Here is a 121752-nt window from a genome sequence, read left to right on the forward strand (position 1 = left end):
ATTACCATTAAAATACCTGTGGCATAGAATTTTGAATATGATTAAGTTATGGTAGCCCAGGGAAGACCACTGTAACTTGAAAATATTGTAGCCTGAGGTAATTGAGCCTGAGACCAATAGATCATGTGTTATAGATATGTATGGTTTAATTAATCCAGCAATAACTATTTTACACATATATTATACATACATAGTGGTTCTTGACTTATCCTGTAAACCATAAATCTCATAATATTACTACATGCTATAATAGACTTATTATCTCACGAGGGACAATAAGGAAACTATAGATTTCTTCCTTCAACCAATGTTGGTGACTCAACACAAATTACAAGGTTGTAAAGAGAATCAACTTGAAACAAAGTTCACATACAATGATTGATAAGATATACAGTGAGAGTATATAAATGCTACATATGCGGAAATACTGTTCACAGCATGTTTGCACAGTGGGCAAAATTGTTGATAATGACACCAAGAATTTTTTTTGTATTGATTGTTTTTCACCTCTTTGCTAAAAGTGAGACTTCCATGGTAAAGCTCAATAATGGGGGATACGAAGATATAGTTATTGCTATCAATCCTAATGTCAAGGAAGATCTGCAGATCATTGAGAATATTAAGGTAAGAATCTGAATTATTTTAAGCTTTAGTGGATGGTAAGCATGATATTTATTAACCTAAAAAATCTGCTCATTAATCTTTCTTTGAAGTAGAAAGCCAATGCCAGCCAGTGTCTAAGAACACAGAATTAACTACAGAATGTTATAATGTTTTGCTAGTTGCAAACTATGAGGGAAATTTATCATTCACCTACGCCTTTTTTGGCATTTATTTGTACACACTGGTCTTGATAAATCAGGGACTTTTCTCAATAGTGTGATAAATGATGGTCCAAATGCTGGGTAATCAGCTAGATACTAGATCAAGAGACCATCTTCTTAATTACTTGAAGGAGAATGATGCATTCATAAATGGTTGAGCATACACATTCCCCACTCCATGCAAGTTTATGGAAGATAAAGAAACACAGAGAACAAATATGGTTTGTTGTATGCACTTGTACTGAGTGGACCATACGTATGCTCAGCCACCCCTACGTACATCTTCTCATATTAAGGGAGTTTTCTCTAGTGATCAAATATTTCAATGCAGTCCTACCAATCCTATCATTTTTGTTTTAAAGATTTCAGATTGCGGCCGGTTAATTCAGTATTTTCATACAGAAGCTGAAAATCATTTGCGGCCAGATCCTTCCTGTTACAATGTGTAAGTCTGGTTAGGAGTAGAGAGGCCTTGCAGTTCGTCCGGCGGTCGTTTCGCGGCAAACTTTGCGTGTTTGCGATTCGCTGAACATGCGAACATATGGAGATATTCGCGCCCGCCATATTCTTTTACATTGTGAAGAACTTTGACCCATGACACATCCATTAGGTGGTACAGGACAGCCAATTGAGACGTTTCAGCACATGGACACCCCCCCTACCGTATAAATAAACCCAATCTGGCTGCCATTTTACATTCAGTTTTTTGCCAGTGTAGGAAGAGGTTGCTGTGTGGAGCAGAGATAGGCTGTTAGGGACACTAAACACTAGCTAATAGGGCCACAAAAGTCACTTTAGAGACTGGTATAGGTGTGCTATCGATAGGTGTGATACACAGAGGGGTGTGATATACTTATACTTTTATAATGAGTCAAAAACACATAGATCTATATAGTGATCACCTGGAAGTCAGGGGCCTAGGGGCTTACTAGGGCCATTTTTATATAGGGTAAGGTTCCGGACGGGGTCGCTCTTATCAGGGTGGGTGGTCTGTGGTTAGGCTATCAGGGCCAGAATAGCACCCCCCTGTAGGGCTATATCAGGGACAATTCTTTGCCCACCCTGTCCTTCAATACCACATCATCATCTAGCCCAGGGATAGATGGGTTTTGCTTTCCCTCTGGGATTCATGGACGTGCACTGGAACCCCCCGGATTGTGGTAGGACATATGGTTTCTGATTTGGTGCCGCCGAGCACCTGATTTAGTGCCGCTGAGCACTTTTTATTGCCTACCACATCTATGCTTTTTGCTTAACTTTAATAATTACATTGATTTTCATTTTGAGGGATATTATTTCCATTCACACGTTCCCAAAATAAGTCCGCATCCGTTCTGCAATTTTGCGGAACGTGTGCAGAACCACTCATTTTCAGTGGGGCCGGAATGTGCTGTTAGGAGGTCAACCTGGAGAACAGGACAGGGGACAAATGTGAACTTTGTGCTTAGGGCACAGTGGATTACCAAAACTGATCAATAACTTTAAACAAAAAGCCAAAGTGAAACCAGGCTGCAAGGAGATTGATTTGTCCTGCCACGTCTTCATGTTTCCCTTGGAAATACAAACCGGATTCCAAAAAAGTTGGGACACTATACAAATGTCACGGCCATAGTCATGGTCGTGACTCCTGAACCACATGCTGTTGCCTGCGGTTTGTTATTGGGTGTTCAACCACAGGTGAGGGCCGCTAGTGTGCTGCCTCACTTGTGGTTGCCGCGGGCAACAAGTTATTTGGTATTGTCGCAGTAGAGCAGCCTGAGCTAGGGCTAGGCAGCTTGCGGCAAAGTTCATGCAGTTGCACCTAGCAACCTCTCAGTTAGGTGTGTGTGTATGTTATGCACTTTGTATGTCTGGTGTGCACGAAGTTTATGTTTGGTGTGCACTGTGACTCTTCCCTTCACTGTGGCTGCCCGTGGCAACGTTTGGTTTGGATGTTTACATGTGGTGGCAGTGTCTCGGCCTTCTGGCTGACTCCCAGGACATGGTTGCCACCCATGTCGTTGCCTGCGGTAACAGCTGCAGTGTGATCTTCTTTTGGACACTTCCCCTTTAAGTTGATGTCTTCCCTTCCCTGGTGTTGGAAGGGTTAACTTCCCTCCTAGTGTGTGTATGCACTGGGTGTGTCTAACTGTGGGCGTGGCTACTTGGCCCTATAAAGCCTCAGTGGAAGGCAGTAGTCAGAGAGGGTGCTTCAGCCATGCTTGCTGGAGACATCCCCCTGTTTACTTACCATCTGCCAGTGAGGGCCACCCTGGTGGTCATACTGTCACGGCTGGGGATGGGGAAAACCCTCAGCCTTTCGGCGCTAGAAGGTGACCTGCTCCTTAATTCTGTGGTTCTGGCCAAGTAGCAACCTTACCATCACCTGGCACCGCACAGCTGAGGGTTTTCCCCATCCCCAGCCGTGACAACAAATCGTGAATAAAAACTGAATGCATTGATGTGGAGGTGCCAACTTCTAATATTTTATTCAGAATAGAACATAAATCACGGAACAAAAGTTTAAACTGAGAAAATGTACCATTTTAAGGGAAAAATCTGTTGAATCAGAATTTCATGGTGTCAACAAATCCCCCAAAAGTTGGGACAAGGCCATTTTCACCACTGTGTGGCATCTCCCCTTCTTCTTACAACACTCAACAGACGTCTGGGGACCGAGGAGACCAGTTTCTCAAGTTTAGAAATAGGAATGCTCTCCCATTCTTGTCTAATACAGGCCTCTAACTGTTCAATCGTCTTGGGCCTTCTTTGTTGCACCTTCCTCTTTATGATGCGCCAAATGTTCTCTATAGGTGAAAGATCTGGACTGCAGACTGGCCATTTCAGTACCCGGATCCTTCTTCTACGCAGCCATGATGTTGTGATTGATGCAGAATGTGGTCTGGCATTATCTTGTTGAAAAATGCAGGGTCTTCCCTGAAAGAGATGACGTCTGGATGGGAGCATATGTTGTTCTAGAACCTGAATATATTTTTCTGCATTGATGGTGCCTTTCCAGACATGCAAGCTGCCCATGCCACATGCACTCATGCAACCCCATACCATCAGAGATGCAGGCTTCTGAACTGAGCGTTGATAACAACTTGGGTTGTCCTTGTCCTCTTTGGTCCGGATGACATGGCGTCCCAGATTTCCAAAAAGAACTTCGAATCGTGACTCGTCTGACCACAGAACAGTCTTCCATTTTGCCACCCTCCATTTTAAATGATCCCTGGCCCATTGAAAACGCCTGAGCTGGTGGATCTTGCTTAGAAATGGCTTCTTCTTTGCACTGTAGAGTTTCAGCTGGCAACGGCGGATGGCACGGTGGATTGTGTTCACTGACAATGGTTTCTGGAAGTATTCCTGAGCCCATTCTGTGATTTCCTTTACAGTAGCATTCCTGTTTGTGGTGCAGTGTCGTTTAAGGGCCCGGAGATCACGGGCATCCAGTATGGTTTTGCGGCCTTGACCCTTACGCACAGAGATTGTTCCAGATTCTCTGAATCTTCGGATGATGTTATGCACAGTTGATGATAGGTGCAAAGTCTTTGCAATTTTTCGCTGGGTAACACCTTTCTGATATTGCTCCACTATCTTTCTGCGCAACATTGTGGGAATTGGTGATCCTCTACCCATCTTGGCTTCTGAGAGACACTGCCACTCTGAGAAGCTCTTTTTATACCCAATCATGTTGCCAATTGACCTAATTAGTGTTGATTGGTCTTCCAGCTCTTCGTTATGCTCAAATTTACTTTTTCCAGCCTCCTATTGCTACTTGTCCCAACTTTTTGGGGATTTGTTGACACCGTGAAAATTTGAATCAACGTATTTTTCCTTTAAAATGATACATTTACTCGGATTAAACGTTTGATCTGTCATCTACGTTCTATTACAAATAAAATATTGACATTTGCCATCTCCACATCATTGCATTCAGTTTTAATTCACAATTTGTTTAGTGTCCCAACTTTTTTGGAATCCGGTTTGTACATTGGGCTCATCATCCCAAATCTATACCTGCAGTATCAAGCAGTATCAATTCCCTCTTCACCTTTCCACATTTTATTGTTGGTGCTCAGTATGATCCCTAGGATTGGTAGAGTGGTTGCATATAAAATATACATAGTTACATGGACTTGTGGGGCAGGGTTGTAATATTACCACTTTTCAAAGCGTTGGTGCGGCCTCATCTGGAATATGCAGTTCAGTTCAGAGCGACTGCACTGATAATGGGCATGGAGGGGCTTAGTTATGAGGAAAGAGTCAAATAATTAAATATATTTAGTCTTGAGAAGAGACGTCTAAGGGGGGACATGATTAACCTAAACAAATATATAAATGGGCCATACAAAAAAATACAGTGAAAAGCTGTTCCATGTAAAATGCCCTCAAAAGACAAGGGGGCATTGCCTCCGACTGGAGAAGAAAAAGTTCAGTCTCCAGAAGCGTCAAAGCTTCTTTACTGTAAGAACTGTGAATCTGTGGAATAGACTTCCTCAGGACGTGGTCACAGCAGGAACAGTGGACAGTTGTAAAAAGGGTCTAGATAAATTCTTAAATGTAAACAACATTAATGCTTATGAACGTGTAGAAATCTGAGTCTCACTTTCTTCTGGGATTCGCGTCCCCACCTATCCCTTGGTTGAACTTGATGGACTTACGTCTTTTGTCAACCGTATTAACTATGTAACACAATTTCGGCTTTTACAAATGAAAAGTGTTAAATCAATTATCACACCACAAAACTACAGCAATTGTGGTTAATACAGTTTTATGATGCTTTCTTACAACACAAACCCCATTTCTTAAGAGATGTAGAAGGACAAAAAATCATTTGACACATTCATTCCTTTTCTGGGAGTGTTTGAGGCTATTCCCAGACCCTCCTGTCTCTCTGGGATTTTAAATTACCATTTAATACTATATTTTTCATGTTTGTGATGTTGTGGTCAGGGATGCTAAAATGTTTAGACACAGCAACAAGAAATAACATACACAGTATTGCAATTCATTATCAATGTATCCTTTATTAGTATAGCAAATAATGTATTAACATAACAGTAGCAGCAGCAGCAGTAGTGGTAGTGGAGTTGCTTCTTTTGCAGATGAAATCCCAGAGGCAGAGGTTCTCTGAACATTTGCCCAGATAGCAGGAGCTTTCAGAGAAATGTGTTCTCCCTTGCTCTGTTCAGACCAGACTCCCCACTAAGCAGGGGGTGACCCAGTCCACCACACTGGTGACTTAAAAAGGCTGCCAATATATTAATAATTTGGTTGTCTATACATTGCTATTAAAAGGGATCTGTCACCCGACACCCCAGTCAATCAGCTGTTTGGAGAGGAGGCAGTGCTCCATGTGTGCGCCACTTCCTTGTCATTAAACCGCACTTCATGTCTGAAGTGCGGTGTAATACAGGCACCCACTCCATTGGAGATGAGACGTAGTGTAATGATGAGCAAGTGGTGCTCCCATGGAGCGCTGCCTCCTCATCTCAAAGCTTATCGGCAGGGGTCCCAGGTGTCAGATCCCTGCCAATCAGAAATTGATGACCTATGCTGAGGAATGGTCATCAATATTATGGGCACGATAACTCCTTTGGGAACATATAAAACAATACAAATCACAACTTTTTACCCAATAACATTGCATTAAGATACCGGAGGTTTTTTCGTTTTTGCATTTTCATTCCCCCCCCCCCCCCTATCTTCCTTAAGCCATAACTTTTTTATTTTTCCATTCACATAGCTGTATGAGGGTTTTTTTTTTTTTGCAGGACAAGTTTTATTTTCTAATGTCACCATTTAATATGGCATACAATGTAGCAGGAAGCAGGAGAAACATTCCAAATTGGGTGTAATCGGGGGGAAAAAAAATCTTCCGTTTTATGGGTTTTGTTCCCACAGTGTTCACTTTGTGGCAAAAATGACCTGTGCCATTGATTCTCTGGGTCAATAAGATTACAACAATACCATATATGTACATTGCAATAAAAAGTATGTGAACCCTTTGGAATGATATGGATTTCTGCACAAATTGGTCATAAAATGTGATCTGATCATTATGTAGCTCACATCAATAGGCAATCACAGTCTGCTTAAACTAATAACACACAAATAATTAAATGTTACCATGTTTTTTTGAACACACCATGTAAACATTCACAATGCAGGTGGAAAAAGTATGTGAACCCCTAGACTAATGACATATCCAAGAGCTAATTGGAGTGAGGTGTCAGCCATCTGGAGTCCAATCAATGAGATGAGATTGGAGGTGTTGGTTACAGCTGCCCTGCCCTATAAAAAACACACACCAGTTCTGGGTTTGCTTTTTACAAGAAGCATTGCCTGATGTGAATGATGCCTCACACAAAAGAGCACTCAGAAGACCTATGATTAAGAATTGTTGACTTGCATAAAGCTGGAAAGGGTTATAAATGCATCTCAAAAAGTCTTGCTGTGCATCAGTCCACGGTAAGACAAATTGTCTATAAATGGAGAAAGTTCAGCACTGCTGCTACTCTCCCTAGGAGTGACCGTCCTGTAAAGATGACTGCAAGAGCACAGCGCAGACTGCTCAATGAGGTGCAGAAGAATCTTAGAGTGTCAGCCAAAGACTTACAAAGGTCTCTGGCATATGCTAACATCCCTGTTAGCGAATCTACGATACGTAAAACACTAAACAAGAATAAATTTCATGGGAGGGTACCACAGAGGAAGCCACTTCTGTCCAAAAAAAAAAACATTGCTGCACGTTTACAGTTTGCACAAGAGCACCTGGATGTTCCACAGCAGTACTGGCAAAATATTCTGTGGACAGATGAAACCAAATTTGAGTTGTTTGGAAGAAACACACAACACTATGTGTGGAGAAAAAGAGGCACAGCACACCAACATCAAAATCTCATCCCAACTGTGAAGTATGGTGGTGGGGACATCATGGTTTCGGGCTGCTTTGCTGCGTCAGGGCCTGGACAGATTGCTATCATCAAAGGAAAAATGAATTCCCAAGTTTATCAAGACATTTTGCAGGAGAACTTAAGACCATTTGTCCACCAGCTGAAGCTCAACAGAAGATGGGTGTTGCAACAGGACAACGACCCAAAGCATAGTGGTAAATCAACAACAGAATGGCTTAAATAGAAGAAAATACGCCTTCTGAAGTGGCCCAGTCAGAGTCCTGACCTGAACCCGATTGAGATGCTGTGGCATGACCTCAAGATAGCGATTCACACCAGACATCCCAAGAATATTGCTGAACTGAAACAATTCTATAAAGAGGAATGGTCAAGAATTAATCCTGACCATTGTGCACGTCTGATCAGCAACTACAGGAAACGTTTGGTTGAAGTTATTGCTGCCAAAGGATGTTCAACCAGTTATTAAATCCAAGGGTTTACATACTTTTTCCACCTGCACTGTGAATGTTTACATGGTGTGCTCAATAAAAACATCGTAACATCTAATTCTTTGTGTGCTATTAGGTTAAGCAGACTGTGATTGTCTATTGTTGTGACTTAGATAAAGATCAGATCACATTTTATGAGCAATTTGAGCAGAAATCCATATCATTCCAAAGGGTTCACATACTTTTTCTTGCAACTGTATAGGTTTCTTATGTCTAAATAGTGTAAATATAAATTTAAACTTAAATCACTATATCCTAACCCCCATAACTTTTTTTTTATAATTATATCTACTGAGTTATATAGGAACTCATTTTTTGCCAGACAATCTGTAGTTTTTTATTGTTACCATTTCTGAGTGAGTGTGACTTTTTAAATCACATTTTATTACATATTTTGTGGTAAGAGAGGTGAAAAAAAATTAGCAAATTGGCCATTTTTGACCCTTTTTTACATTATGCCATTCACCATATTGGAAAAAAATTATATTTTAATAGTACGATCATTTTCAGATGTGGTGATGCCCATGATGTTTATATGTTCTGTTATTTATGTATTTATTTTTGTATTCTACAGAAAGGGGGGTGATTTAAACTTTCATATTTAAAAAATTTGTTTTACATTTTTAATAGTTTTTTTCCTTACGTTTTTTATGATTTTGAAGCTCATATTTGAGCCTACAAAATCTTTTTTTTTATTATTCTTAACAATCATGGGTCTTTTAGACCCATTATTTGTACAGAATTGCTAATTTCCTATGCTGACCAAAATAAGAATTACAGCTTTAATACTCTGGGTCTCTTCAGAGAGACCTGGTGTATTGAATTCAATTACCAGCATCCTCATTGGCTGCAGAGGATGCCAGTAAAAATCCCAGAAGCGCATCTAAAGGCTTTAATGACACTGATCGACATTATTGTCGGTTGCGGTCATTAGTCGTGGGTCTCTATTGTTTGAAAGAGCAGCGTTGTTGGTTGTTTTGATTTAATTTTTTTTTCCAGTGATGTCATCATGTGGCTGGTTAAAATATTGTGAAGGCACATGTTTACATTTCTGTAATGAAGCTGGCAATGGCTTTATTAAAGGTGTATTCCAGTTGGTTAAAGTTAACTCACAGGATAGGGGATAACTATTAGATTGATGGAATTTCTACTGCTGGGACCCCCCCAATTACTAGAACGGGGGACTTGTACCCCGGCAGCCCCCCTTAAAAGAATGGAGCGGTTGGTTGCACATGCGCGTGGCTGCTCCACTCAATTCTATTGGGATCGGGGGGTGTTCTGATGATCGGTGGGGGTCCCAGCGGTAGGACCCCCACCAATCTAAGGGTCCATTCACACGTCCGTATGTGTTTTGCGGATCCGCAAAACATGGACACCGGCAATGTGCCTTCCGCATTTTGTGTACCGCACATCGTCGTCACTCTCATAGAAAATGCCTTTTCTTGTCCGCAATTGCGGAATTTTTTGCGGATCCGGAAGTGCGGATGTGGACAGCACATTCCAGCCCCATTGAAAATGAATGTGTCCTCACCTGTGTCCTCACGAAAATTGCGTAATGGATGCAGACCCATTTTGTGGACGTGTGAATTGACCCTAATAGTTATCCCTCATGCAGTGGACATGGAATTACTTTAACAAACCGAAATACCCCATTAACTAAACAGTTACAACAAATAACAAGATTGGAAACCAAATTAATAATTGTATGACATTTTATTTATTTTCCCCTAAGGCTATGGTGGAAGAAGCTTCAGAGTTTCTATTTGATGCCACAGACAAAAGGTTCTACATACGAAGTGTGAAGATTTTGATTCCCAAGTCCTGGTCTGCAAATAAGAACTATACGAGACCCAAAACGGAAACCTATGATGCGGTACAGCAAAATGCAGGATGATTTTTAAGAAACGGTTGATGTATTTTAGAAGTTGTATTTGTTTTTATCTGTAAGTCTGAAAAAGATAATGTATTTGTGTGTTTGTATTGTTAGGCAGATATTATCATCGCTGAGCCTACCGTGCAGCATGTGAATGACCCTTACACACAACAGTATGGAAAGTGTGGAGAACCAGGCAAATACATTCACCTTACACCTGAATTCATGACTGATGACTGGCTTATCTCAGCGTATGGACCCCGAGGTAAACATAGATTTCTTTGCTTTTCTTTGATAAAAAATTATTATATATTGTCTTTTTCACTTTAATGTTGTTACAGAGAACCTGTCACTAGAGATGAGCGAAGTTCTGAAAACTTCGATTCGGCTGCTTGACCGAATTAAACAAAGAAATTTGCTTTGTCACGAAGTGCATTTCTTTCTATGTAGCGTGCGCAATGTCAGGGAACAGCAAAAGCGCCACTCCACCCCTGTCATTGAGCCCCTCAGATGCTGCATTCATCTCTGATGGCGGCATCAGAAATTAACATTCAGCACTTTCAGGGATTCATCCAGTAAAAAAGAAAAATAATCTCACCTTATCCACTTGATAGTGTAAAGGCTGCCACGGACATCTTGATTGAAGACATCAAGCGAAATCTCACGCAGTCATGTAATGACGTCATTAGACCGGCCAGCGGTATCTCCAATCAGAATGGCTGCGGCAGCCTCTTTGTACGCAAATGGATGAGGTGAAATTTTTTTTTTCCCGCCATTTCAGGGAAAATTGATTCTTTACCAGTACCACGAATCGCAAGGAAATTCAGCTTTGCAGCCGATCAAAGTTTTACTAAAATTCCACTTCGCATACTTCAATTTACTCAACACTACCTGTCACCATGAAATACAGTGTAATCTGCAGGCAGAATGTAATAGAGCAGGAGGAGCCGAGCAGTTTAATATATAGTTTGGTGGGAAAAAATATCAGCAAAACGTAAAATTTATACATTTATGTCTCTCACTTTCCTAAGTTCAGTAATACACAGGGGTTGTCCTATCAGTGGCAGATTGGGAACTTAAAGTGGCCCTGAAAAAAAAGTGGCCTCATGTAGTTGGGTCCAAATTGACAGAAGGTGGTCCAATTTAAGTAGGCGGAGTCATCAATATCATAGCTCAAAATACCGCCCCAGCAGAACCAAATACCACAGTGCAGCTCAATATACTGTCCCAAAAGCTGTCCCTCTGTAGTGGTCATCAAAAGCTGCCAATTTATGTCCTTTGTCCATATGGTGATGGGGGAAAGGAGGTGAGATGCAGGCCACAGCTGTTGAATTCAGGAAGCCATATGCGGTCGCTGGTTGGGTATATGAGCACCTGATTCTCACAGCGTTAATTAACTCTGAGAGCTTGTTATGTACCCGGCCAGTGGCAGAAAGGAGGGCTTGGGGGCCCCCTGGGCATCAGCCCATCCGGAAATTTCCCAGTAGGGACTATGGCCAGTCTGCCCCTGACTGATGGCTATATACATATGCAGAGAATGATGTCAATCACTGATAATAGCTGAATAGGACATCTTTAGCTCAGAAAGAACAATGGTTTAAATGTATAAATTATAAGTTTTACTAAATCTTTTCCCACAAAACTATATATCAATCTGCTCAGCTCCCCCCGCTCTATAACCTGCTGCCTGAAGATTGCCCTGCATTTCATGGTGACTGTTTCTCTTTAAGTGCAATGTTTTAAAACTTGAAATGTTTAATACATTACATTTCTCTTGAAAACTTGAACCAATAGGGATTTTAAAAATCATTAACTAGGCAACCCAGAGAAAACAAATCAGGTAAAGGAAGAGCTAACCTCATGTTAGAGGGGTTGTCGCAATATGACTTTGCACATCCTATAATGAAGCCATCCTATCAGCTGATCATCATTTGTGTGAAGTAAGAAGACTCCTATAAATTGGGTATTATGAGTGTAGCTCCGGCTTATCATACACGGCCATTCAAATAAATGGCTGTCTATATACAGTCATGTGAAAAAATTAGGACACCCTTTGAAAGCATGTGTTTTTTTGTAACATTTTTAATAAAAGGTTATTTCATCTCCGTTTCAACAATACAGAGAGATTAAAGTAATCCAACTAAACAAAGAAAACTGAAGAAAAGTCTTTTCAAGATCTTCTGTAAATGTCATTCTACAAAAATGCCTATTCTAACTGAGGAAAAAGATAGGACACCCTTGCCCCTAATAGCGAGTGTTACCTCCTTTGGCTGAAATAACTGCAGTGAGACGGTTCTTGTAGCCATCTACCAGTCTTCGACATCGGTCTGAGGAAATTTTACCCCACTCCTCAATGCAGAACTTTTTCAGCTGTGAGATGTTTGAGGGGTTTCTTGCACGTACAGCCCTTTTCAAGTCACCCCACAGCATCTCAATGGGATTCAAATCTGGACTTTGACTTGGCCATTCCAGGACTCTCCATTTCTTCTTTTTCAGCCAATCTTTGGTTGATTTACTAGTATGTTTTGGGTCATTGTCATGTTGCATGGTCCAGTTCCGCTTCAGCTTTAATTTTCTAACTGATGGTCTCACATGTTCTTCAAGCACCTTCTGATACACAGTAGAATTCATCGTGGATTCTATGATGGTGAGCTGACCAGGTCCTGCTGCAGCAAAGCAGCCCCAAACCATGACACTTCCACCTCCATGCTTCACAGTTGGTATGAGGTTCTTTTCTTGGAATGCTGTGTTTGGTTTACGCCAAACATGTCCTCTGCTGTTGTGTCCAAATAATTCAATTTTGGACTCATCTGTCCAAAGAACATTATTCCAGAAGTCCTGGTCTTTGTCAACTTTATCTCTGGCAAATGTCAGTCTGGCCTCGATGTTTCTCTTGGAAAGCAAAGGTTTCCTCCTTGCACACCTCCCATGCAAGTTAAACTTGTACAGTCTCTTTCTGATTGTAGAGGCATGTACTTCTACATCAACAGTAGCCAGAGCCTGCTGTAGTTCTCGAGATGACACTTTAGGGTTTTTGGAGACCTCTTTTAGCATCTTGCGGTCTGCTCTTGGGGTGAACTTGCTGGGGCGACCAGTCCTGGGCATGTTGGCAGTTGTTTTGAAAGCCCTCCACTTGTAGACTATCTTCCGGACAGTGGAATGGCTGATTTCAAAATCTTTTGAGATCTTTTTAAATCCCTTCCCAGACTCATAGGCTGCTACAATCTTTTTTCTGAAGTCCTCTGACAGCTCTTTTGCTCTCACCATGGTGCTCACTCTCACTTCAACAGTCAGGAGCACACCAAACTAAATGTCTGAGGTTTAAATAGGGCAAGCCTCATTCAACATGCAGAGTAACGATCTACTAATTATGTGCACCTGGTGTGATATACCTGTGTGAGATCTGAGCCAATTTAAGAGGGAATACATGTGAGGGTGTCCTATCTTTTTCCTCAGTTAGAATAGGCATTTTTGTAGAATGACATTTACAGAAGATCTTGAAAAGACTTTTCTTCAGTTTTCTTTGTTTAGTTGGATTACTTTAATCTCTCTGTATTGTTGAAACGGAGATGAAATAACCTTTTATTAAAAATGTTACAAAAAACCACATGCTTTCAAAGGGTGTCCTAATTTTTTCACATGACTGTATATATATATATATATATATATATATATATACACACACACACATACACTGAGCAAAAATATAAACGTTAACACTTTTGGTTTGGCTCCCATTTTGCATGAGCTGAACTCAAAGATCTGAAACATTTTCTACATACACAAAAGACCCATTACTCTCAAATATTGTTCACAAATCTGTCTAAATCTGTGTTAGTGAGCACTTCTCACAGGTGTGGCATATCAAGGCGCTGATAAGACAGCATGAAAATTGCACAATATTACACAGCAGGTGGGTGGAGCCTGACTAACGTAAGTTAGGCTCCACCCACCTGCTTAATGTGTGACTAGTTTTAGTGTGGCAGCGCCTGGGCCTGATGCTGGAGGCCTAGAGACTGGAGAAGTGCATATCATGCAGATAAGATGAGCGCTCTAGGGGCTGTGAGGGGAACTACTGAGGACATTACTGAGGGCAGTGGGGGACACTACTGGGGGGCAGTGAGAGACATTACTGGGGGCATTACTGGGTGATCAGGGACCAGGGGTGTGACAATTGCGGACACAGAGGGTGCAACCGAGCACAGCATGGGGGAGGGGCCCCGATCCAAAGTTTGCCATGGGGCCCATAGCACTCTAGTTACGCCACTGATCAATAATGTAATTACATTTGCAGTACGCAGCCCTGTAGGGTGAGGCGAATGGTGAGGTCACAGGGGTAGTTAATAACCGAGGGTAGTTACAGTACTCACAGTCTTTTATATACCCATGGCAGACGTACAGCAGTGATGCAGAGGCTGGCACAGGGGTCCTCTAGGGCACTCTCTGTGCATAGGGACCAGGCCTGATGGTTGGTGAGGTGCCCTGGATGTTGCAGGTTTTTTTAATGTGCCGGTGGCAAGATCCCTTTAAATTCATGACGCCAGTGCCGGTAATGGTGGCACACCGATTTATGGTAGGAATAATTGAGGAATTTCCTTTTACTGAAACAGTTCAACTATTTACAGTCTTTGGTAAGTTCCACATGTAAACAGGTTGTAACAGGTAGGCTTGATATAATAACGGCAGGCAATGTCTTTGCAAGATACTAGGGAAATAACACTTACAGATCAGGCTGCACTTTTCCTCAGAATCTTGTCTGTCTTTCTCCAAGGCCCGTATGCCCTATATCTGGCTTTATCCTTGGGTAGGGAAAACTTCCTCTGGTATATATATCCTTGCTGTAGAAATATCCTTCTGCCCTTCAGCTCTCTGTTTAGCTGGGAATACACTTGGCTCTGCACTGCACATTTAAGGGAACTTAGTTTTCTCCTGGTGGCAGCTTCTGAGCTTACTTTGCTCAGGACCCTCAGGCAGGCTAGACTGCACTGACTAGCCTCCTGGACTATACTGGCCTGCACTGACTCTTTCCTGTCTGGGCCTAACTATATATACTAGGGGTTCCCTAGATCCCTCTACTGTCTAGGATAAGGAACTACACCTAACAGGCCTGATACAGGAGATATACAGGAAAAATCACATAAGACATCATATAAAATACAATGACCATGTTCCACAGGAGGTGGACAATAACGTGGTCATATTGACCCTTGTGTAGTGCCCACATTTACCTAGTGGGACACTACACATTCACTTTACACACACATATACTTACTTTTTATGCAGCAGAGCTGGGTGAACAGGAGGGGGAGTTAGCTGGCAGGATCTAGAGTGGTTGAAAACATCATCCCCCACCCTCTCTGTCCCGACACTGCTCTTCATGACTAATAAGGGGCTGAGGTATCAGTATGTATGCCGGGGGAGCGGGGAGTGTATTACGGGAGCACAGGCTGTAAATCAGCTGCTAGCAGATGGAACCTTTGCTAGAAGGAGTTAGCTGCTGTCCGGCTAGTGCAGACTGATTCCAGTTGACCTCTGCTCCCGTCTCCAGAGCCTCATAGCATTGTTTTCTTTAAAGATAGGAGAAAGACCACCTGAAGGGGCCTCTTTGGTGATAGGTGCCCAGGGCAATTGCCCAGTTTGCCCCCACCCCCCTCTAACGCCGGCCCTGTGTCTATCTTAGTTCCAGCACCCTGGCAGCAGGCAAGGCATCAATATTCTTTGTGTATTAGGACTTCTATTCTTGGAACCTCAGTCTTTAATACAGCAGGGGTTAATCTTCTCCTGTTCTGTGAGCTCCTGCATGGCGGTATCAAATTCCTTATCAGCTGCTCCTATATATACCTTGCTGTTTTCTTCAGTGTTTGCCTGAGCTATATGTCTCTACAGATCCTGTCAGGTCCTGCTTGACCCTGTAAAAGATCAGAATCCATTTGTTTGCCTGTTTAACGACCTCTGCCTGTCTCCTGGAATTTGATTCTCTACAGTCTGACCTGACCCATGCCCGTTCACTGTGCTGACCCTCAGCCGCCTGACCTTTGGACTGTATCCGTATTCACACATATTCTGCCTGCCCTGACCTCAGTCTGCTTCCTGACTATAAGTATAGCCTGATCCCTTGGTATTTTGCACCAGTGTCTCTACGGGTGGTTGCAGGAAAATTGCCAAATACACCTGGACTATTCTAAGAGGTCCCGGCTTAGTGGCTCCCCCACAGCGATTTCCAGATCCTTGTATAGGGGTTAATGGGGACTGCTAGGACAATGTCCTCAGGAAAAGCCCAAAGTTGAACCAGTTATTTGGAGCAGTGGATCCACATCAGCTGGACGTAACAGAGTCTACAAGAGAGAGAGTTATTGTTGGCAGCTCCTTCCAACTCTAGCTAATTGAAGGGGTCTTGGGTGGAAGAACCCCTCTATGAGATCTGTATGCCTTACTAGGGCATATGGACAGGGATTGCCTTGATGAAACAATCATTTTAACAAGACCAAAGGCCTTAGCATATGCCAAAAAGGGCTACAATGTTTTGGCATATGTTCAATCGTGGATTCATTTTATCAGGCATTGGCTTTCATTAATATTTATCACCTGTCACCTATCCATACACATATATATGTATATGACCTATAGAGATGTGTCCAAATAATTTGAGTTGCAATATACGTTTAGAACAAACTTAATAGAAACAATAATGAAGAGAAAATATAATTATAGGTGTTGGCTCATCTTATACATTGATTGCATATGGCTAGGACATGTCATCAATGTCAGATAGGTGCATGTCCCAGCTTCTATTTCCAGAATGGGGCCTTGTAGTGAAAGGAGCGCAAACACACATGCACCACCCTCCAATCACCGCTAAGGAATGGCCGTAAATAGCTGAGCGCACTAACTTGGCTATTATGGAGAATATGCCACTCATGTGAGGTGTGATGTCCTTCACTTTAAGGGCCCCATTTTGGAGATATCAGTTGGTTCCAGAGGTAGGAATGGCACTTATCTGACATTGATGGCATAAACTAGAAACATGCAATCACTGTCTGAGATGAGATATTACCAGTGGCGTAACTAGAGTTCTATGGGCCCCAGGGCAAACTTTGAATTGGGCCCCCCCGCCCGCCCACTATAGGTTTAAATGCGTTGTAGTTTTTTACCCCCTCTATAAATATTTAATTTTTTGCCCAGTATATTTCATGATTTTGCCCCCGAGGGGGACGCACAGGGGCTGGGGGTGCATGGGACGCACAGGGGCTGAGGGTGCATGGGACGCACAGGGGCTGAGGGTGCATGGGACGCACAGGGGCTGAGGGTGCATGGGACGCACAGGGGCTGAGGGTGCATGGGACGCACAGGGGCTGAGGGTGCATGGGACGCACAGGGGCTGAGGGTGCATGGGACGCACAGGGGCTGAGGGTGCATGGGACGCACAGGGGCTGGGGGTGCATGGGACGCACAGGGGCTGGTGGTACATCGGACGCACAGGGGCTGGGGGTGCACAGCACAGGGGCTGCTGCAGGTGGTGCACAGCACAGTGTGCTGGGGGTGCAGGCAGTGCACAGCACAGGGGCTCGGGGTGCGGCGGGTGCAGGCTGAGCTCAGCCCAGGGGCAGGTCTTATTGCAAACAGGACAATGTGCTGCTGCTGCAGATTACTGGGGAGGGACTGGCTGAATGAACCAGATCGAGTGTGGTGGCTGCTGGGGCTGTCGGGATGGGGCTGGCATCGGCTGCTTGTCTGCCTCTCCCGGCTCTACTGCACCGGGCCCTCTCTCACCCACAATGTCTGGACTCCAAACCCCCGGTCCGCCAGCCGCATGAGCTAACCTTCTGCATCCAGTACAAGGATTTTGGCTGCTGCGACTCGCGTGATCCCGTGAGACCCGGAGCTAAGGTCATGGGTCTCGCAGGATCATCTCAGCAAAAGGTGCAGCGCCGGAGAGGGTATGGGTGGGACGCCGCCAGCCAGGCACAGGGGTTCGGACTGGTCGTAAAATCCACTTGCGGCAATTTGCGTTGCTGTGGAGCACCCCCCCCCATCCCAGCCGGCCCGGTAGCGGTCACAACCTTTGCGACTGCGATCATTACGCCCCTGGCTATTCCCTTTATGTTTATAGTCACAAAAAATAATATCAATGAATCTTGATTAGGTCATATAAAACAGACACAAAACCAATTATTTAAAAACTATTAAATTGTATACAAAGATATCTAGGGAGAGGTTATATGAATAACAGCAATAACAACAAATATACACAAACAGCACAGTACATAACAAAGTCTGATAATCTGTATCCCACCCATAAAAATCGTTATTAGTTCACATGATAAAAACTGTTAAAAATAAGTTTGCAAAAAATGCAACATCATTGGAGGAAGAGGAACACAGACAGGACTGGCAATATTAGCTGTATGCAGGTATGTAAACAAGAAATTGAACTATGCAGATAAAAGGCTAATAAGTAAGTTCAAATACAATCACAAGCCTAACACAAGGATCTGTTCCCATTTATGTTACAATTTATCTGGCAGCAAGCAGCTACAATCTTGACTGATGGTAACGCATTAATAGTGCTGCTATACATTATATATACAGTATGTCAAATGGCACGCTAAATGGCACCAATGAAGTCTTTACATAAATACTACCAATAGTTTAGCAAAACTTTGATTTGCAACAAATCCGAATTGCCTCGCACTTCGTGGTAACTAATCAGTTTTTCCTAAAATGGCGGCTGTACCTGTTAAAGTGAAAGTAAGAAGCTTGGGAACGCAAGATCACCTATAATGCCATGCAGCCAGTCAATCCGCAGATAGCCATCCCCTGTGATGTCACAGCCCCATAAAACCCTAATCCAGCGATCTCTCTGCCATTGTCTTGTGAGCTGAGCATAGGGAGAGACATGGCAAGCGCTCATGTGCTATGGACAGTGTTATTGAAAATGACTAATAGAAGAATATTGGAGAAGGTCAGTGCAGGGAGAGTTTAGGGAGACTTATGCTGCATCCATTTTATTTATTTCTACATCAGCCGTAAACTAAGATATGTAATTCAATACCAATAAGATGGAAGCCTTTATTATTCCGGTGTAAGCGTGCCAACCAACACCATTCAGTCTGCACCCCTTAGGGGGACCAGGTCTTAATGAAGACCATCCTCAACGTTTGCTGGCTTTACTTCTTCCATATCATCCTTCAAAGTCTCCAAATCCTAGAAAAGTCAGCAAGATGCAGAGAGAGGAAGAGATGGATGTTCCTGATGACATATTCCTATCGATATTAGATGATGTGGAAAAGGAGGAAAAGCAGATGGCAGAAGAAGGGCTCCCACCTGTAGGGCAGGAGAGCTCTGGGGTTGGAGAAGTGGGTATGCCAAAGCTGATTAATATTCTGTTTTTACTGCCAAATAACCTGACAGAGATTGCACGAAAGAACAGCAATAATATGCATATTGTGCCCCCACCTAACCAGCCAAACCTCATACCAGCAACAGCCCCAGTTGAAAGGTGCCGTGCCATTAACAATGAAGAAGAACTATAACATGTGGTTTTCATTATTATAGGGTATGTACACCTTCTGAGGCAATTTTTTTTTATGATTGCATTTTACTCTACTTAGGCTAAACTTGGTCTTTATTAAAAATATTGAGTTGTCCTGTCACAAAGCGTTAACTGTTTTTCTAGCTGTGTGAATGGTACTTTCACTTTGTTCCATCATCTAATAACCCTTATGTCTAATTTACTAAGAGGTCATAAACACTTATTTAAGCCACATTCTTGAGTAAGATAAGAACGGATCTATAATGAGTGTTTATAATGTCAGAGAGCAGAAATAAGGAGCTCTTCAGATTAGCTAGCTGACGGAGCAGAAAGAAAATTCAGATCCCTCTGTTAGAGCATGTCAGCTCTGTACAGAAAAAAGGGCTCCATATTTTATTAAAGACCAATTTAAAAAAGATTTTTAGCTCAAAATGATTACAATGCAATAATAATATTAATAATAATAATAATAAAAAATCCCCCAAAGGTATACATAGCCTTAAAATAAAAGGCAGCTGTGGGCTAATTAGCCACGCGGTTCTTCACCGCAGCATGGCCAGAACCAGCCCACAGCACAGCTGCTCCATCTTGCCATACCCTAAGGCAGAGTGGCCTCGGTATACCTGATTAATAGCGGATCGTGATTAATTAATTCGTAACTAATCAAATTTCTTGGCTAATTTTGGCAAAGTTGCTGAATCTAATTTTTCTAATCTTTGCTCATCTCTAACTACCACCATACTGTACACATAAATAATACAACTGTAATTTGAACATAATACCATAATACTATACATGTAATTAATTCCCCTGTGGCTTAGATAAATGCAGTTTAAACAACTATACTGTACACAAAAATAGTACCATAGTAACAGTATTTGGTGGAGAGCGCATTAATTGCTGTGAGGCAGCTTAATATAGGCCATACATACTCCTCTGCAATTCTGGGGAAAAGGGGATGCAAATGAGTTCTTAAAGGGGTTGTCCAGGCTTTTTAATATTGATGACCTATCCCCAGGATAGGTAATCAATTACAGATTGGCGGGGGTCTGACACCCGGCACCCCCACCGAACAGCTGTATGGGGAGATGACACGCGCAGTGACCACGTGCCATCTCCCTTCTGTCTTCCTGCCCGCTGCTGTCCCTTAGACATACAGCAGCAGACCGGAAGAGATGAACAGTTCTTCCTGTTGATAAACAGATTATAACAATACAATTAGACATTTTCATTGATAACTACAAAGTTTCTTATGGTAATACTTGTAATATTGATTTATGTAAAGTTGTTTGAAAAGTTAGTGACCATCTGCATGGTTAACACTAAAAGACATGGAGAAATATTATTATTGTCACTAACCCCTTAAAGAGGTTGTCCGGTCCCAAAATCAAATTTATTTTTTATGTGCTCCTAACACCCCTCACCAATGCATACATATGCCCCCAATACCTGTTTTTCATGTCCGAGCTTTCCTTCCCCCCCCTGGAAGACATCACATTATCCTGGCAGATCTGTTTACTTTCATCCCTTCTTGTTTTGTTGAATACATAACTTTATTGATACACAAGCCTGGCTGCACTGCACAGAGATGAGTCACAGGCTGGCCACGCCCCCCACACTGCTCTGCCTGCAGCAGCTACTCCATCTATAACTCCTGTATCCATCTTTCTGCACCCAGACATGAATCTACTTCTCACTCAGTGTCTAAATCCCATCACTGACCATCCACAGGTTCTGCCCTCACATGTGTATCTAATCCTATCCTGTGTGATACAGCCTGCTGAGCTGTGTATCTAATCCCATCACTGACCGTCCACAGGCTCTGCCCTCACACGTGTATCTAATCCTATCCTGTGTGATACAGCCTACTGAGCTGTGTATCTAATCCCATCACTGATCGTCTGCAGGCTCCTCCCTCACTATCTCCAGAGTGTGAAAAACAGCTTGAATCAGCAAGCCTATCCAAACACATCTGTATCTAATCCTATCCTGTGTGATACAGCCTGCTGAGCGGTGTACCTATTCCCATCACTGACCGTCCACAGGTTCTTCCCTCACTTTCTCCAGAGTGTGCACACGACTGTATCCATTTTGCGATCCACATTTTTTGCAGTCCCATTGAGTTCCATGGATTTGAGGTCCTCATTTTGAGGACCAGAATAGGACATGTTCTGTCTTTACTGGAACTTACTGGTGCATATGAATTTTTGATCGCTTGCTATTACACTTTTTGTGATGTAAGGTGACCAAAAATTGTTTATTTAGCACAGTTTTTATGTTTAATTTTTTACGGTGTTCATCTGAGGGGTTAGGTCATGTGATATGTTTATAGAGCTGGTCGATACGGACGCGACGATACCTAATATGTCTATATGTCTTTTCCCAATTTTTTTTACAATTTTTTTTACTTTCTTTTTGGAAAAGGACGCTTTTATTATTATTTTTTTTTGTTGAAACTTTAAAAAAAAATTGTAAAACTTTAATTTTATAAACTTTTTTTTTTCACTTTATTTTTTGTCCCACCATGGGACAGGGTCTGATCCTTGTTTCAGTACAGCACAATATATGTGTATTGTGCTGTTTTGAACTGTTAGTGTCTTACACTCTAGGACGCTAACAGTTGCCTAGGAGACCCAGCCTCGGGGCTGGGCCTCTTAGGCTTCCGTACATGACAGGCCCCAAGCCTTGGAATGGCTTGGGGCTTCCATGGCAACCATCGAGTCCCCACCACAGCAGCGCGGGGACTCAATGCATGAGGTGAGGGAGCGCAAACCTCCCATATGCCGCGGTCAGCGCTGACCGTGGCATATGAGGGGTTAATCCACCCGCATCTGCGTTATTGCCGATGCTGGTGGATGCAGCAGGGATCCAGCTGTCAGTAACCGCCGGATCTCTGCTGCTGACCGAGGTACCGCACGCGGTGGGAGGAACGACTGCAGGACGAGAGCGCTCGTCCTCCAGCGCTAAGTGCCGGCGTTTGAGGACAAGCATTCTCGTCCTGGGTCGTCACAAAAACACAACGAAAAGGGTCTTCTGCACTGATAGGAATTAAAATATCTTAAAAATGTTTTTGAAAGGTATATGCTATATGGTCACAGATGGAGGATTATCCTTTCTTTGGGTATAGCGTAAATTTATGCAATATATATCTTAATGATGATATAGGTTATCCTTTATCAGGATGCAGCCTGACTCGCAGTGATAATTTATACGGTGCTGGGGTAAGCTAAATATATAAAGTGCTATGTGCTGGCTGAGTATATACACTCACCTAAAGAATTATTAGGAACACCTGTTCTATTTCTCATTAATGCAATTATCTAGTCAACCAATCACATGGCAGTTGCTTCAATGCATGTAGGGTTGTGGTCCTGGTCAAGACAATCTCCTGAACTTCAAACTGAATGTCAGAATGAGAAAGAAAGGTGGGCTACAACAGCAGAAGACGCCACCGGGTACCACTCATCTCCACTACAAATAGGAAAAAGAGGCTACAATTTGCACGAGCTCACCAAAATTGGACTGTTGAAGACTGGAAAAATGTTGCCTGGTCTGATGAGTCTCGATTTCTGTTGAGGCATTCAAATGGTAGAGTCTGAATTTGGCGTAAACAGAATGAGAACATGTGTCCATCATGTCTTGTTACCACTGTGCAGGCTGGTGGTGGTGGTGTAATGGTGTGGGCGATGTTTTCTGGGCACACTTTAGGCCCCTTAGTGCCAATTGGCCATCGTTTAAATGCCACGGGCTACCTGAGCATTGTTTCTGACCATGTCCATCCCTTCATGACCACCGTGTACCCATCTTCTGATGGCTACTTCCAGCAGGATAATGCACCATGTCACAAAGCTCGAATCATTTCAAATTGGTTTCTTGAACATGAGTTCAATGTACTTAAATGGCCCCCACAGTCACCAGATCTCAACCCAATAGAGCATCTTTGGGATGTGGTGGAACGGGAGCTTCGTGCCCTGGATGTGCATCCCTCAAATCTCCATCAACTGCAAGATGCTATCCTATCAATATGGGCCAACATTTCTAAAGAATGCTATCAGCACCTTGTTGAATCAATGCCACATAGAATTAAGGCAGTTCTGAAGGCAAAAGGGGGTCCAACACCGTATTAGTATGGTGTTCCTAATAATTCTTTAGGTGAGTGTATAGATGATGCGTATGGGCTGAGTATACAAAGTGCTATGTGCAAGATGGGTACATAAAAGTGCTACGTGCAAGCTTGGTACATGAAAGTGCTACATGCAAGCTAGGTACACAGATAGGTAAACTGGATACACAGGAATTGTTGATTCAAGTGTACATAAATTGTTGATTTTTTAAAAGCAGAGAGTATTTAAAAGCAAGCTAAATACATATTCCAACTTGGAGAACTCCATTCCCGGGCAGACAGACACAGATGAGAGAGTATCAGAGCTGTTATCTGTAGATAGTATAGTGCTTTAGAGGGCTGATACAGGCAGAGAACAGAGCTTACATAGGACTACTATTCTGTCCTCTGCATTCTGACACAGGCCGTTCTACTGTGTCGTTAGGACAGATCCCATGTGAAGGATTCTTACAGCAGCCATTTTAATTTCTCCACTGATTGCCCCCTAGACATAATGAGCCATTATGCATAATTAAAGGCACTTAGGAGTTTATTAATAACACATTTTGTTTTCAATATTTTTAAGTGTTTTTTCTTTGTTTCCTGGAGAACCCCTTTAACCATAAGAGCTAAGGCAAGAATGGACACAGCTTATGTAAAAAAAAGTCATTACCAGATCCATGATATTTAAATGTTTCTGGCAGCTGCTAATATACATGAGAATTTATGTAACTATGTCATTTCACTATAGTTGGGGACTAGTGTTAAAAATTATGCAGCCTGATTCAAGAAGCTTTACCGGGAGTCTGTCACCAAAATGTCACCTTCTACACTACTAACATAACGCTGTAGCACAAATAAACATGATTTAAATGGTACCTTTGTTCTTTTCTTCTTGTGTTCATAAACAGTAAAAACTGGTTTTAATGATATACAATTGAGTGCTTGAAAGTGCCCAGGGGCGGAAATTAGGCAGTAAGTGCCTAGGTCTGTTTGCCTTCTGCATGCATAACTCTTTCCTAGACCCTCGTCTGGCCCGCCCTGCAATCATTGCGTCATCCTGTTGAGTGGCCGAAATTCTGCGCATGCTCGGTTGAATGCCAAGCTCGACGCCAGCTATCCCTAAAAGAATGCCGTTAGCCGGTGCATGCGCACTGCTGGGAATGGTGCCAATGCCCACAGTGGTCATTACAGTGCTAGTGCCCAGGACAGGCAGTAAAATACACAAGCTTCTCACCAATTTTGGTGACAGACTCTCTTTAAAAGAACAATTATCAAAAAAATAAAAAAATAAAAGGTATATTATGCTGTAATTTAAATAAAAGTTTTGTAAATTGATTTATTTTTATTATTTCATTTTTAGGCAGAGTGTTTGTCCATGAATGGGCACACCTCCGTTGGGGTGTTTTCGATGAGTACAGCTCAGATACACCTTACTATATTGCAGGAAATCTTAAAGTGGAGGCTACAAGGTGAGCTATTTAAATGCATATATTGCATGAAGTTGATAAACCTGGCACACGTAACTCAACGTTAGTTTTTATTTAGTACTTTTGTTTAATACATAAGTTTCACTGAAAACCATTTTTTTTTCCATCAAATTTTTTTTCTGGGATGTGCACTATTTTTAGGGTGAATATAATTTATTGTTTGACTTTTAGAATTTTATCACAGAGGCAAAGGGGAAAGCTATTATGCAATTGTTTTTGCTCTTAAATTCACGGTTGTGGTTGTGTTATGCATTATGTTTTGGTATTCAAAAATGTGAATATTTAAATTAATATAGTCTTCCACCCATGACAGACCTACCGTAGAGGTCATTGTATACCATATATGCCATGATAGCCCATTGTTAACCTTGGATTGGTGCCAATCTGCCCCTTATCACTGTCATACTCCTTAGAAGTGGTGATTGCTATTACGAAAACAGACAGAATAAGAAGTAACTCCTTGACATATCAGTAGGGTGTCAGCTGTACTGGATATTACAGCTGGTACCTGATGCAAAAGGCATCATCACCATTTCATACATTTGCAAAAAGAAAATCACAGTTTACAGATAATGATATATCAATTGGTGGAAAGGGGGTTTAAAATACCCAACTATTTTTGGTGCACTTGTCCTTTGCAGACCTATTTGTATCCATGGTAACAGACTACAAAAAAATAACTTCCTCCTGTCTGCCGACCTGCCAAATATAAGTTAGCAACAAGTCAAAAAATGGATAGAACTTGAGAAATCACTCATACAAAAAGGAAATCTTACATGCTCCTTGGGAAATAGGATTGTAAGCTTCTCCACTTTCAGTTTTCTAATAGTTGATTTTCTTATTGGCTATGTCCTCTATGGTAAGACATACAAGACATACAATGTTTAAATATACACTAAGCCTTCAACAAACATTGCATAGTAAAGATGGATGTAAGATACTTTGTAATACAGTATATCTTACATTAAAATGCATTTTGTTCCACTTATCATGCTCCTATCTCCCCCCTCCTAAAATGTTCATTCACTCTGAATTTTCTGTAAAATCATCTTGGTTTCCCAAGATGAACTTTCAGCTCACTGAAGGATCAAATTAAATGCTGCCAATTGAATTTTGGGGAGGGGAAGGAGAAAGGAGGAGCTGCAGACAGACCAACATGCACACACATGCTGCTCATAGACGTCTATGTGGAGGGGAGGGCAGAGGATGAAATGGAGCTGAGTGAAAAAAGTTGAGAGACACACAGAAGCTGCTGCAGTTCATGGTGTGTTTTCTATCTCCCCCTAAGTGCTTTATACACATTGATACTGCCTAGTATGTCTCCATCATGTCTTATATGGTCTTAATGCAGCTTCTGTGTGAGAGACATAGGGAGAAAAATCTCCCGTTTCCTCCATATATATTCTATGGGAAATAGCAGCTAGCCACCCACCAACTTGCTCCAGCAAAATTTAGGTTTAGAGATGGAGCCTACAGAGGTAAATTCAAACTGCTAAAAAAATGCATAGTGTTAACCTTATCTATTATCTAAATTATAGGTACTCTTTGAGTAAAAATATACTTATAGTATATTGCTTCAATAGTTGTTATGATGCAGATGTGCATCTGCTTTGTTACTTGACAAGATTAAGCTTGGGGCTTGTCTGAAGGGCCTTATATTGAAGGCCAAAGAATTGCTCCTCCAGCAATGCTTCGGCCTTCAACTTTTAACTCTTGTACAGGAATCTGCACTGCATTGCAGGGGAACCACCAGGCTGCTACTTCTTGGAGTATTCTCTATTCAAGTGACTGCTGAACCATGGATTCCAAGAAATATCAGTTCAAAGCACCGTGCAATCAGACAAAACTGTAGTCAGGGACAGGTCGATGTAAGGGCCAGCAGAGTTTATGCAATCCAGGAAATAGTCAAAGGTTGTGGTGGAAAGCTCAGAGTCAGATGGAGGCAAGCTTCAGGTCATGCTGCAAAGGGTCAAATCCAGGAAATAGGTATAAGTCAGTACATGGGCAGACAAATATAAACAGCACACCTTTGCACAAACCTAGCACATGCGCCTTCTTATAGAGAAAGGTGTCTTAAAGGGGTTGTCCGAGTTATGAAAAAAAATAATGTAGCACAGACAATCTGATATATAACTGAGCTAAGCAATTTTTATGCAAAAAAATATATATATTTCCTCATTTCCCTGGTTCTTTTCTGGCCCTTTGTTTACATGCAATAAAAACAATATCTGCCCCTCCCCCTGCTCTGCTAAGGGAGTGAATACAAGAGCTGCCCTGAGTGACATGTCTGCCTGCTGGGAGACTCTGCAGTATGTTGTATGTGTAGGACTACAAGTCCCAGCTGTATAATGACACTGCTAAGGGAGTGGATACAAGAGCTGCCCTGAGTGCTGGGAGACTCTGCAGCATGTTGTTTGTGTAGGACTACAAGTCCCACTTGTATAATGACACTGATAATACACACAGGATCTTCCCCCTTCCTTCTTGTGCAATGCTCTCTCTAGTATATCAACTCCAGTGCCCAGCATTATCTCCTCACTGCCTGCAGAGCTGTGCAGCTGAAGGGGTTAAGAATACTAGCAGAAAGTAGACGGCAGTGAAGGGGGGCGTGGCCAGCACAGTGACGTCTCATTTACAGGCTTCTAAACGACCTTTATCAGAGCAGGGAGAGAAGCTGACATCACAGGTCATGTGACCCTCAGTAAAATCTGAGAAACCAGCCCCTGGAGATAAAGTGAGTGAATTGGAAAGCTGTTACATTTGCTTAGTTAGGAACATAGAAAGAACAAAAAAATAACTTGGATAACCCCTTTAAGTATCCCAGGGTAGTGAGCCATTGGGTGGAAAAGATTAAGGTGCACACATACTGGCCTTTTAAGAAAGAGAGGGAGTGCGTGCCCTACGAGCAGTGAGAGGCATAGCTGGAAGCAAGCAGGCTGCAGCCTGTGTGGAGAGAGGCAGCAGAACTACTCTGGTAGCCTGGCCCGCTGGGTAGGAGGAGGGAGATGCAGGCAGATCAGAGCCACCAGAACCTGGGAGCAGGTGAGCAGATGAGCAGAGCGGTGGCAGTGCAGACCGGAGGAAGTCAAGCAGCTGGGTGTTCTGTAACTGATTGTGTCATCAAATAATACTCTCATCTGATAAAATATCAAGCAGCAAGTGCCCTGGGCAGTGTATCAGCTTCTCCTATTGCAAAAGGCACTACAGATTGCCTGGCCCTCAAGGCTTGCAAAAGCTATAATTCTGAAAGCTAATAATTGTATGGCAAGATTATTTAAATGTAGCACTGTTTTCAGATTACTTTATGTATTCAGCTGTCATTTGGTCAGTGTATGTCGGTAGTATTTGAGGGCTCTTTAGTACGTTTTGTAGTGTTTGGGGGTGGCAGCATGATACAGCACTGACCCTTGGGCACACTACTATATAGCAGTTATCATGAGACACTGTGGGTACCGCACAGGGTATCATTCAATGTAAGGGCCAGTTCACATAGAGTTTTTTTTAAGCTGTTTTTCACATGGAATCAAAACCAAAAATGTGGATTTTAAGATATACCCTAAGACTAGTCTTGTATCGTAATAGTTACGACATAACACATGAGAGTTAATACTAAATTTTGCATTGTAACTGTAATTTTTAGGTGCTCTGTTGATATTTTTGGTGAGAACAAAATTCAGAGATGTCAAGGAACATTTTGTAGGGTTGATTCGTGTAATTTTGACCCCAACACCGGACTCTTTGAAGCAGGTTGTCTTTTTGTGCCTGACCAGTTTCAGTTTGTCACAGAATCATTAATGTACATGCAGGCTCTTCCTGATGTAAGTATAAGTAAAGCCCGACGTTCTGTCATACAATGTGTAAGGCATATTCTATTGGAAGATCTGAGCGCTGTGATTTCTCTTTTAGATGACAAAGTTCTGTGATGGAAGTAACCACAACACCGAAGCTCCAAACATGCAAAATAAAATGTGCAATTCCCGTAGCACATGGGATGTGATCATGAGCTCCAATGATACGAAGTCCACAAATACAAATCCTGGCCTCAGTATTCCTGACCCCACAATCACACTTTTGCATTATTCAGAGAGAGTGGCGACATTAGTGCTGGACGTCTCTGGAAGCATGGCTACCGTAAGTGATCTCTATAGCATGTAAGGTCTCCTAATTATAGAATGTTTTCGATGTAGACTAACAGCAAAACCAAGCGTTTGTCAACATATACCTCAAATTTCATAGACATGTGTCGGAATAAAGCAATTCTGGGTGCTGAGAATGCCAATCTATAGAACAAAGGGGCTGCAATGCTCAATAGAGCGCCTTGGTCCTTTTGTTCTGTTGACTTCTTTTGGGAAATAAATGCTATGCCCCCAGAGTGTATGGCAGCACCTCTCCAAATCTAGAGTCTTCTGAGTCTATATTTTACTGTATCTTAGTGGAGTACCGTCAATGGAGGCAAACCATGCAACTGCTATGGGGACCTGGGGGAGTGGGGCCCGACGTTGAACTTCTTTTCATGACAAGAAAACACTGCATTTTCATGCAACTACCACTAGGAAGAGCACAATGCATCAGGATTATTTCCATTTCAGTAAATGGTAACTGTATGAATTACTAAGCACTGAACGCCCTCTAGTGGTAGCTGCAGGCAGCCAGTTTTGTAATAGAAGGGACGCAGATTTATCAATGTATTTTTGTCTGTTATCTGGTACAAGTACATTGATAAATATGCTGCTCAGAATTAGCACTATATTTATGAAGTACTTATTCTAGTGGGAGAGGGTGACTTTCTTATTACATTTTTTCAATTAAAATTTCTTCTGCTTAATAAAAAAAACTATAAATTAATCAGAAATCCAGGGTGTCGCATGTTGAATCCTGGATTGCCTGGTACTCATTGTTGCATGGGTAACTGGGTTAGTTAGGGGGTACACAATAAGTTTTGCTATGAGAGCTCTGTATGACCTTGATGTATCTATGTTGTGTTAGAAGAATTTACTGTCCTGTGGCTGGCCCACAGATTATTAATTTAATAATAAAAATGTAGCAACTTTCTACTATGTCAAGGTCTTTGTTGTCAGTTATGGGAGTATTCATGTTTACATCCAAATTCTGAAAACCTGTCTTGATCGTGTGACTTACTTTTTATGCACATGTGATTCGATAAACTCTGCAATATTTTCAATAAAAATGTACAGTAATTTTTTTTTTTTTTTTAGGCAAATCGGATTGGACGTTTGTACCAGGCTGCAGAAGTTGTCCTTATGCAAGTTTTTGAGACTGATTCTTATGTTGGAATTGTGACATTTTCAGCTTCTTCCACTATAAAATCACGGTTAACCCAAATAAAAAGTGCTGCAGATCGTGAGCGGCTAAAGAAACTTCTGCCTACAGTAGCAACTGGAGGAACAAATATATGTTCTGGACTTTTGACTGGCATTGAGGTAATGTGAAGGCACCTGCTCTCTGTATTACCATAGTATGGAAATGTTATGTCTAAAGAGGTCACCCCAAGTCAACATGGTTAAAATGAATGGCTGCCAGGAGCTTCCACAAGTGAAACAGAAGATTTAAAACATAATTGACTATGAGGCTTGTCTTTTAGAAAAATAAATGCCTGTTTAATAGAATAATATACTAAATAGGATAATACATATACTAAATTAAAGTCGAGGGTTCAAATGTAGACCATAGGATATCAGCTGTCAGAGGCGGCGTCGGAGTCAGTAAAAATGTACAGACTCCAACTTAAAAATGTATCCGTTATTAATATTGTGTAATTATTCATTAACTTTCATATCTATATTTAGAAATGTTTAGATATGTTCCCTATAAATATATGTTGTTCTCTCAATCTAAAGCCTTATTTATCAAAACCAGTGATAAGCAGGTTGTTCTAGTGGTGATAGATAAAAAGTTCTTCCTTTTACTGTGTTCTCTCCTGTCCCATATACTATAAACAGTGGTAAGCAGGGTGTTCTAGTGGTGATAGATAAAGAGTTCTGTCCCTTATACTATAAACAGTGGTAAGCAGGGTGTTCTAGTGGTGATAGATAAAGAGTCCTCTCCTCTCCTGAGTTACACCTGTCCTTATACTATAAACAGTGATAAGCAGGGTTTGCTGGTGGTGATTAAGAATCAGTTCTCACCTCTCCTGTGTTCTCTACTGTCTCTTACACTATAAACAATGATGAGGAGGGTGTTCCAGTAGTGATAGATTATCAGTACTCACTTATCCTGTGTTCTCCCCTGTCCTTATACTATAAATAGTGATAAGCAGGGTATGCTAGTGGTGATAGAGAATCAGTTCTCACCTCTCCTGTGTTCTCTCATTTCCCTTACACTATAAAATTGATGAGGAGGGTGTTCTAGTGGTGATAGATTATCAGTTCTCACCTCTCCTGTGTTCTCCCCTGTCCTTATACTATAAACAGTGATAAGCATGGTGTTCTAGAGATGATAATCAGTTCTCTCCTCTCCTGAGTTATCCCCTGTCCTTATACTATAAACCGTGATAAGCAGGGTGTGCTAGTGGTGATAAAAAATCAGTTCTCACCTCTCCTGTGTTCTTGTCTGTCCCATATACTATAAACAGTGAAAATCAGGTGTTCTAGAGGTGATAGATAATCAGTTCTCATCTCTTCTGTGTTCTTCCCTGACCTTTTACTGTAAACAGTGATAAGCAGGGTATTCCGGTGGTGATAAAAAAATCTGTTGTCATCTTTCCAGTGTTCTCTCCTATCCTCTGGTCTGCAGCTTGTTTAATTAATCCTTGGCATGGGCATGATCATCTAATCCACTGCACCCAAAAACTGGTTTTGTCAGTGATGTATCTCTTGTGGAGCCTGTCACTGGCAGCAGCGGAGCAGATGTTCATCCCCATGCCTGAGAGTAAGTAAACAAACTATGGACCAGAAGATGGACAGGTGGAAACCATTGTGCAGGACCAGAGAAGTGAGGAGTAGGTATGAATGATTCTTTCTATAGCAGAGGCAGGCTGCGGGTACAGCGGCAGTGGAGGATAAGAGTGGTAGTTATTACTCTAGCAAGGATGGTTGTACACATAGATCACAATGGCAATCCTTACACTGATGCTACCTAGGGCCGTGCAGTGATCAGAGGATGCACCCTTCCTTTCCTCAGGGCACACCATGGTGTTAAGGTTCCTGCCTGGTGGTAGTTTAATTTCACTTGGTGTTAGGTATTTTTTCAGGGTGTTATCCATGGGTGTGGATGCAGGTAGAATTGCTGGCAAATTAGGAGATCTATTTTCATTAAAGTGCAGAATAGGTATAGTAATTCATCTAACAGTATAAAGGCACAATTCCAACAGTAGTCCACAGTTCTTTTACAATAGAAATGTAGGGATGGATAGACAAAATATGACGAATTTCAGAAATTGTATTTTAATGAATATGGTTTAAGGGGGTTGTGTCCCTTCAGCAAATAGCACTTATTATGATGAGAAAGTTAACACAAGGCACTTACTAATGTATTGTGATTGTCTATATTGCTGGCTGGATTCATTTTTCCATCACATTATACACTGCTTGTTTCCATGGTTACGACCACCCGGCGGTTCATCAGCGGTGGTCATGCATGCACACTATAGAAAAAAGCACAAGCCTATGTGAGCTCCCATGATCGCAGCCACCAAGAAGTCCAACACTTTTTTATAGTGTGCAAGCACGACCACCGCTGATGGATTGTAGGGTGGTCGTAACCATGGCAACAAGAAGTGTAATGTGATGGAAAAATGAATCCAGCAAGGAAAGGAGGCAATATGGACAATCACAATACATTAGTAAATACTACATGATAAATGCTATTTGCTGAAGTGACACGACCCCTTTAAGTAACCTGATTACTTTCATAATAGACTTTATAAAGGAGCTGAAGGTGAAGTCTGAGTTGGAGTGTGATAAAAAGCAGGAGTCGGAGTCTGAGTGAGAACTTTGACTTACCGACTACACAGTAGTTCTGCAGCACAACGTCATTGTGCAAATATGCCCTAAGCATGCTTCTGTGCCAAAACACATTAACGTATAGGTACTGCTGCAACAGGGGGAAATGTTTCTCCTCCATCGTGTGACCAATCAGTGCCATCTACTGAATAAAAGTTGAGGGAGACAGCAGGAGGGAAGTAAAAAGGGATGAGAAAGGGGGATATTTAAAAACAGCAGAAATGTGTTACTGTATCAGACAAAGACATCAGCGGCATGCTTCCATCCTGTCTGTGCCCTCTCTGTCTCCCCTGTACCCTGTGCAGGTTGTGGGGATTTTACAGGCATTATTATTTAGAAAGAGACATGGGTTTACTAACACATGGGGTTACTAACTTAGTACCTGCGTGTGTCTCACATTAGTAACCCTACTGTGCTTCATTTTTGTAATACTCTGAGGCATATGGGGGTTATTATAATAGTAACCCCATGTGTCTCAATAAATAAACCCATGTGACAGCCCATGAGGTGTCCAACACACAAAAGACATGGACCATGGACACCTATGCAGTGACATGGTGGTTAACTATGGTTCACTGAAAAAAAAATAAATTCTAAATGTATCCTTCATATCCCATGTTACCACACAGGTAAATAAAGGACTGTCTGGCTCATCTGATGGAACTGAAGTCATATTACTATCAGATGGAGAAGACAATTATAATACCAACCTTTGCGTCCCACAAATTTTAGCGAGCGGTGCCATAATTCATGTCATATTCGTCGGAGCTGCTGAAGAACCAAAACTAAAAGAGATTGCAAAAGCTACAGGTGAGCACTCAATTTATTGTTTTATAAAAAATCTACAGTTTGTACTAGATCTCGTGCACTACTAGTGTAATATAGCTACATGACCTCTGAGTTGCACTGTATGGAGGCATAATATGTCAGCCATAGAAATCTAAGAGTCCTTACCCTATATTAAAGGGGTTGTCCCCACTGGACCGCCTTTGATGATGGTCTACAACTAGTCATGTAACTGCTGCAGGCAATCACTAAAGTCTATGGAGAAGGTTTTCTAAGACTGGCAGAGTCATATTACACTTTCTGTAAACTTATGTATGCCTTTGATCTCACAGATTACATATGAATCTGATAAACGTGTGCACTCCGTGGTCGTGCTGCGGCCCGCAAAATGTGGGCCACAATGCACGAACACAGTCCGTGGGGCAGCGGCAGTGGATCGCGGACCCATTCACGATCCGGCCGTTTGGCAAAAAGATAGGACATGTTCTATCTTTTTGCGGAATGGAAGTACGGGGCGAAACCCCACGGAAGCACTCCTTAGTGCTTCCATAGGGTTCCCTTCCGTGCTTCCATTCCGCAACATTCCGCATCTCCGGATTTGCGGAACCATTTGCGGGCCCTTCTTAGGGCTTGTGCATATGACCTTATCCGTTTCGCGGTCCGCAAATTTCAGATCCGCAAAACATGGATTCCAGTCATGTGCATGCCATCATTTTCTTCAAAGTCTTTTAGAAACGTCCTATCTAGTCCAAGGAATACTATTGTCTATAAAATGTGGCAACTCATTAATAACAAGTACCATACATATAGTTTTCTACAGACAGATAATCTGTGCACAGAGGAATAATGCAATTCTGGATTTCTTTCAGGTGGAAAAACGTTCTTATGCTCAGATAAAGTGGATGCAAATGGTTTAATTGATGCCTTCAGTTCAATGACAGCAAGTGATGGAAATATTATTAAACGGTCTATACAGGTGAATGTATTATTTTGCTCTATAATATAAGATTTTTGAGCCTATATCAGACCTAGCACAAGTTTTCTAATGCAACCATTTTGGTCAACATACACAGTCGAGTCATACTATTATAACTAGAGATGAGCGAATTGAATCCCACGAAGTGGAATTCGATCCTAATTTCAGGATAAATTCGATTCGCCTAGAAGCCGAATTTCCTCATGCTTCGTGTCAGCGAATCAATTTAACCTGAAATAGTATAAAAAACAAAAAAATTCAGACTTACCGCCTCCGTTTGCTCACGACGGGCCGCCAGCCTCCATCTTGCTTGAAGATATCGTCCGAAATCCTGTGAGGTGCGAGATTATATCATGACGCTGGCCGGCGTGATGACATCATACGTCACCAGGCCAGCCGGCGTGATGACATAATCTTGCGCCGCCCAGGATTTCGGCCAAGATCTTCAAGCAAGATGGCGGCAGCAGGCCCATCGCGAGCAAATGGAGACGGTAAGTTTGATTTTTTTTTTTTTTATTGTTAATTTTACAATCGGATGCCGCGATCATGTATGAACGCGGCATCTGGGGGGTATATTGACAGGGGCGGCGCCATCACAGCTCCCTGTCACTGCACCTGCTAGTTACAAAAAAAATTTGCTTCGTGACAAAGTAATTTGTCACAAAGCAAATTTTTTTGTGAAATTCGGCAAATCAGCCGAATCGAACTTTGAAGAAATTCACTCATCTCTAATTATAACCATTTACCATTTTCGACATCAGCAGCGCATACAGTAGATCATAAAAGAGATGCCGTGGTAGGTATTCATGGTGTGTGATAGGCTGCACACATATCCCTCGCTGTTATGGGTAAAAGGGGCGTATTTCTGAAAATTTAGCAGTTTGTGAATTGTTCACGTCCCGCTGTGGAGCATGCTTGTTTAAAAAAGGCCGTTTATCTGATCCATTCTACATAACCATGTTAGTGCAGGCACTACTGCATCACTGCGTCTGGTTCAAAAGAAGTTTATCATCGCAGCAAAAATATTGGATTGTCACACTAGAATTATAGTGAACACGTTATTCCTTGTAAAACGTTCAATTATTTAACCACAATAATAATATGGCAATCATAATGTCTTTATGATAGCTGTATTACTGAACACTTTGTACATTGCAGCAAAGATAATAGGTAGATAGAATACAGCAACTAAGTCACATTTGACATCAGTAACGCAAATTATAACTGTGTTAGTGAAGGTATTACTGCATCACGGTGTATAGTTTAAAAAGAGTTTTCACATCACTACAAAAAAATTGCATTGTCACATCTGAGTTTTAGTGAAAGCCAGTATTACTGCAACAGATTGTGTCGTTCAACCACATGTCACTGCAATCATTGCATTATTACTATTATTAATGGCAATAGCGGTGTGCATTGTGTTTGTGACCTTCCTGACCGCCTCGCGTAGATTTACATTGGCTGTCGGGTATTTAAAAATGGCACCCACATAAAAATAAAAAAGTTATGGGGCTCACAATATGGTAATGCAAAGAAGAAAAAAAAATTAAAATGCAAAAAAAGTATACATATGTGTAATTGTTGTAATCGCACTGACCCAGAGAATGAAAGTAACAGGTCAGTTTTACCAGATAGAAAATGCTGTAAAAACTAAACCCATAAAACTGTGTAGGAATTAAGGGTGTTTCTTATAACTCCACCCCAATTGGATAAAGAGGTTCGAGATTGTGAACTGGATGGCTTACTTCTCCTCTCAGTTACAGCAGGATGTGGAGGTTACCTCTGTTTGACACCATGCCTTGGGGCCAAGGCTCAGCATTTCCCCTGATTCTCCTCCTTGCAACCACAGAGAAGCCTTTCAGTTGCATGTGCTCTGTCATCACTGTCCCCTTCTAGTGGGGCACCCTCTTTTTTTCCTAAGAAGAGACAACAAAACCCCGCCATGCACTATGGAAGATAGTCAGAGAGTCTCCCTGTTAATGAGTTGTGTGAGAAAAGTCAGTGCTTAGACTGTCCTAAGGAGGAGATTTAGGGGGAGTCGGGAAAACTTGCATAGCTATGTTGTGATGGTGGGGGTAGTAGTGGCACCTGTACCCACACTGGTGGCAGTAGGGGCAACTGTAGTGACAGTGGCAAATACATAATTTATGAGGGGGCAAAGAGCTCATTATGACATATCACAGTTCAGCTTCTAAAGAAGGGTCCAAGCCCTGAAATGCATTATAGAAACTTAAGACTGTTTTTAGTTGTTTACATTTTGTTATAGTCTTTTATTTTGTATCTTTGTCATTTTATTGGGATAATAAAACCTATGGGGGTCATTTACTAAGTGATATATGCTAGTTTTCTGGCGTATATCTGTCGTAGATTGTGGCACAAAGGTTAGTTGAGCCGCAATCTGCGTCTTTTCCCTGATTAGCCAGCAAGGAAGCTGGCTTACATTTAGACAGGCGGTGGATGCTCTGAAGTTATGTACAGGCCGGCCAGGTAAAGGGGTTATTAAGACAGGCATCTAAAACCTTGGTCTTAATAAATGACCCCCTATTAGTGATGGATGAACATCAGCCAGAACATCAGCAAGTTCACGGCGGGCCCCATTCACTTAAATGGCAGACAAACCTGAAAAACATTCAGGTCATATTTTCAGCCACCAAATACTTACTAGAAGTGCACAAACATGACAATGACATACTAGAGGGGGATCAATGGCAAAAATTCCCACAAAAAATATGTATTTTAATCAGGGGCCATTTTTATGCGTCTTAAAAGGAAACTGTCAAAAATGTGCCGTGCTGGAGCCTATAAAAAAATAATTTTAGACCAGTGGAGTACAGGCCCCAAACTTTAGGCATTCACCGGACAGAAAACATCAAGTGATTATTTGGATGGAGGTATATTAGATGGTCAATGGATATCAATTTTACTGCAGGCCAGTGGACTACAGACCCCAAAAATGTTTCATTCACCGTACAGAAAAGAACAATTGATAATGTGGCTGGAGGTAGATTAGGCGCTCACCGTATAACATTTTTACTGTTTACCAGTTAGATTACAGGCCCCAAAAATTATGCATTCACCGTACATGAAAGATCAAGTGTGGATGGATGGTATATTAGACGGTCAATGGATATCAATTTTACTGCAGGCCAGTGGACTACAAGCCCCAAAAATTATTCATTCACCGGGCAGAAAACATTAAGTGATTATGTGGCTGAAGGTATATTAGACGGTCATTGGATATCAATTTTAATGTAGGCCAGTGGACTACAGGCCCCAAACATTAGCCATTCACTGGAAGGAAAATATCAAGTGATTATGTGGCTAGAGGTATATTAGACGGTCATTGGATAACAATTTTACTTCAGGCCAGTTTAGTACAGGCCCTAAAAATTATTCATTCAACCTACAGAAAAGAACAAGTGATCATGTGGCTGGAGGTATATGAGACGGTCATTGAATATCCATTTTACTGCAGGCCATTGGAGTACAGGCCCCAAACATTAGGCATTTACCGGACAGAAAACATCAAGTGATTATGTGGCTGGAGGTATATTAGATGGTCATTGGATATCAATATTACTGCAGGCTAATGGACTACAGGCCCCAAAAATGATTCATTCACCAGATAGAAAACATCAAGTGATTTTGTGGCTGGAGGTATATTAGACGGTCATTGGATATCAATTTTAAATCAGGCCAGTGGAGTACAGGCCCCAAACATTAGGCATTTACCAGACAGAAAACATCAAGTGATTATATGGCTGGAGGTATATTAGACTGTCAATGGTTCTCAATTTCAATTTTACTGCGGGCCAGTGGACTACAGGCCCCAAAAATCATTTATTCACCGTACATACATAAAAGATCAAGTGATTATGTGGCTGGAGGTATATTAGACGGTCATTGGATATTAATTTTACTGCAGGCCATTGGAGAACAAGCCTGCTCTTTTTGCTCCTCCTCCTCCACCCAGGCACCATCCTCCTCTGACTCCTCTTCAGGGCTGGTGCAAGGATTTTTGCCACCCTAGGCGAAAGCAAATTTTGCCGCCCCCTTGACCCCGCCCCTTGACTCCGCCCAGTCAGACCCCCACACTGCCCTCCATTATGTATTTGCCCCCCAGTGCCCCCACTAAGTAATACTGCCCCCACAGTGCACAATGCCCATTATGTAATTTGCCCCCACTAAGTAATACTGCCCCCACAGTGCACAATGCCCATTATGTAATTTACCCCCCAGTGCCCACACTTAGTAATACTGCCCCCACAGTGCACAATGCCCATTATGTAATTTTCCCCCCAGTGCCTACACTAAGTAATACTGCCCCCACAGTGCACAATGCCCATTATGTAATTTGAAATTGCCGCCAAACAACCCCCCGTACGTACTTGTGTCGCTCGCTGACGCTGATGATCCTGTAGTCTGTACTTGCCGCGGGTGTCTAGTGATATTTCCCTACCCCGTAATATTTCAATACCCTGAGTCGTCACGTCACTTCCTGTTGTCCCCCGGATATGACGTTGGATAAGATACGATCATGAGTATCGGCACGAGACCCGTGACCTCCGGTCTCGCGTGATTTTGCGCCGAAGTGACTGAAAAAAAAACTCATGCCCGCGCAGGCGCACATCCCAGGACATCCTTGATCCGGCCGGCAAGTACAGGAGGAGTCAAGAAGCCGCAGATGAATGATGTCAGATTTGGATCACAAGTAGGGGGCGTGGCGCGGGCGGTGGCTAGTCGGGAATCAGAGGAAGATGTTACTTAGATGGATCACAAGTAGGGGGCGTGGTGGCGGCTAGTCGGGATTCGGACTCCAGAGCGCCGGCGCCCCCAGGCAGAGTGCGCTCTACGCGGTGGCCTACTCTGCTTATGGGTAGCGCCGGCCCTGCTCCTCTTCAGACTTCTGCTGACTTGTCTCATATGGAGTAGCCCCCCCGGGAATTCATTTAGCATTGCGACATCCTCATCTTCCTGCTCCAGCTCCTTGATGGCTTGATCAATGACACGATGCAATTCATGCTCTAGAAAGAAGGTGTAAGTTACGATGTCACTGATAGAGCCCTAGCTGCAACTTACTAGTTTGGTGATCTAATCAAATGGCCGCAGAAGTCTGCATGCATCGTGCATGAGCAGCCACTGGCGCGGTGGAAAAAAAAAACAAGCTCCCAGAACCTGAGTTTGTGCAGGTAGTCGTTAACTGCACATCTCTGCTGGAGCAGCATATCAAGCAAATACAAGGTGGAGTTCCAGAGCGTCGTGTGCCATGCCGTGTGTCATTTTGCCCTGTTTCAGTGCACTCAGCAGATTGGTGCACACCACTTCACCAACTGTCAAATTGAGCGGGGTTAGCCGCTGATCGGCCTGTGACCGCAGAGCTGAAAGCAGTGCAGGACAGGTGTGGCTCTTGGCTTCAAGGCACAACAGCTGCAGCACAGCATGGCAACATCTCACCTGGCACGTCGAATAGGTTCTGGGGAGCTTGGGGGGTGCAGCAGAAGAGGCGGTAGCAGTAGAAAAGGAGAAGTCAGCCAAGGAGGAGACAGAGGATGGCGTAGGAGGAGGAGAAGAAGAGGCATGCCTACATGCAATCCGTGGCGGTAACATTAAATCCACATGGGTGCCAAGAGTTACATGCTTGACGGCCGTCAGAAGGTTCACCCAGGGGGCAGTAAAAGTTATGTACCTTCCCTGCCTGTGTTTGCTAGACCACGTGTCTGTGGTCAGATGTATCTTGGCACCGAAACTGTGATTCGAGAGATATACAGTCATGTGAAAAAATTAGGACACCCTTTGAAAGCATGTGGTTTTTTGTAACATTTTTAATAAAAGGTTATTTCATCTCCGTTTCAACAATACAGAGAGATTAAAGTAATCCAACTAAACAAAGAAAACTGAAGAAAAGTCTTTTCAAGATCTTCTGTAAATGTCGTCCCTAGGTACTCCAACTTCCCACTCCAACTTCCCACTTAGGCTCCGGCCTGGTGCACCTGCCCGACTCCTACTACCCCTGCGGAATGGCCTGCCTCTTCCTCTGCCTGTCATTTTCAAAATGACTCTGTGACAAAGTCCCTATAGAAGAGCAGTATTTGTGGAAGCAGGTATATCGCAGGCCTCAATCAATATTTGGTGAAAGCCTGTATATCAACCCCCTCTATCAGTATTTTGTGGAAACAGGTATATAGAACCCAATAATGTGTATTTGCTGAAAGCCGGTATATCAAACCCCTTAATTAATATTTGGTTGAAGCCGCTGTATCGCAGGCCTCAATCTATATTTGGTGGAAGCCGGTGTATCACACCCCTCAATCAATATTTTGTGGAAGCTGGTGTATCACACCCCTTAATAAGTATTTTGTGGAAGCAGGTATATTGCACCCCTTAATCAGTTTTTTGGGGGGCAACAGGTATATCACACCAGTTGCAATTAGTCTTTCCAATAGCGTTTGTCCCTCTATCTAGCTGCGGTATCTCAGCAGAACTGCACACAACTTCTGCACAATACAAATGCACTATAATATACTTTCTATGTTAGAAGGTGTATTATAGGTATATCACACCCCTCAATCAGTTTTTTTTGGGGGGCAAGTGGTATATCACACCAATTGCAATTACTTATTCCAATAGCGTTTGTCCCTCTATCTAGCGGCGGTATCTTATCAGAACTGCACACAACTGCTGCACAATACAAATGCACTATAATATACTTTCTATGTTAGAAAGTATAAGTATATCACACCCCTGAGTATATCACACCTATCGATAGCACACCTATACCAGTCCTTAAAAGGACTTTTGTGGCCCTATTATCTAGAATTTGGTATCCCTAACAGTCTGTCCCTGCTCCACACAGCAACCTCTCCCTACACTGGCAAAAAACAGAATGTAAAATGGCTGCCAGATGGGGTTTATTTATAGGGTTGAGGCATAGGCGTGCGCAGCCTATTGCATTAGGGTGTGCACCATAAAGCACTAACACACACGCCGCGCACGCGTGTGTACATATATATATATATATATATATATATGAATATAGGTGCTCACAATGCCCCTCTATCATGGGGTGCAGGTCCCCACAATGCCCCTCTATCATGGGGTGCAGGTACCCACAAAGCCCCCCAATGAGGGGGGCAGTGGTCTCCACAAAGCCTCTCTATCAGGGGGTGCAGATCCCCACAAAGCCCCTCTATCACTGCCACTTTATCAGAGGGTCGGGGTCACCCACTTCAGCAAACCAAGTCACCATCAAACCAAGTCACCATCTCCACATGACTACCCTCCAGTATAAGAACAGCCTGGCTGCAAGGTGAACCCCAACTTCAGCACTCGCTCCGCTCCCACCCAGCTCCGCTTTAGCTCCCACTCATTGCAGTCAGAGGGGTGCCCCTCTATCATGGGGTGCAGGTACCCACAAAGCCCCCCAATGAGGGGGGCAGTGGTCTCCACAAAGCCTCTCTATCAGGGGGTGCAGATCCCCACAAAGCCCCTCTATCACTGCCACTTTATCAGAGGGTCGGGGTCACCCACTTCAGCAAACCAAGTCACCATCAAACCAAGTCACCATCTCCACATGACTACCCTCCAGTATAAGAACAGCCTGGCTGCAAGGTGAACCCCAACTTCAGCACTCGCTCCGCTCCCACCCAGCTCCGCTTTAGCTCCCACTCATTGCAGTCAGAGGGGTGCACGCCGCTCACTTACCTGCTGGGGACACACCTGCTCCGGGCTCCCTCTAACTCCACAACTATAACGTTTGCCGGGCGCCCATGCTGCCGGCCCTGTCTGTAGCGTCACTCACCCCAGGGGCTGAAGTCAATGGAACGGAGGCGGGCGGCACACCCCGTGCGCACGCCTATGGGTTGGGGGTGTATCCATGTGCTGAAATGTCTCAATTGGCTGTCCTGTCCCACCTGATGGATGTGTCATGGGTCAAAGTTCTGCACAATGCAAAGAATATGGTGCCGGCGGACATCGCCATATGTTCACTTGTTCGGCAAACTGTGAACAAGCAAAGTTTGCCGTGAAACGACCTCCAGGCGAACCGCAAGGCCATCTCTACCTCCTATGTGTTTAAAGAGGAAGCGCTGGATTTATAGGTTACTTTTCTTCTGCATATGCTTGTGCTGTCATGTGGCGGAGAATGGGGGCCATTTGTTGCAATTCTCGCTGTGCAGCAAGTTGCACACTTTGGTGGACACCTTGAGCAGCTGATACAGTACATGTCTGGGTCAATGTTTTTTATGGCCGAAGCAAGAAGGCAAGGTGCTCTTGACACATCCACTTAGTCACGGTCTGATTCCCACACCAGCCACTTATCCATCTCCTCCTCCTCCATGGGCACCCTTCTGCCCTCAACAGCAGCAGGTCAGAGTTTTGCTCCCACTCTCCCTTCTATCAAATGTGTGAGAGTAGGCGCACAGCCAATCACTAGCTAGACTGCATCATGCAGCTAATATCCTGCTGGCTGTCTCCCTGCCAACTCCAATGGGGCAAGGTGGTCAGCAACAATGGAAAGATTATGATGGCCATGGTTCATTGGGGGAAATAACATCTTCTCCCTGAATGGAGCATATAATAAACCTATTCATGCAACACTTTTTAGAAAAGTACATTTTCTTGCAGAAGGTGCTGCCAATTTCCAGATGACTGTCCTTGCATTCTTATATGGTAAGGAATGCCCCACGTGGACTTGCAGCATCAGAACTGTCTACCATTACAATGCTTAATGGGCAACATTCAACTTTGGACATGCTAGAGCATCTGCAGAAGCAGTGATAAGCAGTGAATGATTTTATTGTGCACCAGACCATCTCTGCAGGGAGCATCTGTTGTTTTTGAGGTCTGACATTGACAGCTCATCAGAGACACCTGTCACATATTGAAGCCCTTCAAAGAGGCCACAAAATGTGTCAGTAGGGAAAACTGCAGCATAAACTGTCATCCACCTGATATTTATCTTAGAAAAGATTCTCATGCAACAAGGGACAACAGTAGAAGAACATCAAGCACATCTTGTTGTTTGCCCTGTAGCTGTTGGGAACCAACAAGAAGAAAGTCGGATGGAGGAGGAGTTGGTGCTAAAGGAGCAGGAGGAGCAGGTGGAGAATGATGACTATGACACCCAATTATCTCAAAACTGGCTCCTTGGGCACGCTGGCCAGAATGGCAAGTGTCTTGGCCTCACTTGCGGACAAGAATAGGACATGTTCTATTTTTTGCGGAAACGGAAGCACGGATGCGGACAGCACATTCTGGCCCTATTGAAAATGAATGGGTCTGCACCCGTTCCACGAAATTGCGTAACGGATGCGGACCCATTTTGCAGACGTGTGAATGGACCCCAATGATTATTGGTTAGCCATGCAGTTAGACCCTTGCTAGCAAAGCAAAATGGAATGTTCTCCTCCTGCTGAAAGTGAGGCCAAATTACTTTATTATCTGTATGCAGTTTTTCACAACAGCCTTTGGCAAGCAGACACCTGACACCCACATGTCTGAGGCCTCTCTCCATTCCCCGCAGTCACCCACCTTCTGCTGTCCCTGCTACGAAAAGCAGCAGAAGCCGCACCAGCAGTCATTTCGGTATCATCAAAACGAAAATTTTCATTATGCTACACCCGGCTGAGGCAAATCAGCAAATGGGAATCAGTAATGAGCGGCAAGGGCAATATTAAAATTTGCGATATTTCGTGAATATTTGGGTGAATATTTGTCATATATTCATGAATTCGAGAATTCGTGATCTCCAGTCATTATTTTCTTGATTGCGAAAATCGGCAATCGGAAAATTTACGATACAGAAATTTGTGATACAAAAATTTGCGATCAACACTACTCCTAAAGTCAAAGATATTGCAGCCTTCTCATTGGCCCACAAGCAAGAATCAGTGAGGGATCATGGGAACTGATGAAAAAAATCTTGAATATTTGCGATTACGAAGATATCGGACTATATTCTAGAATCTAGATATTTGCGAATTCTCGATGTGCCAATATTCGCGATAAAAATTTGTGATTAGAATATTCGCGATCAACACTAATGGGAATGTACCGCCTTAACACTAAGGTTCAGTCCTACCTGGACTCTAGCCTTTCTACGGTGCATACCGTGTTCTTTGACCGCATGAGCTTCTGGGGAGGCAGACTGAAACAGTGGCCTGAAATGGCCCAGCATGCTCTCTCTCTTGCCCAGCTTTCAATGTCATCTCAGAGAGGGTTTTTTGCTACTTTGCCCAGATTGTAGGCTGTAAGCCCAGGAGAGGCATGTTAGAGTAGGTTCCATCTGATTAGAAGCCACCTTGTCGTCTGGTAGATGGGCCGACATATTTTTGATCAATTATATGCGCAAAAAGCTTCTAACTGCCCTTGCAGTAAGTATGGCCACCAAGAAGTTATTTTTTATTCAGTATTTGCTTATATCTTTGTGCAATTGACTAGCAGTGTGCTGTTACCTGTAGTTCTACTAATTTCATTGTGTTTCAGCCAAGGTAGCGTGCACCTGCGTTCTCAAATTTACTTATTATGGAGGTGCTGGTTCGTTTGTTTTTCTTCCCTAGGGTTTTTAGAGCAACAAGGTGGGTTGTGAAACCCAAATGGACTAAGTTGCCTTCCACCAGGATACAAAACATCACTTGAACGAGGCATGGATCCATGAGGATTTTCCCACTACTCCGATTGAGGCCAATAAGTAGATCTGCCCTTGCTAACAGTGCCCCATCACACCACTGCCGCTGTATGCTTACCTTCCATTATGTTCTGCACCGTGTGGCTACTACTGCTGCCACCCTCATACCACTGAAACTGTCTTTCTGGCTGCCTACCATCATGTTCCATACCATATAGCTGCTACTGCTGTCTGCCTGCCTATGTTTATGTTTTGTACTGTATGGATGGTGCTGCTGCTGCCAACACTATTCCCTGCTGCTAATCCCCTATTGTCACTTCCATTACTGCTAAACAGTTGCAATTTCTACTGCCACACACATCTACTGCAACACATATCTACTGCCTTGATTGTTCCATGTTGTGCTGCTACATCTGCTGCTACTATTGCAACCACACGCCACTATTACCATACTCTTCCCACAGCCACTAATGAATGCTGCTCCCAATTAAAAGGCAGAGTTTTTCCAGGCTTGTTCAGAACATGCACTCATTCTTATGACAAAAAATATTTGTTCATGTATAAATACGGGCAAGCATTCTGCCCCCATTAATGCATAATTTTTAGATACTTTTGCAGAACAAGCCAGTCTTTCTTCTGACATTAACATGTGAGCGGCATAAACAACAGGGATTTGCAACAGTTGAGGCCTAATTTTTGGATGCTTGGTCCCAACAAGTCACTGTCATTTTCCCATAACACTGTGTGGGTTTAAACACCATTTGCTCCCAATAAAGGACAATTTTTGGAAGCTTTATAATATGATAAAGCATAAAAGATGCGATGGTGTGGTGTGATTTTAAATGTTTTTTGTTAACACAAGCACGCGTTTACCCACAACTATGTATGTCAGTGTCACTATTTCTATTGCTCTCATTGCATTCAAGAGCTTGGGCGGGGAGAAAGAGCAAATATTTGCAAAAAATGAACAAAAAGAAATAGTCACAAACTTACCTGTCTGGGCTCCAGCGGCGAGATCTCCAGCCTTGAAGCAATTGCTCTTGGAGAGATGCACTGCTAAGCCATGCTCCCTGGTGATACGACAGCATCCTTAGCAACAGGATGGAATACTCTTTCTCCCCACAGCGGGCGTTTGCTGGTGGAGTCTAGCAGTGGGATGATTACTCAGCTGTTCTGCTCTTGTGTGCTAGTGCATGACCTATCAGGTTCTAATCCTGGGACTTGGTGTTCTATTTAAACCCCTTCCTGGCCATATACCAGTGCCAGTAATAGTTTTTGGGGGGCTCACTAGCTCGGTTCCGAGTTCTTGGATTCATTTGGATTTGTTTGTGCTTTTGACTTTGGCTTGTCTTTTGACCACTCTCTGTCTCACTTGATTTCTACTGTGCATCCCGTCTGATATTTAATCTTGGCTTGTCTTTTGACCACTCTCTGTCTATCATTTTGTACTGCGTTGTCTGCCTGGTTCTGACACATTTTCGTATGACTATATCTGTGTGTTGTCTTTGTATCTTGGTGTCTGTCTCTGCACTTTAGTAGCAAAGGGGTTGTCTACCAGTTGCGGTATTGCTGCCTGGGGCTTCAAGTTCAAGTAGCTAGGTAAAGTAGGCTGGGTTCCAGGTCAGGGCTCTCTGTACATGTCTGTCCCTACCTACAGGCATTACAGAAATAACATATTTCCATAAAAAATCTGAGTATCTGAGTCCTAGGAGATTGGAGGGTGGTATATACCAATTTTAAGGGGAAATTGGAGCAATTAGTGTAGAATCAATGTATCCAGTAATTGATAAAAAAATAAAAAATTGCTGAATCGGAAACTAATTTCAAGAAATTCCTCGCTGAGGAAAGAGACAATGGTTAATGTCTTCAATTGTGGTAATCTTGGGTAGTTACTGTATCCATGGTGGTCTATACCATAAATTTGGTTACTGCCAGGATCTATGGATAGGGCAGAAAAAAAGGAATAAAGCCATAAAGAATATAGGGGTTGTGCCAAGTTTAAAAGTTATAGCTAATTTATTGCTGGACGTCAAACAGCTGGGACCCCATCTGATCCAGAGAATGGGGGTGCCGTTCCCCCCGATCTGATGGAGTGCAATTTTCAGTGCATTCATAGAAAATGGAGTATGCCTGACCTGCCACTCCATCAGATTGGAGAATGCGACTCCCCTTCTCAGGACTGATAGGAGTCTCAGTGGTTGGACTCTCATTAAAACCTTTAATGAGAGAAAGAACTGTAGATTTACCAACATTTAAAATAGATAGCATATTAATGGAGATAAGGCTGCTGCTGACTGAATGAGATGAATCTGTAAAATAAATGGTGGAAGAATTAATCTACAGTGTTGATCCAGAGGAACGCAAAAAACCCCAATGAGGCAGATGCCAAGTAAATTTACGGATCAACGTCCCATTTCCAGAACTCTCGTTCTCATAACCAGCAATATTTTAACGTTCTCTAAAATAAGTTGGGTGGGAGGTGAAATAATGTGTGAAAATTTTATTTTACTGAAAGAGTAGCAGATGCGTGGAACAAACATCTAGCAGATGTGGTTGGAAAATCAATACTAAGTGAATGTATACATGCCAGAGATAAACCTGGATCTGTCTTGTAAAATGAAAGCAAATAAGGACATTGTTCTGCCGTAATTTTTTTGCGTATAACACTTTACCCTAATAAGTTTCTAGCCATATTCACAGCACAGGTTGGGAGGGGGTGTTGTTCATTGACTTCAACCTCACATTAGATTTTCTTATTTTGACAGCTGGAAAGCACTGCCTCAAGTCTTTCACCGGCTCAATGTTTGAATGGCACCGTTTTCATTGACAGCACGGTGGGCAATGAAACTTTCTTTCTGGTAACTTGGCAAACTGCGGCACCAAATATTAATTTGGAAGATCCAAAAGGGATGATATATACTGCGTCACAATTTGTCAGTGACTCCACTTCTAAATCATCAAGGCTTGCCATCCCAGGAACAGCAGAGGTAACACTTTCCCATTTCTCATTTCAAAGTAATCAATTGTATTTCAACTAAAATAGTATTACAACAAATATTAAGGGGGACATTATTAAGACTGGTGTTTTCCAGGCGAGTCTTAAGTCCCTCTGCGTTGCTGGAGGAAGCGCCAAAGTTATGTGGGGGCACAGTCCTCTACATAAGTTTGGATCTTGCTCCAGCAGGCCGTGCCACAGACTTAAATCTACAACAGCTCCCTAGCTGGCATAGATATAGCCATTTAAGTTGCAGTTTTTGTCGCACACAATTTTGTGGCAAAATTGCTAACACCACTTTTCTGAAGTAGCAAGAAAAAGGGCGTGGGTAGGGAAGCGGGCGGGCAGGCAGGCCTAGCTCATTGATAATTTTCTATGCCAGTTTTTGCTGTGGAAGTGGTTTAAATCTAAGCCAGCAAGGGAGCTGGTGTAGATTTAAGTCTGTCACATAGCCTGCTGGAGGAAGCGCCAAACCTATGTAGAAGCTTGTGTCTCTACATAACTTTAGCGCTTCCTCCAGCAGTGCAGAGGGACTTAAGACCGGCATGGAAAGTTTAACATGTCTCCATTTCTTATATTATCTTTTAGCAGTTATTGTTCTATTTTTCTGGTAAAAAGCTCCAAATCCTCTTTATAAAAATACAGTTAAATGATAAAACTCAGTCTGCCTGCAGTCATCAATAGGATAAGCCTAGTAGCTCGCAGGCAGCATGCGGCCCCCAGAGCCAAGGCTTGCGGCCCCCGTCCTCCTGGACAGAAACACAGCTGATCGTGAGATCAGCTGTGTTTCTACCAGCAGCGCCGCACGATGGATCATTACAGCTCCTGCTCCCGCACTGTAGCAGGACCAGGTCTGCTCCCGGCTGTCAGTGACAGCGGGGGAGCTGAGGAGAAGGCAGAAGCAGTGTATCAGCGCTTCTGCCTTCCCCTCAGGCGAGTGGCGTGCTGTGCAGGGTAGACCTAGCTTGGGGACAGGAGTGCAGAGCTGCAGGGTGAGGAGACCCTGATCAGCTCTGCTTGTGTACAATGCCCCCACAGCAGGCTGGTTTCCCCTGTAACTGGGGCTCCTTTAGATGCCCCAGTTACAGTGGAAATAGTGCAAAAAAAAAGTATGTGTCCACAAAATCTTTCAGTGACCTCTTGGGGACTAATTATGTGGCAAAAAAAAAAAAATATATATATATATATATATATATATATATATATATATATATAAATAAGTTAAAAAATGTGAAAAAAATATAATAAAACACAAATAAAATAAAAAAAAGAAATAAAATATGATGTGGCAAAAAAATTGAAAATTATGAAAAAATACAAAAATGAAATACAAATAAAAGAAAAAAGTAAAAGGAAAAATTGCTAAATAAAAGTGTCCCCTAACAGTCTTTTTATAATCCTTTGGGGGACACATTATGTGGCAAAAATATATTTAAAAAAAATAGAAAAATAAAAATAAGAAAAATAAAAAACAAATAAAATAAAAAAATAAGTGCAAAATAGTGGAGTGTTCATTGTCCCCAACAGTCTTTTTACTAGATCTTGGGGGACATATTTTGTGGCAAAAATATATTTAAATAATAATTAATAAATTATAAAAAATAATAATACAATAAAATATTAATAAAATACAAATAAAAGCAAAAAATAAAAAGGAAAAAGTGAAAAATTAACTAAAATTGTCAGTGTTCCTTAGAGGTCTTTTTATGTCCTCATGGAGGATATTATTTGTAGCACAAATATATAAAAAAATAAGTTAAAAAATATAAAAAATAATAAAATACATTACATCAACCAAAACCGTGGCCATTATCGCCCCATTCACTATGAAGCTATACGTATTATATAACAAAACAACCGACACAAAATAGGGAACTATTTATAATAATTCATTTTGGTGACAGTTTGCATATTTAAAGAATAAGGAGCTATAGTTTGAAAAAAAATATACCTTTTAAAAATGCTTTGTACATTTTCCCCAAATAAAACTAAAAAAAAAATTGTAAGGGCCTATGTGTCAAGTGAATATTTTGGTATTCCCAACATATAAAAAAGTTACAACCGTTCGAACCATCACGTGCGCTCAATCACAAAAAAAAAGTGTCTGTTCAGGCCTAGTTATTAAAGTGTTAACCAATAAGTGCTTTCCCCACTAGTAAGGGAAAATGCTTACTGGTTATTGCATGGCGTCTGTAACTAGCAGGAGGTGGTAATAACCATCCTCTTATTTGGGGCCCCTTGAAATTGAGCGATGTGACAATGCGGCCCTCAGACCAAAAAAGGTTGTGCACCCCTGGTATAGACTGTATGCATTAAGATCCTTTTCTCTCCCTTGTGGCGGCTGCAGGCAGTCAATAAATTTCAGGTCAGTTCTATTTCTTTGCTGTAGATTTGGAAATGTATATAAGAGAAACAGAGTTCTAATAAATATATATATATATATATATATATATATATGACACTAATAGCAGATTGGTGGTAGTGGGGGGGGGGGGTTCAACTCCAGGCACCACTGCCTATCAGCTGTTTGAAGAGACCGCAGCGATCATACAATGTAATTACAGCTCAGCCATTCCCGTTCACTTCAATGGGACAACTCCCTCCTATTCAATTGATTCACTCCATATGTGGGCATATGGACAACATAGGGGGGGTTCCTGCTCAGAACCTTCACTATGAGCCACAGCAGGCTGTGGTGAACATAGCTTTGGCCGCTTATTACATGGGCAACCATTCATGCGAGTGGCCCCTACGTATCAAACAAAAAGAGGTGGTAGGACAGCACCACTTACTTGAATGCATTCAAGAGGCTTTGCGGCGGTGCTCGTGACGTCAGGTCCCGGCCTCATAGACCCCACAGATACCAGAAAAAATGAAGAAGGTCACGGCACTCCAAAGGCTATTCAGTGTTTTTATTACACCACAAAATCAGCAGCAACGTTTCGACAATAGTCTTTTTCAAGCTTGAAAAAGACTATTGTCGAAACGTTGCTGCTGATTTTGTGGTGTAATAAAAACACTGAATAGCCTTTGGAGTGCCGTGACCTTCTTCATTTTTTCTGGCCCCTACGTATGTCATACTATATTGCCCACTGCTGCAGCAATTGCAATGGAAAAAATTAGCTAACAGCTACTTCTACTATTTAAATGTACCTGTTTGAATATTTATATTTTTGTTGTGGTAATTGTGAAAAATTTGATTATGACAAGGCTTTCCTTATCTTTTAGAATGGACCCTGGATTTACAGTCTTTGCAATTCACGTAGTTCCGTTGAGGTTTTAGGTTTAGTTGTAAATTCTAAAGCTTCAGATGCAAATGTTCCTCCAATCGTTGTAAATGCTCATATGAACCAAGACACAAACCAGTTTCCCAACCCTATGGTTATCTATGCATCAGTAAGTCAAGGACTGATGCCTGTCACTGGAGCAAAGGTTACTGCAATGATTGAACCTGTCAGTGGAGCAATAGTGACCCTAGAACTTCTGGACAACGGAGCAGGTTAGTATATGTGTTTACCAAGTGTTGTTATCATGGCCCGTTGTTATTTGTAATGGATGTTCATCTTCAGATGAATATGCATACTGTACTTATACAGTCCTGATCAAAAGTTTAAGACCACTTAAAAAATGGCAAAAAAACATATTTAGCATGGCTGGATCTTAACAAGGTTCCAAGTCGAGCTTCAACATGCAACAAGAAGAAATGGGAGCGAGACAAAACATTTTTTGAGCATTCAATTTAATGAAAACAGCGGATAAACTGAAACAGGCTGTTTTTCAGCTGATCAAAAGTTTAGGACCACACCTAAAAAAAAAAAATAAACCCCCCAAAACAGAAATCCAACTTCCAAACATGAACTCAGTAATGAGTAGCTCCGCCGTTATTGTTTATCACTTCCAAAATTCCTTTCGGCATGCTTGATGCAAGCGTTTCCATGAGGTGAGTGGGAACATTTCTCCAAGTGGTGAAGACGGCCGCATGAAGGCCATCTACTGTTTGGAACTGTTGTCCATTTTTGTAAACTTCCCTTGCCATCCATCCCCAAAGGTTCTCAATTGGATTTAGATCAGGGGAACATGCAGGATGGGCCAAAAGAGTGGTGTTATTCTCCTGGAAGAAGTCCCTTCTCCTGCGGGCATTGTGTACTGTAGCACTGTCCTGTTGAAAAACCCAGTCGTTACCACACAGACGAGGGCCCTCAGTCATGAGGAATGCTCTCTGCAACATCTGGACATAGCCAGCGGCCGTTTGACGCCCCTGCACTTCCTGAAGCTCCATTATTCCACTGGAGGAAAAAGCACCCCAGACCATTATGGCACCCGCTCCACAGGTGGGATCTGCTTGTTATGCCAGTAACGTTGGAAACCATCAGGACCAACAAGGTTAAATTTTTTCTCATCAGAGAATAAAACTTTCTTCCACCTTTGAATCCCCCATGTTTGGTGCTCTCTTGCAAAGTCCAAATGAGCAGTTCTGTGGGGTTCAAGGAGACGAGGTCTTTGAAGACGTTTTTTGTTTTTGAAGCCCTTCAGTCTCAGGTGCCGTCTGATGGTTATGGGGCTGCAGTCAGCACCAGTAAGGGCCTTAATTTGGGTCGAGGATCGTCCAGTGTCTTGACGGACAGCCAATTGGATCCTCGGGTTCAGTGCTGATTAAATTTCTTTGGGTCTTCCACTTGACTTTTTTATTCCATAACCCTCAGGATCATTTAAGAAATTCCAAATGACTGTCTTACTGCATCCCACCTCAGCAGCGATGGCACGCTGTGAGAGACCCTGCTTATGCAGTTCAACAACCCGACCACGTTCAAAAAGGGAGAGTTTTTTTGCCTTTGCCATAACAATGTGTGACTACCTGACAGAAAATGACAATGAATCGACATCTTCGCACAGATTTGGCCTTTTAAAGGCATGTGGTCCTAAAATTTTGATCAGCTGAAAACCAGCCTGTTTCAGTTTAATCGTTATTTTTAATTAATTGAATGCTCAAAAAATGTTTTGTCTCATTCTCATTTCTTCTTGTTGCATATTGAAGCTCTACTTGGAAACTTGTTAAGATCCAACAATGTAAAATATGTTTTTTTGCCATTTTTCAAGTGGTCTTAAACTTTTGATCAGGACTGTACTATTGTGCTAATACTTCTATATCATAAGACTGTACAGTTTCATATATATATATATATATATATATATATATATATATATAAATGAGGTGGTGTTTAACTGTATCTTTGGGACCAAAGTAATCATTTGCAGCTATGGTATTTAAAATTTAACTGTAAGTCCACCACTTAGGACCATGACCTTGTAATCTTAATACTGTGCTCTATGAGTACCCAGACCTATTGACTACTTTCAGACTGGAGTTCTATAGGGACTACCAGAGAAAATTACTGTGAGATCTAACTCGCAGTTCTATACAGAACATGAGCCTATCCACTTTTACTTACATGGCGAACCTACAGTATACTGTTATAATAACATACTCAAATGTTAAATAAAGGTTATTTGTGAAGTAATAAGAAAGACCCTAACCGCAATTGTTACTTCTAAAATCATCTTAAAATATGGTTGTCTTCTGCTGGAACTTTAGTGCCTTAATATTCACTGTATATTTTCTCCAGTCTCTTTTAACTGTGCCTATGGAACACACAGTTGGTTTGTAACAAACTCCCCACAATTCACATGTTTTTCCTCTCACACTCTTTGAACTTGCTGACCCTTGCAGAAACCTTGTCTTCAACATTCTGACATTGCTGCCCCTGCCGGGGGACCTCACTTCTCCCATGCCCCTAGACCTTATGACAGACATGGTGGAGGAGAAGGCATACTACTTTCTCCACAGTGCACATTTCAGGTCATTCCCCCTGTACCCTCTCTCATATTACCCTCTTTTAAAGTCCATACTATCAGACTCTTCCGCCCATTCCCTCTGCGAGTTGCAGTTGTCTATCGTCCCCCAGGCTCCCCGACCGATTCATGAATCACCAACTCTTATTATGGGCGATTTTAATATCCCTATTGATGATCCTATCTCCCAATCAGACTCTCACTTTCTCTCTATAACCTCCTCACAACTTATGTCCTCTGCCACGCATGAACAGGGAAATACACTTCATCTAGTATTCTTCCGTTACTGCTTAGCCTCAAACTTTATTAACTCATCCTTCCCACTTTCTGACCACAATCTTCTTTCTTTTACTATTAAGACTTCTCACTCTTCTCACAACAATCCTACTTTTCACACTTATAGAAACCTACGCACCATTAACTGCCAGGAACTCATTGACACCCTATAGTTAGCTCTTACCCTAATGTTTTCCCTCTACTGTCCAGACCTGGCTGCCAATCTTTACAACCATACCCTCAAAACCATCCTAGATAAAGCAGCTTTAATATCATTCCGACTCTCCCAACACAGAACACAGCAACCCCGGCACACACCTGAAACACTTTTTCTCCAGCAGTTTTCCAGATGTGCAGAACGCTTATGGAGAAAATCATGAATATCAGCAGACTTCCTCCATTATAAATTCATGTTTAAAACATACAATTCAGCCCACAATATTGCCAAACAGAAGTACTTCACCTCTCTCATCTCATAACTCTCAACCCAAAATTACCCTTTTCATTCCCTTCTAAGCCCTAAAGTTTAAGAACCTGTCACTGACCTCTGCATTGATGACATAGTCACTTACTTCAGAGATAAGATTGGCAATATCTGGAAGGAAATAATCTCCCAGTCCCCAACAAATTTAAATCCTACTCCCTTCCACTTCAATATTCTCTCTCTCCTCTTTTGAACTTATAACAGATGATTAAGTCTCCAGGCTGCTCTCTTCTTCTCGACCCATGCCCTGCAGCAGTGATCCTATTCCCTAACATCTTCTTCAGTTCCTCTCCCCAGCTATCACCACTCACCTTATTAAAATATTTAACCTCACTCTTCTGGTACAGTATCTTTGCATCCTCTGTTAAACATTCTGTTATAACTCCAGTACTACTGGTACAGTATCTTTGCATCCTCTTTTAAACATTCTGTTATAACTTCAGTAATATAAAAAACCTTCCCTTCATCTCTAAACTCCTTGAACATCTCATCCACTCTCACTTAGTAAGCTATCTCTCTTCTTGACCTCTTACAACCTGCCTTTCCACTCTACAGAAACTGTCCTTACTAAAGTGTTTAATGATCTCCTGACAGAAAAAAAGAGAATGGTGACTATTCTGTACTGATTATTCTGGATTTCTCTGCAGCATTTGATACAGTACACCACAAACTCCTCCTCACCATGCTCCACTCAATTGGTTTTAAGGACACTGGGCTCTCCTGGTTCTCTTCATACCTCTCTGGCTACTCCTTTAGTGTATTACTTGCTGGCTACTTTTACCCTTCCTCTTGATGTCCCTCAGGGTTCAGTCCTAGGTCCTCTACTCTTCTCTCTACACAGCCCCCATCATACAGACTATCAGTAAATTTGGCTTTCAGTTCCATCTCTATGCTAACAACACCCAACTATACACTTCATCCCCTGACATTACCCCTGCTTTACTCCAAAACACCAGTAATTGTCTGGCAGCTGTCTCTAACATCATGTCCTCTCTGTATCAAAAATGGAACTTCTTGTCTTTCCCCCATCTATTAACCCACCTAAACGAAATATTTCAATTTCAGTCTGGGGCACTATCATAACTCCTGGGCAGCACACCTGCTGTCTTGGTGCCATGTTTGACTTGGATATTTCCCTTGTTCCCAATAATCAATCACTTACTCGCTCTTGTTGTCTGCACCCCAAAAATATCTTCAGAATCCTCCCTTTTCTTACGGTGGAAATGGCCAAAAGTCTTGTTGTTGCTTTAAATTTATTATTGTCTTGACTACTGTAACTCATTACTAATTGGTCTCCCTCTTACTAAACTCTCCCCCTTCAGTCTGTCCTAAATGCTGCAGCCAGGCTCATCTATTTATCCACCCACTATACTGATGATACTAGTCTGTGCCAGTCACTTCACTGGTTGCCCATCCACCACAGAATACAGTTCAAACTTCTCACTGTCACCCACAAAACGCTCCACATTGCTGCACTTCCATACATCGAATGTGTCGGCAGATCAGAACCATTTGGCCCATCTAGTCTGCCCAATATACTAAATATTATGGATAGCCCCTGGCCCTATCTTATATGAAGGATGGCCTTAAGCCTATCCCATGCATGCTTAAACTCCTCCACTGTATTTGCAGCTGCCACTTCTGAAGGAAGGCTATTCCATGCATCCACTACTCTCAAAGTAAAGTAATACTTCCTGATATTACTTTTAAACCTTTGCCCCTCTAATTTAAAACTATGTCCTCTTGTAGCAGTTTTTCTTCTTTTAAATATTCTCTCCTCTTTTACCTTGTTGATTCCCTTTATGTATTTAAAAGTTCCTATCATATCCCCTCTGTCTCATCTTTCTTCCAAGCTATACATGTTAAGGTCCTTTAATCTTTCCTGGTAAGTTTTATCCTGCAATCCATGTACCAGTTTAGTAGCTCTTCTCTGAACTCTCTCCAAAGTATCAATATCCTTCTGGAGATGGTCTCCAGTACTGAGCACAATACTCCAAATGAGGTCTCACTAATGCTCTGTAGAGCGGCATGAGCACCTCCCTCTTTCTACTGCTAATTCCTCTCCCTATACACCCAAGCATTCTGCTAGCATTTCCTGCTGCTCTATGACATTGTCTGCCTACCTTTAAGTCTTCTGAAATAATGATCCCTAAAGACCTTTCCTCAGATACTGAGGTTAGGACTGTATCACTGATTTTTTATTCTGCTCTTGGGTTTTTACGTCCCAGGTGCATTATCCTGCACTTATCAACATTAAATTTTAGTTGCCAGATTTTTGACCATTCCTCTAGTTTTCCTAAGTCCTTTTCCATTTGGTGTATCCCTCCAGGAACATCAACCCTGTTACAAATCTTTGTGTCATCAGCAAAAAGACACACCTTACCATTGAGGCCTTCTGCAATTTCACTGATAAAGATATTAAACAATATGGGTCCCAGAACAGATCCCTGAGGTACCCCACTGGTAACAAGACCTTGGTCTGAATATATTCCATTGACTACAACCCTCTGTTGCCTGTCCTTCAGCCACTGCCTAATCAATTCAACAATATGGGAGTCCAAGCCCAAAGACTGCACTTTATTGATAAGCCTTCTATGTGGGACAGTATCAAAAGCCTTACTAAAGTCTAGATAAGGGATGTCTACTGAACCTCCTCCATCTATTATTTTAGTCACCCAATCAAAAAAATCAATAAGATTAGTTTGACATGATCTCCCTCAAGTAAACCTGTGCTGTTTTTCATCTTTCAATCCATGGGATTTTAGATATTCCACAATCCTCTCCTTAAGTATGGTTTCCATTAATTTCCCCACTATTGATGTCAGGCTTACTGGCCTATAGTTGCCTGATTCCTCCCTACTACCTTTCTTGTGAATAGCCACAACATTTGCTAATTTCCAATCTTCTGGGACGACTCCTGTTGCCAGTGATTGGTTAAATACATCTGTTAATGGTTTTGCTAGTTCACCGCTGAGCTCTTTTAATAGCTTTGGGTGTATCCCATCAGGCCCCTGTGACTTATTTGTATTAATTTTAGACAGTTGACTTAGAACCTCTTCCTCTGTAAAGACACATGCATCAAAAGATTCATTAGTCTTCTTTCCTAACTGAGGTCCTTCTGCTTAATTTTCCTTTGTAAAAACTGAACAGAAGTATTCATTGAGGCAGTCAGCTAGTTCTTTATCTTCTTCCATATAAGTTCCTTATTTTGTTTTTAATTTGGTAATTCCTTGTTTTAGTTTCCTTTTTTCATTTATGTATCTGAAGAATGCCTTATCGCCTTTTTTCCCTGACTGACCTAATTTCTCTTCTGTCTGTGCTTTAGAAGCTCTTATAACTTGTTTGGCATCTCTCTGCCTAATCTTATAAATTTGCCTGTCATCCCCATTTTTTTTTTTATAATTCCTAAATGCTTTCTTTTTGTTTTTAATGATTTTGGCCACTTCTGCTGAGTACCACAGTGGTCTCTTCCTTTTTTTTGCTTTTACTGACAAGCCTAATGCAATTTTCTGTTGCCTTCAATAGTGCCACTTTTAAGTAGTCCCATTTCTCTAGGACTCCAATAAAATTGTTCCAGTCTGATAAGGGACTCGTATACCACTAATCTAATTTTAGAAAAGTCAGTTTTTATAAAATCTAAAACTTTTGTTTTTGTGTGGTGTGACTCAGTCACTGTACTTATAGTAAACCACACTGACTGGTGATCACTAGATCCCAAGCTTTCCCCTACAGTAATATCAGATACCAAATTCCCATTTGTGAATACTAAATCTAAAATGGCCTCCTTCCGGGTTGGCTCCTCCACTACTTGCTGTAGAGATAATCCCAGTAGGGTATTTAGAATATCTGTACTCCTGGCAGAACTAGCTATTTTGGTTTTCCAGTTTACATCTGGAAGATTGAAATCTCCCATAATGATAACTTCCCCCATCAATGTCATTTTAGCTATTTCCTCAACTAGTAGATCATCTAATTATTTGACTTGGCTAGGTGGTCTATATATCACACCTACACGAGTTACCTTATGATTATCAAGCTGCAAGGTAACCCAAACTGACTATAAATTGTTCTCGCTAACTTGTATCAAATTAGATTTTATGCTATCTTTCACATACTCCACCCCTCAACCCATCTCCTCCCTCATTTCCATATACCACCCTACTCGTGCTCTCCGTTCTGTTAGGGATTCAAGATTAAAATCCTCCAAAATTCGTACTTCTCACTCCTGTCTTCGAGACTTTTCTCGAGCTGCACCTACTCTCTGGGATGATCGCCCCGGAATATCAGGTCAATTTCCAATATCCCCACCTTCAAATGTGTCTTAAAAACACATCTTTTCAGTCAGGCTTATCAAGCTTCCTAAACTGACTGTTCCCCTTGTAACCCTCCCCCCCCCAACACCTCAGACCTGAACTTGATCTTCTAACTGCCCCACACCTGAAACAGATCTGCCTACACCACTGCTTTCAGTACAAAAATGGCTTGACTACTATATATCACAATCAACTACCTCTTGTGTCCCCCCCACTTTCTCATAGATTGTAAACTTTTACAAGCAGCGCTCTCACTCCTAGTGGTTTAGGTGTATATTAGCCACTTACATTGTGATGTCTTTTCTTTTGTACATGAACCCTCTGAATTTGTAAAGTGTTGCAGAATATGGTGACACTATATAAATAAATATAATTATTAGTAGAGGTCCATGTCAGAGTTTACTACAAAGGGCCAGTCTAACCTTGATACCAATATGCCTGAAGATAATAGTGACTAGTAAGTGGTGGCAGTCTGATGGCATTTTGCAAACACTTGAAAAACACTTTGCAACAAATGTTCAACAAATTACTTGAACAGTTGCTTAACAACAATTTCACCTTATGTATAGAAATCCTTTACTGGGACAAAAAGGACCATGCTCCCACTACTAGTTCCTCAGAAAGGCACGTTGCAACCAAGAAGACTTTCCCCCGCACCACTAAGTGTCCCACACCAAACAGTTAGCGTCCTAGTCATTTGTACAGAGACATTTCTTAAGGTAGAATCTCTTTCACACACACATACTGGAACAGCACCGAACAGTAAGTCCACCTAATTGAGCATGCCAAAGAAATTTAATTTCTTGTCACTTTTGCAACTCGGTCACAAGATTACATGCACCTTCTCAGCTTGCAGGCAGGGGTAGACTGGCCATGGACACTACAGGGAACTTTCCATGTGGACGGATGCCCAGGGAGATGCCTGAGCCCTCTTCACGGCTGCCAGGCAGGTAGAGAACTATCTGATGCTCTTAGCATTAATTAATGCTAGGAACATCAGGTACTTATGCATCTTGCCAACATCCACAGGTGTCCTCCTGAACTCCTTAGGACGGTGATACAGTTGAATACTGTAGTGAAGGCAGCAGTATTTTGCGCTGCACTGTGCTATTTGCTTTTGCTGGGGCAGTATTTTGTGTCACTACAGTATTGTAGTCCCTGCCTACTTCTGTTGTCTCTGCCTACTTGTGTTGGCCCTTATTCTGTCAATTTGGACCTGCCTACAACATGGGGCAGTAGGAGGATTCAATAGCAAATACTCTGCCTATGGTTTAGTCACCTGCTAAAAAGGACAATAGGGTGTAATAGATTTCTTTTAATCACAAGTTAATTTGTACATCTTGAGCAACTGATTTGGTTACATTAAGTACATTATGAATAAGCTGTGAAATTTAAGGGGACTGTCCATGATTTGTATTTTACATTTCTTGGGGACATGTCAACATTAAGAACAGTCACTGACTACAGCAGCATAGGTGACCTCGTCCATGTGGAAGTTGATAGGTAGCGACCAAAAGTATAGTGAAAGCAGCCCAGGAGCCAGAACGGAGAGGTAGAGAGAAGGTAAGTAGAGATTTCTTCACAGGTACAGCTGGGTGGGTAGGGAGGTAAGTTATAAAAATCCTTGACAATCCCTTTAAAGGTAAAAACAGTACAATAGATTTCATGTATCCTGTAGGGAATATGGTAAGTATAGAGTGCTCCTAACTATAAATAATATCACAGATAATAATTCTTCCATTTCCATTGTTGCACAGCTCACCTGTATATGGAATATAGAATGTGATTACTTATTTCTACACACTGGATACTGTGTTAAGAGCAGGGGTGCACCACCAATGAGGTGAGGTGAGGCGAGGCGATTGCCTCAGGCAGCAGTGGGTAGAGGGGGGTAGCAGAAGGGCCATGGGCAAAGAGCGCTTCCATTGTGGAAACATTCATCTCTACATATTCAACTGCATCGCTGTATTCACGACAGCATAGAGCTCAGGCACAGACTAGAAGAGGTCTGTGTCTTGCACTGCATTGCCGATAGCAGAATGGAGGTAAGTATTTGAGTTTATTATTTTTATTTGACAGCATGGTGTTGGGCCACAATGGAGTGGGGGGGTCATTATTTTGTAACTGGAGAAAGCACTATGAGGACATTGAGGCTGTAAAAAGCAGCATTTTTGTACTGGCACACATTATAAGGGGGCCACTGTGGGGAAATTCGTTGTACTGGCAGCACTAAAAGGGGGTAATTTTTTGTACTGACACACATTATAAGGGAGCATTTTTGGTACTGGCACATAAGGGGGAATTTTTTGTACTTAGTGCACATTGTAAGGGATCATTTTTTAGTATCGGAACACATAAGAGGTTGTTTTTGAACTGGCAAACATTATAAGGGGTAATTTTTTGGGGGAAATTCATTGTACTGGCAGCACTAAAAGGGGGTCATTTTTTGTACTGACAAACATTATAAGGGAGCATTTTTTGTACTGGCACATAAGAAAGAAATCGTTTTGGCGGTCTGGTCTGAATGGAGAAGATAAAGAAATAGAACGTCTACATCAGAGAACACATCACTGGATGTAAGAAGTATGTGGCGCTGTATTACCCTGCATGTTTTGTAGCTCTGTATGTAATGTTTTCCAAGTATGTTGTTAACAGTAGGGATGGAGGGGTTTGGTTAAGAAATTGGCATTGGTGGTGGTGGGGGCGGGGGTGGCGCCATTTCAGTTTTTGCCTCAGGTAGACGAAAGGCTAGGTGCATCCCTGGTTAAGAGCACTGATATTTCTCATCTTTGATAGTTTCTTTGAGAATGGGCTTTTCAAATAATATAAAAGCTCAAATTATATTTAAAGAGGTTATCTGGGGATAGACATTTATGAGCCGATCCTTAGGATAGGTCATCAATTTCAGATCTGCTGCAGTCCAACACCCAGGATCCCCACCTATAAGCTTTTAGAAGAGGCTGGGTGCTCTGTGAATGCTGTGACCATTTCTGAGGCCAGTGACATCACCGTACATTGCTCACGTGGCCTAATTGCAGCTCAGCTCTATTCAAATCAATGAGGCTGAGCTGCTATACCAAGCACTTGCACTGGGTAATATACAGCGCTCTGCTTGAAAAGCTGCCAGGAGCCCACGGTGCTGAGAGCTCTGGTGATCACAACAGCTCCCTGAAATAGCTGGTGGTGGTGCTAGAACTGGGACCCTGGGGAGAGGTCATCGTTATCTTTTCCAGGATAACCCCTTTAAGATTAATAATAATTTGATTTCAACAGATTTTCTTACATTAGTAACAATGGGAATAGAAACATCCTTAGAACCAAGATGCAAACAAATGCAAGTAAATATCTTCATAATCTTTTTTTCAGGTCCTGATATTATAAAAAATGATGGAATATATTCAAAATATTTCACGCAATTCTCAGCAAATGGAAGATATGGTTTAAAAGTACGAGTTGAAAACAATGCTAAGGGCAAAAGTCGATTGGTCCTCCCCAAGAACCGCGCTCTCTATGTTCCAGGATATATAATAAATGGTAAGAGAGATTTGAGACAATTTATTAACATAGAAATTAGAAAATTATTCCTCAACAATTTAGGCATCTACAGTGCACGCCAGGCAACCATTTAGAAGATGTGCTTTCAGTTATAGAGAGCATTTAATCTTATAGAAATTTGTACAAAGCTATCATTGATCTTTCTTGACTGGGTTTGGCACCGAGAAGCTGATAGGATCCATAGGGTCATGGTGCTCTGCTTTGTTTGTAATAGTTATAGTTATTGCAGCACATTGTTTGTCAGGTATATTCTTCTCTTGTTTAGAACTCCATTTTCACTTTGACATCCTGCAGTGCCATCAACGGCAGCACATACGACATTCTATTGACACAGTCCACATGTCATTACCTGGAGAATGCAAATGAAACCATCTCCATGTACACCCAAATGATTCAATTATCCTTTAATTTCCATATTAGTTGAAATAAAACAGATCTCTTGCTGGAAATCTCTTTGTAGGCACTGCGGTCATGAATCCTCCACGCCCTGAAATTGCAGATGAAGATCTTAATGTTGGAGAATTCAGCAGAACAGCTTCAGGAGGATCTTTTCTGGTATCTAATGTGCCCTCAGGTGGTCCTCCTTCTCAGCAAGATCTCTATAAACCTGATAGAATAAGTGATTTAGAGGCAAAAATTGATAATGATATGATTGTGTTATCTTGGACTGCCACTGGTGATGATCTGGACCAGGGGAATGGTGAGTAATATGTTTATTAATCCCTTTCGACATCTGTACAGCAGAATTTCCAGGGTGTGAATGGAGTGGAATGAGCCAGGTCAACCACTTAATGTGTAATGGTTGTGTTATTCAGCTGACACCCGTCTGCAATAGCCAGAATCTGATATAAATCTCTGTCATCCCATTGGTCCCTTGTTACAAGAGATTGTCATGGCAGCCAGAAACCTAGTGAAAGACCCAAGTCTGTCATCCTAGTAGTCAGGAACAAGGCGCCATACATTAAAACCAATCATATTATAAAGTCCCTTAGTGGGTCTAAAAAAAAGTATAAAAAGGTTTTAAAAATGTTTAAAATAATTAAAAAAATTAAGTGCACAGAATTCCCTTTTCCTATTTCTTAAATAATAACATAAACAAAACAAAAACATAATTTGCATTGCCACATCCATAAAAGTCTAAACTATTAAAATACTCTGATGAGCAAAAGGGTAACAATGTTTAGAACTTTTGACTTTCAGGCTCCATATCTCACCATCCACTACAGCTTCAAATGTGAGACTATCATCATTTTATAGACAATCATCTTGGCTATCTCATACATAAATTGGACTTGCAACTATTTAGTATATTATTAGTTTTGCAGATTTGTTGCATACTTGAGCCAATACTTCTGATGACGATATTGAAGTTCAGGCTTCTTCAACTTTTTTTCTGGCCAGAATTCCAGACTTGTTTAATGCGCATTGCACAGTGCTTGCACGGACATCTGTGATCTCACTATTATGAAGCATATGTTTTGCTTGTTGGGTTTTGTTGTGCCAGAACTGATAGACCTTGTGATGAGCCGATATGTTGACTCCGATCGTTTGCCTGGATGTCCACCTCTTGGCTTTGAAATGGATGGACAAACTTCATTTTCATATTCTTCCAATTGTCCAATCCAATTTATGTATGAGATAGCCAAGATGATTGTCACATTTGAAGCTGTAGTGCATGGTGAGATATGGAGCCTGAAAGTCAAAAGTTCAAAACATTGTTGTAGTGTATGCCATAAAACAATAGTGAAGTTTTTTCACTATTCCACCAAACAAAAAACATTTTTAACAGATTCTCAAAACAATGTATGGTGCAAGAAATCTTACAATTAAAAAATAAAAACAGAAACAAAACCTCACTAAGTTACAGATGTAGCAGGGGTAATACACACTCTTAACTCAAAGTTCTTAACTCATTGCGTTATCCTAAAACAAAAGCCATTGAAAAGCAATTGCTTAGCGCATTTAGTTGCATTTAGTTTGTACACAAACATAGATGAGGATACTTTACGGTAAGAGCAGTGAGACTATGGAACTCTCTGCCTGAGGAGGTGGTGATGGTCAGTACAATAAAGGAATTCAAGAGGGGCCTGGATGTATTTCTGGAGTGTAATAATATTACAGGCTATAGCTACTAGAGAGGGGTCGTTGATCCAGGGAGTTATTCTGATTGTCTCATTGGAGTCGGGAAGGAATTTTTTATTCCCCTAAAATGGGGAAAATTGGCTTCTACCTCACGTGTTTTTTTTTTTTTTGCCTTCCTCTGGATCAACTTGCAGGATGACAGGCCAAACTGGATGGACAAATATCTTTTTTTGGCCTCATGTACCATGTTACTAGTTTAGATAACATGTCTTATAAAGCATGTGGGTTAACCCTGCTACATCCGTATGCTGATGGAAAAAAACATGATTGGCTTCTGAAAAACTACAACGGAAAAACAAATATTATCTGTATCAAGTAATTAAATATTACACTTGCACTTACACTTACACTCTAATATACAAAATGTATATTAGAGATAGCAATTTCCTCAAAAAAGTTGTGTATGACACTCTGAGGTCTCCTAGGACTGTGTCCAGCCAGTTCCCAGCATATTAATGCTAAGACAGAATCAGAAATACCAAAGTGACAGCAACATAAATGATGATGGGTAAACAGATGGTAAGCAGCTGGTTTGAAAACACACTGGGCTTTAAGTTAAAAAAGAACCAAAAAAGCCTTCCCTTTTTTCTAAACTGTAAAATGCTGCCATTTTGAGCGATTTGTGTGGGACAAATCCCCAAAGTTTGGGATTTATAATGAATTCAATTTGTGCTCATCTTTAATATATATATATATATATATATATATATATATATATATATATATATATTTTGTATATATTTTTAGCAATGCAAGAGGTAGCAACACGATGGCAAACAAAAAGTTGAGGGTGTCAACCAGCTTGATGTTGATCCAGAGTCCCAATAGATACAGAATAACCAACCTCCAATTCATTTTTTTTTGGACAACTGAACCAAAAATCACCCAGGGCCAACATATTTAGGGATTTGCATTCTGCCCCTTTTTACAACCCAACATCTCATCCTCAAATCAGACAAAACATAATGCCCTTGAATCAAATAGATCACAAAATTAAAGGAGTTGTCCAGTAATTAAATTAAATGTGGTAGCAGTATGTAATGTAAATGACTCCACTATATGATATGAATTACATATTTCACTCTGTTCTCCAGCTTCAAGCTATGACCTAAGAATGAGCACCAACCCCAGTGACCTCAGAACCAATTTTACTGGATCAGCACCTGTCAACATTGCCGCTCTTACTCCCTTACCTGCCGGATCCAGAGAAACATTCTCATTTGTGCCTCAAAATGTTGTTATAAAAAATGGCCCTGTCCTTTCTTTGCTTTAGTTGCTGTTGATAAAGTCGCTCAACAATCAGATGTATCAAACATAGCCCAGGCCGCTCTCCTCATCCCCCCGACACCAGCTCCTACAACTGAATCCACTACAACCAAACTGACCACTACTGAATCCACTACAACCAAACTGACTACACCATTGACAAAACCTGTTAATCCTCCTTCTAATGACAGCTCTGATGGACTGAACGTAACAGAAATTACACTGATAGTGTGCGCAGCTGTTATTGCCATCTGTATCATTATAAGTATTACTGTCTGCATTGTCAGCTGTCAAAGAAGGAAACGTAATCCAGAAGTGAGAGTATGAAACGGAAAACTACCTCTCTTTGTATGTTAAAATGTAAATTTCATTGTATTGTATAAATATTACAGGTGAGGTGCAAAGCATTTTGTAGAATGCCTAAAATGTCAAGGAAAAATATTTTTAATACATTCCTTAGGTATGATAGAATGTCTAGCTTCTCTCAAGGCATTGTATAAAAATGAGCAAACTGAAGCCTAAAACCTGTATAAATTGTATACATCTGTGCTCATTTCCTAATCTCAATAAAAGACAAATGATACAATGTTAGCTTTCAGAAATAGTTTCATCGTACTATTTTCTTAGCTCTCAGTTGTAATCTGTGTTTCAGAGGTTTCAATTTGTCAATAAATCAGAATACTTTTATTTAGTTGATACCTCATATACCAGTTAAAGCGGGTTCTCTCTTGTGTCAGGGTATTCAGTTATAGGTTTCGTTATAACAGGGCTGGGACTCCTAAGCAACTGTTAGCGTCTTACACTGACAGTTTAATACAGCACAATACAGATGTTTTACACAATAGATTAAAATGGAAAAATCTTCCAAAAAAAGTGAAATCCTGAAATGTCATCTCTATTTTCCATTAATTCTTGTGGAACACCTAAAGGGTTAACAAAGTTTGTAAAAATCAGTTTTGTATACGTTGAGGGGTGTAGTTTCTAAAATGGGGTCACTTTTTTGGAGTTTCTACTCTAGGGGTGCATCAGGGGATATGGTGTCAAAAAACCAGTCCAGCAAAATCTGCCTTCCAAAAACCATATGGAATTCCTTTCCTTCTGCGCCCTGCCGTGTGCCCGTACAGAAGTTTACATATGGGGTGTTTCTGTAAACTAGAGAATCAGGGCCATAAATATTGAGTTTGGTTTGGCTGTTAACCCTTGCTTTGTAACTGGAAAAAATTGATTCAAAAGTAAAATCTGCCCAAAAAGTGAAATTTGGAAATTTTATCTCTATTTTCCATTAATTCTTGTGGAACGCCTAAAGGGTTAACAAAGTTTGTAAAAATCAGTTTTGAATACCTTGAGGGGTGTAGTTTGTAAAATGGGGTCATTTTTGTGGTGGTTTCTATTATGTAAGCCTCATAAAGTGACTTCAGACCTGAACTGGTCCTGAAAAAGATTTGCTTCAAAACTTCTAAGCCTTCTAACGTCCCCAAAAATAAAATGGCATTCACAAAATGATCCAAACATGAAGTAGACATATGGGGAATGTAAAGTAATAACTATTTTTGAAAGTATTACCATTTATTATGAAAGTAGAGAAATTGAAATTTTGGAAATTTGCAATTTTTAAAAAATTTTGGGTAAATTTGGAATTTATTTATAAATAAAACTTATTTTTTGGGACTCAATTTTACCACTGTCATGAAGTACAATATGTGATGAGAAAACAATCTCAGAATGGCCTGAATAAGTAAAAGCGTTTTATCACCACATAAAGTGACACGTCAGATTTGCTAACAATGGCCTGGTCCTTAAGGTGAAACATGTCAGAGTCCTTAAGAGGTTAAAAGGGAGTTTATAGTGCAGACAGATGCCTCCGAGGTAGGTCTCTGTGCTGTATTGTCTCAAAAGGTCAACGAGGAGGAGCATCCCGTTGTCTTCCTCACCCGGAAGCTTAACCCATACGAGACCAGGTATAGTATAGTGGAGAGAGAGTGCCTGGCCATCAAATGGGCACTCGAGTCTCTCCGCTATTATCTTTTGGGAAGAAAGTTCTGTCTGGTGGTGACACTCCCTTCTCAAGTGGATGAGCCAGGCCAAAGAAAGGAATGCTCGGGTCACTAGATGGTTCTTGTCCTTACAAAACTTTAAGTTTTCAGTGGAACATAGAGCATGCCGGTTACAGGGGAACACGGATGCCCTGTCCCGGGTACACTGTCTGGCGTGTGTCCACCCCCTCAGGGTTGAACCAAGGGGGGGGGGGTATGTGACACAGCAAGGGGTTTTGTATGGGAAGGCAGGTATTTTCCTCCCAACATGTGCCTCTGGGCTGGTTTCCAGCCATGTGAGCTCAAATACCGGACCGGAGTTTAAGTGCCGGTCCGGGTTTTTGTAGCACCTGGTTGTTCTTTAATAGGCAGCTGGGCTCCGAGTCAGTGCTGTGTCTGTGTATGAGGCGTGTGGCTGGATGCATGCCTGCGACCTGTCTGGGAGGACAAGGGAACGACATCCAGGACTGGGACTCTTTAAGCGGTACCCGCAGCATGGTGTGAACACCAGGACTAGTGCAGCCGTACTAAGCGCAGCCTAGGGGGAGGCTGGCATGAGAGGTTTGGGGACGAGGGGACGGCGGGGATTAACAAGCGGGCGGAATTAGGTAGAGAAAGGTTAAGGTTGGGGGGCCGGGTTAGCAGAGGGGGTGGGCGGAGCTATGGATTTAAAAGGGTTAGAGGCGGGAAGAACGGGCGCCATTTTAGGGTAGAAAACTTACCGGCTGGGCGAGCGTTCGTGCGGCTATGGAGGCGATCCTGGATAGATTGCGGGCGGCGGCAGAGTCCCGGGGCCCTGAGTGGCTGGAGGCACAGGTGGCGGTGGTGCTCGGTGGGGAGGATGCAGGCGCGGCTAGCTTAGCACCGGAGGGCAGACGGCCGCGGCGGGCACGGCCGCCGGCGCGCCTTTGCCCGAGTGAGACCCCACGGGCTCGGCGCCGGATTGGGAGCCCCTCCAGGGACCCTTCACGTCGTGGAGGCTCTGCTAGAGCTCCAGCAGCGGCCTCCCGGCGTGGGAGGAATCCCGTTGTACGGCGGAGCCCAGAGCAGGGCAGGGGTTCCCCCCTGTCACCTGGGGTCGGGATCCCCCCTGTCACCTGGGGTCGGGAGGCCTGCGCGGCGAGGGAGCGTGCGGCGGAGCGGTCACGAGGCTGGGCTGGCTGCTGGAGCACAGGGGTCCAGGCCTTGGGAGGAAGATAGAGGTGGGGAGAGCGCTGGTAGGTGCCAGCCAGAAGAGGTGTCGTCGCCATCATCGTGCGCACCCAGCACTGTGGAGGCTGGGGTGCTGGGAGTCGGATCCGTGATTGTGCCGGCGCAGGAGGACGTGGGCGTGCTGAGAGGAGATCGTCTGGAGTCAGGACTGATGGCTGCGGGGTTCACAGCGCCCGGGCAGCCAGGTAAGAACACTGCGGGATCTCTGTGTGCGTTGTCAGGGGCCCCCGGGGGGGTGGGGGCTGGGGGGAGTCCCGGTGAGTTGGTGGGGGGTCTGAGTCAGTTGTTGGGGAGTCTGGCGGGGTGGGTTGTGGGTCTTGGGGGTGCGGGTTTGTCTCCGCTGCCTGCTTGGGGGGTTGGGGGGGCCCCCGTGGTGCCGGTGCTGGGGGGAGCTGGGGTGGCTGGGGCTCCGGTGCGGTGGGGGGAGCCGGTGTCGGTGCAGACGCAGGCGGGTGGTGAAGAGGAGCGTCGGAAGGTGGACGATACGGCCCAGGGAGAGGTGTACGTTTGTTTTGAGGGCCCCTTGGGGGCGCATTTGAAGGGGGATGTGAGGGAGCGGATTTGGAAAGGGGAATATATTGAGATATTTTCGTTGTTGCCTTTGGAGAGATTTCAGTTAGACAGGTCGCGGCGGGAGGACGGGAAGAAGGAGGAGGAGGAAAAGCGTCGGTATCGGCTGATTCCGCGTACTTTTTCTAATTGGTTGCAGGCGTTTGCTATCCTGGCGAGCGTCATTGGGGAGAAGGCGCCGGAGTGCTGCTCCGCTCTGTTTTGTTACATGGACGCAATCGGGGAAGCGTATCGGGTGTATGGGGGTGTGGGCTGGCTGCGCTATGATGAGCAGTTTCGGCAGAGGAAGGCGGTCCGTCCGAATATGCGATGGGACCATAAAGATATTGGTTTGTGGATGCGGGTTGGCGGCGCCAGGGCGGCAGGGGCAGTCCTTTCGGGGGGACGCGGGTAGTGGGGCGGGACAGTCTGGACTGTCCACAGCGGCGGCAAAGGGGTTGTGCTTCCTTTTTAATGAAGGGAACTGCAGGTTCGGAGCGAAGTGCAAGTTCAAGCACGAGTGCACTGCCTGTGGGGGGGCTCATGGGGCGTCCAGGTGTTTTCGGGGCGGTAGGCCGCGGGGAGGGGATTCTGGTGGAAAAGGGGGTGACGCCGGTGCGGGTGGGAAGGATGGAGCCGTTTTTAAATAGATATCCGGTTCGGGCAGCGGCTCAGTTATTGTTGGATGGTTTTAGTTTTGGTTTTAGGATCCCGTCGGACGCAGGTCCCACCAGGTTCACTGGTCGGAATTTGCGGTCAGCAGGGGAGCATGCGGACATAGTGTCCGAAAAGCTGAGGAAGGAGGTGTTGTTGGGGCGGATGGATGGCCCGTTTGCAGAGCCGCCGTGGGCTGACTTTAAGGTTTCACCGCTGGGGGTGGTGCCTAAAAAGGAGCCGAACAAGTTTCGGCTGATTCATCACTTGTCCTTTCCAAAAGGGGCGTCGGTCAACGAGGGTATTGATCCTGAATTGTGTTCGGTGGTCTATACCTCGTTTGATGCGGCTGTGGCGTGGGTGCGGCGTTTGGGTCCGGGTACGCTGTTGGCAAAGACGGACATCGAGGCGGCTTTTCGGTTGCTCCCGGTCCATCCGGATAGTTTGCATCTTTTGGGATGTTACTGGGATGGGGGTTTTTATGTGGATAGGTGTCTGCCGATGGGCTGTTCGTTGTCATGTGCGTACTTTGAGGCGTTTAGCTCCTTTCTGGAATGGGTGGTGGTGGATGTTTCGGGTTGTCGGTCGGTCATCCATTACCTGGATGATTTCTTGTGCTTGGGACCGGCGGGCTCGCAGGTGTGTCAGTTGTTGCTTTCCACGTTGCAGTCGGTGTTTTCGTCTTTTGGGGTGCCGCTGGCGGAGGGGAAGACGGTGGGGCCCACGACTGAGTTGAGTTTTTTGGGGATTGTTGTGGACACGGTAGCTATGGAGTGTCGGTTACCGGAGGATAAGTTGTGCGACTTGAGGGAGGAGGTTGACAGGGCGAGGAGGTCTGTTAAGATTCGTTTGAGGGATTTACAGTCGTTGTTGGGGAAGTTGAATTTTGCGTGTCGGATTATGCCGATGGGTCGGATTTTTTGCAGGCGTTTGGCGGCGGCCACCGCAGGGGTGACGGCAGCGCATCATTTTATTAGGTTGGGGCGGGAGCTGCGGCGTGATCTGGAGGTCTGGGCTCGGTTTTTGGCGGAGTTTAATGGGAGGGCGTTGGTTTTGGGGGATGCGGTGGACAGCGTGGATTTTGAGTTGTTTTCAGATGCGGCAGGGGGGGTTGGTTTTGGGGTTTACTGTCACGGGCAGTGGTGCGCAGATCGCTGGCCTGAGTCATGGGAGGGGAGGGGTTGGATTAGGAATGTGGCCTTGTTGGAGCTGTTTCCTATTGTGTTGGCCTTGGAGTTGTGGGGGAATGTGTTTCGCAACCAGAAGGTGAGGTTTCATTGTGATAACATGGGGGTGGTGCAGGTGATTAATAGTTTGTCGGCTTCACCTCCCCCGGTAGTTAAGTTATTACAGCATATGGTGTTGCGTTGTTTGGAGCTGAATGTGTGGGTGGTTGCGGTCCATGTTTCAGGTGTTTCTAACGGTATTGCGGATGCTCTTTCTCGTTCGCAGTGGGAGCGCTTTCGGCAGCTGGCACCGGAGGCGGAGGTCGTCGGGTTGGAGTGTCCGGTGCTGTTGTGGGAGGTATTGGAGGTACTGTGAGTGGGTTGTTCAGGGCTTCATTGTCGACCGGGACGTGGGCGGCGTATGTGGGTGCTTGGGAATGTTGGGCTGGGTGGTGCGACATGCTGTGTGTGGGGGTGGATGCGGGTGAGGTCCCCTTGTTGTTGTTCTTGGGGGTGAAGAAGGAGGAGGGGTGGTCGGTGGCGCGGGTGAACAAGTGCATGTCAGGGCTGGCGTTTGGCTTCAAGGGGGTTGGTTGACTGTACTAAGGCTTTTGTAGTGCGGCAGGTGCTGAAGGGTTGGCGGCGGGGCTGTCGGACGGCGGACAGGCGGTTGCCTGTGTCCTTCGAGCTGTTGTTGAGTCTGGGGGAGCGTTTGGAGGTGGTATGTAGCTCTGGGGGGGGGGGGGGTTCGCTTGTTTAAAGCGGCTTTTTCGCTGGCCTTTTTTGGGGCTTTTCGTTTAGGGGAGCTGGTGAGCGGGAGTGTTAGTTGTGCCGGGGGTTTGAGGGATGAGGATGTGGAGGTGCTGCAGGACAGGGTGGTGGTTCGTTTGCGGAAGTCGAAAATGGATCAGGAGGGGAGGGGGTGTAGTATTTGCCTGTTTGCAGTGCCGGGTTGCTCGATGTGCCCAGTTTTTTGTGTAAGTCGGTATCGGTTTGGTGGGGGGTCGGGAGGGGCCCCCCCTGTTGCGGCATGCGGTTGGGTCTTTTTTGTCCAGATTCCAGTTCATAGCGGTGTTGAAGCGATGCTTGGGGGAATTGGGAGTGGATCCGAAGCGTTATACGGGTCACTCGTTTCGGATTGGGGCGGCGACGGAGGCGGCCCGACTAGGTATGGGCGAGGAGGTTATTAAGAGGATTGGTAGGTGGGAGTCGGGACGTTTTCGTTCGTATGTCCGCTTAGGAGGTCTGTAGGGGCAGTGGTTTCGGGGCCCTGGCAGTAATGAGTGTTTTTGTCTGCTTTTTCGTTGCAGGTGGTTCTCCGGCTCTGGTGTGGATTATCGGCCATTCGTTTGTGTTTTGGGGGGCGTTGAGGGCGGATGTGAGGCCTAATGGTCGTCAATTGGGCTTTAATAGGGAGGTGGCGGCCATCCAGTGGCTGGGTTACAGAGGTATGTTGTGGGGGGGGGGTGTTGAGGGAGGTTCACAGGTTTGTTCAGCTGGACCGGCCTCCGGACGTTTTGGTGTTGCATGCTGGGGGGAATGACTTAGGCGTGAAACCGGTGAGGGAGCTGATCAGGGATGTTAAGTTCGACCTGTTACGGTTGTGGGCGTTGTTTCCCGGGATGGTAGTGGTATGGTCGGATATAGTTCCCAGACGGCGTTGGCGCGAGGCGCGTTCGGTGGAAAGGATTAATAAGGCCCGGATTAAGGTGAACAGGGCGGTTGGGAAGTTTATGGCACGGAATGGGGCTGTGGTGGTGCGGCATTTGGAGCTGGAATCCGGTATTGGTGAGTTTTGGAGGGCGGATGGTGTCCACCTCAATGCGGTGGGCATCGATTTGTGGTCGTTGGGTTTGCAGGGTGGGATTGAGCGTGCCCTGGGTGTGTGGAGGGCCGCGCAAGCTTGAGGTTAAGGGTCAAGTTGCGCGTCTGTGGCGGTAGGAGGTCCTGGAAGACGGTGGTAGGGCTTGGTGTTTGTGGATGGGAGGGCCTCAAACGGTGGGGCTGGACTCCCAGGTGTGGAAAGTTGGTTGGTTTCAGCGGGTGACCATCACTCGGTGTCTCCGAGCTGGAGTGATACGGCTGGAGGCAGGGTGGCTTAACCGGGTTTTTGGGGCATCAGCTGGAATCGAATCAGGGGCTTCTAGGACCTCCTTCGTCAAGGTTTATATTTATATGGTATATTGTTATATATATTATTATATGGAGCTTTACATGTTATGTTTGTATTAATAAAAGGCTGCTGTGGCCATTTAATTCCAACTCACGGTGTGGTGTCATTTGTTGGTGGGTTGGTAGGTGGGGGGTAAGGTAGGGTGGGGTAAAATGAGGTGGTAAGGTGGGCGGGAAGGACCCGAGAAAATTCCCCATAACCTTATCAAGTGCAGCCGTACTAAGCGCAGCCTAGGGGGAGGCTGGCATGAGAGGTATGGGGACGAGGGGACGGCGGGGGTTAACAAGCGGGCGGAATTAGGTAGAGAAAGGTTAAGGTTGGGGGGCCGGGTTAGCAGAGGGGGTGGGCGGAGCTATGGATTTAAAAGGGTTAGAGGCGGGAAGAACGGGCGCCATTTTAGGGTAGAAAACTCCCACCCACCCTCCCCAACGTTTGGTAGGGGGGGGGCGTTTTTGGGTTTTGGGGGGTCGGGAATTTCTTTTGGGTCGTCATTTGTCATAGCAGTCTGGCGGTAGGAGGTCCTGGAAGACGGTGGTAGGGCTTGGTGTTTGTGGATGGGAGGGCCTCAAACGGTGGGGCTGGACTCCCAGGTGTGGAAAGTTGGTTGGTTTCAGCGGGTGACCATCACTCGGTGTCTCCGAGCTGGAGTGATACGGCTGGAGGCAGGGTGGCTTAACCGGGTGTTTGGGGCATCAGCTGGAATCGAATCAGGGGCTTCTAGGACCTCCTTCGTCAAGGTTTATATTTATATGGTATATTGTTATATATATTATTATATGGAGCTTTACATGTTATGTTTGTATTAATAAAAGGCTGCTGTGGCCATTTAATTCCAACTCACGGTGTGGTGTCATTTGTTGGTGGGTTGGTAGGTGGGGGGTAAGGTAGGGTGGGGTAAAATGAGGTGGTAAGGTGGGCGGAAAGGACCCGAGAAAATTCCCCATAACCTTATCATGACCTTCTTATGCAGTACCTGCAGCAAAGAACACCAGGATTCAAACTAAAGTGACTTTGTTTATATTTTGTTAACCTGCCAAGTGTGAATAAACACTGAACTGTTTAAGTTAAATACTTTGCTGTTGCCACTACACTGCGCCCGCTAACCTGCCTACCAGAGCGAATCCGCACATATGGCACAAGATGCCTGATGAATATGGCATGTAATACATGATATTATGCTACAATAAACAGTTCTTATCCTTTGTACTGTTATTACCACATCATAAGAACAATCTACTCTTTTGATAGTGCCAGAGAAAAGTTCTAGAGAACTATAAAACATTGTTATTTCCAAAGCAGGGCAATTCATGAAGTGTTCTGCCTCCATATTGGAGCTCTTCCCATTCCCTGAGTAAGAACAAGAAGAAACTAGAAACTAAATATTATTAAGCTGTAAACCTACAGTAGGTAAGACATGCGTTTCTGAAGACATGACAGTAAAGTACGAGAAAGAAATAGCCAGGGGTTAGGAATGTGCCTTTGACAAATGACTAGTGATGAACAGCATAGGCAATATTCGTTTTCGCAATATTTCACAAATTTTTTGTATAATATTCGCAATAAATTCTCGAATTCGTGATCTCCAGTCATTATCTTCGCAATTGCATAAATCGGCACTAATGATGCGCATATTTTTGACACATTACATGAAACTTCCCATTTTTTCAGGTCTGTGTAGATATTACTGATTGGTGCACTATGTATTGTTGTGACATCACAGCACTATGTCTGTAGCCTGTATGTATGGACAGCAGAACCTATCACACTACTGAACACCCTGCACTGGAATCAGCTACACTATATCAGGATATAACCTACACTGACTATCTCCCACTAACTATCTGTATTATATATATGAGCTAACTAACTAATATAATGACACAGCAAAACACAGAGCACAGTAATGACCCTGCTGTCCAGGGGCGGATTAAGTGCATGATAGGCCCGGGGATATCTACCCAACTAGGCCCCCCCCCCCCCCCTCAAATTTATATATATTTTTTTCTGTATGAAGAGGCTCCGGTGCTTCGTAAGTGTCAGTCTCTTCCTAGGCCATATGACATTGTTCACAAGGTCTAGGTGCAGCTCTGTCCCATCTGAGTGATTGGGGCTGAGCTGCAATACCAAGCGCAGTGCTATCAAATGGACAGCGCTGTGCTTGGTAAGGAGCAAAGAGGCTGCGGCGCTCACTGGGACATCACGGTCTCCTCAAACAGCGGATTGGCGGGAGTGCCAGGTGTCTGACCCCCACCATCTCATAACTCTCTGAGTACAGATGTCATAGAAGTTACCTGCAGTCCTATGTCATACCCCACATAACACATTGAACTATTGTGTTATGTGGGGTGTTACATAGGACTGCATGGAACATCTACTATATTATCTGCACACAGAAAGTTATCACTGTTATCTGGGCTGTTACATAGGACTGTAGGTGACAAAATTTTAGTTGCCAAATTTAAAATACGTATGATTATGATAAAAAAAGACTTGAAGGAGAAGATGAGACACAGGTCACAGAAGTGAGCCAGCTCTACATATAGAGGAATACAGCACCACCTACCTGTTACATCCAGGGACATCTCCTGTCATGTAGACCTTCTCTTTCCTTTTCTCCTCTGTTTGACCCAGACTGCCATGACAAATTCTTTCAGCCTCATCTCATCTCTACAGAGTTTGTTACAAAGACACGTTAGATTTCTCATAATTGGGGTCATTTATCAAACTGGTGTAAAGTAGAACTAGCTTAGTTGCCCATAGCAACCAATCAGATTCCACCTTTCATTTTTCAAAGGAGCTGTCAAAAATGAAAGGTGGAATCTGTTGCTATGGGTAACAAACCCAGTTCTACTTTACACCAGTTTGATAAATTACACAAAAAGTCCCCATAGTGTCTACAGCAATTATAATGTCCCCTAGAGTGCCCCCAGTAATAGTAACACCCTATATTGTGCTCCAGGTAATAATGCCTGTATAGTGTCCCCAAAAATAATGTCCCCTAATAGCAACCCCCCCCCCCCCCACACTACCAGCATATAGTAATTTCCCCCACACTGCTCCTTACAGTCATATCTTCCACACTGCCTCCCATGTAGTAATTCTCCCCACACTGTTCCCCATGCAGTAGTTTGCCCCTACAAAGTAATTTGCCCCCCATCAAGTAATAACCTCCCACACTGCCCCTCATTAAGTAATTTGCCACTACACTGCCCTTCATTAAGTAATTTTCCCCCACACTGCCTTCAATTAAGTAATTTGCCCCCACACTGCCCTTAATTAAGTAATTTGCCCCCACACTGCCCCCAATTAAGTAATTTACCCCTACACTGCCCTTAATTAAGTAATGTGCCCCCACACTGCCCCCCATTAAGTAATTTGCCCCAATGGAAACATTTGCCCCCACTGTCCCTGTTGTAATATGTCCTCCTCTGCCACCCAAAGTTGGCACACACACAAAAAAAAAGGCTAATACTTACCTGTGTCCGGAATGGTGAGGCAGGCGCGCGTATGTCAAAGCACTGCGCGCGCCCGTATATAGGCGCGCTATGATGTCATCACACACCCCGCGCGATGACGTTACCACGCACGCCGCACTGATCTTCCGACATAGGCCTCAGGCCTACTAAGCTTGAAGCCTATGGTGGTGATAGGCGGTGGGGCAGGGAACTATGCGCTTCAGTGTCCCGCCGTAGTTTGTGGGCCAAACACCCCAATTATAATCCGCCACTGCTGCTCTCTCTCTCAGAACTGCAAAAAACAGCAGAAAATGGCTGCTGGGGAGGTTCTTATATAGTAAGCGGTAGGCAACTTTCCTATTGGTTGCTAGGGATGTTGCTAAGCTCAGACAAAGATATTGCAGCCTTCTCATTGGCCCACAAGCAAGAAGGGAGGGTACTGATGAAAAAAAATCTAGAATGTTCGCGATCACGAAGAGATAGCACCATATTCTAAATTTTTTGCGAATACTCGAAGTGAAGATATTCGCAATAAAAATTCGCTATTAGAATATTCGCAATCAGCGTTACAAATGACAGATACATTTATTAAAGACAGAGCCAAGGTGGATCGTAAAGATCCAGAAATAGGTAAAAACTTTCTTTTTAAAATAAATTAAAAGTTGGGGGCTTAGTCAGTAAGGTTCATTGAACCTTTGATAAAAAGTTTAAAGTGATTTAAAGAGGTTTTCTAAGAAAATTAAAGGGAATCTGTCAGCTCCGAAAACACCCCCCAAACGAAACTATGTAAGGCTAGTTTGACACTAGCGCTTGTTACGTCTGTCAGGCTGTTACGTCCATAGTCTAACCCGGATACAGTAATTGAAAAGTTGGTGGATGCTTGTTTCTCAAGTGCATTGGATGCTGCACTCCTCTCTGTCCTCCTGCTCTCTGCGTCTCTAGATTGTCGTTCTGTTCGATTAAGGTCCCTTTCACACGAGCGTGATTTCCGCGCGGGTGCCATGCGTGACGTGAACGCATAGCACCCGCACTGAATCCGGCACCATTCATTTCAATGGGGCTGTGTACATGAGCGTTTTTTTTCACGCATCACTTCTGCAATGCTTTAAAATCGCAGCATGTTCTATATTCTGCGTTTGTAACGCAGGACAGGCCCCATAGAAGTGAATGGGGCTGCGTGAAAAACGCATTGCATCCGCAAGCAAGTGCGGGTGCGATGCGTTTTTCACTGATGGTTGCTAAGAGACGTTGTTTGTAAAACCTTCAGTTTTTTATCACGCGCGTGAAAAACGCATCAAAACGCATTGCACCCGCGTGGAAAAAACTGAACAACTAAACGCAATCGCAGACAAAACTGACTTGTTTTAGTGCCAAAATCGCAGCATTTTCACTGAACGCACCCTGAACGCATCCGGATCAAATCCGTCACGCCCGTGTGAAACCAGCCTAAGACTATGGCTTCACGGCTACCCGCAGCTCAACGGTAGTAATTCACACATCACACTGCTTTACTTATCTCGCATAGTTCCTAAGTACTAACACCTACCTGCATTCACAAAATGTTAATGTTGGAAACAGGCAGCAAAAATGTTGACTAGAGGCTATAATACATCAGTCAATCAGGCAGATGATTGTCGAGAAGTGTTCCTTCCTGGCAGTCACCAGCTTATTATCAGAGGAGACTGCTGGTATTACATGCAGCGATCTCATGCCCATCATAGGGAGGAGTGATCGCTAATGCCATCGTTCATCCCCATACTGAATCATTGTTTGCCTGCAGCACACCGTGATTAAACAGCACAATCTGCCACTGGCAAATGATTTTTAAAGCTGCTGAAAAATTCTGATTGCCCGTTCATCGGGTAATCGGCGACAGTATTACACCGCCAGATCATCGCGGGTGATGATCGGTCCAACAATCATCCAGTGTCATACAGGCTTAAAGAGAAACTAAACCTTTGACTAAAATTTTAATAAGATGTAATTTTCTCACTTCACCACACAACGGCACATACTTTTTTTTGTGCCACTAATACACCCAAAAATAAAGGGCTTTAGAACATATAACTGCACTGCTGAACGGGAAATAACATATATATTTTTGTGCCACTAATACACACCAAAAAGGGCTGCAATTTTTTCACTTCACCACACAACTGCTAATAAGCCCTTTTTTCCACTAATACACGGCCAAAAATGCTTTAGAACAGTGGTTCTCAACCTTTCTAAGGCTCCTTTCACACTAGCGTTCGGGTGTCCGCTCGTGAGCTCCGTTTGAAGGGGCTCACGAGCGGACCCGAACGCTTCCGTCCAGCCCTGATGCAGTCTGAATGGATGCGGATCCGCTCAGACTGCATCAGTCTGGCGGCGTTCAGCCTCCGCTCCGCTCGCCTCCGCACGGACAGGCGGACAGCTGAACGCTGCTTGCAGCGTTCGGGTGTCCGCCTGGCCGTGCGGAGGCGTGCGGATCCGTGCGGATCCGTCCAGACTTACAATGTAAGTCAATGGGGACGGATCCGTTTGAAGATGTCACCCTGTGGCTCAATCTTCAGGCGGATCCGTCCCCCATTGACTTTACATTGAAAGTCTGGACGGATCCGTACGAGGCTATTTTCACACTTAGCTTTTATATGCTAAAATAATGCAGACGGATCCGCCCGAACGCTAGTGTGAAAGTAGCCTAAAGCCGTGACTCCTTAATACAGTTCCTCATGTTGTGGTGACCCCCAACCATTACATTTTTTTCCTTGCTACGTCATAACTAATTTTGCTACTGTTATGAATTGTAATGTAAATATCTGATATGCAGGATGTATTTTTATTGCCACAAATTGAACATAATTAAAGCAGAGTAATTAATCACAAAGACAAAATCAGTGGTGCGCACAGTACCCCTCAAATAAATAACTCAGTAGTGCTCACAGTACCCCCCCCCAAAAAATAAAATAAAAAAATAAATAAAAAATCAGTGGTGCTCAGGGTACCCCTCAAATAAATAAATCAGAAGTGCTCAGGGTCCCCCAAATAAATAAATCAGCGGGGCTTCAGGTCTCCCCCAAATAAATCAATCAACGGTGCTCAGGGTCCCCCAAATAAATAAATCAGTGGTGCATCAGGTTTCCCCCAAATAAATAAATCAATGGTGCTCAGGGTCCCCCAAATAAATAAATCAGAAGTGCTCAGGGTCCCCCAAATAAATAAATCAGCGGTGCTTCATGTCCTCCCAAATAAATTAAGCCTTGCTCAGCCAAATAATTAAAATAAAATTAGCCAGGCTCAGCCAGGCTCAATTAAATCATTGGTGGCAGTGGTGCTCAGCGGCGGTGTCATTAACGAAAAAACTCAGACCTCAGCAGACAGGCAGTGAGCAATAGGTGGGCTGAGGTAAATACAGTTCTGGTTGCTCACAGTTACGTCGTCCCTGGGCAGGCTCACATAAGTGATGAGGAGAACGGCACAAGAATTCTCTGGGGCACACTCTGGTGTAAGGGACACAGGCCAGATGGTGGTTCAAGGTGCCCTTGATGGTCTGTATTAATGTGCCTATGGCAAGGTCCCTTGTAGTCATGACGCAGTACCTTTTGTGGTGGTACAACCATTTACTGTAGTGTTAATTGAGGAACTGAAGACTGAGACAAGGATGGTGCAATCCAACTTAGAACTTTTACTGAACATTGCTCTTGGTAACATTACATCCAAGGAATAAACAGTCTTTGGTACATCCAGTCTCATGCAAATGGGGGTAGGGTGATGTAAGTCCTCAGATAAAAACAGGCTCTTAGTCTTTATATATAAAAGCTACTGCTTCAGACTAGGCTCTTGAAGTATAAAAGTCTTAGGCTGGTGAAAACTCTCGCCTGATTCTAACCTGACTTGAAGGTGGTTTGCAGAATCCTTGAACCTCTATTTTCCAGTGCTTTTCTGACAGATGGCCTATCTGTCCTCAGGGTTTAAACTGGAAGGTGTGGATGCCAGAAGCTGTGTCCTACACCTGCTTGCAAAGGTGCCTGGGAAGACTTTAAGTATGGCCGTCTGCTATCCTTTGACTTTAAGACAATATAAAAATCCCCTTGAATACTTGCTTTAGTAGCTGGACACTGGTCACCCCGGAGGAGTGAGCTGTAGAAATTGACTTCTCACCTCTGGGTGGAATCTTGTGGCTTTAACCCTGGACTGTGGAGACAACAGGGAGAGAGCAGAGAAGCAGGAGGCCTCCCTCCAGCAGGCAGCTACTTCATGGCTGTTCTCTGACTAAACTTCAGGGAAAGACTGTCTAACTTGGGCCTGAGCTAAGCTATATATACACTGTAACACTGCCCCATCTTGTGGAGAAACTAGTGTAGTGCACCCTAACTAGGCCTGTGTAAAGGATCTTACATTTAAAAATCACATAATGACATGGGAGAATATGACATGAGATGAATTACAGCATACAGGCATAATATATGGCAAATACATCACAATAAAACAAGTTTGCGGTGCCCACGGCCACGTAGTGGGACACTGCACTTGCACCCCAATAATAAGAATGATTTTCTGGAATTACAGAGCTGTATAATGGCAATTTGGATCCACAGTTGCAATGAGCAGGACACTGGTACAGTGGGTCAGCTATGCAGTGGGTCGGTATATATGTGTAATAGTTTGTGATGCCAATTGCAGCTTGCGCAGGTACTGTAGCAGGGCCCTTTTAAGATTTTGTAGCTCACGTACCAGGTGAGGAATGCCAGAGGGGGATAATATCTCTGTATAGCAGATATGGTAGTGTCAACGGTGTCTCCTACCTTGGTACGGCTGGACGCCTGGATCCTGGCTCACTTGCAATAAATTGAGTGTTGATAATAGGAGTAATGATGGAATGATTGAAAACCAGACAGAAGATATGATCCAACTCGTCTTTACTGAATAGCAGCTTTAAATCCGTACAAGTTACAGCAATAGTCTTGGGTCTTCTGCTTAGTAATGGGCCTGACTAGCTGAGGAGGAATTTGGCTTCTCCTGGACTCGGGATAAGTACTCACAGCTTGGCTCACAGGGTATGCTTCTTCCTGGAGGCTGGAGGTGGCTGCTTCTCTGGTCGACCAGCTGAGGCTGATAGCTCAGGCTGGGAAGATGGAGCCTTGCCTCAGCCGAGGTGAGATCCAGGGTTGGGATCCCTGGTTCTGGGAACTCCTACTAACACAACCTACCCCAACAGGGGGTGGCTGGTACACTGACTAGACTTCCTTCTCCTCTTCATGAGACAGGACATGGGAACGTCCCACTTCTGCTCACACAGGGGAGCCTAGACTGGAATGGACTATTCCAGACTAGCTATACTAACTAACCTTGGTCTGCTCACATATTGCTGCCACCTGCTGGCGGACAGGGAAATTACAGCAAATTCATGTTACAAGCCTGGAAAATACATATACTGGAAAATGCTAAGTTAGATTACACAAAATAATAATAAAGATACACCTAACATGTTGTAGCAGGGAGACAGAGTTTAGTGACATACTCTGGGATGTTACATACCCGCTTACTTTAAGTTAAGCCGTCCTCGGCGTATGCTAAGAGGGTGGAGGAATCAGCTCTGGGTACCCAATAAAATACAAAGTGCTGCATGAATTACATATAATGACACACATAGACAAAACATATAACAGCTTTCTCGAGGTTCCTGCCCGCTAGAGTAAGGTGTCCAACACACAGTTTCCTTCTCTTGGTATAACCAGGTAACCTAAATACTGCACAAAGCAAAACCTTTACTGACTGACTTTTTAGTATCGTCCACCAATACCAAAGAAAGCATGGGGGTGTCTTTACTCCGTAATCCCACCATTATGTAATGGAATGCCCGCAAATAGAAGGGTGGCTTTATCCTGTATTCCCTTCCCTGCACTATAGCCTGAAGAAATTTGGCTTGTAGCACAATCACTATGATGACTAAGAAAAAGCTAAATATGGCTCTAAGGCTTGAGGCGCCTTACCTTAGGCAAAAGGCTCAGAAGGGGAGGTATTTATCGTCTCCGTGTCTTCTGGTTAGTCACAGGAGGAGGGTCTTTAATCCCGTGCGCTCCTGGAAATGAGACATCTCAGGATGGGAACAAACCTGAACATAAAACAAGTGGGAAGGAGCAGCCTAGGGCTTCTAACGATTCCCGAAGCAGCAGGGGTACCTGTGAAGTAATTGGATCTGCCTGGACTTTACCACTTGGTACTACCCTGGGTACCTATGGGTATATAGCACCGGGTGTAGGCCATTAGTATACAACGTCCCTATGAAGACAGTCTGCATAAGGGGGGAGAGAACAAGAGCTGTAAAAAAGGCACACTTTAAGTAAGTTGCTACAATTTGGTTAAGTGCAATGGTTAAGTGCAATCGTCACAACCAGTGCATAAATTCACATTGTGGCACCTAGAGACAGAATACACACAATGGGCAGGCTATCTTGAACGTTACATAACATGTAAACTGGTTACTAGTGCAAAATTATTAAGTAGCATGAAAATTCACAAAGAGCTCAGGTATCACGTTTGAGTCCTTTCTTTGGGTGCAAACTTTTACGTTGCAATAAAACATGGTATAAGATAGTACAAATTTTAATACGAGGATAGGCTCAACAATAACTTGAGTCCTTTTTCCCGGAAGTGCTTAAAATTGTAGAATCCTCTGGAAACTGATAAAAGTTCCTGGCAATCCACAGGGCAAAGGAGTAAATTGTAATCCAAAGGGTTAAAAGTTAATTGTAATCCAAGGGTAGTATAAAACGTCATATAATAACAGGAAAGGCTATCAAGTAGCCTGAGAAAGGGGATAAAATGGTCAACTTGGACATGAGGGGGTTAAGTGCTGATGGGGGGAGTCCTAACTGACGTGACTATCTGGATGAGGACAAACACTGGCAACCTGAAACAGAAACGGTTAAAACACTTAAAACTGCCAAACAGGTCCTCACCCGTCAGGAGATCAGTCCATGGCGTGGCTCCCAAGAGTCACTGATGATTATTTACTTTTTTTAATTGTAGGGGACACCTTACAGGTAGGTGTCCAGCTCCTCATCACTGCTGGAGCTGCTGAAGTGCATGAGAGGATGTTCCAGCCTCTGTTGGTAGCTTAGGGTGGCGTTAGTAGTGGTGCGCCACTGCCCTCTACCGGTGGCTGTAGGAATTGACTGTGCTGACAGCCTGGTAAATGCTGCTGACACGCTGTAGCCCGGAATCCACAGCCGGTGCAGGAGGTGGCAGAACTTCTGGCTGCAGGGGCTCAGGTAGAGCTGGAGGAGATTGTTTAGGCTGCTTCCAGGGAAGCATGTAAGGTGGCATGGAGCATGGCTGGACCTTGGGATTAAAGGTTAATACGCTATTGTTAATCTGTCCCACCCTTAGGGTTGGTGGCCGTGACATGACAGGTCCGGAATTAGAGGTGCAGGTTGGGCCTTCTCTTTAAATTGTAAACGGCCACCCGGAGCTTCTTGTAGGCAACGGGTCCTGCCCGCAGAGCCTGGATCCTCCTGCCAGTTCTCTAGGGTAATGGCAGGGGTGAGCGGCTTGTCTAACAGCGTGACTCCAGCCGCAAATAGTCCTTGCATGGACCGCATGGGGGTGTATTCAACCTGGTCCCCCAAATAAAGATTGTGCATGGCCTGGGGCAAATAGTGCCGTTTCACAGAGTGTCGGCCCACAAAGACTTCAGTCCTTGAATAGTTGTCTTGGAGGAACCCAACACCCCACCTTCACAGAAAACCGCAGTACTGTCCCGGTTCTCCTGGTAAGTTTGGGGTCCCCTGGCTGGGGGTTATAGATGACCTGTTTAACCCATTCTTCGACTGCTGTCTTGTATTCCCATGCAGTCTGGGCAAAGGCCGTGATTTCATGGGGCACCTCAGGGTTCAGGCTCCGCAGTTTTTCATAGCTGGGCGGCGGAGTGGAATCACTGGCCGCCTCCGCCGCACCAGGATGCACAGACAGTGGTGCAGACTGGGATCCGGCGACGTTGGCTGGGGTCGCGGGACGCGGTGCAGGTCTGGGCCTGACAGCAGGTAATGGGGTTTCTGGACGTGGCGAAGGGACGGACCGGGCCTGGGCCTCGGGGAGCGCGGCAGCTCCTAACCGTTGTCGCGGCCGGACGGCCGGTTCCGGTGCCTCCCGTTGGTCCTCATGGAACTCAGGCGCCATCTGGATTTCTGGCTTTTCCACGGTGAAGGTGAGTACGTCGGCAGCGTCCTCCGCGGGAACGGGCTTGACGTCAATCTCCATCTTTATAGGCACGTCTTCTTCCGTGGGGGCACTTGACTCAGCGGAGGGATCCATGGCTTCGGGGAACTTGATTAGATCCTGGCTCTTCACATCAGGGATCGGGGCATCAGCAGCGGTTTTCTCCGACTCCTCTGGGATGCTGGCCAGGGTAGGTGATGCTGGGCTTTTGGACAAGGAGGGATCCACTGCCTCCGGACTGGCACCAAAGGTCGATGGACCGTGGCCTATTTTAACTTAGTTCCGGCCTCTGGATGCAGCCCGATCACTACTCTTCCGATACACTATTGTTTCCAATCGAAAACTACTCCAAATGTCACAACCTGGGGATTAAATGCAAAGATACACCTAACATGTTGTAGCAGGGAGACAGAGTTTAGTGACATACTCTGGGATGTTACACAGTGAGTGCAGCAAGGTGTAATAGGATTATTCCTATTACCCAGGCTGTAACCTCCCCTACTGAACCCTGTTCTGCTTCAATATTGTGAAATGATTCCTCCCTATACTTTCCCTGAACTTCTATGCAGCAAAGTAAAAGTTTTAAAGTCTTTCCTAGCACTGTCCCTAGCACCTGCTGGTGTCTCTCCCTGCACTAAGTACACTGGAAAATGGCTGAATCCAAGATGGCTGAGGCTATTTTTAGGGCTGTGACATCACAGGGCTGGCTGGCTGCTGATTGGCTGCATGAATGGCATTGTGGGTGATCCCTCGTTCCCAGAGTTTCTTGCTCCATGTCCTACCACGTGCAGCAGCCATTTTAGGAAAAAATGTGATTAGTTACCACGAAGCGTGAAAAAATTCGGAATAATGGTGCGAATCGTATTTTTCCTGAAATTTGAAACTTTGATTCGCTCAATTCTAAAAATGATGTTCAAAAATAAGCATATGCTTAACTGGCATCCTTGATTGTTGAAATCTGCCTGAGCCTACAATTATTTATCCTGCCTGTGGACACAGTCATGCGCCGTCTATAGTAAACACCGACTGATTTGATAGAGGTGTGATATGTTATACTCCTTGGGCATTATTTTTCTTGTTGGTATTTATCTAGGCATTGTTTACCATTTTATAGATGTGTACTGGACTGGTCACTGGGTATTGATTCCCTAATCCTTTATTGGTCCCATGAGGAACCCTTCTGGGAGAAAAGCATTGGGACAGTGTAGGGTTAACTATAGTGCATTAGGCCTCATTTTCATTCCGTGTCCGTAAATTTTTTTTTTGTGAACCATATACGGAACCATTCATTTCAATGGGTCTGCAAAAAAAAAAAAACAGAAGGTACTCCGTGTGCATTCCGTTTCCGTATGTCCGCATTTCCGTTCTGGAAAAAAATAGAACATGTCCTGTTATTGTCCACATTACGGACAAGGATAGTAATGTTCTATTAGGGGCCAGCTGTTCCGTTCCGCATAGTACGCAATGCACATGGATGTCATTCGTATTTTTTGCGGATTCCTTTTTTAGCGGACCGCAAAATGCATATGGTCATGTGCATGAGGCCTTAAAGGTAGGTTCCTGTGCAGAGTTCACCCACTATCAGGGTGTTTCCTATGATCAGGTGTAGACAGGCTTTACTAGGGCAATGTTCCTTTATGCCTCCCCATATACAGTGTGAAAAAAAGTTATGGGTCGAAGAAGTCAGAGATGTAAGAGATTACAAAAACTGACAGGTACTGAAGGTCAAAGTTTTTGGCTTAATGTCTGATATGACGCATTTATAATATGCAGCAATAACAATGAAAAAAATCAGGGAAGCGGAATAAAATGTACTTTGTCAAGTTGAAAGACGAAAATACTTCTGACCTTTGTAATAAAATTTTCACAGGTAGGTAGATTATCTTATTTGGCAAATAATTAATATAGGAGTCACGTGTACACTGTAATGTGGAGATGGCAGCTGAATGTTTTTGTGCTGGCAATACATAATAATTGATGTCCTCATTTAACTCTGTAACTGCCCCTACACATGTGAATTCGGCTCTGGTGTTTTCAGTAAAAAAAAAAACAACGAAAAAACAAGAGAATAAGCATTTGCATTTATTGCTGTTTTTGTGGTGTTTTTTTAATGTCTTTTTTGCAAACATTGTGGGAGAGTTATCAAAACTGAAGTAAAAGAAAACGGGCTCAGTTGCTCGAAGCAACCAATCAAATTCCACCTTTCATCTTTCCGAGCTTCTTTAGAAAATAAAAGATGGAATCTAACTGGTTGCTATGGGCAACTAAGCCAGTTTTCCTTTACACCAGTTTTGATAAATCTCCCCCAGTGTTACCATTACTTATTTTCTTCATGGCGTTCTTCTTCTGTAGAGAAGGTGTTACAATATATAGAAATAACGCACCAACTGTTTGTACTAAAATAAACTTTATTAAAAATCCAAAAAATTAAAAATACAAATATAAAAATTATAAAAAGGGGATTCAATATTCAGAAGAATCCATCACAGTGCAGTCTCTATAATGTATATTATACAATAGTGATATACAAGATACCCCCCCAAAAAAGGATAGGATCAGACTATCAACCGTTAAGGGGTAACTGTCATGTTTTCATTAAAAAAAATCTATTTTAGCATATGTTACTGCGCAGCAGCATTATGCATAAAGCAATCTTTAGTTTCTTTACATACCACTGTTTTCATTGAGTTTTTCTCTTAGTTACAGCTGTTTAAACTTTTACAATATGAGGACCTTCTCAAGATGGCTCCTCTGCCAGTTTTCTGAGGCCAAAACTGCTTTCCCTCACTTCACATACATACTTGCTGTAGCCAGCAGCTCCCTGCCAGCCAATCAGATTGGATTACTGAGAGACACGCTGTAACGGAGCACCTGGCACCCGACTGAGTACCTCCATTGCTGGATGCTCCTAGAGTTTCCAGAGGTCTCCAAACACTCTGGCAGACACCACCATCACCGAACCGAAGAAGCATATAAATCCTCTCAAGCATATGAATGCTGTAGACAGTCGAATAGGAAACCATACGAATAGGTTTACGCTCCTAGCAGTCAAACTGGAACAGCATACCATAAATCCTCCCCCAAGAATGAGACGACACTTCACTTTGAGGGTTAAAACAGGAACTGACTTTATTTAGACATAGCACACCTACTTTAACCCCTTAGGGACACAGCCTTTTTACACCTTAGGACCAGGCCATTTTTTGCAAATCTGACCAGTGTCACTTTAAGTGATGATAACTTTAAAACGCTTTGACTTATCCAGGCCATTCTGAGATTGTTTTTTCGTCACATATTGTACTTCATGACACTGGTAAAATAAAGTTAAAAAAAATATTTTTTTTTTGCATAAAAAAATGTCAAATTTACCAAAAATTGGGAAAAATTTGCAAATTTCAAAGTTTCAGTTTCTCCACTTCTGTAATACATAGTAATACCCCTAAAAATTGTGATGACTTTACATTCCCCATATGTCTACTTCATGTTTGAATTATTTTGGGAATGATATTTTATTTTTTGGGGATGTTACAAGGCTTAGAAGTTTAGAAGCAAATCTTGAAATTTTTCAGAAATTTACAAAAACCCAATTTTTAGGGACCACTACAGCTCTGAAGTCACTTTGCGAGGCTTACATAATAGAAACCACCCAAAAATGACCCCATTCTATAAACTACACCCCTCAAGGTATTCAAAACTGATTTTACAAACTTTGTTAACCCTTTAGGTGTTGCACAAGAGTTATTGGCAAATGGGGATGAAATTTGAGAATTTCATTTTATTGCCTAATTTTCCATTTTAACCAATTTTTTCCACTAACAAAGCAAGGGTTAACAGTAGGGATGAGCGAACTCGAACTGTATAGTTCGGGTTCGTACCGAATTTTGGGGTGTCCGTGACACGGACCCGAACCCGGACATTTTCGTAAAAGTCCGGGTTCGGGTTCGGTGTTCGTCGCTTTCTTCGCGCTTTTGTGACGCTTTCTTGGCGCTTTTTGAAAGGCTGCAAAGCAGCCAATCAACAAGCGTCATACTACTTGCCCCAAGAGGCCATCACAGCCATGCCTACTATTGGCATGGCTGTGATTGGCCAGAGCACCATGTGACCCAGCCTCTATTTAAGCTGGAGTCACATAGCGCCGCCCGTCACTCTGCTCTGATTAGCGTAGGGAGAGGTTGCGGCTGCGACAGTAGGGCGAGATTAGGCAGATTAACTCCTCCAAAGGACTTGATTAACTGATCGATCTGCAGCTGTGGATCATTGAGCTGCTGATCCTCAATTGCTCACTGTTTTTAGGCTGCCCAGACCGTTTGTCAGTCACATTTTTCTGGGGTGATCGGCGGCCATTTTGTGTCTTGTGGTGCGCCAGCACAAGCTGCGACCAAGTGCATTTAACCCTCAATGGTGTGGTTGTTTTTTGGCTAAAGCCTACATCAGGGTGAAGCTGTCACACCAAGTGCATTTAACCAGCAATAGTCTGTTCATTTTTTGGCCATATACAAAATCAGGGGCAAGCTGCGCCTGTCACCAAGTGCATTTAACCCTCAATGGTGTGGTTGTTTTTTGGCTAAAGCCTACATCAGGGTGAAGCTGTCACACCAAGTGCATTTAACCAGCAATAGTCTGTTCATTTTTTGGCCATATACAAAATCAGGGGCAAGCTGCGCCTGTCACCAAGTGCATTTAACCCTCAATGGTGTGGTTGTTTTTTGGCTAAAGCCTACATCAGGGTGAAGCTGTCACACCAAGTGCATTTAACCAGCAATAGTCTGTTCATTTTTTGGCCATATACAAAATCAGGGGCAAGCTGCGCCTGTCACCAAGTGCATTTAACCCTCAATGGTGTGGTTGTTTTCTGGCTAAAGCCTACATCAGGGTGAAGCTGTCACACCAAGTGCATTTAACCAGCAATAGTCTGTTTATTTTTTGGCCATATACTACATCAGGGGCAAGCTGCGCCCGTCACCAAGTGCATTTAACCCTCAGTAGTGTGGTTGGTCAAGCTGTGACACCAAGTGCATTTAACCAGCAATAGTCTGTTCATTTTTTGGCCATATACTACATCAGGGGCAAGCTGCGCCCGTCACCAAGTGCATTTAACCAGCAATAGTGTGGTTATTTTTTGGCCATATCCCAGTCTAATTCTGTCACTAAATCCATACCGGTCACCCAGCGCCTAAATACTAGGCCTCAAATTTATATCCCGCTAAATCTCTCGTTACCGCTGTCCTGTTGTAGCTGGGAAAGTTATTTAGTGTCCGTCAAAGCACATTTTTTGTTCTGGGTTGAAGTACAATTCCCAATTTAGCAATTTCATAATTTAGTGGTTTCTGCTATATCAGAGCTATTTGAAATCTATCCCTAAAAGGGTATATAATATTCAAGGTGCACATTGGGTCATTCAGAATAACTTCACACACACCCGCTACTGTGTATTTTCAAGTCTAATTCTGTCACTAAACCCATACCTGTCACCCAGCGCCTAAATACTAGGCCTCAAATTTATATCCTGCTAAATCTCTCGTTACCGCTGTCCTGTTGTAGCTGGGAAAGTTATTTAGTGTCCGTCAAAGCACATTTTTTGTTCTGGGTTGAAGTACAATTCCCAATTTAGCAATTTCATAATTTAGTGGTTTCTGCTATATCAGAGCTATTTGAAATCTATCCCTAAAAGGGTATATAATATTCAAGGTGCACATTGGGTCATTCAGAATAACTTCACACACACCCGCTACTGTGTATTTTCAAGTCTAATTCTGTCACTAAACCCATACCTGTCACCCAGCGCCTAAATACTAGGCCTCAAATTTATATCCTGCTAAATCTCTCGTTACCGCTGTCCTGTTGTAGCTGGGAAAGTTATTTAGTGTCCGTCAAAGCACATTTTTTGTTCTGGGTTGAAATACAATTCCCAATTTAGCAATTTCATAATTTAGTGGTTTCTGCTATATCAGAGCTATTTGAAATCTATCCCTAAAAGGGTAGATCATATTGAAGGTGCACATAGGGTCATTCAGAATAACTTCACACACACCCGCTACTGTGTATTTCCAAGTCTAATTCTGTCACTAAACCCATACCTGTCACCCAGCGCCTAAATCCTAGGCCTCAAATTTATATCCCGCTAAATCTCTCGTTACCGCTGTCCTGTTGTAGCTGGGAAAGTTATTTAGTGTCCGTCAAAGCACATTTTTTGTTCTGGGTTGAAGTACAATTCCCAATTTAGCAATTTCATAATTTAGTGGTTTCTGCTATATCAGAGCTATTTGAAATCTATCCCTAAAAGGGTATATAATATTCAAGGTGCACATTGGGTCATTCAGAATAACTTCACACACACCCGCTACTGTGTATTTCCAAGTCTAATTCTGTCACTAAACCCATACCTGTCACCCAGCGCCTAAATACTAGGCCTCAAATTTATATCCTGCTAAATCTCTCGTTACCGCTGTACTGTTGTTGCTTGGAAAGATATTTAGTGTCCGTCAAAGCACATTTTTTGTTCTGGGTTGAAGTACAATTCCCAATTTAGCAATTTCATAATTTAGTGGTTTCTGCTATATCAGAGCTATTTGAAATCTATCCCTAAAAGGGTATATAATATTCAAGGTGCACATTGGGTCATTCAGAATAACTTCACACACACCCGCTACTGTGTATTTTCAAGTCTAATTCTGTCACTAAACCCATACCTGTCACCCAGCGCCTAAATACTAGGCCTCAAATTTATATCCTGCTAAATCTCTCGTTACCGCTGTACTGTTGTTGCTGGGCAAGATATTTAGTGTCCGTCAAAGCACATTTTTTGTTCTGGGTTGAAATACAATTCCCAATTTAGCAATTTCATAATTTAGTGGTTTCTGCTATATCAGAGCTATTTGAAATCTATCCCTAAAAGGGTATATAATATTCAAGGTGCACATTGGGTCATTCAGAATAACTTCACACACACCCGCTACTGTGTATTTCCAAGTCTAATTCTGGCACTAAACCCATACCTGTCACCCAGCGCCTAAATACTAGGCCTCAAATTTATATCCCGCTAAATCTGTCCTTAGTGCTGTAGCTGGGCGAGTTATTTAGTGTCCGTTCAAGCACATTTCTTGTTCTGGGTTGAAATACAATTCCCAATTTAGCAATTTCATAATTTAGTGGTTTCTGCTATATCAGAGCTATTTGAAATCTATCCCTAAAAGGGTATATAATATTCAAGGTGCACATTGGGTCATTCAGAATAACTTCACACACACCCGCTACTGTGTATTTCCAAGTCTAATTCTGGCACTAAACCCATACCTGTCACCCAGCGCCTAAATACTAGGCCTCAAATTTATATCCCGCTAAATCTGTCCTTAGTGCTGTAGCTGGGCGAGTTATTTAGTGTCCGTTCAAGCACATTTCTTGTTCTGGGTTGAAATACAATTCCCAATTTAGCAATTTCATAATTTAGTGGTTTCTGCTATATCAGAGCTATTTGAAATCTATCCCTAAAAGGGTATATAATATTCAAGGTGCACATAGGGTCATTCAGAATAACTTCACACACACGCTTCTGTGCATTTCCAAGTCTAATTCTGTCACTAAATCCATACCGGTCACCCAGCGCCTAAATACTAGGCCTCAAATTTATATCCCGCTGAATTTGAATACAATACATTGGGCCAAATAATATATTTGTTGTTGTGGTGAACCATAACAATGAGAAAAACATCTAGTAAGGGACGCGGACGTGGACATGGTCGTGGTGGTGTTAGTGGACCCTCTGGTGCTGGGAGAGGACGTGGCCGTTCTGCCACATCCACACGTCCTAGTGTACCAACTACCTCAGGTCCCAGTAGCCGCCAGAATTTACAGCGATATATGGTGGGGCCCAATGCCGTTCTAAGGATGGTAAGGCCTGAGCAGGTACAGGCATTAGTCAATTGGGTGGCCGACAGTGGATCCAGCACGTTCACATTATCTCCCACCCAGTCTTCTGCAGAAAGCGCACAGATGGCGCCTGAAAACCAACCCCATCAGTCTGTCACATCACCCCCATGCATACCAGGGAAACTGTCTCAGCCTCAAGTTATGCAGCAGTCTCTTATGCTGTTTGAAGACTCCGCTGGCAGGGTTTCCCAAGGGCATCCACCTAGCCCTTCCCCAGCGGTGAAAGACATAGAATGCACTGACGCACAACCACTTATGTTTCCTGATGATGAGGACATGGGAATACCACCTCAGCATGTCTCTGATGATGACGAAACACAGGTGCCAACTGCTGCGTCTTTCTGCAGTGTGCAGACTGAACAGGAGGTCAGGGATCAAGACTGGGTGGAAGACGATGCAGGGGACGATGAGGTCCTAGACCCCACATGGAATGAAGGTCGTGCCACTGACTTTCACAGTTCGGAGGAAGAGGCAGTGGTGAGACCGAGCCAACAGCGTAGCAAAAGAGGGAGCAGTGGGCAAAAGCAGAACACCCGCCGCCAAGAGACTCCGCCTGCTACTGACCGCCGCCATCTGGGACCGAGCACCCCAAAGGCAGCTTCAAGGAGTTCCCTGGCATGGCACTTCTTCAAACAATGTGCTGACGACAAGACCCGAGTGGTTTGCACGCTGTGCCATCAGAGCCTGAAGCGAGGCATTAACGTTCTGAACCTGAGCACAACCTGCATGACCAGGCACCTGCATGCAAAGCATGAACTGCAGTGGAGTAAACACCTTAAAACCAAGGAAGTCACTCAGGCTCCCCCTGCTACCTCTTCTGCTGCTGCCGCCTCGGCCTATTCTGCTGCTGCCGCCTCGGCCTCTTCCTCCGCCTCTGGAGGAACGTTGGCACCTGCCGCCCAGCAAACAGGGGATGTACCACCAACACCACCACCACCACCTCCGTCACCAAGCGTCTCAACCATGTCACACGCCAGCGTTCAGCTCTCCATCTCACAAACATTTGATAGAAAGCGTAAATTCCCACCTAGCCACCCTCGATCCCTGGCCCTGAATGCCAGCATTTCTAAACTACTGGCCTATGAAATGCTGTCATTTAGGCTGGTGGACACAGACAGCTTCAAACAGCTCATGTCGCTTGCTGTCCCACAGTATGTTGTTCCCAGCCGGCACTACTTCTCCAAGAGAGCCGTGCCTTCCCTGCACAACCAAGTATCCGATAAAATCAAGTGTGCACTGCGCAACGCCATCTGTGGCAAGGTCCACCTAACCACAGATACGTGGACCAGTAAGCACGGCCAGGGACGCTATATCTCCCTAACTGCACACTGGGTAAATGTAGTGGCAGCTGGGCCCCAGGCGGAGAGCTGTTTGGCGCACGTCCTTCCGCCGCCAAGGATCGCAGGGCAACATTCTTTGCCTCCTGTTGCCACCTCCTCCTTCTCGGCTTCCTCCTCCTCTTCTTCCACCTGCTCATCCAGTCAGCCACACACCTTCACCACCAACTTCAGCACAGCCCGGGGTAAACGTCAGCAGGCCATTCTGAAACTCATATGTTTGGGGGACAGGCCCCACACCGCACAGGAGTTGTGGCGGGGTATAGAACAACAGACCGACGAGTGGTTGCTGCCGGTGAGCCTCAAGCCCGGCCTGGTGGTGTGTGATAATGGGCGAAATCTCGTTGCAGCTCTGGGACTAGCCAATTTGACGCACATCCCTTGCTTGGCGCATGTGCTGAATTTGGTGGTGCAGAAGTTCATTCACAACTACCCCGACATGTCAGAGCTGCTGCATAAAGTGCGGGCCGTCTGTTCGCGCTTCCGGCGTTCACATCCTGCTGCTGCTCGCCTGTCTGCGCTACAGCGTAACTTCGGCCTTCCCGCTCACCGCCTCATATGCGACGTGCCCACCAGGTGGAACTCCACCTTGCACATGCTGGACAGACTGTGCGAGCAGCAGCAGGCCATAGTGGAGTTTCAGCTGCAGCACGCACGGGTCAGTCGCACTACAGAACAGCACCACTTCACCACCAATGACTGGGCCTCCATGCGAGACCTGTGTGCCCTGTTGCGCTGTTTCGAGTACTCCACCAACATGGCCAGTGGCGATGACACCGTTATCAGCGTTACAATACCACTTCTATGTCTCCTTGAGAAAACACTTAGGGCGATGATGGAAGAGGAGGTGGCCCAGGAGGAGGAGGAGGAGGAGGAGGAAGAGGGGTCATTTTTAGCACTTTCAGGCCAGTCTCTTCGAAGTGACTCAGAGGGAGGTTTTTGGCAACAGCAGAGGCCAGGTACAAATGTGGCCAGCCAGGGCCCACTACTGGAGGACGAGGAGGACGAGGATGAGGAGGAGGTGGAGGAGGATGAGGATGAAGCATGGTCACAGCGGGGTGGCACCCAACGCAGCTCGGGTCCATCACTGGTGCGTGGCTGGGGGGAAAGGCAGGACGATGACGATACGCCTCCCACAGAGGACAGCTTGTCCTTATCCCTGGGCAGCCTGGCACACATGAGCGACTACATGCTGCAGTGCCTGCGCAACGACAGCAGAGTTGCCCACATTTTAACCTGTGCGGACTACTGGGTTGCCACCCTGCTGGATCCACGCTACAAAGACAATGTGCCCACCTTACTTCCTGCACTGGAGCGTGATAGGAAGATGCGCGAGTACAAGCGCACGTTGGTAGACGCGCTACTGAGAGCATTCCCAAATGTCACAGGGGAACAAGTGGAAGCCCAAGGCCAAGGCAGAGGAGGAGCAAGAGGTCGCCAAGGCAGCTGTGTCACGGCCAGCTCCTCTGAGGGCAGGGTTAGCATGGCAGAGATGTGGAAAACTTTTGTCAACACGCCACAGCTAACTGCACCACCACCTGATACGCAACGTGTTAGCAGGAGGCAACATTTCACTAACATGGTGGAACAGTACGTGTGCACACCCCTCCACGTACTGACTGATGGTTCGGCCCCATTCAACTTCTGGGTCTCTAAATTGTCCACGTGGCCAGAGCTAGCCTTTTATGCCTTGGAGGTGCTGGCCTGCCCGGCAGCCAGCGTTTTGTCTGAACGTGTATTCAGCACGGCAGGGGGCGTCATTACAGACAAACGCAGCCGCCTGTCTACAGCCAATGTGGACAAGCTGACGTTCATAAAAATGAACCAGGCATGGATCCCACAGGACCTGTCCGTCCCTTGTCCAGATTAGACATTAACTACCTCCCCATAACCATATATTATTGGACTCCAGGGCACTTCCTCATTCAATCCTATTTTTATTTTCATTTTACCATTATATTGCAAGGCTACCCAAAGTTGAATGAACCTCTCCTCTGCCTGTGTGCTAGGCCTAAATATATGCCAATGGATTGTTGCAGTGGTGGCTGACGTGAAGCCTCATTCTCTGCTATGACATGCAGACTGATTCTCTGGTGACATGAAGCCAGATTGTCTGTTACGGGACCTCTCTCCTCTGCCTGGGTGCTGGGCCTGAATTTATGACAATGGACTGTTGCAGTGGTGGGTGACGTGAAGCCTGATTCTCTGCTATGACATGCAGACTGATTCTCTGGTGACATGAAGCCAGATCCTCTGTTACGGGACCTCTCTCCTCTGCCTGGGTGCTGGGCCTAAATTTATGAAAATGGACTGTTGCAGTGGTGGGTGACGTGAAGCCTGATTCTCTGCTATGACATGCAGACTGATTCTCTGGTGACATGAAGCCAGATCCTCTGTTACGGGACCTCTCTCCTCTGCCTGTGTGCTAGGCCTAAATATATGCCAATGGATTGTTGCAGTGGTGGCTGACGTGAAGCCTCATTCTCTGCTATGACATGCAGACTGATTCTCTGGTGACATGAAGCCAGATCCTCTGTTACGGGACCTCTCTCCTCTGCCTGGGTGCTGGGCCTAAATTTATGAAAATGGACTGCTGCAGTGGTGGGTGACGTGAAGCCTGATTCTCTGCTATGACATGCAGACTGATTCTCTGGTGACATGAAGCCAGATCCTCTGTTACGGGACCTCTCTCCTCTGCCTGGGTGCTGGGCCTAAATTTATGAAAATGGACTGTTGCAGTGGTGGGTGACGTGAAGCCTGATTCTCTGCTATGACATGCAGACTGATTCTCTGGTGACATGAAGCCAGATCCTCTGTTACGGGACCTCTCTCCTCTGCCTGGGTGCTGGGCCTAAATATCTGACAATGGACTGTTGCAGTGGTGGGTGACGTGAAGCCTCATTCTCTGCTATGACATGCAGACTGATTCTCTGCTGACATGAAGCCAGATTGTCTGTTACGGGACCTCTCTCCTCTGCCTGTGTGCTAGGCCTAAATATATGCCAATGGATTGTTGCAGTGGTGGCTGACGTGAAGCCTGATTCTCTGCTATGACATGCAGACTGATTCTCTGGTGACATGAAGCCAGATCCTCTGTTACGGGACCTCTCTCCTCTGCCTGGGTGCTGGGCCTAAATTTATGAAAATGGACTGTTGCAGTGGTGGGTGACGTGAAGCCTGATTCTCTGCTATGACATGCAGACTGATTCTCTGGTGACATGAAGCCAGATCCTCTGTTACGGGACCTCTCTCCTCTGCCTGGGTGCTGGGCCTAAATTTATGAAAATGGACTGTTGCAGTGGTGGGTGACGTGAAGCCTCATTCTCTGCTATGACATGCAGACTGATTCTCTGCTGACATGAAGCCAGATTGTCTGTTACGGGACCTCTCTCCTCTGCCTGGGTGCTGGGCCTGAATTTATGACAATGGACTGTTGCAGTGGTGGCTGACGTGAAGCCTGATTCTCTGCTATGACATGAAGACTGATTCTCTGCTGACATGAAGCCAGATTGTCTGTTACGGGACCTCTCTCCTCTGCCTGGGTGCCGGGGCCTAAATATCTGAGAATGGACTGTTCCAGTGGTGGGTGACGGGAAGCCAGATTCTCTGCTATGGAACCTCTCTCCAATTGATTTTGGTTAATTTTTATTTATTTAATTTTTATTTTAATTAATTTCCCTATCCACATTTGTTTGCAGGGGATTTACCTACATGTTGCTACCTTTTGCAGCCCTCTAGCCCTTTCCTGGGCTGTTTTACAGCCGTTTTAGTGCCGAAAAGTTCGGGTCCCCATTGACTTCAATGGGGTTCGGGTTCGGGACGAAGTTCGGATCCGGTTCGGATCCCGAACCCGAACATTTCCGGGATGTTCGGCCGAACTTCTCGAACCCGAACATCCAGGTGTTCGCTCAACTCTAGTTAACAGCCAAACAAGACTGTATCTTTATTGCCCTGACTCTGCCGTTTACAGAAACACCCCATATGTGGCCGTAAACTACTGTACGGCCACACAGCGGGGCGTAGAGTGAAAGGTGCGCCGTTTGGTTTTTGGAAGGCAGGTTTTGCTGGACTGGTTTTTTGACACCATGTCCCATTTGAAGCCCCCTGATGCACCCCTAGAGTAGAAACTCCATAAAAGTGACCCCATCTAAGAAACTACACCCCTCAAGGTATTCAAAACTGATTTTACAAACTTTGTTAACCCTTTTGGTGTTGCACAAGAGTTATTGGCAAATGGGGATGAAATTTGAGAATTTCATTTTTTTGCCTAATTTTCCATTTTAACCCATTTTTTCCACTAACAAAGCAAGGGTTAACAGCCAAACAAGACTGTATCTTTATTGCCCTGACTCTGCCGTTTACAGAAACACCCCATATGTGGCCGTAAACTACTGTACGGCCACACAGCGGGGCGTAGAGTGAAAGGTGCGCCGTTTGGTTTTTGGAAGGCAGGTTTTGCTGGACTGGTTTTTTGACACCATGTCCCATTTGAAGCCCCCTGATGCACCCCTAGAGTAGAAACTCCATAAAAGTGACCCCATCTAAGAAACTACACCCCTCAAGGTATTCAAAACTGATTTTACAAACTTTGTTAACCCTTTTGGTGTTGCACAAGAGTTATTGGCAAATGGGGATGAAATTTGAGAATTTCATTTTTTTGCCTAATTTTCCATTTTAACCCATTTTTTCCACTAACAAAGCAAGGGTTAACAGCCAAACAAGACTGTATCTTTATTGCCCTGACTCTGCCGTTTACAGAAACACCCCATATGTGGCCGTAAACTACTGTACGGCCACACAGCGGGGCGTAGAGTGAAAGGTGCGCCGTTTGGTTTTTGGAAGGCATGTTTTGCTGGACTGGTTTTTTGACACCATGTCCCATTTGAAGCCCCCCTGATGCACCCCTAGAGTAGAAACTCCATAAAAGTTACCCCATCTAAGAAACTACACCCCTCAAGGTATACAAAACTGATTTTACAAACTTTGTTAACCCTTTAGGTGTTGCACAAGATTTAATGGAAAATAGAGATACAATTTCAAAATTTCACTTTTTTGGCAGATTTTCCATTTTAATATTTTTTTTCCAGTCACAAAGCAAGGGTTAACAGCCAAACAAAACTCATTATTTATGGCCCTGATTCTGTAGTTTACAGAAACACCTCATATGTGGTCATAAACTGCTGTACTGGCACATGGCAGGGCGCAGAAGGAAAGGAATGCCATACGGTTTTTGGAAGGCAGATTTTGCTGGACTGGTTTTTTTGACACCATGTCCCTTTTGAAGCCCCCTGATGCACCCCTAGAGTAGAAACTCCATAAAAGTGACCCCATCTAAGAAACTACACCCCTCAAGGTATACAAAACTGATTTTACAAACTTTGTTAACCCTTTAGGTGTTGCACAAGATTTAATGGAAAATAGAGATACAATTTCAAAATTTCGCTTTTTTGGCAGATTTTCCATTTTAATATTTTTTTTCCAGTTACAAAGCAAGGGTTAACAGCCAAACAAAACTCATTATTTATGGCCCTGATTCTGTAGTTTACAGAAACACCTCATATGTGGTCGTAAACCGCTGTACGGTCACACGGCAGGGCGCAGAAGGAAAGGAATGCCATACGGTTTTTGGAAGGCAGATTTTGCTGGACTGGTTTTTTTGACACCATGTCCCATTTGAAGCCCCCCTGATGCACCCCTAAAGTAGAAACTCCAAAAAAGTGACCCCATTTTAGAAACTACGGGATAGGGTGGCAGTTTTGTTGGTACAAGTTTAGGGTACATATGATTTTTGGTTGCTCTATATTACACTTTTTGTGCAGCAAGGTAAGAAGAAATTGCTTTTTTGGCACCGTTTTTTTTTTGTTATTTACACCATTCATCTGACAGGTTAGATCATGTGGTAATTTTATAGAGCAGGTTGTCACGGACGAGGTGATACCCAATATGCATACAATTTTTTTTATTTATGTACGTTTTACACAATAATTTCATTTTTAAAACAAAATTTTTTTTTAGTGTCTCCATAGTCTAAGGGCCATAGTTTTTTCAATTTTTGGGCGATTATCTTAAGTAGGGTCTCATTTTTTGTGGGATGAGATGACGGTTTGATTGGCACTATTTTGGGGTGCACATGACTTTTTGATTGCTTGCTATTACACTTTTTGTGACGGAAGATGACAAAAAATGGCTTTTTTTACACCGTTTTTATTTTTATTTTTTTACGGTGGTCATCTGAGGGGTTAGGTCATGTGATATTTTTATAGAGCCGGTCAATACGGACGCGGCGATACCTAATATGTATACTTTTTTTTATTTATGTAAGTTTTACACAATGATTTCATTTTTGAAACAAAAGAAATCATGTTTTAGTGTTTCCATAGTCTAAGAGCCATAACTTTTTCAGTTTTTGGGCGATTATCTTGGGTAGGGTATGATTTTTGCGGGATTAGATAACGGTTTGATTGTTACAATTTTGGCGTAGATGCGACTTTTTTGATCACTTTTATTATCTTTTTTGGGAAGTAAGGTGGGCAAAATTCCAATTTCATCATAGTTTTTAATTTTTTATTTTTATGACGTTCACCGTTCGGGTAAAGTAACATTACCGTTTTATAGATCAGGTCGTTACAGACGCGGCGATACCAAACATGTGTAGGGAATTTTATTTTTTTCATTTTTAATCAGTGATGAATGTGTTTTTTGATTTTTACTTTATTTTCACTTTTTTCACTTTTTTTTTGACCCAGACCCACTTGGTTCTTGAAAATCCAGTGGGTCTGATGTCTGCATAATACAGTACAGTACAATATATATTGTACTGTACTGTATTTTACTTACACTTTGTCTGAACAGATCTATGCTTTCAGCGTCCTGTTGCCATGGGAACCTTCCCGTCTGCTCAGTAGTTGCCAGAACTTCGCAGACGGGGAAGGGTAAGGACGGGGCTTGGGGGGCTGCCTGGAAGCTCTCTCCCTCTCCATTCGGGGGACTGCAAAGGCACAGCAGCCCCCCGATGGGAGAGGGAGGGAGCTCCCTGAGCTGTTAACTTTTTCCATACAGCGGTCCGTACGGACCGCTGTATGGAAAGGGTTAAACGGCTGACATCGCATCACCGATGTCAGCCGTTTATACCAGGGTGCCAGCAATGTGCTGGCACCCTGGTATACCCACTAGACGCCAACGATTACGCAATGGGAGGTGGGCGGGGGATCGCGATCCCGCCTACCGCACCGCCCGCCTCCCGCACCGCCCGCACCGCCCGCACCGCCCGCAACCCTCCCCCTGCACCTCCCACCGTGCTCAAATAACTCAGGGGTGCAGGGGGAGGGATACTGGAAACAATTGTTGATCCTAGAGGTGCTGTTCCCCGCGGTCAGGGACCGCGGGGATCAGAAACTGCAGAAATCGCAGCAAACCGCAGGTCTGAATTGACCTGCGGTTTGCCGCGATCGCCGACATGGGGGGGTCACGGGACCCCCCCGCGCATTTAGCCTAGGTGCCTGCTCAATGATTTGAGCAGGCACCAGGTTCCGATTGCTGCCAGCCGCACGGCAGTGATCGAAAATGCACAGGGCGTACATGTACGCCCTGTGTCCTTAAGTACCAGGGCACAAGGGCGTACCTGTACGCCCTGTGTCCTTAAGGGGTTAAACCCCCCCAACTGCCTCATTTACATACAATAGGGCACATGGAGGACTATGGTACAAGGAAGGGTGGGGCCCGACAATAGCAAGGGCTGATGGGAGATTTGAGGAGGGACAGAGCAGCTGGTTTAAACTGGTCTCCCAGTGTGCCTGAGACAACACCTTGCTGGGGAAACAATGGGACAGGAAAAAGGGGGAGGAGAAGAGGCACAGAACAGCAATGCCTTTAACCACCTCCGGACCGCCTAACGCAGATGTGCGGTCCGGAGGTGGCAGCGCTGCGCACAGTCACGCATATACGCGTCATCTCGCGAGACGCGAGATGACGCGAATATGCGCGCGCGCATGCGCAGTTCGCGCCGGCATTTCGCACAGGAGTATTTCGTCAGCAACCTGCCAGCCAATGATCGTGGCTGGCAGGTTGCTGATTTTTAAAAAATCCAATCAAAGTGCCAGATAGCAGATCATATTTGTAAATATGATCTGTTATATGGCTGCCTGCTCCTCTGCTGGTTCTTTTCGTCGGTTGGATCCAGCAGAGGAGCAGGCTTCACAGTGAGTACACCAAACACTACACTATAGCCCCTGATCACCCCCCTGAACCACAATTAACCCTTTGATCACCCCTTTGATCACCCCTGTCAATCACAAGTGAAAAGAAAAAAGTGATCAGTGCAAACTGTCACTTTTTTTTTTCACTGTTATTGACCGTTAGGTTTTAGGTATAGTTTAGGTCCCTTGGTTAGGTAGTTAGCGATCAGTTAGCGCCCAGCCCACCGCACCGCAGTCCGTTATTCGCTGATTAGCGTATCGCTAATCAGCATTTGTACTTTTATAGTATCTGGAAGTGATCAAAACTGATCACGGTCAGATCTATAATAGTACTAGTGTCACTTTAGTTCGCCCTCCACCCAAAACGCAGTGTTTGCCCGATCAGGCCTGATCGGTCGCCCACACGTGCGTTCGCCCACACCCGCCCCACCGCAGTGACAAAAAAAAATTTTTTTTTGATCACTGCACATTCACTTTACACGCACTGCGGCGATCAAAAAAATCAGTTTTGATATTTTTTATCAACCGCAGCGGCCTCCGGTACTTCGCTAGCCTCCCCTTTGTAAGACAGGCTTGCTTTTTTTTTCTTGGGTAGTCTCAGGGAATACCCCTAAATTTAGTTGCCCACATGTCTAGCAGGGGGTATTCTTCTGAAGAGGCCTACAGGCTTCTGACCCAGTCGGATGAGGAGTGGGAACCCTCATCTGATGAATCCAGCGGGTCAGAATACGAACCTGTAGAAAGCAGTGGCTCTCTGACCCAAAGTTCGGACGAGGAGGCTGAGGTCCCTGATACCACCAGGCGTACCCGGCCCCGTGTCGCTAGACCGCAGGTTGCGCAGGATCCGCTTCAAGAGCAGCAGAGTGGGGCTGGTGCTGTCGGATTACGTGGTGAGGCATACACCAGCAGCCCAGCCCTCCCTGGACCTAGTACCAGCACTGCCGTACAACCTGGTGAAGTAGCGAGCACCAGAAGGGCAGTTGAAGCTGGTACGGTGGCACGTGCAGTAGTGACCCCGTCGCAGCCACCGCAAAGACGTGCCCGTAGAGCCCCTAGAATCCCAGAGGTGCTAGGCAAACCCTGATTGGCAGTCCCCAACTTCAGCCGCACCTGTAGTTTTCCCTTTCACTGCCCAGTCTGGAGTTCGGGTTGAGACGGCTCAGATCGGTTCGGCCCTGGGATTTTTTGAGCTGTTCTTGACTGCGGAGCTTTTAGACATAGTTGTGGCCGAAACAAACAGGTATGCCACACAATTTATCACCGCTAACCCGGGAAGCTTTTATGCCCAGCCTTTCCGGTGGAAACCAGTCCAAGTTTCCGAACTTAAAACTTTTCTGGGCCTCCTCCTCAACATGGGCCTGACAAAAAAGCATGAATTGCGGTCATATTGGTCCACGAACCCGATTCATCACATGCCCATGTTCTCTGCTGCCATGTCCAGGGCACGTTTTGAGGCCATCCTGCGGTTCCTGCACTTTAGTGACAACACCGCCTCCCGTCCCAGGGGCCACCCTGCTTTTGACCGGCTCCACAAAATTCGGCCCCTCATAGACCATTTCAACCAGAAATTTGCAGATATTTATACCCCAGAGCAAAACATCTGCATAGACGAGTCCCTGATACATTTTACCGGGCGCCTTGGCTTCAAACAATACATCCCAAGCAAGCGCGCCCGGTATGGGGTCAAATTGTATAAGCTCTGTGAAAGGGCCACAGGCTATACCCACAAATTTCGGGTCTATGAGGGAAAAGATCAGACCCTGGAGCCGGTCGGTTGCCCTGACTACCTGGGGAGCAGTGGGAAGACAGTTTGGGACTTGGTGTCACCCTTATTCGGCAAGGGGTACCATCTTTATGTGGACAATTTTTACACAAGTGTGGCCCTCTTTAGGCATTTGTTTCTAGAACGGATTGGCGCCTGTGGTACCGCGCGAAACTAGTCGCGCGGGCTTCCCCCAACGGCTCGTTACCACCCGTCTTGCAAGGGGGCAGAGGGCCGCACTGTGTAACGAAGAACTGCTCGCGGTGAAATGGAGAGACAAGCGTGACGTTTACATGCTCTCCTCCATTTACGCAGACACGACAATACAAATTGAGCGAGCAACCCGTGTCATTGAAAAGCCCCTCTCAGTCCACGACTATAACCTCCACATGGGAGGGGTCGACATCAATGACCAGATGTTGTCTCCGTATTTAGTTTCCCGCAGAACCAGACGCTGGTATAAGAAGGTGTCTGTATATTTAATTCAATTGGCTCTGTACAATAGTTTTGTTCTCTACAGTAAGGCTGGGAGAACTGGATCCTTCCTCAAATTTCAGGAAGAGATCATCGAGAACCTCCTGTATCCAGGAGGTTCCGTGGCCCCAACCACCAGTGTAGTTAGCCGTCTACACGAGCGACATTTCCCCAATGTCGTTCCTGGTACCTCAACCCAACAGTCACCCCGAAAAAGATGTTGTGTCTGTAGCAGGAGTGGAATAAGGCGTGACACCCGCTATTTCTGTCCTGACTGTCCGGACCACCCTGCCCTATGCTTTGGAGAGTGTTTCTGGAAGTACCACTCACAGGTACACTATTAGCATAGGGATCATCTCACCAGGACAGGCACACAGGGCTATTAGGGCCCATTCACTCACTGCTGCTGCAAACGTCTCCTTTCACATGGGACAAAGTGCATAACGCACTTCGCCACATCTTTGGGCGATTTGCGCTTTGCACATTGACCCATGGGGAAGGAGAGGTTTGTTCTATAAAGGTAAAAAAACAAAAAAAACAAAAAAAAAACACACCAGTAAGCAAACACGTTAATGTTCAGTTAAAAAAGTTAAAGTTTATATGTTCTGTTGCAAAGTTAATAAAATTATTGCGTTGCGGCCTGTTTTTTTCTTTTTTTTTTTTTTTTTCTTTTTTTACCTTCCAGGTGGACCAACCGATCTACTAGCTGCAGCACCGATGTGCATTCTGACAGAAGCATTGCGCTGCTGTCAGATTACACGCAAGTCGGTGTATGCGGCGCTGCAAGACGGGATTTTCTCCTCTGCAGTGACAGATACGTTTGCCGAGGCATACGAGCTGAGGAGGAGGCGGCGTTCCTATGCTTTGGCAAGCACTTTGTATATATATATATATATATAAAAAAATAAAATAAAAATCCCGGCAATGATTTATTCATCCACATCGATTGATGTGAATGGAGAAATCTGGTTTGCCAGGGCATACGAGCTAAGTGGGTATGGATGTAGGGCGGAGCTCCTATGTCCTGGCAGACGCCTTTCCCCTCCATTTTTTTTTTTGGGCAGAGATTTTTTCATCCACATTGATCGATGCGAATGAAGAAATCTGTGCCGTTCATTTTTTTCTTTCAGCCCAGAGGCTGAACGGAAAAAAAAATCTCATTACCTGTATGCTCAATATAAGGAGAATAGCAGAAACTCCTAATGCTGGCCATACATGTAATGATTGCGGAGACCCTCAAATGCCAGGGCAGTACAAACAACCCACAACTGACCCCATTTTGGAAAGAAGACACCCCAAGGTATTTGCTGAGGGGCATATTGAGTCCATGAAAGATTTAAATTTTTGTCCTAAGTTAGCGGAAAGTGAGACTTTGTGAGAAAAAAAAAATATAAAAATCAATTTCCGCTAACTTATGCAAAAAAAATAAAAAATTCTATGAACTTGCCAGGCCCCTCATTGGATACCTTGGGGTGTCTTCTTTCCAAAGTGGGGTCACATGTGGGGTATTTATACTGCCCTGGCTTTTTAGGGGCCCTAAAGCGTGAGAAGAAGTCTGGGATCCAAATGTCTAAAAATGCCCTCCTAAAAGGAATTTGGGCCCCTTTGCGCATCTAGGCTGCAAAAAAGTGTCACACATCTGGTATCGCCGTACTCAGGAGAAGTTGGGGAATGTGTTTCGGGGTGTCATTTTACATATACCCATGCTGGGTGAGAAAAATATCTTGGTCAAATGCCAACTTTGTATAAAAAAATGGGAAAAGTTGTCTTTTGCCAAGATATTTCTCTCACCCAGCATGGGTATATGTAAAATGACACCCCAAAACACATTCCCCAACTTCTCCTGAGTACGGCGATACCAGATGTGTGACACTTTTTTGATGCCAAGGTGGGCAAAGGGGCACATATTCCAAAGTGCACCTTTCGGATTTCACCGGTCATTTTTTACAGATTTTGATTGCAAAGTACTTCTCACACATATGGGCCCCTAAATTGCCAGGGCAGTATAACTACGCCACAAGTGACCCCATTTTGGAAAGAAGACACCCCAAGGTATTCCGTGAGGGGCATGGCGAGTTCCTAGAATTTTTTATTTTTTGTCGCAAGTTAGTGGAATATGAGACTTTGTAAGGAAAAAAGAGAAAAAAAAAAAATCATCATTTTCCGCTAACTTGTGACAAAAAATAAAAAATTCTAGGAACTCGCCATGCCCCTCACGGAATACCTTGGGGTGTCTTCTTTCCAAAATGGGGTCACTTGTGGGGTAGTTATACTGCCCTGGCAATTTAGGGGCCCAAATGTGTGAGAAGTACCTTGCAATCAAAATGTGTAAAAAATGGCCTGCAAAATCTGAAAGGTGCACTTTGGAATATGTGCCCCTTTGCCCACCTTGGCAGCAAAAAAGTGTGACACATCTGGTATCGCCGTACTCAGGAGAAGTTGGGGAATGTGTTTTGGGGTGTCATTTTACATATACCCATGCTGGATGAGAGAAATATCTTGGCAAAAGACAACTTTTCCCATTTTTTTATACAAAGTTGGCATTTGACCAAGATATTTTTCTCACCCAGCATGGGTATATGTAAAATGACACCCCAAAACACATTCCCCAACTTCTCCTGAGTACGGCGATACCAGATGTGTCACACTTTTTTGCTGCCAAGGTGGGCAAAGGGGCACATATTCCAAAGTGCACCTTTCAGATTTTGCAGGCCATTTTTTACACATTTTGATTGCAAGGTTCTTCTCACACATTTGGGCCCCTAAATTGCCAGGGCAGTATAACTACCCCACAAGTGACCCCATTTTGGAAAGAAGACACCCCAAGGTATTCTGTGAGGGGCATGGTGAGTTCCTAGAATTTTTTATTTTTTGTCGCAAGTTAGTGGAATTTGAGACTTTGTAAGAAAAAATAAAAAAAATAAAATCATCATCATTTTCCGCTAACTTGTGACAAAAAATAAAAAGTTCTATGAACTCACTATGCCCATCAGCGAATACCTTAGGGTGTCTACTTTCCGAAATGGGGTCATTTGTGGGGGTTTTCTACTGTTTGGGCATTGTAGAACCTCAGGAATCATGACAGGTGCTCAGAAAGTCAGAGCTGTTTCAAAAAGCGGAAATTCACATTTTTGTACCATAGTTTGTAAATGCTATAACTTTTACCCAAACCATTTTTTTTTTTGCCCAAACATTTTTTTTTATCAAAGACATGTATAACAATAAATTTGGCGAAAAATTTATATATGGATGTCGTTTTTTTTGCAAAATTTTACAGCTGAAAGTGAAAAATGTAATTTTTTTGCAAAAAAATCGTTACATTTTGATTAATAACAAAAAAAGTAAAAATGCCAGCAGCAATGAAATACCACCAAATGAAAGCTCTATTAGTGAGAAGAAAAGGAGGTAAAATTCATTTGAATGGCAAGTTGCATGACCGAGCGATAAACGGTGAAAGTAGTGTAGTGCCGAAGTGTAAAAAGTGCTCTGGTCATGAAGGGGGTTTCACCTAGCGGGGCTGAAGTGGTTAACATAATAAACATTACAATAAGAGCAAGATATATACAGTTTACAATACATCGCAATACCATTTAACCGAACCCATAATAACATACATAATATTTAAGACAGCCTGAATGCAATCTGCTACACAGTCTTAAAGGGCATTGTTCCTAAAGTCATAATATGTCCACGAATGGTCCTTAAAGGGCCAGTAGCAGCAATATAAAATACCACATGCCCAAATTGCATTCAAACGTACAAATTTACCAGGGGCCATAGTCAGCAGGTAGGAGGCGGGTAGCCAGTCCTCTCCAATGCCCAGTGGCGAGGCGGGTTCCGCCACACACGCCTCCTCGCTCTGAAGCCTAATGCAGGCATGCAGTGTGAAGGCTCTCCCCTCTGTCTTCCTGTCTTCTTAGCCAGAGACAGACAAGCCATAGCAACTGTCTTTTAAGGTATACATGCCTAGCTCTAATAGTCTAGCAAATAAAATAAAAATATGACAGCTACCCTTTAAACAAGTATAAAGAATTAGTAGTAATAACTACCCATGATGTAACGACCACCATGATCTTGAAGAAGTCAACAGTAAAACATGTGGGAAGGCCCTTCCACATAAATGGGCATCAGTACAGATTTTTTTGCATCAATTTTGATTCCTGATATTTAACCAAGATTTCTTAAGGATACTTGGACCCTTGTAAGGGACATATCTGCGTCTCCTGACAATAACAGTATATCATCAGCATACAACATTTTTTCAGAGTGAGATCCATATCCAAAAACTTTAATTTTCTTATTAATTATTATCATCACAGCTAATGGCTTTGTTCTCAAAGCGAGCAACTAGGGTGACAGACGACAACCCAAGATTGGGAATTCTGTACTGTACTCTTCAAAATACTGTAGTTTTCAATTAACTAGTCCAGTACTTTAATAGATAAAGGCATCTCATAGCAATCACAGGTCATTGTAATACTATATTCTCTATTGGATCATAGCAGGAAGAAGCATGAGGAATGCAGTTCTAGACTGAGATTAACTTTGGACCTTGTATATAAAAAAATTAATCTTATCGTAAACAATAACTTCTCTCTGTGATAAGTCCTCTTGAGAATTTTCTTTTAACTTCCTTCTTATCACAGAGTGAAGCTGAAATCCATCTTGGGCGGTTTTCTATTTGGATCCAGTGGCATAATTTAGATGGTATTCTACTGAAATTATTCTATACCTGTGACACAAATGAGACCTCATGATATAGTTGTCAATCAAATAGTCTTCTCCAGTTTTCATGTCTTGTACTATTAATAATATAGAAAAAGACAAACCCAACTTCACAAGTTACTTAGAAAACTCTAGAGAAAAAGGGGGTCAGTCAGCACATCCCAAAGCGCAGGGGCACGTTGCTATGGCTGAGAACAAGACTGTTAAACAAAACATGCAATGCAACAGCTCACTGCAAACCAAATAAAGTACAAAATTGCATCATAATATCAAATGCTGAACTAATAAGTTAGAGATACTTGGCAAATCGTTTTGTACAAAATTATTTACGCCCGTCTGCCGAACGTCAAGGCAATCTCTAGTTAGACGGGTTCCTAACACTAAATATACCTGTTATGTGCCATAGCGGCTATCATATAATTCAGAAAGTGCAGGTTCCACTTACATGCTGGATCCGCCTGAATTTCTGTCATTTTCGGTGCCAAAATGGCCTCCATTATATCCAGGGAAAGCAGTTACCAGCATGCACGCTGGGCCCACTCCACACCACCCCTGGCGCCACATGGTCATAAATCTCAGGATACATTAACCCATAGAAAGTATTGACACAGGCAGGTTTTGTTGGAAATGGTACAAAGAGGCACATACTTTTACAGTTTGTAAAGCGGGTCACAAATTTATAATAAATTCTAATACCATAATGGTACTAGGGATGAGCGAACTCGAACTGTATAGTTCGGGTTCGTACCGAATTTTGGGGTGTCCGTGACACGGACCCGAACCCGGACATTTTCGTAAAAGTCCGGGTTCGGGTTCGGTGTTCGTCGCTTTCTTCGCGCTTTTGTGACGCTTTCTTGGCGCTTTTTGAAAGGCTGCAAAGCAGCCAATCAACAAGCGTCATACTACTTGCCCCAAGAGGCCATCACAGCCATGCCTACTATTGGCATGGCTGTGATTGGCCAGAGCACCATGTGACCCAGCCTCTATTTAAGCTGGAGTCACATAGCGCCGCCCGTCACTCTGCTCTGATTAGCGTAGGGAGAGGTTGCGGCTGCGACAGTAGGGCGAGATTAGGCAGATTAACTCCTCCAAAGGACTTGATTAACTGATCGATCTGCAGCTGTGGATCATTGAGCTGCTGATCCTCAATTGCTCACTGTTTTTAGGCTGCACAGACCGTTTGTCAGTCTCATTTTTCTGGGGTGATCGGCGGCCATTTTGTGTCTTGTGGTGCGCCAGCACAAGCTGCGACCAAGTGCATTTAACCCTCAATGGTGTGGTTGTTTTTTGGCTAAAGCCTACATCAGGGTGAAGCTGTCACACCAAGTGCATTTAACCAGCAATAGTCTGTTCATTTTTTGGCCATATACAAAATCAGGGGCAAGCTGCGCCTGTCACCAAGTGCATTTAACCCTCAATGGTGTGGTTGTTTTTTGGCTAAAGCCTACATCAGGGTGAAGCTGTCACACCAAGTGCATTTAACCAGCAATAGTCTGTTCATTTTTTGGCCATATACAAAATCAGGGGCAAGCTGCGCCTGTCACCAAGTGCATTTAACCCTCAATGGTGTGGTTGTTTTTTGGCTAAAGCCTACATCAGGGTGAAGCTGTCACACCAAGTGCATTTAACCAGCAATAGTCTGTTCATTTTTTGGCCATATACAAAATCAGGGGCAAGCTGCGCCTGTCACCAAGTGCATTTAACCCTCAATGGTGTGGTTGTTTTTTGGCTAAAGCCTACATCAGGGTGAAGCTGTCACACCAAGTGCATTTAACCAGCAATAGTCTGTTCATTTTTTGGCCATATACAAAATCAGGGGCAAGCTGCGCCTGTCACCAAGTGCATTTAACCCTCAATGGTGTGGTTGTTTTTTGGCTAAAGCCTACATCAGGGTGAAGCTGTCACACCAAGTGCATTTAACCAGCAATAGTCTGTTCATTTTTTGGCCATATCCCAGTCTAATTCTGTCACTAAATCCATACCGGTCACCCAGCGCCTAAATACTAGGCCTCAAATTTATATCCAGCTAAATCTGTCCCTAGTGCTGTAGCTGGGCGAGTTATTTAGTGTCCGTTCAAGCACATTTATTGTTCTGGGTTGAAATACAATTCCCAATTTAGCAATTTCATAATTTAGTGGTTCCTGCTATATCAGAGCTATTTGAAATCTATCCCAAAAAGGGTATATAATATTGAAGGTGCACATTGGGTCATTCAGAATAACTTCACACACACCCGCTACTGTGTATTTCCAAGTCTAATTCTGTCACTAAACCCATACCTGTCACCCAGCGCCTAAATACTAGGCCTCAAATTTAAATCCCTCTAAATCTCTCGTTACCCACCGCTGTACTGTTGTTGCTGGGCAAGATATTTAGTGTCCGTCAAAGCACATTTTTTGTTCTGGGTTGAAGTACAATTCCCAATTTAGCAATTTCATAATTTAGTGGTTTCTGCTATATCAGAGCTATTTGAAATCTATCCCTAAAAGGGTATATAATATTGAAGGTGCACATAGGGTCATTCAGAATAACTTCACACACACGCTTCTGTGCATTTCCAAGTCTAATTCTGTCACTAAATCCATACCGGTGACCCAGCGCCTAAATACTAGGCCTCAAATTTAAATCCCTCTAAATCTCTCGTTACCCACCACTGTACTGTTGTTGCTGGGCAAGATATTTAGTGTCCGTCAAAGCACATTTTTTGTTCTGGGTTGAAGTACAATTCCCAATTTAGCAATTTCATAATTTAGTGGTTTCTGCTATATCAGAGCTATTTGAAATCTATCCCTAAAAGGGTATATAATATTGAAGGTGCACATAGGGTCATTCAGAATAACTTCACACACACGCTTCTGTGCATTTCCAAGTCTAATTCTGTCACTAAATCCATACCGGTGACCCAGCGCCTAAATACTAGGCCTCAAATTTAAATCCCTCTAAATCTCTCGTTACCCACCGCTGTACTGTTGTTGCTGGGCAAGATATTTAGTGTCCGTCAAAGCACATTTTTTGTTCTGGGTTGAAGTACAATTCCCAATTTAGCAATTTCATAATTTAGTGGTTTCTGCTATATCAGAGCTATTTGAAATCTATCCCTAAAAGGGTATATAATATTGAAGGTGCACATAGGGTCATTCAGAATAACTTCACACACACGCTTCTGTGCATTTCCAAGTCTAATTCTGTCACTAAATCCATACCGGTGACCCAGCGCCTAAATACTAGGCCTCAAATTTAAATCCCTCTAAATCTCTCGTTACCCACCGCTGTACTGTTGTTGCTGGGCAAGATATTTAGTGTCCGTCAAAGCACATTTTTTGTTCTGGGTTGAAGTACAATTCCCAATTTAGCAATTTCATAATTTAGTGGTTCCTGCTATATCAGAGCTATTTGAAATCTATCCCAAAAAGGGTATATAATATTGAAGGTGCACATTGGGTCATTCAGAATAACTTCACACACACCCGCTACTGTGTATTTCCAAGTCTAATTCTGTCACTAAACCCATACCTGTCACCCAGCGCCTAAATACTAGGCCTCAAATTTAAATCCCTCTAAATCTCTCGTTACCCACCGCTGTACTGTTGTTGCTGGGCAAGATATTTAGTGTCCGTCAAAGCACATTTTTTGTTCTGGGTTGAAGTACAATTCCCAATTTAGCAATTTCATAATTTAGTGGTTTCTGCTATATCAGAGCTATTTGAAATCTATCCCTAAAAGGGTATATAATATTGAAGGTGCACATAGGGTCATTCAGAATAACTTCACACACACGCTTCTGTGCATTTCCAAGTCTAATTCTGTCACTAAATCCATACCGGTGACCCAGCGCCTAAATACTAGGCCTCAAATTTAAATCCCTCTAAATCTCTCGTTACCCACCGCTGTACTGTTGTTGCTGGGCAAGATATTTAGTGTCCGTCAAAGCACATTTTTTGTTCTGGGTTGAAGTACAATTCCCAATTTAGCAATTTCATAATTTAGTGGTTTCTGCTATATCAGAGCTATTTGAAATCTATCCCTAAAAGGGTATATAATATTGAAGGTGCACATAGGGTCATTCAGAATAACTTCACACACACGCTTCTGTGCATTTCCAAGTCTAATTCTGTCACTAAATCCATACCGGTCACCCAGCGCCTAAATACTAGGCCTCAAATTTATATCCCGCTGAATTTGAATACAATACATTGGGCCAAATAATATATTTGTTGTTGTGGTGAACCATAACAATGAGAAAAACATCTAGTAAGGGACGCGGACGTGGACATGGTCGTGGTGGTGTTAGTGGACCCTCTGGTGCTGGGAGAGGACGTGGCCGTTCTGCCACATCCACACGTCCTAGTGTACCAACTACCTCAGGTCCCAGTAGCCGCCAGAATTTACAGCGATATATGGTGGGGCCCAATGCCGTTCTAAGGATGGTAAGGCCTGAGCAGGTACAGGCATTAGTCAATTGGGTGGCCGACAGTGGATCCAGCACGTTCACATTATCTCCCACCCAGTCTTCTGCAGAAAGCGCACAGATGGCGCCTGAAAACCAACCCCATCAGTCTGTCACATCACCCCCATGCATACCAGGGAAACTGTCTCAGCCTCAAGTTATGCAGCAGTCTCTTATGCTGTTTGAAGACTCCGCTGGCAGGGTTTCCCAAGGGCATCCACCTAGCCCTTCCCCAGCGGTGAAAGACATAGAATGCACTGACGCACAACCACTTATGTTTCCTGATGATGAGGACATGGGAATACCACCTCAGCATGTCTCTGATGATGACGAAACACAGGTGCCAACTGCTGCGTCTTTCTGCAGTGTGCAGACTGAACAGGAGGTCAGGGATCAAGACTGGGTGGAAGACGATGCAGGGGACGATGAGGTCCTAGACCCCACATGGAATGAAGGTCGTGCCACTGACTTTCACAGTTCGGAGGAAGAGGCAGTGGTGAGACCGAGCCAACAGCGTAGCAAAAGAGGGAGCAGTGGGCAAAAGCAGAACACCCGCCGCCAAGAGACTCCGCCTGCTACTGACCGCCGCCATCTGGGACCGAGCACCCCAAAGGCAGCTTCAAGGAGTTCCCTGGCATGGCACTTCTTCAAACAATGTGCTGACGACAAGACCCGAGTGGTTTGCACGCTGTGCCATCAGAGCCTGAAGCGAGGCATTAACGTTCTGAACCTGAGCACAACCTGCATGACCAGGCACCTGCATGCAAAGCATGAACTGCAGTGGAGTAAACACCTTAAAACCAAGGAAGTCACTCAGGCTCCCCCTGCTACCTCTTCTGCTGCTGCCGCCTCGGCCTATTCTGCTGCTGCCGCCTCGGCCTCTTCCTCCGCCTCTGGAGGAACGTTGGCACCTGCCGCCCAGCAAACAGGGGATGTACCACCAACACCACCACCACCACCTCCGTCACCAAGCGTCTCAACCATGTCACACGCCAGCGTTCAGCTCTCCATCTCACAAACATTTGATAGAAAGCGTAAATTCCCACCTAGCCACCCTCGATCCCTGGCCCTGAATGCCAGCATTTCTAAACTACTGGCCTATGAAATGCTGTCATTTAGGCTGGTGGACACAGACAGCTTCAAACAGCTCATGTCGCTTGCTGTCCCACAGTATGTTGTTCCCAGCCGGCACTACTTCTCCAAGAGAGCCGTGCCTTCCCTGCACAACCAAGTATCCGATAAAATCAAGTGTGCACTGCGCAACGCCATCTGTAGCAAGGTCCACCTAACCACAGATACGTGGACCAGTAAGCACGGCCAGGGACGCTATATCTCCCTAACTGCACACTGGGTAAATGTAGTGGCAGCTGGGCCCCAGGCGGAGAGCTGTTTGGCGCACGTCCTGCCGCCGCCAAGGATCGCAGGGCAACATTCTTTGCCTCCTGTTGCCACCTCCTCCTTCTCGGCTTCCTCCTCCTCTTCTTCCACCTGCTCATCCAGTCAGCCACACACCTTCACCACCAACTTCAGCACAGCCCGGGGTAAACGTCAGCAGGCCATTCTGAAACTCATATGTTTGGGGGACAGGCCCCACACCGCACAGGAGTTGTGGCGGGGTATTGAACAACAGACCGACGAGTGGTTGCTGCCGGTGAGCCTCAAGCCCGGCCTGGTGGTGTGTGATAATGGGCGAAATCTCGTTGCAGCTCTGGGACTAGCCAATTTGACGCACATCCCTTGCTTGGCGCATGTGCTGAATTTGGTGGTGCAGAAGTTCATTCACAACTACCCCGACATGTCAGAGCTGCTGCATAAAGTGCGGGCCGTCTGTTCGCGCTTCCGGCGTTCACATCCTGCCGCTGCTCGCCTGTCTGCGCTACAGCGTAACTTCGGCCTTCCCGCTCACCGCCTCATATGCGACGTGCCCACCAGGTGGAACTCCACCTTGCACATGCTGGACAGACTGTGCGAGCAGCAGCAGGCCATAGTGGAGTTTCAGCTGCAGCACGCACGGGTCAGTCGCACTACAGAACAGCACCACTTCACCACCAATGACTGGGCCTCCATGCGAGACCTGTGTGCCCTGTTGCGCTGTTTCGAGTACTCCACCAACATGGCCAGTGGCGATGACACCGTTATCAGCGTTACAATACCACTTCTATGTCTCCTTGAGAAAACACTTAGGGCGATGATGGAACAGGAGGTGGCCCAGGAGGAGGAGGAGGAGGATGAGGAAGAGGGGTCATTTTTAGCACTTTCAGGCCAGTCTCTTCGAAGTGACTCAGAGGGAGGTTTTTTGCAACAGCAGAGGCCAGGTACAAATGTGGCCAGCCAGGGCCCACTACTGGAGGACGAGGAGGACGAGGATGAGGAGGAGGTGGAGGAGGATGAGGATGAAGCATGGTCACAGCGGGGTGGCACCCAACGCAGCTCGGGTCCATCACTGGTGCGTGGCTGGGGGGAAAGGCAGGACGATGACCACAGAGGACAGCTTGTCCTTACCCCTGGGCAGCCTGGCACACATGAGCGACTACATGCTGCAGTGCCTGCGCAACGACAGCAGAGTTGCCCACATTTTAACCTGTGCGGACTACTGGGTTGCCACCCTGCTGGATCCACGCTACAAAGACAATGTGCCCACCTTACTTCCTGCACTGGAGCGTGATAGGAAGATGCGCGAGTACAAGCGCACGTTGGTAGACGCGCTACTGAGAGCATTCCCAAATGTCACAGGGGAACAAGTGGAAGCCCAAGGCCAAGGCAGAGGAGGAGCAAGAGGTCGCCAAGGCAGCTGTGTCACGGCCAGCTCCTCTGAGGGCAGGGTTAGCATGGCAGAGATGTGGAAAACTTTTGTCAACACGCCACAGCTAACTGCACCACCACCTGATACGCAACGTGTTAGCAGGAGGCAACATTTCACTAACATGGTGGAACAGTACGTGTGCACACCCCTCCACGTACTGACTGATGGTTCGGCCCCATTCAACTTCTGGGTCTCTAAATTGTCCACGTGGCCAGAGCTAGCCTTTTATGCCTTGGAGGTGCTGGCCTGCCCGGCAGCCAGCGTTTTGTCTGAACGTGTATTCAGCACGGCAGGGGGCGTCATTACAGACAAACGCAGCCGCCTGTCTACAGCCAATGTGGACAAGCTGACGTTCATAAAAATGAACCAGGCATGGATCCCACAGGACCTGTCCGTCCCTTGTCCAGATTAGACATTAACTACCTCCCCATAACCATATATTATTGGACTCCAGGGCACTTCCTCATTCAATCCTATTTTTATTTTCATTTTACCATTATATTGCGATGCTACCCAAAGTTGAATGAACCTCTCCTCTGCCTGTGTGCTAGGCCTAAATATATGCCAATGGACTGTTGCAGTGGTGGCTGACATGAAGCCTGATTCTCTGCTATGACATGCAGACTAATTCTCTGCTGACATGAAGCCAGATTGTCTGTTACGGGACCTCTCTCCTCTGCCTGGGTGCTGGGCCTAAATTTATGACAATGGACTGTTGCAGTGGTGGCTGACGTGAAGCCTGATTCTCTGCTATGACATGCAGACTGATTCTCTGCTGACATGAAGCCAGATCGTCTGTTACGGGACCTCTCTGCTCTGCCTGTGTGCTAGGCCTAAATATATGCCAATGGACTGTTGCAGTGGTGGCTGACGTGAAGCCTCATTCTCTGCTATGACATGCAGACTAATTCTCTGCTGACATGAAGACAGATTCTCTGTTACGGGACCTCTCTCCTCTGCCTGGGTGCCGGGGCCTAAATATCTGAGAATGGACTGTTCCAGTGGTGGGTGACGGGAAGCCAGATTCTCTGCTATGGAACCTCTCTCCAATTGATTTTGGTTAATTTTTATTTATTTAATTTTTATTTTAATTAATTTCCCTATCCACATTTGTTTGCAGGGGATTTACCTACATGTTGCTGCCTTTTGCAGCCCTCTAGCCCTTTCCTGGGCTGTTTTACAGCCGTTTTAGTGCCGAAAAGTTCGGGTCCCCATTGACTTCAATGGGGTTCGGGTTCGGGACGAAGTTCGGATCGGGTTCGGATCCCGAACCCGAACATTTCCGGGATGTTCGGCCGAACTTCTCGAACCCGAACATCCAGGTGTTCGCTCAACTCTAAATGGTACCTATCTGTTGAGTTTGGTTGTGTTCCATCCACAGCAGGTCAGTCTTTCAGTGACATTGTGACTCATGTCTGTGTTGCATGTCTGTCCCATTCCAGCTACGATCATTCAGTGGGCACCTTTTGCAATCCATCTCATCATAGCGGTCTCTTCTCAAGCCCATCGTAACAGCAGCTGGTAGCATCCTACTTGACTCTGAAGAGGTTCGGTCTTTTTCTCTAACCTGACTCCTTCTCATGATCCTCACCCCTTACAGCAGAGCAGGACATTTAAATATACGTAAAGTATCCTTCACACATCCATGACGATGTGCGTGACAAGGTGGTCTGTGATTCGTCGATGACAATGTCTGTGTTTGTTCTATATGTCCATTTTTTATCACTTACATGTGTCATACATTCCCACATGAACTGATAGCTAAAAAAGGATTTCTAGAGGATTTCCCACCAATGGTCCGTGAAAACCACTGACAGAACATGGATGTTAGCCATGTTCTGTCAGTGGTTTTCACAGACCCATGGACTTCAATGGATGTGTTTGGTCTGCATCGTCTCCATTGTTTTCCCACCGACCCATTAGTTGCCTTAACAATATTTGAATGATTCCAGACTTTTGACCTGTCTAAAAAAAAGGATTTCCTTTAAATGAGTTACTCCACTAGCAATAATTCTCCACCAATTACCATATTTGAGATGTACACAACCAGGGCAATACAATACAACACAGCAGCAAACAAATTCCAAACACACCAAATTCAGTGGAACTACAGATTCCAAAAAACACAGAAACACACTAGACTATGTGTAACTACAGATTCCAGAATACAAGTTAAGGCTACTTTTACACTTGCGGCAGTGTGATCCGGCGGGCAGTTCCGTAGTCGGAACTGGCCGCCGGATCCGCCGATCTGCCGCTGACTGAAAGCATTTGTGAGACGGATCCGGATGCATTGCAAGGACGGATCCGTCTCTCCGCTTGTCATGCGGACAGACGGATCCGTCTTGGAAATTTTTTCACATTTTTACCGGTCTGTGCATGCGCAAGCTGGAAGGATGGATCCGGCATTCCGGTATTCTGAATGCCGAATCCGGCGCTAATACATTCCTATGGGAAAAAATGCCGGATCCGGCATTCAGGCAAGTCTTCATTTTTTTCGCCGGAGAGAAAACCGTAGCATGCTGCAGTTTTCTCAGTCCTGATCAGTCAAGACGACTGAACTGAAGACATCCTGATGCAAACTGAACGGATTACTCTCCATTCAGAATGCATGGGGATATGCCTGATCAGTTCTTTTCCGGTATAGAGCCCCTGTGACGGAACTCTATGCCGGAAAAGAAAAACGCAAGTGTGAAAGTACCCTAAGCAAGAAAAAGATCATAACAATAGAATCTGGTGGAAAATGCACATGGCAAACTCTATATCTGACAACCAGAATGAAATGAGACTTGGATATAAATACTGAAGACTCAACAATCAGCACTCCACCTGTATTAACTAGGCAAGTGTAGACGACATACGGAAGACACAACCTTTAGGTAAATGTGTTCATTTTATATCAATATTTATAGCAGGAAACATCAGTAATTCCAATTGATCAAATATAAAAAAGTGCAGTGTCCATACAAATCAGTACTTATGAGTTCAATGTACAAGAAGGCAGTTCCTCCAGAGGTAGAGAGAGATAGCATGTCCACCTGCTTCAGCATGTGGGCAGACTATCTCTCCGCCTCTAGACAAACTGACTTCTTGTACATTGGACTGATAAGTTCAGATTTTTATGGACAGTGCACTTTTTTCATATTTGATCAATCGAAATTACCGATGTATGCTGCTCAAAATGAAATGTGTACATTTCCTAATGGTTGTGACTTCTAGACGCCATTTGAGGGAAGGATTTGGAGAATCTCCGGTCACAATAAAGCAGTATTCTGTTCTCTTGAATTATTTATTTTGTTGATTTCAAGGCTAAATTATAACCAGAACCAACTTCAGATGCGTAGTAGCTTCCCAAACAAAGTTAGTGACTAGGTGAACATGAAGCAACAGGAAGACACTTGTTTTTCGTAACAAATCTACAGGATGGGGTAAAATTGTCTACTTGGTTCCAATCACTGGAACCCCCATCAATCACGAGAATGCAGCTCCTGTAGTACTCAGCAGTCCCATATAAGTGAAAAGAGTAGCGTCTGTTAAAGGGGATATTAATTATTGATATTTATGCAAATTTCCATAATTAATATTCATAAATAGGAGGAGCCGTCTAGTGATGACTCCGCCTATTTATGCCTTCAGCATAGTATATAAAATAGGTTAACTATGTTAACTACCTCTGTTACCTATACACTACACTGAACTACACTACGTGCGACTTACTATCACTATACTACGGCGGCGACTACTAAAAACACCATACACTGTATTATGAACAATAAAGAATATTTATTACACAATACAATTATACAAGTCTAACAATATGCTATATCTATATATATTCATAGATCAATGGATATGAATATATATACATATAGAAGTACACACCGCAGTATAGAAACGGTACTACAATAAACACAATACAAACCTAACTACTCTACACAGCACAATCCCAAATTCCACCCCACACACTAGCTATACTTACAATAATGCACTTACATACATACAATTATCGGTTATACACCCGCCTGGCTACTCACTGTCCCTACAAGAGGGTAAATCACACAATTGTGGCCCTGCAAGGGTTAATACCTGCAGGCCAAGGAACACAGGGTAATGTGGTTATCAGGGTGGGGGTTGCAGGCATCAGGCATTGAAAGGGTTAATGGTCAGGACTCTGCAGAGACAGAATGCTCTGCAGGGATACATTC

General features: G+C 44.1%; 1 protein-coding gene across 1 annotated transcript; it reads left to right on the forward strand.

Moving 5' to 3' along the window:
* Positions 1 to 468: 468 nt before the first annotated feature.
* LOC122943767 (calcium-activated chloride channel regulator 1-like) lies at positions 469 to 66763 on the forward strand. The gene is given in 15 exon segments (XM_044301784.1): positions 469 to 624; positions 9944 to 10084; positions 10199 to 10349; positions 25082 to 25190; positions 28849 to 29026; positions 29115 to 29339; positions 30425 to 30649; positions 33799 to 33979; positions 34825 to 34931; positions 48321 to 48542; positions 51779 to 52049; positions 62840 to 63007; positions 63489 to 63728; positions 66265 to 66429; positions 66432 to 66763. Coding segments are annotated over 15 exon segments (2871 nt in total).
* The last annotated feature ends 54989 nt before the right edge of the window (positions 66764 to 121752 follow it).

This window comes from Bufo gargarizans, chromosome 7 (genome assembly GCF_014858855.1).
Source record: "Bufo gargarizans isolate SCDJY-AF-19 chromosome 7, ASM1485885v1, whole genome shotgun sequence".
In the NCBI taxonomy this organism is placed as follows: Eukaryota; Metazoa; Chordata; class Amphibia; order Anura; family Bufonidae; genus Bufo; species Bufo gargarizans.